At 31.9% G+C, this 142,045-nt stretch overlaps 15 protein-coding genes, 3 long non-coding RNA genes and 3 other non-coding genes across 27 annotated transcripts; 11 read left to right on the top strand and 10 right to left on the bottom strand.

Annotated features, from left to right (window-relative positions):
* Positions 1–1,389: 1,389 nt before the first annotated feature.
* On the bottom strand, positions 1,390–7,148 carry LOC105435804. 2 transcript variants are annotated; one of them, XR_004217305.1, is made up of 3 exons: positions 6,835–7,148; positions 3,297–3,439; positions 1,390–2,879 (listed from the first exon to the last, which is right to left on the bottom strand). It is a non-coding gene; the product is annotated as an uncharacterized LOC105435804 (long non-coding RNA). The 2 variants fall into 2 exon arrangements; XR_969753.2 differs by lacking the exon at positions 1,390–2,879 and having other exon boundaries at positions 3,144–3,439.
* A 12,892-nt stretch (positions 7,149–20,040) lies between these two features.
* TRNAG-GCC lies at positions 20,041–20,111 on the bottom strand. The gene has a single exon. It is a non-coding gene; the product is annotated as a tRNA-Gly (tRNA).
* Positions 20,112–21,029: 918 nt separating this feature from the next.
* On the bottom strand, positions 21,030–21,120 carry LOC116404859. Its single transcript, XR_004217956.1, has one exon. It is a non-coding gene; the product is annotated as a small nucleolar RNA snoR114 (small nucleolar RNA).
* A 15-nt stretch (positions 21,121–21,135) lies between these two features.
* Positions 21,136–21,206, bottom strand: TRNAG-GCC. Its single transcript has one exon. It is a non-coding gene; the product is annotated as a tRNA-Gly (tRNA).
* A 1,210-nt stretch (positions 21,207–22,416) lies between these two features.
* Positions 22,417–26,805, bottom strand: LOC101215924 (mitoferrin). The gene is made up of 2 exons (XM_004143122.3): positions 25,674–26,805; positions 22,417–22,897 (listed from the first exon to the last, which is right to left on the bottom strand). Exons 1-2 carry the CDS (start codon positions 26,454–26,456, stop codon positions 22,685–22,687), a joined length of 996 nt encoding a protein of 331 aa, XP_004143170.1. The 5' UTR covers positions 26,457–26,805; the 3' UTR covers positions 22,417–22,684.
* Positions 26,806–29,453: 2,648 nt separating this feature from the next.
* On the top strand, positions 29,454–32,489 carry LOC101207915 (glucan endo-1,3-beta-glucosidase 9). Its single transcript, XM_004143175.3, has 2 exons — positions 29,454–29,871; positions 31,077–32,489. Exons 1-2 carry the CDS (start codon positions 29,516–29,518, stop codon positions 32,188–32,190), a joined length of 1,470 nt encoding a protein of 489 aa, XP_004143223.1. The 5' UTR covers positions 29,454–29,515; the 3' UTR covers positions 32,191–32,489.
* Positions 32,490–36,503: 4,014 nt separating this feature from the next.
* LOC101207667 (LOB domain-containing protein 12) lies at positions 36,504–37,545 on the top strand. Its single transcript, XM_004143174.3, has 2 exons — positions 36,504–36,762; positions 37,125–37,545. The coding sequence occupies exons 1-2, from the start codon at positions 36,604–36,606 to the stop codon at positions 37,452–37,454; spliced, it is 489 nt and encodes a 162-aa protein (XP_004143222.1). The 5' UTR covers positions 36,504–36,603; the 3' UTR covers positions 37,455–37,545.
* Positions 37,546–40,302: 2,757 nt separating this feature from the next.
* On the top strand, positions 40,303–42,379 carry LOC101215681 (UDP-glycosyltransferase 87A1). Its single transcript, XM_004143121.3, has 2 exons — positions 40,303–41,279; positions 41,365–42,379. The coding sequence occupies exons 1-2, from the start codon at positions 40,799–40,801 to the stop codon at positions 42,225–42,227; spliced, it is 1,344 nt and encodes a 447-aa protein (XP_004143169.1). The 5' UTR covers positions 40,303–40,798; the 3' UTR covers positions 42,228–42,379.
* Positions 42,380–44,052: 1,673 nt separating this feature from the next.
* LOC101207420 (UDP-glycosyltransferase 87A1) lies at positions 44,053–45,768 on the bottom strand. Its single transcript, XM_004143173.3, has 2 exons — positions 45,205–45,768; positions 44,053–45,110 (listed from the first exon to the last, which is right to left on the bottom strand). Exons 1-2 carry the CDS (start codon positions 45,695–45,697, stop codon positions 44,251–44,253), a joined length of 1,353 nt encoding a protein of 450 aa, XP_004143221.2. The 5' UTR covers positions 45,698–45,768; the 3' UTR covers positions 44,053–44,250.
* Positions 45,769–54,707: 8,939 nt separating this feature from the next.
* Positions 54,708–60,515, top strand: LOC101215451 (probable LIM domain-containing serine/threonine-protein kinase DDB_G0287001). Of its 5 annotated transcripts, XR_004217581.1 has the most exons (6): positions 54,708–55,259; positions 55,470–56,556; positions 57,125–57,419; positions 60,029–60,059; positions 60,196–60,281; positions 60,385–60,515. XR_004217581.1 is itself a non-coding variant. In XM_031887686.1 (5 exons), the coding sequence occupies exons 1-3, from the start codon at positions 54,883–54,885 to the stop codon at positions 57,416–57,418; spliced, it is 1,758 nt and encodes a 585-aa protein (XP_031743546.1). In that variant the 5' UTR covers positions 54,708–54,882; the 3' UTR covers position 57,419; positions 60,029–60,059; positions 60,196–60,488. The 5 variants fall into 5 exon arrangements, 3 of the variants coding, with proteins under 3 accessions (XP_031743546.1, XP_011657115.1, XP_031743547.1); XR_004217580.1 differs by lacking the exon at positions 60,029–60,059; XM_031887686.1 differs by having other exon boundaries at positions 60,196–60,488.
* Positions 60,516–65,017: 4,502 nt separating this feature from the next.
* On the top strand, positions 65,018–74,301 carry LOC101215209 (ubiquitin-activating enzyme E1 1). 2 transcript variants are annotated; one of them, XM_011658814.2, is made up of 7 exons: positions 65,018–65,317; positions 65,556–65,950; positions 66,667–66,884; positions 70,789–71,583; positions 71,847–72,715; positions 72,819–73,251; positions 73,412–74,301. In XM_011658814.2, the coding sequence occupies exons 2-7, from the start codon at positions 65,572–65,574 to the stop codon at positions 74,006–74,008; spliced, it is 3,291 nt and encodes a 1,096-aa protein (XP_011657116.1). In that variant the 5' UTR covers positions 65,018–65,317; positions 65,556–65,571; the 3' UTR covers positions 74,009–74,301. The 2 variants fall into 2 exon arrangements, with proteins under 2 accessions (XP_011657116.1, XP_011657117.1); XM_011658815.2 differs by having other exon boundaries at positions 65,559–65,950.
* LOC116404336 lies at positions 66,893–70,033 on the top strand. Its single transcript, XR_004217175.1, has 2 exons — positions 66,893–69,454; positions 69,739–70,033. It is a non-coding gene; the product is annotated as an uncharacterized LOC116404336 (long non-coding RNA).
* A 943-nt stretch (positions 74,302–75,244) lies between the features above and the next one.
* LOC101207176 (LRR repeats and ubiquitin-like domain-containing protein At2g30105) lies at positions 75,245–79,211 on the bottom strand. The gene is made up of 10 exons (XM_011658816.2): positions 78,950–79,211; positions 78,775–78,869; positions 78,314–78,475; positions 78,111–78,221; positions 77,931–78,031; positions 77,666–77,803; positions 77,413–77,461; positions 77,213–77,278; positions 75,734–75,853; positions 75,245–75,559 (listed from the first exon to the last, which is right to left on the bottom strand). The coding sequence occupies exons 1-10, from the start codon at positions 79,131–79,133 to the stop codon at positions 75,449–75,451; spliced, it is 1,137 nt and encodes a 378-aa protein (XP_011657118.1). The 5' UTR covers positions 79,134–79,211; the 3' UTR covers positions 75,245–75,448.
* A 3,253-nt stretch (positions 79,212–82,464) lies between these two features.
* LOC101214971 (uncharacterized protein At5g39865) lies at positions 82,465–84,121 on the top strand. Its single transcript, XM_004143118.3, has one exon. The coding sequence runs from the start codon at positions 82,811–82,813 to the stop codon at positions 83,588–83,590; it is 780 nt and encodes a 259-aa protein (XP_004143166.1). The 5' UTR covers positions 82,465–82,810; the 3' UTR covers positions 83,591–84,121.
* An 8,782-nt stretch (positions 84,122–92,903) lies between these two features.
* On the top strand, positions 92,904–96,251 carry LOC105435805 (inactive receptor-like serine/threonine-protein kinase At2g40270). The gene is made up of 9 exons (XM_011658817.2): positions 92,904–93,282; positions 93,383–93,521; positions 93,611–93,682; positions 93,780–93,923; positions 94,011–94,151; positions 94,237–94,766; positions 94,857–95,047; positions 95,121–95,253; positions 95,339–96,251. The coding sequence occupies exons 1-9, from the start codon at positions 93,177–93,179 to the stop codon at positions 95,935–95,937; spliced, it is 2,055 nt and encodes a 684-aa protein (XP_011657119.2). The 5' UTR covers positions 92,904–93,176; the 3' UTR covers positions 95,938–96,251.
* A 1,430-nt stretch (positions 96,252–97,681) lies between these two features.
* Positions 97,682–100,984, bottom strand: LOC105435806 (pentatricopeptide repeat-containing protein At2g30100, chloroplastic). The gene is made up of 2 exons (XM_011658818.2): positions 99,875–100,984; positions 97,682–98,825 (listed from the first exon to the last, which is right to left on the bottom strand). Exons 1-2 carry the CDS (start codon positions 100,604–100,606, stop codon positions 98,052–98,054), a joined length of 1,506 nt encoding a protein of 501 aa, XP_011657120.1. The 5' UTR covers positions 100,607–100,984; the 3' UTR covers positions 97,682–98,051.
* Positions 100,985–108,956: 7,972 nt separating this feature from the next.
* LOC101206936 (probable N-acetyltransferase HLS1-like) lies at positions 108,957–111,144 on the bottom strand. The gene is made up of 3 exons (XM_011660117.2): positions 110,910–111,144; positions 110,537–110,811; positions 108,957–110,006 (listed from the first exon to the last, which is right to left on the bottom strand). Exons 1-3 carry the CDS (start codon positions 111,099–111,101, stop codon positions 109,226–109,228), a joined length of 1,248 nt encoding a protein of 415 aa, XP_011658419.2. The 5' UTR covers positions 111,102–111,144; the 3' UTR covers positions 108,957–109,225.
* A 6,910-nt stretch (positions 111,145–118,054) lies between these two features.
* Positions 118,055–121,019, top strand: LOC105435807 (BAG family molecular chaperone regulator 4). Its single transcript, XM_011658819.2, has 4 exons — positions 118,055–118,616; positions 118,728–118,981; positions 119,317–119,466; positions 120,606–121,019. The coding sequence occupies exons 1-4, from the start codon at positions 118,403–118,405 to the stop codon at positions 120,804–120,806; spliced, it is 819 nt and encodes a 272-aa protein (XP_011657121.1). The 5' UTR covers positions 118,055–118,402; the 3' UTR covers positions 120,807–121,019.
* Positions 121,020–121,069: 50 nt separating this feature from the next.
* LOC101206694 (basic leucine zipper 34) lies at positions 121,070–123,353 on the top strand. Its single transcript, XM_011658820.2, has 4 exons — positions 121,070–122,392; positions 122,523–122,613; positions 122,700–122,826; positions 122,896–123,353. Exons 1-4 carry the CDS (start codon positions 122,112–122,114, stop codon positions 123,087–123,089), a joined length of 693 nt encoding a protein of 230 aa, XP_011657122.1. The 5' UTR covers positions 121,070–122,111; the 3' UTR covers positions 123,090–123,353.
* A 14,754-nt stretch (positions 123,354–138,107) lies between these two features.
* LOC101214729 (zinc transporter 6, chloroplastic) lies at positions 138,108–139,700 on the top strand. Its single transcript, XM_004143117.3, has 2 exons — positions 138,108–138,905; positions 139,240–139,700. Exons 1-2 carry the CDS (start codon positions 138,216–138,218, stop codon positions 139,552–139,554), a joined length of 1,005 nt encoding a protein of 334 aa, XP_004143165.1. The 5' UTR covers positions 138,108–138,215; the 3' UTR covers positions 139,555–139,700.
* A 1,459-nt stretch (positions 139,701–141,159) lies between these two features.
* Positions 141,160–141,815, bottom strand: LOC116404770. The gene is made up of 2 exons (XR_004217845.1): positions 141,706–141,815; positions 141,160–141,514 (listed from the first exon to the last, which is right to left on the bottom strand). It is a non-coding gene; the product is annotated as an uncharacterized LOC116404770 (long non-coding RNA).
* Between the last annotated feature and the right edge of the window lie 230 nt (positions 141,816–142,045).

The following is a 142,045-nucleotide window of genomic DNA, read 5'->3' on the forward strand; positions in this document are numbered from 1 at the left end:
GAACAAAATCACCAAAATAAAAATAAGTAAGTAATTTTTTTATTATAATAACTTACCAGATTTACGTATGATATCTAATAAATGCAAATATTAATCATGATCCACTTTTCATTTTCATTTTTCTATTTTCTTAATATATTATTAAGAATAAATATAGGTAAATTGGTCCTTTGGGCCTTATATAAGCCAATTTAAGACATTTATGAAAGATTTGGAAACATTTGAAATTTTTTTATTAATCTCGTAATATGGTATACCATTTTAGACTATCTTAGTAAAAGACCTTAACGAAATTTAACCCCACCCTTACTCAAATTCAATTTTTACCCACCACTAATTTTCTTTCCTTTACTAATTTCAACTTTTAATTACTCATCTATACATAATATAATATACTTCCACATTAAATTCTTTTTACTTTCGCAATGAATTTATAAGAATGGACAAATTGTTTCTGTTAATACAAAATATTTGGAATGAAACAAAAAAAATGTAATCATAAATAATATCTTATTAGTGTAACATGGTGAAAATAGACTGCAGACCTTTGGTCCAATACAAAGTTAGTTTTCCTTGTCTCACGTTAGAAGAAGTAAATGAGCATAAATAGCTAAGTATACTACTAGGAAAAAAATAGACGAAAATGCAAAATATGGAAGAACCTTAGAAAATGTTCATGGGAAACTCGAGTAATTGGGAAAGGGAATGTTATTTTAAAATTAAATGTTGGAAAAACATTATCTTTAAGTAATGTTTTGCATGTCCTTTCCCGGTTATTTTAAAATTCACTTTTGAAAAAACCTTATCTTTAAGTAATATTTTGTATGTCTCTTTCCAGTTATTTTCTACGTAGGAACTTGGTGTCTGGGAGTCTGTTGAGTCGGACGGGTCTAATGGTCTTTTTGTACTTAATACTATTTTCATGAATGCAAATGCTTCTAGTTCCACCTACATAGTTGAATCTGTTAATCTGTGGCATGGTAGACTATGACACGTGAATTTTACATCAATTAGGAAGCTTAAAGATTTAAAGCTAATTAATGCATGTGAATCACATGAAACTGGTAAATGCCTTGTATGCGTAGAAAGTAAGTACTTTAAGAAACATTTTAAACCTGTTGTGATTAGAAGTACTGAATTTTTAGAATTAATTCACTCTGATCTAGCGGATTTAAAAAACACTACTGATAGAGGGGGAAAAATTATTATGTACCTTTTGTTGATGACTTCTCTAGATTTACTAAGGTCTATTTGATAAAATCAAAAGATGAAACTAGTAACATGTTTCTAAAATTTAAGGCACAAATTGTAAATCAGCTAGGCAAAAAGATAAAAAAAAAATTAATATTAGATACATGTGGTGAGTACTTTGATAGAACTCTTAAAGAATATTGTGAATCAAATGACATTATTCATGAGTTCACTGCTCCTTACCACACCAAAATGGCATAGCATAACGTAAAAATAGAATTCTTAAAGAAATGATGAATGTTATGTTATTAAGCTATGGTCTCTTTGACAATATGTGAAGGGAAGCTGTGTTGTCTGCATATTTTATTCTTAACAGGGTTCTCCATAGAAAACTGGACAAAACTCCCTACGAATTCTGGAAGGATACACACCAAATCTCAACTACTTGAAAGTGTGGGGATGCTTGGCTTAGGTACCATTTCCTGTACTGAATAAATCCACAGTAGGGTTTAAAACCTTTAACTATATATTTATCAGTTATGCTCAAAATAGTGTTGCATATAGGTTTATGTGTTTAAATGATAGTAGCATAAATGAATCTATGGATGCTGAATTTTTTGAGCATGTATTTCCTTTAAAGAGATCTCTGTCTGCTCCCTGCCTATCTAGAAATATGCATGATCTACAAAATCCAACAGTTGTTAGTGAAACACCTGAGTTTGATGCTTCTAACATAAGGTATGAATTAGAACCTAGAAGAAGTAAAAGATAGAGAACTAAGAAATGTTTTGGACTAGATTTCCTAAGCACCTTTATAGTAAAAATGAGCAAAGAAATTGAATGGAATTTCACTAGCTTGTTTTTAATAGATGAAGATCTTAAAACTTACCAAAGGGCCTTAAGTTATGTAGAGTTCAGTATATGGAAGGAGACTATTAAGAGTGAATTGGATTCACTAACCATGAATCAAACATGGAAATTAGTAGATCTTCCTAAAAAAAAGTAAACCAATTAAGTGTAAATGGATATTCAAAAGAAAAACAAGACCATATGGGTCAATAGAAAAATAGAAGGCAAGATTAGTAGTGGTAGGGTATATTCAAAAGTGCAAGGTATTGATTACTTTGATACATATTCCCTTGTAACTAAGATAACTACTATTAGAGCCTTAATTGCGCTAGCTGCCATATACAACCTTCTTATTCACCAAATGGATGTAAAAATTGTCTTTCTATATGACTCAACCAGAAGGATTCAAATTTCTTGGCTAAGAAAACAAAGTATGCAAACTTAAAAAATCTCTCTATGGTCTTAAGCAGACTCCTAAACAATGGTATGAAAAATTTAATGATACTTTGATAAACAATAGATTTAAGGTAAATTCCTTAGATACATGTACTTATTCAAAGATGTCTGCAGTTGAGTGCATATTAATATGTTTATATGTTGATGACATGTTGATCTTTGGGACGAACATAGAGTTAATAAAAGATACCAAGTTGTTCCTATCGTCACACTTTGATATGAAAGGCCTAGGAGAAGCAGACATAATTCTTGGTGTTAAAATCAGGAAAAATGAAAACGGTTTATATATCCTTGCCTCAATCAAACTACATTGAGAAAATACTAAGAAATTTGATTCCTTCGATGTATCTCTAGTAAAAACTCCATACATGCTGGTAAACATCCTAAGAAAAACAAAGAAGAGAGTGTATATCAACCTGAATATGCAAAAATCATATGTACTGTTGTGTATTTAATGAACTACACTAGACCTGACATTTCATATGCTATCAATAGATTAAGTATATATACACATAATCCTAACAAGTACCACTTGGATGCCTTACGTCTTATGTTGAAAGAAAATTAGAAAGGAAACATATAGAATTCTTATCAAATCATATCTCCACTTTATATATCAATAAAAGAAAATTGTAGCCCTTCAACTATTTCACTTTTCAACGTTTCTTTATTCTTTTAAATATCTCTATTTTAACTCTAGTAAGCTATTCTGAAAATAAAAATAAAAATAAAAATATTATTGATGCTTTATAACCCAACAAACAAATTATCCTAAAACACATTGTGAACAGTAGACTAACCCATAAGGATGAGTTAAAGGTCGCATATGAGACCAACCCCATAAGAAAGAATGGGCCAATAAACCTGTCCCAAGCTCCTCGACCTTAGATTGCCTTGTAAAACCCTCCAAAAGTTGGGATTATCCCATTTTGAATAGCTCGATCTAGTGAGACATGAAAAATATCTTAAATAGGTTTTGATCAGACCTCAACCCTAAAATATACCAAAGTGAATTATTTGAGTTTAGATTAATAATATTTCTTCCTTTGATTCATTTTTTCACATAAGTATCATGAAAGATGTGGCACTTGTCACACCAGAGTGGAAGTTATCATTCTTTTGCAAACTATCGTTGTTGTCCAACCTAGACTTGGAGATAATTAAGTTTCAATATAATGTAAAGAACCAACAACATATTTTATTATATCAACAAATACTTAACTCAACTTATCATTTAAAAACTTTTTTCATACCTTAGAAATAATAAGAAAGCAATATCAAACTTGGAGACCAAACATATTAAGAACAAAGAAAAAGATATTACATAAAAACAATTATATATAATTTAATAAATGATTCTTATCGATTAGTTTCACCAATATAGATTTTAAGTAGTGATTTGAACATCAACCATAAACGTACACTGCATTTATGAACTACTTGCAACTATTTAAAAAACAAGTTGCAACCTATAATTTTCTAAATAATTTAAGATCATTCAACCTAAGTTAACTATTTTAAGACCTGGAATTTAACTTTAAATTTAATTCAACCTTAAAATTTTCCATTTTGTACAAAATAAATTACATTACATTTTTAAAATAAATATAAATTAAATATATGGAAACTTTAAGAATCTATTAGATTCAAAATGCAAGTGCCAAATAAATATAAAACTAGAAGTTGAAAGAATGAACTTTGTAGTTTAAGCCAACTTATGCTCTAACATAAAGCTCTAAATCTGCCATTTCTCTAATTTTCTAAATTTTGAGGAAAGTTTATTATTAATGTTATTGGTATTTTGTTTTTTTAGGAAAATTATTGATCCAATTTTTATATTTGGACTATAATTTTATTATTAATAATATTATTCTTTTGAAAATCAAATTATAGTAAGGGTTCTATTTTTGTTTCACTCATTAAGAATAACAATCTTTGATATTCTTAATCCGTCTAACGTTTCTGATAAATTGTATATATACACAATAATGATTTTGTATTCATCATATAAATACAAAATCTCTAAAGTATTTACAAAAATATCACTTATTCAAGAAGTTTGTTTATTTGTAATATTAATATTCTATTAATTACTATTTCAAAAGCTGTTATATAAGAATAAATTAATTGGAATCATAAATAAATAAATAATCACACACTTACTGATATTCCTTCTTCATTTTACTCACAATGAATCCAAATGTATAAGCAAGACGAGCAATAAATATTATTACATAATTTCCACAAATACTTTTTTTACTGCTAAATTTAATTTGTTGAAAAAAAGGTTTAGAATTATTAATAGTACGCATCTAATTAAATTAACTTGTATTAATACAAATTTTCAATTTAATTATAAATATTATAATAGACGGTATACTTAATACTTAACTGTAATGTTAATCTCAAACTTCAAAAAGTATTACACAATTATTTCCCATATGTATATATAGGATGAATTTTTATTCGAAATTTCATCAGAAAATATTCTAAATACATTTATAGTTTAAAGTAGATAAGATTTCAAACAAAAACAATATTAAAGCTCATTTTTGTTAAAGTTTCTTAGTTTTAACAGTACATTTGTCCATAGATTGAACTTTTTTTATTCGATACAATTGAAAAGTACACAGACTTTTACATTGATTTATTATTATAATTAAAATTAGTAAAAATTGAATAGAGAGGATAGTAATTAACCAAGTTTACTATCTAAGTTTAATAAATTTGTATCGTATCATGACCCACATGAGCCATAAAAATCAAACTCTTAGTGATAACCTGAAAATAAAGGAAGTCGATTTTGTAGACTCCAATAAGATTGATTTACTAGTTAAATAAGAAAAATAATCCACGAATATAAAGGTTGAGTTGAGTAATAAAAATATTTATATAAAGCTTGATAAGACGTGGTCTGTATGAAAATAAAAGTTACATGTCTAAGGGTTTATTTTTGTATATGTTTGGGTGATTGGAGGAAGCAAATCAAACATTTTTTAGGAGTTAGTAACAAATTGATTGATTGTGTGAGAATTTAATTAGCAAACGATTGTTACAAAAAGAAATATCTATTTGTATGTAACAAAGAGAGCTCATGACTTAGTGATATATACATTGAAATACATCCAACATTCTCTGTTTCTCTGTAACTCTCTAAACTGTTATTGACTTGAGTGGTTGAAGTGTTAGTAACTAAGTACCACATGGTGCAAGTTCTACCTCTGTGATCATCACTCTCTATTTCTCTCAAAAGTTATAAATTTACCCACTAATAAAAGAATAATCTTCTTTTTCTACTCTAATAAAAATTTATTTTTTAAAATAAAATAAATTAACAAACTATTTACAAATGAGTAAAAGTCGAAATTAATTAAGCAATCTTACCCGTTTTAGACAACTCTATTTATTGATCATGCACCTTCTTCTTCTTCATATTGGTCTCTCTTTCTTAGTGCTATATTTGTTTATTTATTTTGTATAAGTCAATCCCATCTTCTGTTATATTTCTTTTCATTTTTTTATTATGTTCTAATAATTAGCAAATTCTCTCTCTCTCTAAATCAATAAATCTCCAAGCTTCCTAATTTCCCTTTTATTTCCAGCTTACTAATTAAATCCAACTTAATATATTTCTTTTAATTTACTTCCAACAAAATAATGAGATATATGTCGATATTTCACACTATTTAAAACCCTAAAAAAGAGGGCGAAACCTATATTGACAAATAGATCAAATTTAACAAATATATATATATATATATAGATTATCACAATTACATTAAATTACTACAAACTTAATTAGAAGCTGATTATAGGGTTCTTAATTTATTTTATTCTATTTTTACTGCAAAATTTATGTCAATATGTTCCCTTGCATGTAGACACACTACTTCCCCTTATGCCCTAATGTTTGAACATCAACCCTTCTTCGTTCCCACATCCAACCCTACACCTGCCCTCTAACGGCCTAGATTAAAAGAAAACAAAAAGCTTCCATTCTTCTTCACCCCATTTTAGAAAATTAAAAAAAAAATTGTATTTTTCTCCCCAGGCTTTTTCCTTCTTGATGTCTAAAAATTAGCAACTTACAGTTATCTAAACCTGAATAAAAAAAATGGCATGAAAATATATTTCCACTCAATGCTGGGAAAAAAAACAGAAATTAAATAAATAAAGAAAAACTAGCTCTCAAATTTACCCATACCGCATCTTCCCCCATAAAGCAGTCCAAAATATAATTTCTATGGTTGTAAAGTAGTTCTTTATATTATTTTACGGCCATAGAAGAAATAATAGAAAAGAGAGAAAGAAAAAAAAAAAAAAAGACAAATGAAATACCTGGGATAGGAGAAACGACGAAGGAGAAAAGGGAAATATATATTTGGAAAAAGCAAGAAGAAGCCATGAAACTCAGGATAGATAGCGCCGGAAAGCAGGGCGACGAGAAGGAATATTCCGGTAATCTTTCTTTATATTCGGTGGCGCTATCCCTCCTGAGCTTAACAGATTCTCCGGTGCCGGCGGGGGAAGCATTAGATGGGCGGCCTAAAATGAAACCCCAAAAAGAGATATGAAAGAAAAGAGCAAAGGGATGAGGCATATTTATAAGAACAAAAAACAAATAATTTTAGCCAGTTAGTTGATAGTTGTAGAGTTCATACCATTCAAATTAATAATAATAATAATAATAATAGTGGGTGCAAAGACGGTCCAAAATTTAAATTTTAAAAATAATATTAAACGAAGCTTATTCAAACTTAGTCCAACTTTTGATAAATCTTAAATTTAGGGAAAAAAAATGCCATGTAGTACCATATTCTAAATATTAAATATTATATCTTTTTAACTTTAATTATGTTTTGGTTCATATTTAGTTAGACAATTTGGTCCATAAATTTTTAATTTATAATAATTTAGTTTTTTACTTTAAATTTTATAACAATTTTTAAAAATAATTAATTATAAATATAAGTAAATTGTAATATTAATTTTTCCAATAAAAACTAAATCGGTACCCCAAATAAAAAATTGGTGAACTAAAGGGCTACTTTTATGAAAGTTTGAGAGGTAAGTAGTATATGAATTGAAATAATAATAATTAGTATATGAAAGTTGTTTAACTAATATATGTTGTTGGTGTTGTGGGAATACGCTGCCGACTACGATATTGATTCGTTGAGGGCATTGGGAGAAGCAAAAAGGGAAAAAGTGGAGGTGTAATACAAATACGAGAGGAGGAGGATAAATGTGAGGCGTTGGATATAGGGGAGATTGATTTGTGATGGTTGGATGAAAGAAGAATAAATATATATATATAATGAAGGGGAAGAAACTTTATGGCGGGTCAAAGGACTTTATGGGCACCAAATGTCAATTGAATGCTCTTCACTAACCCAACATCAATGCGTTAATGGAGAGTTACGCTTTTTGGAATCTCTTTCATTTGTCAAAATTATTCATCATTACTTAATAATCTTAATATCAATTGCATTACACTTCTTTCTTTCTTTTTCCTAATTAAATAAAAATAAACACCTTCATAATCAACTTATAAAATAATTATTACTAAGTTAGATGAGTTATTAGAATCTACAATGAATTATTAAGGATAGAGTTTATCATTAAAAGAATTCATATTATAGTTTACATACATTTTTTTAGTTAAAATAATTGGAGAGTTTCAAGGATTTAAACTTGTACTTTTGAATTTAACAAAGTATTATGCACGTCAATTATGCTCACATTAGCTTAAAATGTAATTATTAATTTTCTTCAAACAAATTATAAGCTTAGCATTAATGCATTTGAAGTATGTTAGACTCATCAGCTAATACCAATATCCTTATATTTTAAATTTTGTGTATATCTATAAACTTAATTATATATATAACTTAGACTTTAAAAATTTATTGGATGCAAATTAAAAGCTGAAGTAGAAAATGGGATAATTTTGACTTTATTTAACACAAAATGGAAAAAATTTAGATACTAATAAATAAAATTTGAAAACCAAATAAAAATAGTTGTAAAAGCTTACACTAAATTTTTAGAATAATTGTTTAGAATCTACCGGTTACCAATTTTCCAATCTCAAATTATAAATACTTTACTATTATTCCTCACTCTCTCTCTCACCACTTCAGCTACCTTAATTAGAAATCTAACTTTATATATATATATATAATTTGATTGCCTTTTAAGACATTTGTTAAAGGTTACATCATTACTCTTGAAATGTTAAGTTAGGTTTAAATATGTTAATTTTATTTAATTCTATTTTTAGTATACTTGTCATTTTTGAGGATTTCGATTTTGGTTACAAATTATAATAGAATAATATGAATTGGGTAACTTGAAAAGTAATTAATGATGTAAGATATAGTCTAATTTACTGGAAAATTACTTCTTAAGTATTCATATGAAAAACTTTTAAGTGGTCAAGTTATGTTGTAGAAACTTATGTTCTTAAAAAAACACACCATTATGGACCTGAACAAATTATGTTTATTAATTAAGGATATGTATAGTGTAGGGGTGACGACTATAATGTAATTAAAATTACTATGAAACATGTTTTAAATTCTATACTAAATTAATTTTGATTGTTAGTATTTGGGTACACCTCGAGCATCACGGACGGATTTAGTATAGATACAAAGGGCTCGAGCCCCCTCAACTTTATTGTCTTTATATAATATGTATAAACAAAACTAATTAATGTTTAATATTTGTAGACAGTTTAGTAGTAACTATACTTGTCAGCTCCTTTTTCAACCAGAGTTTAAGTCTTAATAAATTTTCTGAATTCTTGACAGCCGAGCATCACTATTTTTATACTCATTATTTACATAAAAAATATTAAAATATTTTAAATAAACGATTTGGTAGAATATACCGTGTATTAAGTATTTTTTGATTTTGATAATATAAAAATTTGATTTGATGTGTAAAATTTAATACTAAATATACATCATGGTTGAAAAATATAGTAAATATTTTATTTGTTTTTAGATTTGAAAATTTGACTTTTTAGTTTAAATGTGTTGGAATCTCTTTCATTTTGGTCATTTCGATTAAATATATTTATGATATTTATGAGAAAAGCCATTTAATAGTTTAATTATACCTTTACAAAATATGTAATAAACAAAATTAAATATATGTGTTAAATGACATAAAAATCATAATATTATAATTGACAGATTTATTGATTAGGTTTCAATTTTATATACATGGTCATTGGTACTATTTTCCTTACAATTTACCTTCACATTTGTTCCACCCAATAACATAGAATCACTATTTCAAAATTTTAAAATCTAAAAATATGGGCCAATTTTAGAAAAATACTATATAATAAAACAAATCCACTAATAATAATTATAGCTAGATCCACATATCTTACTTACAACTAATGTTGTACAATGATCATGCTTGGCACTCTCAATGACGATCCTAATTAAACTTTATTATTTTAATTTAATTCTTCTTTTGATTATCAATCAAATTAATTAAGTTGAATCATAATATTTTTCATAGGTTAATATAATATACGTTCCCTTCATATAAGACCTAAGACGAGAATATATTTATTAAAAAAAATGATAGTGGAGATTTAAAATTGAGTTTTTTTAATAGATTACAAAGGATTTTAATTTCTTTTAGGTTATAGAAAAGGCAAACAAAAAAGGTAGTGAAAAAAGGTATAATTATAACTGGATTGAAAATGTTTGAGAATTAAAGTTCTGGAATAAAATGAAAGTTGAAGTATGAACAGTAGTTTGAGAAAGAAAGTGGAATAGTTTAATCTAAAATAAAAGGACTAATTATTTGTTGTGTAAGAAGCTTAATCATAAAAAGAACGACCTTTTAAAATATTTGGTTACCATTAATTTACGTTAACCAATTAGGAAACAAGTGTAATGCACGTGAAATCGTTTAGTTTTATTTACTCTTTATATAATATAATATGTTATATAGAGAATATTTATGAAACTATTTACAAATATTGCTCTTATTTTCTATAGCTCATTTCATTTTTTTTTAATTAGAAGATGTCAAAATAATATTCCATTTAACTTTTTTCTTCTTTATTTTCTTTAAACTTTTCATCTCATTCAATTATATTTTAAGTAGAAAAACACTCGTGTTTATTTTGTTTTCTTTACACGAGCATCTCTCACACATACATTTGAAGCATCAATCCACCCTACCAAGTTCAATATGTGTAACCAATTTCTACCCCAATAATAGATGCATCTATCTATCTATATTATTGCATTCTATCTCGAAGAGCAAGTACTTCGTCAAGGACTAATTACACTCTAAAAGCTACATTTCCTATCTTTCAAATGGACACACCTACATTCGAAAAATCACAAGCATTTCGACAAAAGACATCACTCAAAAAATTACAACCACTCGCTGAAGGATGTTGAGATGTTAAGAATTCTACCTTGAGAAAACAAAGAAGACTCACGCTCCTTATAAGATAGATGAACTATTTTTATATTAGCGGTTGATTTTGAGATAGAATTTCGTAATATCAAATAAAAAATACGAATATTGATATAAAAGGTATGAATAAAAGGGATAGGGAAATTATTTTTATATTTTTTAGAGATGGCGAAGAAAATTAAATAAAAAGAGTTTTTTTTTAAGTGCTTTGTACTTATCTATATTTCATTGGGTGGATTAGATGCAATTATCAAAGTTTTGTTATTGTGATATCACATCCATATATTCAACTGTAATATATTATTACACACGTATAATTGAGGCCATCTGTAAGCAATTAAACTAAACCTATAGATCGAAAGATTTGGGGTATAGATCAATTCTCAAGTGTTCAATTATCTCACAAGTTGTTCTTAATTATGGATTGTATGTTTGAATTTTTATACATTGACTTCTAAGAAAGATATATCATAAAAAAATTAGGGTTAAAATTCGAATATACAAGATCTAGAATCTACAAAATCTAGAATGAGATGAGATGTAGCTTTTTGATAGGTAAATAATAGACCAATAGATCATATGGTGGTCGACAATTGTTCTAACATAGAAAGTAGCTTCTAAAAATATAGAAACAAGTTCTTATTGTGCTACAACAATACCTATATTATTAGTAGGACAAAAATTATTAGATTTAGTATGACATGTCTTATTCAATAACGTTCGGCAAACACTCGATGTAGATCAACAAAAGTTTTAATTTCTTTAGCTTATACCTTCCATTTCAAAACTGACAAGAAAAAAAAGTGTATTTTTCCAAGGACTCGTTGAAATGGAAGGAGAAATTCGTTCAATGGTAAAATATTAGTTAAGTTGTTTTTGTTGGATATTTATTATAATGTTGTGAAAGCATGTGAATATTGGATGTATTTTATGTTTAGATTAGGTTGATTGGTTTCTAAAATTTTCAAACTAAACAGATTGAAATCATGAAGAAGATAATGAACGATGTTTCTTTCTTACAGATTTAACATATATAATGAAAGTTTAAATTTGATCGAGTAATAATTCATTTGAGTTAGATTTGGTAAAATGTTTCAATTTTATATTATTTGAACTTATTTTGTATTTTGAAGAGCTACCAAAGTTGATAGGCTATAAATAACAACTTGTTTTTTCATTTATTGTATTTCATTTCAATATAAAGAGTTCTATCATTTCTTTCTTTTCTTTTGATCTTGGACTAAAATAAGTACTTCAGGAGTTCGTTTGATTCCAATAGTTCGAAATTGCAATTTTATCCAAATTAGTTGTTGTACCTTGGTGAGATGAGTGCTATTATATTTTTGTACAATTCGATCATGTGATGTGAATAATTCTTTTAGAACAATGCTCATAATAAAAAAAAAAAAGTGACTGACTATCATTGACGTCAAATCTTAAGATCTTTTTAGCTGTTTCAATTTCTAAACCTTGTTATATATACTATTTAGCTTACTACTAACTATCATCAATACACATATATTATACAATGTGTGTATTGTGATTGTTGTATTCAATTGAGGTGCAATCAATTTTTTTGTTACTGTTATTTAATTAGGTTTTATACATATTCATTCTCCAACAATATTTAGATTATAATAAAGAAAAGATGATAATGGATAATAATTATTACATTGAATAATTCAACCTTAAGAGGCTAGGAAGAAACAACACAAATTATATTTATATACCAAAGTTAAAATGGTATTATGAATATATATCCCACTTTGTTAAATTGGTCTTTATCAAGTGTCACATTCCTCTTTTGAGGGTTAATAGTGACCTAACTTGCTAGAGAGCACAAAATGCCATTCTTTATCTTTTCTTTCTACTTTTTTCCATCATTCAAACCAATGAAAGAGAAGAGATGAGAAGAAATAGAAAGTGAATGAGCTTTATAACCAAATATAAATATCCAAATTAAGCCTTCATATATATAATACATGTGTTTCATTATTCCATCTTCCATATATATATAGAATTTTTCAAGCTCTTGATTAAAATAGAAGATTATCTCTTAAATAACTAAATGTATTGTATATAATTTAAAAGTTTACACTCTTGATATACCTAACAATAATTTTAGCTCTATACATGTTGATGTCTTTTTTACATTTCTATTGACATGTTGAGATTATCATATTTTCATAAATTCACTGCCAAAATGAAATATGAAAGGCATATTATGTCTTTAATAATACATATATATAGAGAGAGAAATATACTTAATATAACAAAATTATCAATAATATGTGACATTATTAACTTTAACCAAAAATTAATAAAAGAAAAGGTCTAACTACACATTCAAATTTAATCCTTATAGTTGTAAAATTTACAAGATAAAACCTCATAATAATATTTTTTTATTATTGACATTTTATGAAATATTTTTATTGAATATATGTAGGAAATTGAGTCCTCAACTCTGGATCTTGAATATCTAAAAAAAATAATGATAATTTTATTGTAGAAAAATCAGAATCAGATAATTCATTAACTATTTGGTTTATATATATATATATATCCAAAAATGAAAATGGTGGAAAAACTTTATTTTTTTTTTTGTCACTATCTCCACTTGAAGTAGAGATTCCTGAAGGTAGGTCCTTGTAGAATACCTTTACACATAAAAAAAAAAATGGTTGTAGAAAATATTTATAGTCACTCATATTATAGTGTTGCATGGGACCTAATATTGAATAATATCTTTATATATATATATAAGAATGAATAATATCCTTTCTTTTCTTAAATCATCATCATATATTTTTGTTAATGGTTTCCAATTATGTCAATCTCTTAGCCATTTCTTTCAGAGTTTCCATTTTTCCCACTTGTGAATGAAATGAAAGCATTAAGAGATTTATTAATTATTTTGTCAGGAACTCTCTAGATTATTTTATGCTTTCTTAAAAGAGAATAAAGAAAAAGGGATTATTGTTGGTTTATTGTGTTAATTTGACTTTTATATAATGTCATTAATTTCAATTTATAGAGGAAATACTTTGAAATATTTTTTGTTTGTTTTTAATAAAGCTTGAAGGATTTCTTCCAAACAAATAGTAATAAAATCTTGAAAATCTTGATTGAGTTGGTGTTCTGTCTGCTTGTGAAGTTATTTGACATTGAACTCCATTTAATTTGCAACATTCAATATTCTAATTTTAGTCATTGCAAAATCACATTTATTTATGAAATATATTACACTGTGTATTCAAATGACGTGTGAGAATCTCAAATGATTCACAATACCCAACCTAACTAAATTGTAAAGGTTACATTTAGTTTTAATTTTTTAGGAGTTGTTTTTTCTTTTTCTTTTTTTGTTGAGATTATTGAGTTGGATTTGAGTTACCCTCTTACAAATATTTATTTCGATTCAATTCAACCAAAATTTCTATATAAAAAATTACTTTTTAGTTCCTAAACTTTTGGTTGTAGTAGTTAGTTTGTAATTAATGATTTAATTTTCGAACTCTCTCAATTTTGTGTCAATTTAATCTTTAAACTTACTATTTTTTAACTCTAAAATTTATAACGGTTTAGTCTCCAGTATAGACATGAGAGTGGAAATTTAGTGAGTTTCTTGCATTAATAAATCGACAAATTATTGATTAAGGGACTCTATAATTCTATAAAAAAAAATACAATGTACATCATAAAATGATAAAAATTGACATCAAATTTTGATGAAATTTATTTATAGTAAGGACTAAAATGTTACACATTTGAAAGTACATGAACTACCTTGTTTCAAATCAAAGTTTAAGGACTAAATGGTTACTTTCATAAAAGTTTAGGGTCTTTAAACACTAAAAGTGTTTCCTAAGTTTTATGAAATTTGAGGTAATCACTTTAGTTTTTGCTTTTGCTTTTTTCTATTTTTTAAATTATAGTTTAAAATTCTTTTTATTAAAAACAAAAATCATATACCCTTTGTAACTAATTTAAAGACAACATTTATCATGCTCAGTTTTTTTAAAAAAAATGAATTAATTACTAAACACACCTATTAAAAAAAAAAACTAAAAATGAAAGGGCAAAAAAAACCTATGATAATAGCACATCTACCACGAGGATAAAATAATTGCATATATAGCACAAAAATGAGTAAGAGTAAAATAGTCTCATGCAACCACCATTTTGGGCGCTTTTCTTCCCCAACTTCTCAAATTAAAAATTATCACTAATAGCATCTACCATCTATCAGCTATGACTAATAAATTTCAATTTGGGAAATGATTGTTTCACTTTTTTTTTTCAATTTTCTCACGTTGGAAAACTTTCACTTATAGTAGGGGTGATCATCGATCAAACGGGGGCAATTTTATACAAAAACTGCCACCAACCGCCAAAAATTTGAACCAATCGATCGAACCGTTGGTCGGTTTCACTCAGTTCGATTCTTCTCGATCGAGATGAAGAAATAACTAAAATTTCGAGGCTAATCTATGTGTCGTCCAATCAAGATGAAGGACACAAAACTTTAGAGATTGAGTTATGGGCTAATCTCAGTGCTTATCCGGTCGAGATGGAAGGCAAAAAAGTTAAGAAATCTAGAACTCGGGCCATCTTGGAACCGTGTTAGGCCGAGATTGAACATTATTAATAAATTAATATAAGTATTAATAAGGAGGACTGTGAGCTAACGTGGGCTCACTAGGTTGCGCTAAGGGTTTTTTAAAAATTAAATGTGGGTTACTAGGCTTTCATGTTTCGTTTTTTAATAATATAATAATATATTTTTAATATTTTTAAATTTCACTTGGGTTCGATCGACCATGATATAAATTTGGTTGGGTTGGTTTGATTTTTAAAAATCTCCTCCTTAAACTGACTGTCGACCACTTTTTCATAAAAATTGACCGTTAGGTGTCGGTTTGTTCATTTCAGTCATTCGGATCGATTTTTTTAATGTGAGGCTCACCCCTAACTACTAGGTACAATTAGTGAATATTACTGATGGCTACAATTAATGAATATCATTGATAGCTACAATTAATGAATATCATTGATAGCTACAATTAAAGAATATCACTAATAGCTCAGGGTTAATTTTCTATATGCCACCGTTACATGATTTTTCTTGGTTTTCTCAAATTTTAGCTATCATTGATGATTGTTATTAATAGTAGTTATCAGTAATATCAACTATCAATGTTAAATTTTAATTTGAGAAATGTGCTATCAATTGATATACTTGACAACAATAGCTTCAATATCAATGGTTAGTCACTGAAGTGCAGACTAACAACTCTCAATTTGAGAAACGTTCTATTAATGATAACTTTCTATTTGCCACTGGTGTATGAGTGCTTATTCTCGATTTTCTTAAAATTGAAAGCTATCATTGATAGTTGCTATAAAAAATAGCGGTTATCAATGATAGCAGCTATCATTGATAACTTTTAATTTGAGAAATGTACTATTAGTTAATATCAGCTACAGTTACTGAAGTATGGACTAACTTTTGATTTGAGAAATATGTTATCAGTTGCTATAGTTAGCTATTATTACTAAGCCCCTAAATTTCAATTTGATAAATTTATTATCGGTTGCTATCATTGATATCTTCTATCGGCGATGTTAGTAGAAGGATATCACTCGTAGCATCTACTAATAGTATAATTTAATTATTAGTGATAAACAATATTAGGATATCACTGATATAAGTGTAGGATACTATAAATGATATCAAGGAAATGTTTTTATAAAAATGAAATTGTGGTTGTTTGCTTTTAGCATAAATGAACATTTGAAAGTTATAGAATTAGCATCCTAAGAGTGATAGCTTTGAATCACTTATAACATGCTATCCATGATAGCATGATAGCTTCTATTATTGATAGTAATTAATGGTAGCAAGCTTTTTTTTTACCTTACTAATAGATAGTATATGATTTTTTATTTTATGAGTTCAAGTTATTGAAAAGACTCTTAAAATTAATACAAAATTGTATGGATCAGAAGTTGCAACTGAAATTATGGATGAACTTGTTGTTTAGCGAAGTGACAAAAAACAATACAAACAAATCAACCAAGAAAGTTTTAGAGAATGCAAAATCCAAAAAAGAGAAAAATGAGAGTGTCTCCCACAGAGCTACAATGTATTCTCCAAGGTGGAATAATGACGCTCCAAACTTCGATATTAAAATATCATAAATGTAATAATTAAATGTTTTCTTTGACATTAGACAGGTTTTTGTTTGACAAAAGATTGTTATGTTTATACTTTTGTTTGATATTTGATCGTAATACTTAGACTTTTGTAAAACGCTACAAGATATTGTTGATATAGTTTCGAAATGAAATTGATATAGTTGCAACTTTTGTTGAAATAAAATATGATTGATTTCAGGTTATTCTATCAACATATATATATAATATCATTAGAAACACAAAGTTCAAACTATCAATGATATAGATAGATTAATAAAAAACATATTGACATATTGGTCCAATATCATTGGTATAAGTCATCACAATCACTTATATAGAATGTGAAGAAGGAAGGTCTAGGAGAAGAAAACCAAAGACAAATTTTTAAAAAAATATATAAATTAATCGATAAAAAAGTTTTATTTTTACAAATATATATTGTTTTCTTGAGCTATATATGTTTTATTTATTTTTAAATTTTGGTTGTTTGATACAATTTTCCAAAATCGAAAACAAAAAACCGAAAATGAATGGGCTTCTTTTTTTCTCAATTAATACAATAATTATATATAGAGATAAAAAGCTTTGATCATCATTATATTCTATCTATTTGGTCATTACGAAACAGTTTTGTTACCAAGGATAGTATAAAATGATCCATTCATTCTCAATTCTACCATCAACACTTCAAAATAATAATACATATATATGTGATCGATATATCAACTTACAAACTTTCTTCTTACTGCATTGTTGTTGTTGTCATTGTATCTGCACTATGTAGTATCAAATTAATCAAATATTTATCGTAGGCACATCATCCTAATATATATACATATATACAATCATAATTAAAATATAACTAAGTCTTAGACGGTATCTTTGGTCCTTTAATTTCATGTTTAATAAATCTATAAATTTCCACATATAATATATATACCTTCAATTTTGTACTTCATTGGTTTAATCTTTTCTAACAGGATTACAATGTTGTTTTAGAAATCTTTTTTGTGCGCTAAAAAGTTGTCAAACAAATATTCTTTATAAAAGAAATTTTTAGCATAAAAATAAAGTATGATGATAAAATAAAAATTGTGACTTACTTCTTTAGAGGTGATAATGACGTATTTACAAAGTAATTATGATCTAAAGCATATTTTATCGAAATTTTTTTGTCATACTAGATTGCTTTTTGAATTAAATAGGTTAGGACATGCATTTAGCATCTATGTTTTTCAAATTTCAAGGCTCAACCTCAATAATGACACCAAGAAGGTTGATTTGAGTTTTTGACCCAAAGCATCTTCTTTTCAATGTCCAAAGAGATCATAGTGTCCTCCGTTCATCAAATGGAGAAAGTAAGTCTCAACCTCATCCTGCTGAGGTCGAGGTCAATCGAGCTTCCTTGGCTAGAAGGCTCAAGTAACCATTCTTCTTGAGTTTAGTTCATTGTATTAACTCAGTTGCTTGTCCACTTACAAACATTTTTCTAGCTCAATAGTTTTCTCTCTTAATTCTAGAATCCACTGATAAAGAATATTTACATTAATGAAACAAAATGTGAAATACAAGAACACGTGAAAGTGTTAAAAGATTGGCCTATATTGAATGAGGGAGTAGGAACACTAGAAAGAGATGGGTAATAAAAATGAAAAAGAGAGGGGAAAGCATGGAAGCGTCAGATGCGGATCAGGGTGCCCTTAAAACAGTGCATGCTGTGAAGTTTGAATAACAAGGGGTAAAGTGACCTTAAAAACAAATACTATACAGCTCACTCTTTTCATTGGGAATCATCCACTTTTTTGCTTTGTCAGATTTGTCCTTAAATTCCACCAAACTCAATTCATTCTAAAATCCATCTCTCCTCTTTTCTTCTACATTCAAAACCAACCAAATTCCCACTTTTTCTTCTACTTTTTGGGGATTTGGGAACTTCTTCAATTTGCATTCTTTTGAGATTCTAAAACCTACAGAAACTTTCAACTACAGAAGGAACCAAACTCCAACTTTGTCCAACACTATGTCAAGTTGCTTGATTCAATGTGTGTCTGTCATCTCCAATCTTCCTTTCCCAAGGAGTAGAAGTGAGAGTGAGTAGAAAAGTAACAAAATTGCTTCATTTTCTAGAGCTGTCTAGTTTGTGTATATTTTTCTTAGGTAAAAGACAAGCAACCAACAAATGTTATGGAACTCCCACACCAACTAAACATCTCAGTCAGAAAAGGCATCAACTAAGTATACAATCAAATTATATTTCGTGACAATGAAGCTTTTTTCTTTGCCTGACTTGAAATAATTACGAGTATGTGTTATTTGAAGTTAAAAAAAAATAAGCATAATTCAACTGACATAAAGTGAAGGGAATATATACCAACTATTAAATGACCAAAGTGTAGGAGATTTGAATGTCCATAAGATTGGTAACAACATTATTGCATCCTTTGTTAAAAAGAAAGAGTGGGAGCATGAAATGAAATGAGTGAATGGCATGCAAGTGCCTTTCCAAGCATGGACACAATTGTATAAAGTTTGAAATGATGATAATTTTATTGAAAATGTTGATAAGAAGTCGAATGGGTAGGTGGAATGCATAATTGATTTGATATAGAAGACATAAGGTGCATGGTCCCAAATCTACTACAAATTTTGCTTGTCCTTGGGAAATCTAGACACAGAAATTGTAGCATAATTGATATTGATACATAGGGCTAACATTTATGAGGTACATAAATAGTTGAGTGCATCCCATTTGTTATTGTGGATGTCATTCACCTTTGTCTTCTTGTTACATACAACATCAACATCTTTCTTTTTTACTCATTATCTTAAAACAAAATCTGCTCAAAATGTGCATAAACTTTATATGGAAAAAGGTGAAGAAAAAATTGCACCAGCCGGGAATCGAACCCGGGTCTGTACCGTGGCAGGGTACTATTCTACCACTAGACCACTGGTGCTGTTGAAGAATAAGAAAGCACTTTAATGTAAAAGAAGCATTAACGTAGAAATTGAATAAAAATGCTATAAGTATATGACCAATTCATATAAACAAGAGTATAATAGCCATTAACTCAAAACTTAATTGAAACAGCATCTTTTTTAGTACCGTCGTAATAGATTAGTCTTTAATGTCGTACATGACTTCCAAATAGAAGGTTTACTTAACAATTATGTTGATATTAGTAGGTGTTTCAAAAGGGTTTCGGGAGTTCAAAACGCTAGCTTCAACTAACTACTAATATGCATGCATAATAAGTTTTTGAAATTAGGTTCGTTGCAATTTCTATGGTATGAAGACAAAAAAAAAATCTCTCTCAAGTTGGATAATGTAAAATTTAGGCAATGTCTAGTAACCATTTCGATTTTGATTTTTCAGAACTACACCTAGCTATTTTCTCCCTATTTTTTAACAATGTTTTGCATCTTTCTCAAATACAACATCGGTTGAATTTTTTATCCAAATTTTCAAAACAAAAACAAGTTTTTTGAAAATACATTTTTTAGTTTTTAAAATTTAGCTTGAATTTTAAAAACATTTATAAAATGTAAATAAAAATTAAGAGGTAAAAGTAACGTTCTATTTTTAAAAAAAATATTGATTATCAAACAAAAATGTTAGTAAATTTATAAATTTGTTTGGAATGATTTGAATAACTACATTTCAATCTTTTTGTGTCTAACTTATTTTCAATTTTAACTGTTAATTTTAACAAAGAAATGATCCACAAAATCGATAAAATATAATATTTAAAATAATAAAATATAGTAAATAAAAAATTAAGAATTTTCAATTTTCAAAATTTTCCACTTTCTTCAAATCATTTGAATTTCTCTTCAACGTCAGTGTTTCAACAACTTCACAAAAAAAGGAAACCAAGCTCAGGAACGCTTTTATTTCGTCCTATTAGATCGGACGGCTGTGAAGGACCCAACCATCACTGAAAGCGTTAGATGTCATCATAGCATGGTTCAACCAATTTATGCACCAGCCGGGAATCGAACCCGGGTCTGTACCGTGGCAGGGTACTATTCTACCACTAGACCACTGGTGCCTCTTGAATGTTTGCTTCTTAAAAATTTAATTAACTCAACCTAAAAACTTCTATTTGTTTTTGCTTGGTTGCTTCTTCTTCTATTACTTCTTCGTTTTTTATGGCCAAAGGTTTTTTCTTTTTCTTTCTGTTAAGAACTTGACTGGAAGAAGTGTTTGTTCTTGTTTTGATTGGGTTTATGTAGTGGCAAAATATGTATGTAAAGAAAAAAAAAGTTCTAACAGGAGTTTGTCTTTTGAATATGGTTATGATTCTATGGGTTGCTTTTGGGTTTTTCAGAAGAAATAGAGAACAAACATGAACTAAAAAAATTGAAATGAATCATCCAAACATTAAATTGTCGTGTATATTTTATTTATTAGATAATCTTGATGCAGAAGCATTTCTAAATATAACAAAATAGATCAAAATATTTATAAAATTTCAAATTTTGTGAAAGTTTATCCAGGCTCATGCAATTCTAATATTTTCAATCTTGTTCTTTAATAACATGAAATAGGAGTATTATTAAATATAAGTATTTTTATTGGGAGACTAGCCCTTGCCATTAAATTGTTTATGATGACTTCAATTTTGGTTCTTTTGCTTTTTCTTCGAGAGAAGTTTTGTCATCTTTATCTTACGGATGGGAGAAGTGCTCTTAACCCTAAAGAGCATCCATGTCTAACGTTGTCATATCGAATTAACACTGGAGAATTAGAAATTAACATAACAAGAAGGTTCTTAATTTCAAGTCACAAGGATTTGTACTGAGAACTTGTAGAAATTGACATAGATCTAAGAGGGTAAGAAACCAGAGCTACGACAGACACGAGGATTGGCTGATGGTAGCTCTGATATCCCAAGTGTTGCTTGTGAGTACCACCTTATGGTCCATTAGAAAAGAAAAGGAATGCTATAAATTTTAGTTGTAATTCCACTGATTTCTTCAGTGAATAGTGTTCATCTTTTAGCTTCTTGTGATGCTCTCTTTTCACAAGAGGCTGTGTTTTTGTGTGCTCTGCTCTAGATCGGAGTTACCATCAGGGATTCGGTCACCATCTCTGCAGTTTTACTTGACAAAAATCTAAATCAGGACACTAATGGAAGTGTTAGTTTTCACTAACCATAAAAAATCTAATATCCAACAAAAATGAAATCATTGCACGAGGCTGACTCTAAAACAAAACAGTTCTATTGTTCTAATGCCAACAGAACCATAAAAACAAAGTAAAGAGAAACAGATCAAAATTTCATATATTGCCATTATTAGAAACCCATTACCAACGTGTAGAATACAAATTATAATTAACTTTGGTGTGTGTACTCCTTTGACTTCAAGTGGTAGCATTTGCATTTTTCTTTTTTTTTGAGACAATCCCTCCTACCAAAATTCTCTGCAGCCCCAAAAAGAAAGCTGTCTTTGTTTCAACTGCAGGAAAGAGGGACAATGCAAAAAAGAAAAGAATATTCCCTCTCCTCCTCTCTACTTCCTATTTTCAGGTACCGTTGTGGCTGCTGCCACCATTGAGATCGTGGAAGAAGGATTTTAACGCTTCATATGTCGACCAGCAAATAGCTGCAGCTGGGGCATGAAAGAGCATCCTTGGAACCCATCCCCTCATAAGCCCTCTGTATCCATCCTTCTTGAGTATTGTTCGAATTACATCCCTGATTGACCCACTTTTGAATCTGTCGCATCCACATACACCCTGTGGATCATCCATAAATGTGAAAATTAAGGTTAGGTTTCCACTTATACATTCGGCTATGGATCTAGGGGAAGCAGCACATAAGTTAACATAAAATCTTCATTACATTCATTTGTTTGAGATAATCAAAACTTCAGTTGATAAAGGATATGTTCATGTAACGTTGATGCATCTTAACTTTTCTATGGTGGTACTAAAAGAACTATATTGCTATTCGCCATTCAATTGACATTTCTCTGTAGCAGACTTTATTATATTAACAGTTTTCGAGTTTTCCATGACTAACCAATTAAACAGATACTTCCATAACGTTTGAAGGTAAAGAAGGAAAACAATAATATTTTGTTTTGTGTGCAAGAAGCATGTATCTGTTATGAAAAGAAGTCACATATGTAGGGGTTGTTCCTATCCAAGAGAAAACCAAGGAGACAGGAGACAATAAAAAGAGTCCACTACTCAATAAAAGAGAAACGGAAAGTTCCTAAGAGAATGAGCTAAGCAAACATGGTCCCATTGAATCCAAAATATGAGCAGGGTTTAAGTATCCCATTTGACGTTGTGAGAGCCACCTTTCCACAGAAATGACCTGTATAATTTTTCAATTGTAGAAATCACCTTAGATGGTATTTTGTGAAGTGATAGGTAATATGTGGGAAGGCTAGGAAAAGTGACTTGGAGGAGAGTAAGTTGGCAACCCTTGAAGATGTTGGAGTGGACCAGTGGTTCCATGAGTGGTAATCTTTTCTCAATTTTCTCAATTATAGGATTCCAAAAAAGAGATTATACCGGATTTGTCAAATAGAGGAAGACCCAAATATGAGCCCAGCCATTGACCAACCTTACAGCCATAGAAAGTAGCTACTGATCTAACATCTGCCTCAGTTAATGTCGATACCCATCAATTCTGATTTTTGGTGATTAATGTTTAACCTGATGCATCCTCAAAGATTTTCTTAACAAGCCCAAATAGACTTTGATCAAGTTTTGAATCATTTTCTGTAAAGAGGATGGTGTCATCCACAAAGAGGAGATGATGGATTGGTAGTGAGTTTTTCCAACACAGAAAGCTTTGTTACAGTCATGAGCATGTGCTTCAGTCATCATTCTACTAAAACAGTCCATAATAATGACAAAGAGGAATGGTGAGAGAGGATCTCCTCGTGTAAGATCTCTTGTAGCTTTGATTTCATTCCTTGGTTGGCCATTGCTGATGATCGAGGAGTTTGCAGTGGAACCTTTTATCCATTTTCTCTAAAGTTTCCCGAAGCCCTTGATTTTTAGGTCTTTTCTATATCAAGTTTTATCACAATTCCTTGTTTCCTTTGTTTGGCATATTCAGAGATCATTGGCAATCAGTGATGCATCTAGAGTTTGTCGGTCAACAATAAACGTTGATTGATATTTGGTAATGGTGGGTGGGAGAATTTTTTTGAATCTATCTGAAAGGACTCTTGCAATGATTTTGTAAAGACATGGAATCAAGCTGATAGGTCTGTAATCTCCCACTTTTCGTGCATCACCTTTTTTATGGAATGAGAAAGATATATGTTTAGTTCATACAAGCATGGACAATTCCAGATCTTTAATGTTTCTTTTCTAGAATTATTTAATGTCCAAATAACTATTATTTGACCAAAAGGAAAACTACGGGGAAAGAAACGAAAAATGGTTTGGCATATTTTCCTCCCCCATTCATTGTCATCGAGAGTTTTTTTTTTTTCATTGTCATCAAGAATTGAACCTCAATTTAACATTGGACCTTCAACGATATTTCTTTCAAACCATGTTTGCAAATATAACTTGAACTTCTTTTTGATAAACTTTTTTCTTGCATTTTTCCACCCCTTTTGGGGTCCCAGGTGGGGGCAAGATCATTGCAATAAGTTTCAAAGCACGCATATTTTTCCCTCTTGTTCTGTATCATAAATTCTTGTATCTTGATCCTCTACTCCAGACTAACTCCCACCATTCTCTCAACCAAATTATAACTTCAAATTTTATACCATTTCTCATTAATTTTTTTCCTCCATCCCTTTCATAAGTTGTAAGGTTGGGGTCACAAAAAGATAGTTGGGGTGAGTTTCTTGGATAATTAGTAGGGTGAGGATTTGGAAGGGGCACAATGAGGATTTGTTCCCTTGATAAGTTGTTTAACAAAATGTTTATAGATTGGTCTAGTGTTAAATACAAGACATGCAGAGAGAACTTAGAGGGAATATGGCCACCTACCCAGGTTCTATGCAAGTTACTTTTCAACCAACTATAATAAGGTCGCCACATGAGAAAAGTCAAGGTGCACACAAAAATGCCCGAACACTCGAAAAATCCCGCAAAAAAAAATGATTAAAATATACTTTCCACAAAGCTTCGAAAATAAGAGCAAAGTTTTCTAATTTCAAGCACTTTCCGTTTTCGTCAACACCTAGCTTAAGGTCTGTCCATTAGAGACATCAAAGGTTTTCCTTACTCAGCTCACTCGAGGATTCGAATATGCAACCGCTGGGTAGTTGTAACTCAAGACTCAAGAGACTACAAAACCTTGGCCAATGAGGCTGCCCCTTAGAACAGTTTGATGCCAGGTTCTAGCACTTTTCGCTTTTTTACTAATCACTCGACCAAAAAAGAACCTTGGCTCAACAAGTGCATTCAAATTTAAAATATTTTTAGTGCGGAAGTCCCATGACCTTAATCTTGCTCTAGAAACACTTTATCTCCTACTCTTAAAATCTTCTCGCAAAATTAGCAGAAGCTACAACCAAATCATTAAATGGGGTACCTGGCATTGTAATTGAGTCTTAACCACATCAAGCGGCGTTGTAACAAACGCAGCTGAAGCTCCAGCAACAGCTCCAGCCGTCGCATGAACAACCCACTGTTCATCATTTACACTTTCTGGCGAAACCTCCATCAAACCTCTCTTTGCAGCTTCATAAGTAGCAAAATGCACAGCAGTAAATGGTGCATTCATCAACACGGTAGTTCTGTATGATGCATAAAATGCTTTAAACCCCTCATCTCTAAGAACCTTTTTGATACAATCCAAAACTCCCTTGTAGGGATTATTACTCAACTGCAGCCGCTGTTTAACCATATCCATCGGTGTAAACACAGCATCACTCGCCACCGTTGCACAGACCCCAGAAGCAGCATGAGCAAGAGAATTATTAGGATCCCCACCAGAGAAAAACTTCTTACAATTCTCGTAAACTGTAAAATACACAGCATGTGCTGGTCCAGCTCCAAGACCCATAGCACCAATACCACGATAAAACCCAGCAGGTCCCTCTGACTTCAAAATTGACCGAAGGGCTTGTCGAACTCCAACAGATTTAATTGGACAAGAGCCAAGTGCTTGCATATGGGTCTTGACGGTATCAATGGGGAACATAGCCATATGTTCAGCAGAACCAGCGATTGAACCGGCAATCATGAACTGCCAGAACCGAAGACCATCATGAGCTGATACCACAATCTCGGGATGGAAATCTGGAGGCGACGGTACCGGACGAAAATCCGGACTTTGGAACTTAGTCGTGGCTTCGGTCGCCTCGGTAGCCATTGAAATACGAAACCCAAGTTCAAAATCCGCAGAATTTTTTTTTAAAAAAAAACCTAGAATTCAACTAAGCATTAACAACGATGAGTTGGGATTGGGGTCATAAACCAACCCAATTTCCAACAAAATGGGAGGAAATCAGATTAACCGCGTCTTCATCCAAAAGGCCAAGAAGGTAAACGAAACGATGATATTGAGTTTCTGGAAATGCTTAGCGGGTCGAGGGAAGAAGAAGAAGAAGAAGTTAGTAGATTATGGTGTTGGTGGTAGCTTTGACAAGTCATTAGGGTTACAGCAATTAGGGCTTTGTATAGTTTGACAGAAACGTATTAAACTGAAAGTATTGTGTTTGATAATTATTCTGAATTTGCCGTCAGGCGATCTTTCTTGAAGAAGGCGGTTGTTATGGACTCCTTTCAAGCCACCGTCAAGGCCCATATTCCGTAATGAGGCCCACTAACTCACAATTCGGCTCTTTACATTCACTTTCCTGCCATTGAGGCCCATTGATACAATGGGCCTAATTGGAAGGTAAGTGTCTCTATAATGGAATCCCACGTGTTAATATTTCTCTTTCTTTAGAAAAATAAAAAAGAAATATATCTCTTAATACTTCTAATTCTTATGTTTTAATGGCAAATTAACCCTGATTAAGGTATACATATCTAGGCCTAGTATACCTAAACTAATATAATATTTGTATTATAAACTTCAATATTTCATCCATGGCCATTTAGTTCAATACTTTTAAATATTTAATCGAATACTAACACTTTTAAATATTTAATCTCTAAACTATGAATACTAACTCAAACACTAAGTAGCTATATTAAGTACGAATTAGAAGTCTAAAATCAACTATAGTAAACAACGTTTAAAAGCTTTCTTATTTGTTACAACATTTACTATTTGTCACAATCTTTACCGTTTTACATTCATTACTATTTTATTGTTTGTTACAATTTTTATTATTTCATTATCAAACTAAAGTAATTTACACATCAAACACATGTTATTATGATCCAAACAAAAATAATCTATCCATGTAAAAAAACTATGATAAGATTTTCTTTTTAAAAAATACAAAAGTTGTTTATAACTTTTTTTTTTCAATTGTTATTATTTTGTAATTGAAATAGTAATTGAGGCTTTAATCGGCATGAATCAAACAACTCATACTATTATTATCAGGTTGTGTAAACATAGCCAACCATTTTCAAAACCGATAGGTACATTCGTAGACATATATACCTACGCAATAATAATAATAGTTCATTGAAAACACATACCTACTCTCTTCCAAATTTGACCAACTACACCTGCAACCACATATCTCATTCACTAATAAATACTACAAAAACATCATCAAGTTTGGCCTACAAAAACTACATTGTTACATCACTCATCAAACCTAAAATTTGTATTATAAATTTTAAACCTTGTATTTATTCTTTCTTCATATTGTATAAACCCAATGTAGTGTTATTTTCAAATTTAAATTTTTTGTACTTTAAAAGCCCGGCCATTTTTAACACTATTGCTTAAATTGAAAAAAAGATATACAGCATAGATAAAAGACTAATAAGTTATGAGTTTTAGATCAATGAGAATGATTTTTTTTATAAGTATCAATAACATCTCGAATGAAATAAATTGAAATTTTGGACATCGACATTGACTTATTATTATTAGGACATTTGTGCTAATTTTATATATCTGATATATTTCTAGCATATTTCAAAAGTATAATTATTTAATAAATTTTTCGAGAATTATAATTAGTTGTTTTTCTAAATAAATAATTAAATTTAAATAAAAATATATTATTGAAATAATCTATACTACATATAAAAGGGTTTGTAGATAGAAACCGTCTAAACATTTTGCACATCTTACTTTTAACAATAATATTATTGGTAATTTTTGTCAATTTTAAAATTTTGTTAAATAAAAACTCATAAGATATTTGTGAAGTCACATGAGTTATGAGTTATTAAGTTAATTAATAATTAAAATCCAAATACATTAATTAGATGTTAATTACACTTTATTCTTTTAAATTCCAAAATTCTTTTAGCTTATGAGATTTTCATTCATTTTAAAAAAAATGATTTTCATTCCATTTTTTTAACATTACAAAATCATCTACATACTATATTAATTAGACATTTCACATCAATAATAAATAATTTTTTTACATCTAAGATCTCTTCTTATTATACAAATTTGGACTAATTGAAAAATATCATTCTATCAAGTATGCAATGATGACAATGATATAGAAATATGAGAATGTTTGAGGTCACGCCAGTAGAGCATCAAGTCACGTACAAGCAAGATGAAGAGGTGAATCTATAATTTCTTTTTATTGTATTTCATAATCGTGGTTGTCTTAAAAAAAAGATAATTAATAACTTATTAGTATAAAAAAGATTATTAGCAATAGGTAAAAAACATATCCAAATACTTCCAACAAACTTTTCTTCCACTACCACAATTTTTTTTTACAACTCTAAACAACTTTATAAAAATAATAAATAAATAAATATGATAATTTTTGTTTGAAAAAATTATTTTAAATTTTTAATAAAACATTGACATTTGACGTGGATAACACGTGTTGTTATTATTACAAATAAAGAAGACACATTTTTTCCTTCAATCATAAGATCCACGATATGCTATTATGGTAAGCACATTTTACATATTTAGATCAAAAGCATACTTAACTACAAACACAATAATTAAAAACTGAAAAATAGTTATTTGACATCCACGTGCCACTTTGTTATTTTATGGAAGTGACGTAAAGTTTTGAGTCACAAATCTACATTTAAATTAGTTGGAAGACTAATTTATTAATTACATGGGAGAGAAAAAGTTAAAATTATTAAGAATCAAATATTATTTATTTATTTATTTATATATAGAGATTTATATTATAATGATTGTAATTGAAAAAGTTGGGTCGGCTTTTAAAAACCCATCAAAAACCCTTCCCTCTCCGACATTCCACATTTCAGTGTGGATCTCTCTCTCACTCTCCCTCTCCCTCTCCAGTAATGCCTCCGACTCTTTCCCTCATTCTCTTCTTCTTCTTCCTCTTCCTTAATCTCTCCGCCTTAACCTTTTCTCCCGTCTCCGCCCTCGGCTTCAACTGGGGAACCTCCGCGTCCCACCCTCTTTCTCCTTTCAAGGTTGTCCAACTCTTGAACTCCAACAACATCACCAAAATCAAGCTCCTCGATCCCAATCCCCTCGTCCTCCAGGCCTTATCTGCCTCCACTCTTCAACTCACCATCGCCATTCCCAATCCCATGCTCAAACTCCTAAACTCTTCCCGAAAAGCTGCCGAAAGTTGGGTCCACGATAATGTCACTAGGTATCTCTCCGGCGGTACAGGCGGTGTTCGAATCGAGTACGCTTCTTTAACTCCTTCTCTTTCTCTTAATCAACTAATTCATTCTCATTTAGAGATTAAACGTCGTATTCACTATTAGTTCGCATGGCTGTTAACAGTGCTTCAACTAACGACTGAATTTATTACAAACAGTTTCCTGCCCAATTTCAAAGCCTGCATAATCAATGACCGTAGATATCAGGAATAGGTTAGCACTATTGATACGAAGTACATAATGCTGGCCCATTTTCATTTTGGGAAGAACAAATCTTTTGCAACTATAATTTAATTCAGCTAGAGATCTTGCACTAACAAATGAATTTTACACCCTAAATTTGGAAAGGGTGTCTCGAACAATTTCAATGATGGTGTTGATGTTCCCTGTGCAATTAATGCTATAACCTATAGACAATAATACCTATACCGAATTGTTATGTATTAAAGAAACTCCATAATTTCACATGTTTGGTGATTTACTTATGCTCTGTTCTGTGGTGGGTGCATGGCTGAATTAGAAAAAATTTTGTGTAGCATTTTTCATGCGATGTGCTTGGAAATGGAAGGCTCTATTGGATATGATGAGGGTGCCCGGATGCACCTTCTGATCGGCTAATCCTATTAATATTGTACTTTGTACTTCATTTTTACTACATTAATGAAATCTTTGTTTCCGTTTCAAAAAATGAAGAAAAAAAAAAGAAAGCTGTATACAAACTGTCTCGAACCATTTTTTTTTTATATAATGGATGCCTCTGTCAAACAAATTTACTCTAAATCTAGACATGAAGTAGGTTACATAGTGGCAGGGCAAGATGGTAGTCGAGGGTACATTTTTGGGGTCTGTCGCTTGTTAGGAGCAAGGAACTACCAACTGTTTTCCGTTTTCCCACTCTTAGAAGATGAATTTCTAGGACAACGTTCTGATGTTGTCGTGGCTGCCAACTGTTCCCTCTTCCTCTTTACTATAGTGTTGTTAGAACAAACTATTGCTTGATTTGCTTAGCAATATTTGAGTAACGATTCAGTCAGTTCTAGTCAGCTAAGTGAGAACTAATAAATTGTTGGATGAGTGTAGGTATTAGATTCGTGACTGGTGAGTCATCTCATGTTAGCAAATGATTTCTATCTCTCTAGGAAACTTTGAAGAAGCACCAAAGTCTTTAATATCCATTTGATTGGAATGTCCATTCACTTTCTCTCTGATGTTTGCTATTATGCTTCAGGTATATTGCAGTTGGAGATGAACCATTTCTTCTAAGTTATGGGGACGAGTATTATCCGTATGTCATGGGAGCAGTTGCCAACATTCAGGCAGCTATAACCAAGGTGAACTTGGAGAGCAGGATAAAAGTTGTTGTCCCATGCAGTTACGACGCATTCCTGTCTGAATCTGGCCTTCCTTCAAAGGGACATTTCCGACCTGAATTGAATAAAACAATGATTCAGCTCCTGACATTTCTTACTGCACACAGATCACCGTTCTTTGCATCCATTTCCCCATTTTTAAGTTTCCTTCAAAACAAAAATATTTCTCTGGACTTTGCCCTCTTCAAGGAAACAGCACGCCCCCATAACGATAGCCATAGAACTTACAAAAACAGCTTTGAGTTGAGTTATGATACCTTAGTTGCATCTTTATCAAAGATTGGATTTTCGACAGTGGATATCGTTGTGGAACAGGTTGGATGGCCTACTGATGGAGCAGACAATGCTAACTCATCAACAGCTGAAACCTTTATGAAAGGTTTGCTGGATTACCTCCATAGCAGATCAGGGTCCCCCCTTAGACCTCGACGTCCACCTCTTGAAACCTATATCTTAAGCCTATTAGATGAAGATCGGAGAAATATATCCACTGGACCATTTGAGAGACACTGGGGAGTGTTCACTTTTGATGGCCAAGCAAAGTACCACCTTAACTTTGGTCAGAGAACAAAAAATCTTGTGAATGCTCAAAATGTAGAATACCTCTCCCCCAAGTGGTGTGTTCTCAACAACAACAAAGACTTATCTAATGCAAGTGCTCGTGCTTTAGAGGCATGTTCTGTCGCTGACTGCACTGCGCTTGCTCCTGGTGCATCTTGCTCCAATATTGGTTGGCCTGGTAATATCTCTTATGCATTCAATAGCTACTATCAACAAAATGATCAAAGACCAGAAAGTTGTGACTTTCAAGGGTTGGCTTTGATCACAACCATCGATCCATCAAACAACAACTGCAGATTTCCCGTCCAAATTCGAACCTCGAATTCACAATCACTCGATGCTTCCTTCCTTCTAAAGGCAATCCCATTATCAGCAGTCTTTTGGTTATCTCAAATTGTTTATCTACAATAGAGCAATGGGGATGCACTCCATTTTGAAAATGAGTCGTTTTCCGAGTTTGGTAAAGCTCTAGATTTCTTGGTATGTTTCCTTTCTCCATTATGTTTCCAATTCAAGTGGGGAAAAGTAAGCATGTTTTCCAATGTATATCTAAAATGTGAAGCTAACCTATGTGTAATGTTTGAGATTGGAGAGACTAACATGAACCCTTTTGTTATTATTGTCTAACAAAAACACATTCCCATTTACTTCCTTACATGGCCTCATTTTTCCCTGCTTTGACTATAATATCATCGACAAGATTTTGTTAAGATCACTATCATTGGACTTTGGAATTCAACTGTCTGTTTGTTCAAACAGCTCAATTTCTGGGTTTCTGCTGATTTAAATAGAAACCACTTCTCGAGAAAAGAATCATCTATAAATGTGTGTATTGAAGCTTGCAGCAGCAGTTTTCAATTCCTATGAAACCAAGAACGTGTGTTTTGAGGGGAGTGATTTAGTTACAATTGATTTTGTAAAATTGCTTTCTTTATGTTTGGTAATTGATTTTCTATAATGATGTTTGATACTAAAAGTGATTATAAAACTATAAAATTATTAAAAATGATATTTTGGGTATTTCAAAAACTATATAAAATAAGAGGGTGATTTTCAGTTAATCATCCTTTCACGATCATAAGAGAGTCATGCTTCAAAAATCAATTTTACGTAATTTCTTATTTTTCTAAAATCACTTTCTTTAGATTGTCAAACACCATATTTTTGTGCAAAAATGATCACTATTAAATACACTCTTGGTCAAATTAAAAAAATATAAACAACTCTAAAACTTGAAGTAGTGTTTAAAAGCTCGTTTTTCTAAAAATAAAAAATAAGACCTAAATCTAAGGCTTGGTTGAGCCAAGGATCATTTGGTTTTCTAAGAGTACTTATAAAAGTTAACCTTCACCTATAAATTTGTTTGCTTTCTTACGTGTAATTCACTCTTGAGGGATGATTTCAACAATTTTTTTAGAGTAGATTTTTAAATTACATTTTTGTTTTTGAAATTTGACCAAAAAAAATATTTATTTAAGAGAGATAAAAACTATAGTAAAGAGTTCATTCATCCGTTAAATCAAGATACAAACATGTTAGTAACTAAAATTAAATTAAAGAGGTATGTAAATACAAGTGTCAAAAGTATGCAATTAGAACCAAATTAAAGAGGTATGTGGTTAGAATAAATTGATGGGGAAATCAAGCTTTAAAAGCATTTAATTGGAATATATTTGGTTGAAATTCTTCAAATCAATAATTCTTTTTTCCTTTTTTTACATTTAAACATGCTATTTCTTTCCCATTTTTGTAGGTTTTCATCAACCAATATCATATGTTCAATGAATTTGTTGTGCTCTTGCTTTATTTAGTTTTTTTTTTTTTTTTCAATTTTAAATATGAGTTTAGGTGAATGTTTGTTCATAAAGAAGAAGCGTCAACAATTTTTGTAATAGGACCAATTTTACATTCTTCTTTCTATGTTTACTTTTTATATATTATTATTCAAAAGTATTGTTTTTCCCTACTTTTTTTTTTATAAAGTCACTTAAAAAAATCGGAAGAGAGTAAAAATGGTAAGTTAATACCAAATCACAAGTTCATATACACACGTGCATATATAACAAACCCAACAATGAAGGTGTTCAAGTTCCTCTTAACTTGACTGTAAATCTACATGTGGTTTCACTTAGAAAAATGTGTTTTGAATCCTTCAACTACTTACTATACTATAATTGAATATTAAAATTTAGTAGCAGTTGAAAATATAACAAAATTCAAACTCAAAGAGTCGTGAGGAGTGGTGCTTTAGAAATTCACGACATCCCACATTTCACTACTTCATTCTTTGTTCCAACGAACTTTTGTATAAGTAATAAATTTATATTAATGTAATTCAAATATGTAACGGTTAGATGATAATATAATTAAGTTTATCTTAGTCTATCATCTTTAAGTCATTTGATAAATCGATGATTTAAAGAAAGTATCCAAGTATACTCGGTAGTATAGAAACTAAGTTATTAGTAAGAAAGTTTGAGATTTGTTATAAATGTTAGTATATGATTTGAAGGTTTAAAGAATAGTTGGCCAATATTTCAAATTCAATGGTTAAGGTCTTTTTCTCTTTGGGGAAACTTTGCAAATAGTAAGTAAATAATTAAAATACTCAATTCATTTTACTTTTCTTTATTGTGTTTATTTCATAATTGTCAATTGGAGATAAAAGAAGAATATTTGATTTTTTTTCTCTCTGTTTTTTTTTCTTTTTGTACTATTGATAGTCTTAATCCCATTAATCATTAGTCTTTTTTTTATTATAAAAAAGCAAAATATATAGACATGTTTAAATCCATTTTTTAATTAATTTTTTTAATAAAGATACGAGAATTTTAACACCGACCTTGCATATATTAAGATAATACATGTCAATTACTATAGATGAATGAAATAACAACGATCATATTTTAATTTTACAAATATATCGACAAACATTTTTCAAAACAAAGATAATTATCAATTTTATTTATATTAATAATTTGGTTGATTTTAGTTTCAAATTATATTATTAATGTATTTCTCTATCCATTCAAATTAGTGTGATAGTCTTGTTTTTTGTTTTAAATATTGTATGAGTATTTTCAGATTATTAATCATGTCGAATCTTTCGACTTACCGATATATATGATAATTTAGGTTTTCAGCCTAACATTAATTTGACACGGTAATAATAGAATAGAAATACGTAAAATACGTTTAAAAGGGCTTTCGTTAGTACCAAGGCATCTAAAAGTAGAAACAAAATGTGGAAAAAATGTATGGGAGGAGAAGAGTCGTTAGATATGCACAATAACATTTCACTATTTATTTCTTGATTTTAACTTAGTATAATCACATGCTACCCATTTTGAGACTCAATTCCATGGCCTTTTTTGCATCTCTTTTTGGCTGTCTATCTATATATTCAATCGTCAAATGCATGAACTTATCATTTTTATTCATTTATTCAACCTGTAATTTTGTATATGATTTTAAAAATAAATAAAGTAAATAGTGAATATGTTAGGGAAAAAAAAACAAGCAGTGTGCATTAAAAATTGAAAGGGAAAGTTAATGTATGAAACTAATTTGGTTCAACAATTGTATTTCTTTGTGGGGAGGAGGTTTTGCAATAGTGTAATTTAGATGTTTAGAATTTTATATTAATTTGGATGTTAGCTTCATGGATGAACACAATTAGTTGCAAAGTTCAATATGGTTAAGTAAGTTTGAGGCCAAAAGTTTCTAACCTCATTACCTCATCTCATGTCGTATTAAAAAGAGAAAAATAAATGTAATGTAATAATAGCATACCATATAATATTTAAATGATTGTATTTTTCAAAATGGTTTCCATGATAACAATTAAATCTATTTATGACATATCATATGTCTATCATGATATAGATAGTATAGATAGTTGTTTACCACGATCAATCGTAAATAGATCGTGATATTTTATTATATTTTTGTAAATAGCTCTATTTTGATTTAATTTTGAATGTTTTAAAATAGCTTTATTCATCTATTTTATTATATTTTTGTAAATAGCTCTATTATGATGGATGAAAGTATATTAAGTTATATATCATCTAATACTACATAGTTTTGCATTTTCATAAATGTCATGTCATTATATTATGCAAACCGTGGAGAAAAACAAATGAACCTATCAGTTTTAATGGGAACCTCGATTTTAAAATTTAATACCTAGAATCATAAGTTTATGAGTTTAGTATCCATTTAGTCCATAAACTTAAAATAATTTTACATTGGTATACAAATATAATAAAATATCATAATTTATCTATGATAAGTTAAAGTAGATCACTATTATTTGTATTTATCTATATCTCAAATTAACGTAGAAAATTTGGCGACACTATTTTTATATATTTAAAAAATATAGATAAAAAAACTACAATTTTACAAATAAGAAAAGTAAATTAAAAAAAAAAAAAAAGTGCATTCACATCCACACCGTCACATGGTTCCCCATTGGTTAGTCAAAACCAGCCCTAATATCCATTGAATTTCAATCAAATCTTGAAATGTCCATACTACCCTTGCCCACTTTTGGTTCTCTACTTTCTTAAATGTGTACACAAAGAAACTTTAACTTTTCAAAAGAAAAGAATTAGTCTAATAATTTCAATTTGATTGAAATCATCATCACATGCCCTCGTTTCCCTATATATAAACTCACTAATGGGGTTCTCTCTTTTTCCATCTTTTGGATTCCCTCTTCAACAACTCTCCAAATCCAAACCCATTACTCTTAATCATTTCCCTTGCCTTCTCTTCTTCTTTTAGTATTCAAGAACACAATATTATTGTGTATTAAGGATGGGAGTCGGTTCATCACCCTGCGCCTCTTGTAAATTGCTACGACGACGGTGTGCAAAAGACTGCATTTTTGCTCCTTATTTCCCTCCTCATGACCCTCTCAAGTTCGCCATTGTTCATAAGATCTTTGGTGCCAGCAATGTTAGCAAAATGTTGCAGGTGATCTCTTCTTCTTCAATCTTCTTAATTATCACTTTTTATTTTTTACTTCAATTTGGTAGTCTCCATTACATATTCGAACATCCAACGTCTTAGCCATTCTAGATGTACAATGACTCGTTGGTGTTTACGATATGGATTTTGTTTCAAGCTTTTAGGTCAACCAAATTTAAGATGGTAATAGAATAGTTACAATGATCGATCATTGTGTTCAAACGCAATTCGTTATTTAAGAGCTTAACAATTGAACTTGCATTGAATGGTAGTAGAGCTATAACAATTATTGTATTAAATAATTTTTTTTCCAAAATATTTTTGGTTTATTTGAAAAAAATTTTGAATGTGATTTTTGTATTTATTAGGAGGTTCCAGTAGATCAAAGAGCAGATGCAGTGAGTAGTATGGTATATGAAGCGAGTGCGAGAATGCAAGATCCAGTGTATGGTTGTGTAGGAAAAATCTTGTTTTTGCAAAACGAAGTGTCTCAATTAGAAATTCAACTAGGGGCAGCTCGAGCGGAGATTTTGATGTTACAAATGCGACAACAACAAGAAGCCTCGATAACATTTCCGATGACGACAACCCAAATGGATCAAGATGAACAAAATCTTATGATTCTCTCAAATGCCGATTCTTCTAATTCCTTCCATGTTTTTCAAGCAGCAGATGATCATTACCCTTTATGGACTTGAATAACTTTCATCACTATTATTAATTATTATTATCAAAAAGTAACAAAAAGTATATATAACATATCGATATAAACATCAATACAAATGCTTACAATTTTTTTAAATTTTACATCTATTCTCCTCCATTTCCTTCGGTTATTCTTGTCGTCATTTATTCATTTTTGTATAACATGAGAGTAAAAAATCAAACTTCTAAACATTGTAATTGATAATACATGTTTTGTGTGAATAAAGATATCTTATACATGAAGTTCTCTTTTTAAAAAATAAAAAATAAACAAAGATTTAAAATGATTGTTTATATTTGAATCATGTCTTCAACATGCAACTTAGAAATTAAAAAAAAAGTTTAGAGGGAAAAATAGTCAATGGCTGCATGTGAAGATGTAGAGAGTCTACAAAGCTAACTCTACCGTTTCCAAAGAAACCATAAATATATTATAATTACGACTTCCAATTCCAATAATACAAAAGAAAAATGATCCTTAAGTCAATATATGTTTGAGTATCTTTAAAATTCAACAAAACAAATAAAAACCACACAAACAATTTATTATCAATCAGTCTCTAAATTCCTTATAAATTACGTACTAAAATTTAAGAAATCATTACAAATTTTAACAAATTTGTTTCTTGGCTTTTAATTCTAAATTTAAGAAAATTAAAAAATAAAAAGAAGAAGGATTTAGAATGCAAAATTCTTGAATTAAAAAGGTAGTGAACAAGCGGTGTTTGTTTACTTTTAAATTTCAATTAAACTTTAGAAGTCTCCGTCGCCTTTCAGCCACCGACTATTTTTCAGACTATTTTTTTTATTTTATTTTACTACACGTTATTTATTTATTTATTTATTCAGCTCAAATTTTTAATTTTTTTTTTTTTTTAGCATTATATACTTTTGTGTTCACTGTTTCTAAAAGTCGATTTCTTGTACAATGTAAGTGAGGATAAAATGATTTCTTCCATCTCACTTTTCAAAATTGGCATACATTACTATCCATGGTTAGAAATAATTTACCTAAACTCTATTATATTTGGTAACAAACAAAGATTGATATCTAAATATTACTGTCCTACATTTTGGTTCAAAGTATATGTGTCTATTTATATATTCCCCCCCATTAAATGTATGGCTATCGGTTATTATTAGTATGTCTCCTTTATAACATAAATGGAAAAATGAAAAGAATTCAATTTAATTACCAGCCAAAAAAAAGTCTTTTAATGGCAAAAATAATAATTTTACTTTTCTAAACCAAAACAAGACAATTGAGAATTTGTGTCTAAATTCATGAACTAATGAAATAGTGTTGTTTTGTTTTGTTTTTGTTTTTGTTTTAAATTAGAAACTTTTCTTTTGAAAATTTAAAGAATGTGAATATGTATTTTTATAGAGTACTATATTGGTATCGTTTAGTTCATGATCTCTATTGTTTCTATATATGTTTAGATGAGTAATGGGATCAATTTGGGCTTTTGTTTCATGCAAAAGTGTAAAAGCTGCCAACTTAGGTCTCCTGCCCTTTTGTGTTTAAGAAAATATATGAAAATTGTAAATAAAATACTTCAACAAATAAAGTGAGAGTATATTCGAAAGTAACAAAATGAATGAATTTTTTTATAAAATATAGCATAATTGTTTTATAGCATTTCGCTTGGGATTAAAAGTATGATTACTTAAAGTTAAAAAGGCTTAATCTCTTTTGTATGATTGATTATTAATAAGTTTGTTAAAATTGCTTTCTTAATCATACCTTTATTCTCAAATATTTTAAAATTTGTTTCAGCTTTTAAAATGAATTCTTTAACAACAACAATAGAATCCCTTACCCACACATATATGCCCTCCTCCTCCTTAGCAAACTAAAAACAAACATAGCCCAAAAGCTTGATTGGTTCTTAAATTTAACAACAATTTGGATAAAAATCAAATACAATTCTCCATAAATCTACCATTCTCAACTCTCAATTTTAATTCTTTCACTTAAATCACTCATATTCAATTTTAATCTCGTACAAGTTTTACAAAGCGTTAACAATTTTAATCGTTTAATGATAAGTTATCCTCCAAGTATCGTTAAAAAATAAAAATAAAAAATCTCCTAAAACTACTCATCCAATGAGTCACTTTCCAAGTGGAATTATGGTGGAAAAATTTCTCTTCTAAATTCGACTATCCATGGTAAAGAAAAAAAGTGTTATTTGTCTAGTGGAACCGGTCAAAAAATTACGCTATTATTAAATATGAATGGTCCAACTTTTAGATTATTGATTGAACTAAAAACTTGTATACTAAATGGAGATGAATTTAATATTATATCTAACACTATTTTCATTCGTGGATTCAAAATATGAAGAAACGTAATATATATATATATATATATTGCATAGTATGAATACAAGACTTTTTAAATTACTTGTTTTGATATCATCTTAGATTATTAATTAATGGAAAAGCTTAAGTTAGTTGATGAAAGCAAATTTAATATTATATCTTAAAAAAAGCTTTTTTCAAAAATGAAAAATAATAATAAGGAAAGTCCAAAAGTTAGAAAATAATAATAATAAAGTATTGGCATCCAAGTAAGCAGAGAGAGGTTGAATGAATTGTTATCCTTCTTTGTTGAGTTGTGTTCATTTTTGTTACACGTGGGCTGCTAGTCTCCACCATAAATTCCAAAGTGAGTTTTGTTTTCAATTGTACTGAGACGATCCATTTTTCTTCTACTCTAAAATACAATTCATGAATTGTTAATAGTGCAATCTTTGTCCATCCTCAACTATGAAGGGTAGAAAGTGATAGAAAGCTTGAAAATGCTTTGGTTAGGGCAGGCCCAAACCAAGAAAGGTGTGGTCCAGAGGAAGCCCAATGAGAAGTGGGGTTAGTTAGGTGAAGAATATGGAGGAGAACACCTGCCTAACAAAATTCTTTCAAACAAACCTTCTTTTCTCTCTTTTTACTCCACGTTACTCTCTCACACACTAAAACTCTTCTTTAATGTCAATCCAAAGAAGATGTGCACATTTTTATGAATGGAAGAAGAAGAAAAATCAGGATCCACATCGAGGATGAAGGGTAAGTTGTGTATTTTGAGAAAAAAAGTTCACCTACGATTTAAATGCACTTATGAATGAAAAGTTATTGTTTGTTAACTACGAAAATAACCTCAACTAAACAGTTCCCCAAAACATAAACTAAAATTGAACTTCTCTACCAATCACCAAAAACCGCCGTGTTCTCCACTTATAAAATCCTGTTCGTCTCCCTCACAACTTCTCCTACTCCACATTTTGATTCCCTCCAAGATATTGCCGCCTTACCTCACTCTTCCCATAACCCCAACATGGATCCCATCAGTAAACGGATTCATCTGGCGGCCTTGCCGTACCCCGGCAGAGGTCACATCAACGCTCTCATCAACTTCTGCAAGATCCTCTCTCTCAAAAGTCCCAACATTTCCATCTCCTTCATCGTCACCGACGAGTGGCTCACCTTCCTCGCCGCTGATCCCAAACCCCCAAACATCCATTTCGTCACTTTCCCCAATGTTATCCCCTCTGAGCTCCACCGCGCCAACGACTTCCCGGGTTTCGTCCGATCCATCCAAACCCATATGGAAGCTCCCGTTGAGACTCTACTCCGCCGCCTTCACCCGCCGCCAACTGCCATAATCGCCGATACCTTCGTCTATTGGGCTGTCCAGTTGGGGAAACGCCTCGACGTTCCAGTCGCTTCACTCTGGCCTATGTCCGCTACGGTTTTCTCCATTCTTTACCATTTCGATCTTCTCAAGGAAAATGGGCATTTCCCGGCTGATCTCTCAGGTAGCTGTAAAATGAAATTCACTTCATGGAAATTTCTTTTTTGGAATCGGATTTTAACTTCTTTCTTACTTACTCTGTTCTGAAGAGCGGGGAGAAGAGATTGTGGATTACTTCCCTGGAGTTTCGAAGATTCGTCTTGCAGATTTGCCGTCTTTCTTCTCCGGCAATGGTCTTCAAACCCTCGGGTTCTCTGTGAAATCAGCTCGTTCCGTTGATAAAGCCCAATTTCTCATATCCACCTCTGTTTACGAGCTTGAATCCTCTGTTATTGATAGCTTAAAAGCAAATTTTCCCTTCCCGGTCTACACCATCGGACCCAGTACTCCATATTTCGAGCTAGAAAGCTCTGCCTCAAATGACTATCTCCAGTGGCTGGACTCCCAAGCAGAGGGCTCTGTTTTGTACATTTCACAGGGGAGTTTTCTGTCAGTCTCAAATACCCAAATGGACGAGATCGTCGCCGGTGTAAAAGCCAGCGGCGTTCGTTTCTTGTGGGTGGCGCGTGGAGATGACGATCGGTGGAAGGATGTGGACAGAGAAACTGGGATGGTGGTTGGATGGTGCGATCAATTGAGGGTTCTGTGCCATGGCGCCGTCGGGGGGTTTTGGACTCACGGCGGTTGGAATTCGACTGTGGAAGGGGTTTTCGCCGGCGTTCCGATGCTGGTGTGGCCGATATTTTGGGATCAGTTTCCGAACAGTAAGAAGATTGCGGAGGATTGGCAAGTTGGGGTCCGATTTAAAGGAGTTGGGGGTAAGGATTTGGTGAGGAGAGAGGAAATTGCAGAGTTTGTGAAGAGATTTATGAACTCAGAGAGCGTTGAAGGGAAGGAGATGAGGAAGAGAGTATCGGAATTTCAAGAGATTTGCCGGGGAGCGGTAGCAAAAGGTGGTTCTTCTGATTCCAATATCGATGCATTTCTCAAACATATTTCCGGAGATTTGTGAAAGAAATGAGATATTTAGCTGTATTGAAACACACATCATTTGGTTCTTGTAATAAAAATGGGGTGTTATTTCTATGCTCTTAAATCTAAAACTTAGAAGCATATGAATATTTGAATATCCATATATTGAATCTAACTACATGACTTGGACAACAGATCTCATACCTCTCTCACCATCACACTCAATGAGGTTTTAGTTAATTAGTGCACATCATGTACTCCATCTCAGGCCAACATGTCATTGAGACGAAATACAAAATAGCCTATTAACCTCAATCTCAATACCAATCTCAAATTGCATCTCCCTCCAGATTCATGCAACCTAATGAGAGATTAAAATTGTTTTAATGTGAACCGAAAAAAAAGTACGTAATATCCCATCACAATCGCAACAAACCCCACACCCAAAAACATATTGCTTTTAAGGCATCAAATAATCTCAATATTTCACATAAACAACCAACCCATAAAGTTTCTGGAGAATTCAAACTTTTACCAAACCCAAAAGTAAGGGAATGTCCAAAAATATATGATAGCATGCCTCTAACTTTGTCAACACATCAAATTATTCATTATATTTTATTTAATAATTTCAATATAAATTTATTACTTTCCAATTTTATCATTTTAAAAACATATTAAGTATGGATATTTTTACCATTTTACTAAGGTTAATGATGGCAGTTAGCTTCCATTAGGTTTTAGAAAACAGTTTCTTGGAATTTGAATCTATAATGATAATTTTCTTGTACGTTGTTAACGAAAATTCATCACCAACATTTTGCAATTTTTTATCTACAGTTGCTGTTTGAGCATTTAGATAATTTAAATAAGATTGATGAAGTTACTTGTTGAGTGTTTAAATTGTAAGTAGGGAAATAGTTCTTGTACTCTTGTGATCTTTGATCCCAAGGTAACGTTTATTTTCTAACTCTCCTTTGAGTTATATTGAATTGATTTGTAAGGTTTTTCAATTTTCTTTTTTTAAATTTTTATATAAGAACTAAAATGAATTAATTTTTAAAGTGTTTAGATTTGAAAAAAAAAATCCTTTTAAAAGAATTTGAGGTATTTGGTAACTTTTTAAAATGAATTTTGAAAAAATGAGATTGAAAATTAATTCTCAAAAACAAATTTTGAGAAAATATATTTTAAAACAAAATTAGGTAAATAAATATTTATAAAATGATATAACAAAACGTATAAGTATTTAAATATTAAACTCGTTTCAAAGAAAGTGTTTAAAAGTGAATGTATTGGTGAAAAACATTTTTTTCCATAAATAATTCAAAGAGATTTGAAAAAGAAAAATGAAGAAAAAGATTGAAGCTCATGAAAGTAAAACAAATATTTGAGTTTTAGAACAACGACAATATGGTGTTTTCATAATGGATCAAAATAAATAAATTTCAACCGTTTCTCATTAACTGATCGATCTCGATTGAAAAGAACAAAGAAAAACTTTTTAAAACGGTGAAAGCTCAATTTTCCTAAATATAACTTAAATCTATTAATTTATAAATGTGGATTAATATTTAGTTTGAAATTTATATATACATTGATTATATTGTCTATTTTGTGAATAAGTTGTTTTGAACATGTGCAATAATTGAATGCAGAGGATGATTAGATAAAACCTCAATAAATGGTGTAAGCAATTTAAAGTTTAATTAACACGTAAGGACTAAGGAGAGTAGGGATCCTCCAAAGTACAAAGTTAGAAGATTTTGAGTTTCTTCCTCCCGAAATCATGGGTTGATAGAATTATACGTTAAATTTATGAATGTTTAATTTTGTTAGTAATGGAAAAACATTTTGCATTCAAGTAAAATAACAATAGGTAATTTTGAATTGACCAATATAGTAGGCAGGTGATACAAACTCAAATCATTATAATAAATAATGTTAATAATTTACTGACGTAGGCTTTCATCCATGCATGTGTTAATTGAAAATATATAGAAGAAAAGAAGAGTTGAGATTACAAAGTGAGCATAAAAGGTACAAAGCCGATGAACAACTATCTAAACGGTGGTAATACGTCCAATAAATGCATCCATATTGGAACTGGAGGACCCACCTTCCTCCACCGCTCCCCGGCAAATATCTTGCAATTCTGACGCCCTCTTCCTCATCTTCCTCCCTTCAACACTCTCCGTCTTCATAAATCTCTTCACAAAGTTTGCAATTTCCTCTCTCCTCACCAAATCCTTGCCCCCAACTGCTTCCACTCGCACCCCAACTTTCCACTCCTCCACAATCTTCTTACGGTTCGGAACTTGATCGCAAAATATTGGCCAAGTCAGCATCGGAACGCCCGCAAAAACCCCTTCCATCGTCGAATTCCAACCGCAGTGAGTCCAAAACCCTCCAACGGCGCTATGGCACAGAACCTTCAACTGGTCGCACCATCGAACCACCACCCCCATTTCTCTATCCACGTCCTTCAACCGGCCGTCATTCCCACGCGCCACCCACAAGAACCGGACACCGCTGGCTTTCACCCCGGCGACGATCTCCTCCATTTGAGAGCTTGAAACTGAAAGAAAACTCCCCTGTGAAATGTACAAAACAGAGCACTCTGTTTGGGAGTCCAGCCACTGGAAATACTCATCAGTGCAGCTGTTTGTGGTCTCGAAATAAGGTGTACAGGGCCCGATTGTGTAAACCGGAAAGGGAAATTTCAGTTTGAAAGCGTCGATTACAGAGGGTTCAAGCTCGTAAACAGAGGTGGAGATCAGAAATTGAGCTTTATCAATAGAACGTGCAGCTTTGACCGTTAAGTCGACGACTTCGTGGCCATCGCCGGAGAAGAAAGTAGGCAAATCTGCAAGACGAGTGTCGGAAACTCCAGGGATGTAATCGACAATCTCTTCGCCACGCTCTTTAAGACAAAAGACACAACATCATTTTTCCGTCAAGTATTCTGCCAACAATTTTTTAAAAAAAAATCGAAACAATGGGAAATATTCAAGTACCTGAGAGATCAGCCGGGAAATGCCCGTTTTCTTGAAGAAGGTTGAAATGATAATACATGGAGAGAACTGTAACGGACATTGGCCAGAAGGAAGCTACCGGAATGTTGAGGCGATTGGCCAACGGAACAGCCCACGAGACGAAGGAATCGGCGACAATGATGGAGGGGGGCGGGTTGAGGTGGGTGAGCAGAGTATGGATAGGAGATTCCATGATGGTGTTAACTGAACGGAAGAAACCGGGGAAGTCGTTGGCGCGGCCGTGCTCGGAGGGGATGATGTTGGGGAAAGTGGAGAAATGGAGATTTGGGGGTTTGGGATCAGCGGCGAGGAGGGAGAGCCACTCGTCGGAGACGATGAAGGAGATGAGAATGTTGGGGTTTTTGCGAGAGAGGAGCTTGCAGAAGTTGATGAGAGCGTTGATGTGGCCCCTGCCGGGGTAGGGAAGTGCGGCGAGGTGGGTGAGTTGAGAAGGTTTGGGAATGGTGGAATCCATTGCTAAGGGAATGGAGGAATGATGATTGGGATTAGGATAGAGGTTTCTTACAATTGAAATTTATTGTAGAAAGGAGAGGGGGAAAGTAAGTCTTAAATTATAATTATTTTTTAAAAATATTTCTTTTTAATGATAGAAAAATGCTTTTAATTAATACTAAAACATAATTACATGGATAAGACATAATTTTTCATAAACCAAAGTTGCTTTTCACTTAGCTATGTCCATAAATAAAGGTAAATGAGCTCCTTACGAAAATAGATACCACATCAAATAAAATGTATTTCAGGTTTAGGTGAACCACTTGTATTTTTATATATTGGTTAGGAGCATTTGAGAAATTATTTCAATTTTTATGTCATGCTATTATAACAATTTAAATTTATTTTTGCTATTTTTTAAAAGTAAAAGTCATAATTTACTTTTATTTCTTTGGTCCAATTTTCTCATCGTATATTTGAATTGAGTTAGAAATGAGAAAACTTGATTATTCAAACTCAATTAAATTATAATTTACAGTTTATCGTGATAATAGATACAATTTATCTAGCCAAAATGTATTGTTGAACGAATACAAAAGATATAGAAAAGTGGTAAATAACAACTTATTTAATTAAGTGGTTTAAAGTTTTATATATGCATGAGAATAAAAGATTTAGTCACATCGTGTAAAGTAAGGATTTAATGTGACCACTGTTTTGGAAGGGAATAAAATTTCACCAATATTTTGGAAGAGAATAAAAAAGTCATTGTCTAACGTAAGGATTTAGTTTCAATTCAGAAAATTGATTGTTGTCACTTTACTCTTTTAAGAATGGTTACCCTTCTAAAGTGGTTTCAAAATGAAACTTGATGCCTAAGCAACTAATCAAAAGTTGTTACTTTTTGTGAAGCATCTCTTGATACATGTGTTAACGTACTAGACTGAAACAAAATATTGGTTCATACAAAAACATTTTCTTTTAACTACTATCAATTAAAATCATCACATTTATTTTATAAATTAAAACATGAGTACTTGTACTAAATCCTCATAACCCGTTTATTATTGTCGTTGTTCTTGATTTTTACAAGAAAATAATTATACTTGCAAGTTTATAATTTCAATTCAAGAGTAAAAGAGTATAAAAATTGTCACAAAAAAGAGATAAAAATAAAGGAGTTCTCGTAATCCTTATTTTTAAAGAGGATTTTCTTTTTTTTAATCTTTAGAAAAACCAAGAGGTTCATCTAAATTAATCAATTCACTTTAATCCATATCTATTTTGATCCGAATTACAAAGTTTTCGCATAAGATTATATGCATCAACTAGAAGAATAGCAATGGTAAAGTTGTCCTTTCGAAAAATAGCAAAACCATTTTTTTTTCTTTCAAAAATGGTAAAAGAAAAAAAATATAATAAATAAAAATTTAAAAAACCTAAAATACCCCTATACATAAAGTGTAAGCTACTTTCTTAGAGCTAAAATATAATAAATATACCTTAATAAATCTTGAATACATACGTGTCAAATCAAAGTCAGAACTCTTTATCTTCATTTTTTCTCACTTGTTGCAACAATCTTAATGCTTCATTTTTCATTTTTGTTTTTCGTTTCTCATCTTCCATTTTAAATCTTCCTTCGTCTCCACTTTTCAATTTTATTTTTTTGATCTCATCTTCTTCGAGCGGGCAAACCTCAATCTCCACCCTCTTCCACTTGAATTTTAAATTTCGTCTTCAACTTCATCATGCATTTGCAAGAAGAATAATATAAACATTTAAAGCACGCAAACACTATATTCATTTTCTATTTTCCATTCTTTAATTTTCAAGTCTACAACCTGTAAAGCCTGGGTGGAAGAACAAAAACTTTCGCTCAAAACAAAAAGATACAAAAGTTATCTTCCTTGTCTCTTTTAGAAATTTTAGCTGATTTTTGTTAATTTATATTATTTATTTAATAAAATGTATATGAAATTATGAGATTTTATCTAAAAACACAATATCTTAGCCTATTTTATTGAAAAAAATCAATTTTAAAAAATAAATTAAGATCTGATACGAAAACTAATTTTAATTTCTAAATTATTGTGGGTTTAAAGATTCAATCATATTTTAAAATAAAAAAGTTGAGATTTAATTGTCAAATAATAATAACAAAAAAGTTGAGATTTTAATAGGAAAACTAATTTTAATTTTAAATTTTAAAATTTCAAATTTAAAAATAAATTAAGATCTAATAAAAAAAATGAATAAAGCTGTTAAAGTTTTAACACAATAGTGAAATTAAAAAAAAAAAAGAATAAAGTTGTTGATATCTTTTAAATCCTGAGATGTTAGGAAGAGGTTATGATATGGTTCTCTACATTATTAACACGTTGAAGCTAATTACATGCTCGTAATTATATATCACAAATTAATTATAGTGAAAAAACTTTTGATAAACTCATAACAATTAATTACACATACAACACTTTTGATAAAAGCACAATATATTGAAATAATTACATTAATTACACTTTTAAACCAATATTGATATAAATTTTAATTTAATTAATGTTATTAAGTCAAATTAATATATTTTGGTTTAAAAGTTATTATAAACACAAATAGTGTAATTGTTTTATAATTTTAATTAATTTCCACCCTCATATGAATTAATGGTGTTGAACTAATTATATATATATATATATATATATATATATATATATATATTATGCTATATTTTTAGAATAAGTTTATTAGAATTTAATAAAAAATATTAAAAAACAAACAAAGAAGCGAGTTCTCACTTAAACAGAAAGAGTACAAAAAAAATTATAATTCAAAATAATAATTTTGTTATTAATGTGATTCAACTAATTAATATTATTTGACTTTTCAGATATTAAGAAAAAAATTATGATATAGATTGCTAAATGCAGGACAAAATTAATTACAATGTAGAAACGAAATAAGTATAGTTGGGGAAGATGAGTATTTTGGTATTAAAACACGATGCACGTGCAAAAAATGCTATTTGCTAAAGTTTAAAAGAAAAGTGGTTTTACCATTTTTTAAAATGACTTCTAAAAACGTTGATATATCTTTTATTATTCCATTGCTTTAACTAAATTCCAACCCAAACTTTAGTTAAAAGCCAATTTCAAAAGTTTTTTTAAGCCTAAGACAAAGTTTTAAAAATACTGTGAGTGTCCAAATTTTTTATAATTCATGAGATCCTGATCACAATATTTGGAACTTTTTTCTAAAATAACATCATTTTAGAAAGTAGTGTCAAAAATAAGATTAGAGCAAAACTATTGATAAAAATAGAATAGTTTTGGACATCATCCCTTCTTTTTTCATTATTTATATTAACGTAATTAGATTATTTTTAGGTGATATTATTCTGAGACTATTTCCTTAAATGTATTTCTCTTTGGTTATATATAGGTCTACTAAATTATCAATGAAATAGAGATTCATTCCATGGAAAACAACATGGTATCAGAGCTTAAAAACTCTAATCTAACCTAAGTCTTGTGCAGTCGCGACCGCCACCACCGCTCCTCCCCGCTACAAAGCTCGTCGGTGAAGAGAACATTTGCATTTCTTTGTTCGTCTTTGTCCAAATCGGTTTCTCTGTTCGATTCGTGTAGTTCGTCTTCGTCCCAATTGCTCTCTGTTAGATTCACGCATTGATCTGGTCGGTCGTTCAGCTCTGTCTCTTCGTTCGTCTTCATCCAAATCGGTCATTTGTGCAAATCTTTCAGTTCATCTCTATTCAAATCTGACACTTGATTTGTGACAAATCCTTCAAGTTTCACGCCCAGTTTTTCGATCTATCTTACATGACGAGATCCAACACTTCAACGACGAGAATCAATGAGTTTTGATCTGTTTCCGCTCCATTTTTCCTTGATTGAAGCTCCGTTTTCATTAAGTTTTTCCTCATATTCTGATTTGTTTTCAATTTTGTGAAAGATTCGACAAGTTTTCTGCTCAGTTTTTTTTTTTTTTTTTTTTTGCTCAAATTTGTTACCCCCAATTTTGTGACCATCAACATAAATAGTTTAATCCCAATGGAAAAAGATCATGTTTTTCGACCCATTAGAACGGTACTAGATGAGACCAATTACCTCATTTGGGCCAATCAAATGAAGAGTTTTTAAATTGGTAGGAAATAATGGCGCATCATTATTGGTGATATTACCAAACCAACCAAACAAGATAAAGAGGATGATAGTAAATTTATCGATCAACTTGAAGAATGGGACAGTAATAATCACCAAATTATCACATGGCTTGGTAATACATCTATCTCTACTATCCATGCACAATATGATGCCTTTGAAGATGCTAAAACGTTATGAGACTTTTTGTCTACACGATTTAAATCTGTCGGTTTAGCTCATTATTATGAACTGCATAGTACTCTTGTCAATCTTAATCAAGATGTTGGACAGTCTGATAATGAATTTTTGGCAGTTCTTCAACCTATATGGACACAACTTGATCAAGCCAAAATCAGTAAAGACCATCTTCGTTTTATTAAGGTTCTTATGGGATTACGCCCAGAGTATGAATTTGTTAGGACTGCATTACTACATCGTAGTCCCTTACCCTCACTGGATGTTGCAATCCAAGAAATTTTATTTGAGAAAAAACGTCTTGGTATCAATCCCTCAAAACAATCTGATGTTGTTCTTGCAATCACGTCTTCATTTAATGTAGCACCGAACACATTCTGTAAGAACTGTATGCTCCTTGGTCACAAGTTTACTGATTGTCCTAAAATAGAGTGCAGGTACTATCATAAACGTGGACGTATTCTGGATAATTGTCCCATCAGACCACCTCGACCTCCAAGTTCTTGTTAAAAAATAAGGAACTTTAATAAATCAGGTCCCTCATCTGTTGTAGCTGCTATTGCCCTAGAAAATTCCACCTCCACCAATCTTCAGATCTTCAGAGCCAATTAAATCAGTTACTTTCGTCATCTTCCTTTGCTCTTGTTGTCTCACCAGGTAATAAATGGCTTCTTTACTCTACGTCTTGCAACCATATGACATTTGATTTTTCTCTTATAACTTTTTCTAGTTCAGCTAAATTCTTACCTCCAATTTATGATGCTGATGGAAATTGTATGAATATCTCTCACATTGGCACCATTGATACTCTTGACCTTCGTCTTTCCCATACTTACAATGTCCCAAACCTAACCTTTAATCTTGTGTCCGTTGGTCAATTGTGTGATATTGGCTTAACTGTTTCTTTTTCTCTTAATGGTTGTCAGATTCAGGATCCACAGACGGGACAGACGATTGGCACGAATCGCAAAGTGGGAAGATTATTTGAGCTCATATCCCTTCAGCTTCCTCCTCCTTCATCTATCTCTACTCCTGTCACTGAAGCTGATACATATCAGTGACATTTCTGTCTTAGTCATGCTTCTTTTGAAAAACTTTCTCATTTAATTTCTAGTAACAACTTGAATAATGTTACTAAGTTTGTTCCTTTTCACTGCTTAGATTGCAAATTTGCTAAACAACTTATTTTATTTTTTTCGCACTCTACTTTTATATGTGATAAACCATTTGATTTATTACAATCTGACATTTGGGGTCCTGCCTCTACCACTATTGTTCATAGTTATCGCTATTATGTTCTATTCATTGATGATTACTCTCGATTTACATGGATTTATTTTCTTAAAAATCTGAACATAAAGGTTTATTTTCTTCTTCACACTCTTCTCTTTTCAAATCTGCCGCCACTACAACTCGTCGTTCTGTCTCCAGTCATCGAGTAGCAAATCTTCGTCTTGTCTCTTACTGACACACGAACTAAACCACCTCTGTTCCAGATCTCCGACAAGGTCTTTGAAGCAAACCCAACCGGTTTCAGATCTTTTAGTTTTCGTTCAGATCTATGATGTGACACTACGTCCGCTCTGCTCCGATCAGATCGACCTCATTCACTCGCAGTTGCAAAGCCTGACCTCTTTGATTGTGTCTATTCATCTGTTGTCTATTTTGAATAATTTTTTCTTATCTTCAACTGCTCTGGTTTAGTTCGTTCGATCCAACGACAGTTTTCGTCCTGCTCCGACTTTGCTTCCATTTCGACTCGACGAAAGGCATAATTCATATCTCGATTTCGATTTATTCCAATTATGCTTTGTTTTCCCTTTGCTTTGCTTAAAGTTTGTTTTAGCTTGTTTGTGTTTGTTCTTCATGCGTTTCTAATTATGTTCTAGATTTCTTAGTTCTTGCAAACATAAGATTGTGATTTCAAACTTGAGTTTGAGGAAGGGTATTGACGTAATTAAATTATTTTTAGGTGATATTATTCTGGATATATTATTATGATATTAGGAAGGGTATTTCTCTTTGGTTATATATAGGTATATATATATATATAATATTTCACTCTAAAAATATATTTTCTTATTAAAATTAATATCAACTTTCTTATATATATATATATATATATATATATATATTAAATATCTCAATATTCAATTTTTGTTGTTAAATTCACCTTTTCTAATATAATTTGATTATTTCTTAATCAAAATTATACATATCTTTCTTTCCAATTTTCAATATTTTTTTAAAAAAGCACATATATTAACAAGATATGTTATTAAACAAAATTTATACTACATTTTGTTTCGATAAACAATACTTTTTATTATTTCATCTAGTTCTTACATTCTTGTCTATGTATGGATCTACTTTTATCGTACATATTGTTTTTATTCTTTAAAGAATAATAGTAGTAAAAAGCTACACTTTTTTATCATACATATTTTTTTTAATTCTTTAAAGAAAAAGATTAGAATAAAATTGGAAAGTTGGGTAAAATAAAGAGATATATTATAAGTTTTAGAACAAGTAAAAGGACATATAATTGTTCACACGAGATTTTGAAAAAATATATTTCATGGAATTGAACTTAGTATATTGATGAATATGGCGGATACAATCTCTAGTTTTTACTCCTTTGATGTTTTCTCTCGAATACAAGTTAAAACTTAGAACTTCTTGATCTTTGGTCTTCAGGATGTTGTTGTTGTAAGTCGATTTGAACTTCGATCTTCTGGAATTCAAGGAAAGTTTAATCTTTCAAGTCTTCAATCTTTTAGAAGTTGTTGATCTCGAGGTTGATACGAACTTGCACGTCTTGAGAGCTTATAGAAGTTTGAATCTTCAATTCTTCCTTCAACCAAAGACTCCCTCAAATGAATGACAAAAGTCTCTAAATAAAATGGTTTGTATTTGAGTTACAGTTATGTGTAAGTTGTTTGTAGAGAGAGAATTGTTCATACCCATTTTTATTGAATTTGGAACTTACTGCACACACTGACAATAACTAAAATAATGTATTGGGATTCTAACATATACATATACATATGAAATGGATTTGGGCCATGAGGCCCAAATGTGAAAGAGGGATGACTACGCCGCTTCGTTCTTCGTCGGGATCCTAAATATAGAAGCCGACAAGGCATTTAAGAAAATAATGGTTATCGTGGGGTTCACTTTCCTCCGTCCTGTGGTGCACATTGCGAATAATGTTACATGGCCCATGGTCTCAGTCTCTCACACACCACACCCCCCACATGCCTCTCTCTACTTACCCTCTCCTAATTCATTTCGCTTCTTTCTAATTAAATCTCTTTTATATATTACTATTGCTCTTGATATTGTTAGCATTTCAATTTTACAACTTATAAAATTAACTACATGGTTAGCATTTCAATGTTTTTGTATAATGTTGTTGTTTACTATTTACTATCTATGCTAATAGTTTGTAATTCAAACACAAATTATTTCAATTTATAGGCTATTATAGCCTGCACATTATAATAACCACTATAGCGACACACTATAATATGTAAACTAAAAAAAACTATAATGTGTTTATTTTGTTAACTATTCAAATGTGTAACATATGCATCGAATGGACTTTTAGTTTATGAATCTCGTGATCCTAACAAATTTAATGTTTTTTTTTTCTTTTAAAACCAAGTGATTTATTAGATGTAGATTTGCATCTTATGTCTAATGAGACTCTAAGCCTTTTGTTTTATATCCAATAAGAAAATGATGACAGCGATATAATTTTTCTTTATTTCTTTTTATACTACAATTCGAGAGATTTGAACCTCTCATTACAAGATGAGAAGCCATATCAACTATTGCTAATGTAAACTCGCTATATAGTTAGTCAAAGAAAAGACAACTAAAAGTCAATCTTTGTTGAAACATGAAAAATAAAAGAAGGGAGAGAAAAGAAAAAGTTCCAATCACTGAAAAATAAATATTAAATTAATAACTATATTGGATGGTTGAGCAAGTTGCATAAATGAAATTTAAACAAGAAAGAATAAAATATAGCACAATGATAAAGTAATTGTAGGTATAGGTATAGCACAAAAGTTGGTAAAATACTAAAAAGCTCAAATTCAACCACCATTTCAAAGGTTTTTAAACGTTTGCTATTTGAATTGATTGAATAATAATGGTAAGTTGAATTTTGGATAGTGTATTTACAATCGTTTATGAATTTTAAGAAACTAAAAACGTGTAAATTTGAGTTGTTATGAAAGAAGAAGAAAAAAAAAGGATGGAATTATTTGTTTAAAATTGTGTAATAAATAGGGTATGAAGTTATATTTGATATAGGTTAGCAATTTATAGTTAGAAGGGTTGAGTACGCACCTCCACATGCTGTTTAGCATAAGAACATATATAAAAATGATATTCTCGAATAAAAAACAGGCACGTGGATAAAAAAATTGACTAACTGAAATGCAAACATAATGAATTTGTGAAGGTCCCACGTGGCTTTCATAGACATTATCACGTTCACAAATCATACACATCACCATCATGATGATCCACCCCCCGCCGTCACATCACATTGGTGGTACACCATCATCTTCCATGGACCTCACCCACACCCAATACTCACCCTCACATATTTAATGCTCTACCGCCCATGTCATTACCATTCCTCTCTTCTTTAACAACTTTTCCCCTTTTTTTTTTTTTTTTTTTTAACGCTCCATTCACAAATCTGCCACCGTCGCCATCTTCCCTCCCGGAGTTTTCTATCGGTTTCTTCTTCTAATTCTTATACTCCAACCTTCTACCTACTACATGTAGTTGTAGTCAACGGAGTGTGCTTTGTACGGCGATAGGCGGAGTTATGGCAACGGCATTGGAGTGTTGGTCTAGTAGAGCTAGTACTGATGAGGATATGGTGGAGCAGGTGTTGATGAGGACTCAGGATAGATCGGAAGGTTCTAAGCCCGACAGTTCCTTTGCTGTTGGTGAGAAGGAGTCGTCGGCCATGCACAGACGGTTGCAGAGGTTTAGTCGGAATGTTTCCGAGGCGGTTGCCTCGCTTAAAAACTCTTTGAATCTGGATTCTATTCGCGATCCTTCACCTACCAGAACTGAGGGGTCTAAGAAGGCTGTTTGGGGGACTGTTGTACGGAACCTTACTCAGCTTTATCCTGGAAGTCAGTTGCCGGAAAAGCTCGTCTCCAACATTCGTAAGCATTATGATTCGCTGCCTCTCAGGTTTGGACTCTGATTTGTAATGTGTTTTTGTTACTTTAGGGTTTGTCAACTGAGTAGATATATTGACAAAGAACGAAATGTATAATCGGGAACTGTTTGGCGCGTCGTAATGGATGATAGATCAGATGTTTATTTTGTCAACATTTGATAATAATCTTATTGCTGTTTTTTTTTTTTTTTTTTTTTTGTTCGTTTTGGTGGTGTGAACAGTTATGCGCTGGCGGGTTTTGACATGAAAGATGTCTTTCTCCACATCAAATTGATGGAGCAGGCGTCTGTTTATGATCATCCTGCTATACTATTTCAAGAAGTGACGAATCGTGACGTTCAGAAACCTATAATAAAGTTCACGTTCGCTTGCAACTCTTCAGTTTCATGGTCAGCTATGTCTGGAGCGTTGGAGACCGCTGCCATTCGTTGCGAGAAGATACAGATTTTTGAGAAGAAGAAATTTACTCTTGGAGTCATTCTATTTGTAAATCTTGATCTTCAGGAGAAACTCTTCAAATCGAAGGTTGAAAATGCTCTAAAGTTGGCTATTAAGAAGCCAAAAACCACTGCAGTGAAACTCCCATTTGGCTTTTGTGGATGTCAAGAAGGTAACACTGGTGGGAAAGATCTGAGAGAAACTGAGGAGGATGGTGTTGAACCAAATTGCAGAAGTGGTTTTGAGAACTCGAATTTGAGTGAAAATTTACAGATCGAAATGCCCTTATGTACTTCATCTTTTGCTGTAACTGTCGATGAGTGGCAGACAATCCAATCTGGTGGAAATGAGCTGGGTAAATGGCTGCTGAGCTCTGAGAATCTTGAATTCGTTGATCAGATGGGACCCAACTCGTTCAAGGGGGTCTATAAAGGAAGAAGAGTTGCTATAGAGAAGATTAAAGGGTGTGAAAAGGGAGTTTCTTACAAGTTTGAACTCCGAAAAGACTTGTTGGAGTTGATGACATGTGGGCACAAGAACATTCTGATGTTCTATGGTGTTTGTATTGATGAAAATCATGGCTTGTGTGTGGTAACCAAACTAATGGAGGGCGGGTCAGTCCATGAATTGATGCTGAAAAACAAAAAGCTTCAAACCAAAGAAATAACAAGGATTGCTATTGATATTGTAGAAGGGATCAAATTCATGAATGACCACGGTGTTGCTTATCGAGATCTTAACACACAAAGAATATTGTTAGACAAGAACGGCAACGCTTGTTTGGGTGACATGGGCATACTCACGGCATGCAAAAACTTGGGAGAGGCAATGGAGTACGAGACAGATGGGTATCGTTGGCTTGCTCCTGAGGTTTGTTCACTAACTAAAGCAAGTTCCAAATATAGCATTGAACAGAATCCAAACACGTATCTCTCTGCTTTTATCTGAACAAAGCAAAATCTTCTCGCTTTTTTGTGGTGTAATTAGTTGGATTCATTACATTAACCGCATGGGATCGGACGAGTCCTTTTCCATTTAAAGAAACTTTATGTCACTTTCTCCATGATGGTCCAGTGTGTATAGCATATAGCCACGATCGAAGATTCTTTACACATCTATATTGTGTTTATATTTGTCTAGGAACTCTCATTTTCTTTAGACCAGTAGGTGAATTTCACTGCACCATCTGTTTGGCCGCAACTTTGAATTGTTGCGACTGTCAGATTAAATGTTTCAGTTTGTGGAGCCCGCCATCTTAAAGCTCCTCCTTTTAGAGGGAGTCTGCTTCTTTCTTCCAGGGAATTTGAAATTCCTTTAGATCTTATCTCATTGCTATCCCTTACTACTTGCAAGTTTATTTATGTAGTTCCTAATTCAATTGTCAAATAATGACAGAAGAGTGTTGTTGATTTGTATTTCGCTGTCTGGTTTGGAACAGATTATTGCGGGTGACCCAGAGAGTGTTAACGAGACATGGATGAGTAATGTATACAGTTTGGGTATGGTAATTTGGGAGATGGTGACTGGTGAGGCAGCTTATGGTGCGTATTCGCCAGTGCAAGCGGCAGTCGGTATAGCTGCTTGTGGCCTAAGACCCGATGTTCCAAAGGACTGCTCATCCACCTTGAAATCTCTGATGATCAGATGCTGGAACAATTGCCCATCAAAGCGCCCTCAGTTCTCTGAAATTTTATCATTACTGCTAGACTCCAACAACAACAATCATAGATAAAGTAAGTATATTCATTCCTCTCAATCTAAATGGAATCGAAATACCTACACTTATGAAGTTATTGTAAAGGATTCCTTCTTCATGTAGAAGATATGCTCTATGTTCAATGTAGATGAGAGAAGTTTGTGTTTAGATATTAATCCAATTACTTCTCAATGATGGATGATGGATTAAAAATAGAAATTCATAGGCAAAGAAAATACTAATCTCACCATAGAAAACTGGACCTTCTTACCCAGTCCAAAAGGGGGAAGATGACAAAGGAAGATCTTTCTTTTCCCCCCCTTTTTCTTTTTATTTTCTTCAGTGGCTTTGTCATCATCATGCAAGACCATTTATTCTGTGAATGACAAGGTTGTTCACATCTGTATTGTATGAAATAGACAATGGTTTCTTAAGTGATTATTTAATGTATGACTGACGCAGAGTCTTTCTAGCTGGCCATTTATCAAATGGTAGAGATAGGAAAAGGCATGATATTGAGGAGATTCGAAGTGTTGAATCTCTGCCTGAATAGGTTAGTTTGTATAAATTTATTCTTATATTATATGGGTTTAGGTTGATATACTGTAGCTTCATCTTACAATCATATCTGTCTTCTCAAAAATGTAAAAAGAAGAAAGCGTACTCATATTTCTCCTACCTTTATCTTTTATTTTTTTACTTAAAAAGCATATGTGAGAGACAACACACAATCTACTTTTTCAAAACATGAATATTTTGTATGCCAACTATTGACCAAGGTGGATCTTAGGTTGCCTCCATATTTGTATATAATATCTACTTGGCCCATTTATATTTTGTCAAATCAATTGTGTGATTAGCGTGAGATATTGCTGCATTTAAAAAAACAGGTAATCTCTTATTGAGAAATAAATTTTATGGGGAAGAGAAGATACAATTGATTTGCGGGAACATGAACAAAGGAGTAGGCGTAGGAGTTGAGAAGTTAAGGTTGGTAATAAGGGCGGGGCGGGAGGCAAAGATAGATATTTCCTTCCATTCCCGCCCACCTCCATCCTTGCCAATTGAAGGTGGGGACTGATCTCAGTCTGAGGGATGAGGACTCATCTCTGTGGCGGTCACCAGCAGCGATGGTGGAGGCATCGCCGGTGATTAGAGAGAAATGAAGAACCTTTTTTTTTCTAAAAAAAAAAAAAGGCATACAATAGGAAAGTTGATTAAAAAAAAGTAGTAAATATAAAGAAAATAAATAAATATTAAAGAGAAATAAAAAGTAGAAACAAATCAAAGTGACTTAAATATGATCCAAAGTTGCAATCACAAAGCAAAATTGTGGAATAGGCGAGGTTTCCCCAAAACCATTAGAGCACAATTGAGTTTTGGTTTGTTTGTTATATGAATACAATTATATATGAAAAGAGAGAAATGGAAGAAGCTAGTGTTGATTGTTTCTCAATTTTGGCTCTCCTATTAAAATTATTTTTTAAAATTTAGAAACAAGAAATTGGAACATTTATCAAATAAACCAGTTTCTTAAAATTACTTTCATATTTCCATTACATAGATAATAAGAAACATTTACTTCTAAAGTTAGTTATATACTAATTTACATGGCTTTACTACTTGTGCCTTTATAAGTATACTAGTGTATTACCACGTGGCAAGCACGTTTTTCTATTTTTAAATTTTATTTCAAAATTACTGTAGTAATACAGTTTGATTGGAGATAAGTTTATACGAGTTTAATATATTTCTATAAACTTAAATTCTGTTTTTGTTTATTTTGGTTATGTATTGTTTAAATTATTTAATTTATTAGTTTGTTTTGTTTGATTTAGTTTAGAACGATACACGGCTGTTAAATAATCAATCTTCAATCTGTAAGTGAAAAAGTATGTATTTCAACAAATGTTTTACGTAATATAAATAATAATGTGATTCTTTTTTAAAGAAAAAACTATTTTCACCTGATGCATATTACGAAAAGCAATGTTAAAAAAAAAAAAAACTCACTCAATTTGCTACTTGCTATTGAGAGTGTAAATATTTTGTTTACTTTGTTGATTTTTATAATTTTTTCAATAATAATTATTATAACCATGAATACAACAAATTCTTTGTATAAAATGTTTTTCTGTCCACAAATTCTTTGATTTCACCAGTACTTTTGTTGTTGTCAAAGGGACTTCTCTTGATAGAGTTACGTATAGTTGACCATGAGAAAAGACATCTTGAGGACGATAAACTCCTACATTTGGTATTGTATGTCCTCCTTATTGGTAGTCATTGCAAAACATAATCTTGTTGGGAACGGTTTTCTCTTGAACTTGAATGGATACCCTTCGTCGTTTGCAGGACTCATTGGTATTCGTGGTAGAAAAACTTTTTTTCCTGCACTTTGTCCAGTTGCAATTTCTGCATAAATTATATTTTTGCAAAACTCACGATAAACCATTCTAGTTCCATTACATAGACCATTGCCTGGGTCTGAGTTTCTCACTAGTATAACTGGACAATCTTTTTTATGAAACAATTTGTGTGGAGGAACACCATTAGGCAACAATGAGTTGAGAAATTCTTCTTGATAATAGTTATGTGTATCATCAATTGCTTTATCAAAACTCATGAATTCTTTCATTTTTCCAGGAAACAGCTCGATCATTCTTTCATTGATTTGGTAACATACTCATTTGTTGTCGATATAATTGCTCTACCGGTCATGTATTCTGCTGAAGTAGCATGCATTTTGAGATCATGATAAACAATATTCAATAACTTCAATATTGAATCTTCTTCATTTGCACATGTAACAGTGATATTGGTAGGGAGGCAAATATAATCATCTTCTGTTGACAGTTCAGTTCCGTTTCCAATCTTCAACAAATGTTCTGCAAAACGGGTATCACTTTGAGCTCTCATATTTTTAGTTAGTTGGATTTTCTCCATTTTGTTCCAAATGTACGACTTTACCAAACTTTCATTAATAGTTTGTTGTCTTATAGCTCGTGGGACAACAAGTAACATTTGTCGAAAATCTCCTCCAAACACAACACTTTTCCACCAAATGGTTCTGGATTATCCATTATATCTCTAAAAGTTCCGTCGACTGCTTCTATTGTGGCTTTTTTTGCCATTGACGCCTCATCCCAAATTATTACTTTTGCTTGCTTGATCAATTCTGCCTTGTTACTTTACTTAGAATTATTGCATACAAATGACTCATGTGTTTCTAATGGTATATTAAATCTAGAATGTGCTGTTCGGCCCCCTGACATAATTGAAGCAGCAACGCCTGATGTTGCTGTTGCAATTGCAATCATATTTCTTGATCTTATAGTAGCTAACAAAGCACGATACAAAAAATGTTTTCCGGGTTTCTCCTGACCCATCAATAAAAAATAGACCACTTTTATTACTCACAATTCTGTCAACAATAATATCGTATGCAATCTTTTGATCTTCATTCAACTTTGAAGGAGTTTGAATATTTTCATCTGATACTATGATTACAGGTAAATCATACATAGTGATTTGTTTGCCCATTAACTCTAGGAACACTTTTATATCTCTTGAACTGTGTTGCAATTGATATTCTACATTTTCTGGCTCATCTTTTATATAATCATGTAACAATTCATGAGAATATCTTTCTCACAGTTTTCTAACATCTACGGTTTCACAATACACTAAGATTGTTGCAAAAAGTCTTCGAAAAGCATAAGGCATCTCAAACGAAACTGCTTCATCCAAACATTATGTTACACTTTCATCAGATTCTAGTAGTCATTTTCTTTTGCTAAATCTTTAAATGTTTGAACTCTTTTTCCATTGACTATCAACAAGGACTCAAATGACGTCGATCCCCTGATATGATTTATTAGCAAACCCAAGTAATATTTTTTTCCTTCCTTTGGATTTGCTCCTACAATGCATGATATATCTATTCCTTTTTTCCTCTTCTTCAAAATTCGTAATTGTTTGTCCCATACATAATGTTCAGAAAACTCTTTGGATAAAATTTTTTGGACTGTTTCAGATGTTTGACATATAGGAAAGTACTTTGTTATCATTGTTTTTGAGACATGATCCCAACGAATAAGTTTCTTCAAATTTTGATTTTCCCAACAAGAAACACACTACATATTTGGAAGGTGAAATTGTAAGTTTATAACCGGAGGATATATCTCATTCAATTTAAAATCATAAATTCTCCATAGTGCCTCTTGAGTTGATACCCATCTTGCATCTTGATAATCTCTTATTTCATCAATACCTTTATTGTCATCATCATGTGATATATAAACAGCTACTCTATCATGCTCCTTGTAAATATACTTGTATAAATATTTAACTGCTTTCAACCCCGAGCATATTTCAACATTAATGTGTAATTGTGTCTCAAAAGTAGGTATGGATTATAAGGCACAACCCATCGATTATCAAATGTTTTTTTTTTTCTTATTGATAACTGATATAATTGTAAAGATATATTTTTTAACAAATAAATTGATGAAATTAACGTAATTATGAAAGACGTTATAGAGAAATAAATATAAAACAATAAAAAGTAATATTATTATAAATACCTGTGTTCCGTCCTCTCTCCTTCTATATAATGGATACTGAATATGCTTGCAATTAGGAAAATTTATTTAATAGTCAATATTTAATATAAATATTATGTACGAAAAATATAACTAAATTAATATGAACCTCTCTTTTCTTTGTGTAGTTTTCATTCCACTTCTTAATTATCATTTATTTAACTTGAATTATTGCACCTTGATAGCGGCAAACAATTTTTTTTAGTAAAGGAAAGAAAAATAACGTTTTTAAAAAATTATATACATACTCATTTGAGATTAAGATTTTAGGCTGTCTTCCTTCGCTAGTAATTCGAAATTCACGATTTATAGCTTGTTCAATTTATATGCTGCATCTTCTAATTCCTTGACTTCGCTATTTTGTGTCAACGTTATTTCAATTTTATCGTTGACATTTGGATATCTTCTATCAATTTGCTTCACATTGCCATCAATTATCATAATTGTTTTTCCTTTTTCTAACTTTGTATAGAACTTTTCAATTTGTTCATTAAACATGGTTATTTGGATGCATTCTCCTTACGAAAAAAATAACTTTTAAGCATTTACAATATATATATACACACATATATATTTAAAGTTTTTACCTTCTTATCAACTCCTATAACTTATTTTATTCGGAGATGATCTCTTTTTCTATTTTTAAATCGTTGGACAACTAACTCTCTCACCATTGTTTCAAATTCATAATCGTGCTTTCCGTCATCTAATACATAGAAAATTTAAAGAAACTATTAGATTCAAATTTAAAGAAAATTTCCGTCATCTCGTCGGCTCTGTTCTTCAGATCTCATTTGTCATAAGATTACTATGAGAAGTATATGTTACTTTTTAATTATCTAGTTCAGTAGATTATATGTAATAATTGTCATTCTAAGTTAGATGTGGTGTGATTTCTATTTTAGTAATCAGTGTGCAAAATAATATTTCAAATGTTGTAAAACAAAATCTATAAAATATAATATTAAAATAAATATAATATAATTCTTTTTTAATATAATAAATTGATAGAACAATTTTGAAAACGAACAAAACTAACCCACAAGCCCGCAATGAAAAAATATAAAAAATACCACAGTCAACACACAATTATTCGACCACAAGCGCACGTGTAACTCTTCTTTTAAACGATCATCATACGCGATCGTGTAGGAGATTAAATATGATCATGTAGGTAGTATATCAACACGAGCCACATACGTGCGTGTAGTTCTTCTTTTAAACAATCATGATATGCAATAATATAGTTATTTTTAACAATAGGAAAAATGTTTCGTGTAATTCTTCTTCTAAAACAATCATGATACACGATTGTGTATCATTTCCTACACAATCGTGTAATTCTTTTTAACAATGGAAAAAATGATTTGTGTAATTCTTTTTCTAAACGATCATGATATGCGATCGTGTAGAATATTATACACGATCGTATAGTTCTTTTTAACGATGGAGAAAATATTAAACGACATTTAGATCATATAATTAACATATACAGTCGTTTAGATTGTATCAAAGTGATATTTAGACGATTTTGATATTATGGAAGAGAATATGAAGAAAGAAAAATAAAATGAATAAAAATAGGATAAAGAAAATCTCGAAGAAGAGTGGAAGAAATTTGGAAGAGAATATGGACGTAGAAGGTTCAAGAATAAACTATGGAAGGTCTTTTCTATTATCTCCAGTTAAGGAAGACGAACCGCGAAAGACTGATTAATGGAAAAAAAATAGTCACATCTCGGCACCAGTCTCCGACTTGAGATCAAAGGAATGAATCTACACACTCTAACTTATCTTTCTTCTACGAGCAAAGAATAAGAAGAAAGATGAGTGATGAATCGTTTTCAATATTAATGACAAATGTGAAATTTATGAGCTTTTTGAGTTTATTATATAAGACGTAAATATTTTAGTATTTTGTTATGAAAATTGACCTAAAATAAATAAATAAAGTAGTAAATTACAAAAAGTTGTTCAAATTTCATTCCTATTTTAAGATTAATGGATTATGAACATCTATTTGTCTAATATAACTAATATGAAATTTAATTAAAAATTTGTTTAAAACTTTAGTTTATTTATTATTTTGACATTAAATATTAAACTTAGTGGAAATAATTAATAGCTATTTATGGGCACAACATTTTTGGAAACATTAAACGTCACTGGTGAAAATAATAAAACATTTTGCGTTTTTTATGTTTACTGATTTTGGAAAACGATGTATAATAGAAATATCACAACTTTTCTACATTCATAAATATTTTTATCTTTCAATTTCAACCAAAATCTTGAGGGAAGAATCTCCATATTTCGAGAATATTTCAGATTAGTTAAGTAGGTTAAATTATTGTTTGCTTTTCTTTTTTATTTCCATAGTCCTTATAAGTTTGTGAATGTAGTGTTTTTCTAAGTTTGAATTTTTAGTTATTTGATTTAGATTTTATTGAAAAAATGGAGTTTGTAGTTTGAGGCATCAAAAGAAGAGGATTTGTTTGTTGTACACCAATGCTAATACCAACTGTTAATAAATAAACAAATATTATTTGCTATAATCTTTATTATTTTACCTCTATCATTTTTATTTTTCTTTCTTTGTCACAGTGCTTACAATTTTCTTTTTGAACTAAAATAATTTGAAAATTGGTGTTGAGTAGAAATAAAATAAAACATAGGAAGTTTGGGGGAGGGAGTGAGTGAGTGAGGGACAAAATAGTAATTGCATGATTGGATAATTAAAAAAAATGGAAAAGAAAATAGAAAAAAGAAAGTAGTAAAAAAAAAGAAAGAATGAAAAAGGAAGGAGTGAAACAAAGGCGGCAATGGTACAATCCTACATAGCATGAAATCCCGTGAAAGGAAGAGGAGAGTGAAGAGTGAAGAGTGGAGAGTGGAGAGGTCAATTGGAAATACAAATAGAACAACAAAATGAATGGCCCCTTTGATTGGGATGTACCAAAAGTTATCATAATCCTTACCCTACACAACTCTTTCTCTCTCGGGCGTATCACTGCTCTTTCTCTCTTTTTCTCTCTCTCAAAACAAAGCTAAAGAGGGAAGAAGAGAGATGGAATAAGCAGCATCTGTCCCCCCCCCCAAACCCTAAACCATGTCCCTGCAAAAACCCATTTTTACCCTTCTTCTTCCCTTCCATATATGAATCATCCAACCCCTTTTCTCTCCTCTTCTTCTTCTTCTTCTACTTCTTCTTCCATTTCCCCATTTCTCTTCTTCGAGAAACCTCTCGATTCCCATCACATTCCTCACTGTTCCTCCTTTAACCCCCCTTTCATCAGATTCCTTCCTTCTTCTTCGTTCACGGTCCTAATCGGTACGTTTCCCTTCACCCCCCCTTTTTCTTCTTCTCTTAATTACTCTTTTTTATCTTTTAAATCTGTTTCCCTCACTTTCTGGATCATGTTACCTTCCTTAGGGTTTATGGGTCTTCTCCCGATCGCTCTTCTTTTACTGTTTCATGGGGTTTATGGATATGATGTGAATGGATTTTTTCTGGGTTTTCTTGTTTTCTTTGTTTCGTTCCTGATTCTGAGGTGTTTTGGGATTTTCAGCAGCCTACTGCACTTTATGCTTCCCAGGAAGAGAGCTGGTGAAGAAGGTGTGGTTGTAGAAGAAGAAACTGATAACGGTAGTACCAGTGTCGTCATTAACAACAACAACAGTAGTGTTCAGAACGTGGGTGCGTCTTTCATCAAGAAGCAACGGATCGATTCCGATTCTAATTCTAATACCAACGTTGCTGCTGTTGCCACCGTTCCTACCACTGCTAGCAATATTGTGAACGACGCTGCATCCTTGATCATGGCATCGGGTAATTCTAATCCACCGGATATTGATGAGGATCTGCATAGCAGACAACTTGCTGTGTATGGACGTGAAACTATGCGGAAGCTTTTTGCTTCCAATGTTCTCATTTCTGGGATGCAAGGTCTTGGTGCTGAGATTGGTAAATACTCTTATGGAACTCTCTTACTTTCTGCTTATACTGTTCAGCTCCCCTGGATGTTTGCTGTCTGGTGCATGTGTCTTTTGTTTCTCGCCATGCCAGATGTTTCTTCATAAATAAAGAGCAACTCAATGTTGACCCTTTATTCTCGCCATGCCAGAATATAGGACGCTTCATTTATATGGCCTTCTGAATTCTGATTTATTGATACATATTCGTACACTTATCTTTCTTACCTTGAAGCTAAATCTTTTGGTCTTTTATTCTATAGGTCTCAAAAAGTTTGAAACTTGGTTTGATTTAATGATCACTTTTCTTTATCTAGCTTGTGACTAAGATTATGCCTTGCCCTTACAACTCTCCTTCCATAAACGTACATGCATGCTTTTTAGAAATACATAGTTTCGTATCTTATATTCATGTATACATACATTGTTTTTTTGTTTTTTTAATTTTTTTTATTTTTTGAGCTCTCGCAACTTCTGACAATATGGATATCTATAGAACCATGGTTTTGGATTTTGCACAATGGTAAACACTAGATCATGTCACAATAGAGCTGATTGTGTTTTCAGTTTTTGCCTATCCTTGTGATTTTATTTGGATTTCATCTATGTCGGTATTTTCTTTATGCATGCTTGCCTGCTTTTGGTTCTTAATGTTTGGTTTCTAAGTTTTCTGTTTTGATATCTTATTTTATCGCCCTGTTTCTGCAGCAAAGAATGTTATTCTTGCTGGGGTGAAGTCGGTGACCTTGCATGACGAAGGTGTAGTGGAGTTATGGGATCTATCTAGTAATTTTGTATTCTCAGAGAGTGATGTTGGTAAAAACAGGGCGCTTGCCTCTGCTCAGAAGTTGCAAGATCTCAACAATTCTGTTATTGTCCACACATTGACGTCTAAATTGGTGAAAGAACAACTTTCTGATTTTGAGGTATACTTTTTGGCATATTTTCTACTCATTTCTTTTAGGAGTGCATATACTCATTTGATGATATGAAACTGCATGTGATAATAACAAAAATTACGTTATGAACTGGCAGAGGTTGAATTGCATTCACTGGAATTCGAAGCCCAGTTTTTAAACCTGTGTGCCTTTTGTTTTTTGGTCTTGTGAAGAGACTAATGAACTCCAAATGAACTGTGTTCATACATTAAGTGAAAAATAGGAAGTTTAACGAACAAGTCCTACATTTCACTTCCAAGCCTTTGCATTTCTCTATTTATTGTCTGAAAGTTTGACAAGAACTCTAGAAATTATGGTCATCTAATTTGAGCATCCCACACAAGCAATGCCAACTTGTCTACTCTTCATTTTATTTGCTTATAATTGTGTGCTTGTGTCTTCTATTCTAGTATGATAGTATCATGTATTATTGTTATGCTTCTGACATAGTGGAGCATTTCTATATATTAGCTTTCTGAGCACAAGATTCATGACAGAACATCTCTAGCCGCCATCTGAAATGGTGACTGACACCTTCTCATGCTTCCGAACTGCCTGTTGACTCCAAAGTTCAGATCTCCCACCAAACCTTGTAGGGTAGAAAAACAAGGCAACAAGAGTGCCTTTTGTTTTCTTGCCACAGTTATACCAATTTGGTATGAATGTGAATTTTGGAGCCTTGGTTAGAGAACCCTGAAGGATCACTTTTAACTCTTTTAGGGTGATATGTTTCCAAAGTGCTGTCAGGATGTCTATTGGCATTTGAAATTTTCTTCAAAGTGGCCGTGATTGGTAATATTACACACCATATAATATTATAATCAGACACATCTTGAGGCATTGCCTGAATCTTTTGTTACTGGTTGAAAGAACACAGTGGTAGGTTGCCGTTGTAGTTCTTGTGGAAGTCTTTTAAAAAAGATCTTTTACTATTATGGTTCATTCCAATATTTGAGGAATCCTAAACTTTCTTATTATTTGTAGATGAATTTGGGAGAATTTTTTGTGCAAGAGGACTATCCAAACTGGTAGTGGGCTAGGTGGTCGTAATTTTTTTGAAGGAGCTTTTGCGACGATTTTGTGGGGCCCAAAGTTAAGCATTTATGTGCCATCTTTATTTGGTTAGAGTTATAAAAGTTTCCTTAGTAGTAGTGGGCAATAGCCTAGTTTCATCAAGTTCAGACAAGGGTGTGATCAAGGGAAGGTGGGTAAGGGGCTAGTTCATTTGGCTTACCTTCAGGTTTTTAAAGTGTGTGTGTGTTAATCTCAACAGGTTTTTGTCTTGTTTTCAAGGGATTTTTGGGCTTAAGATTAATGGAGGTTAGAGCTCCAAAAAGGTATAAATTGCTGTTCCCTTATAGGAGTGCCTGTTGGTTGGTTCTGAAGCAGGCAAGTTCCCTTATAGGAGTACCTTTAGCTCCCCTAGGGTGGAAAGTGAGGAATTTGAATTTTTGGAACCATCTTGGTTAAAATGAGAATAGATTGTTTGCCTTGTAGGGAGTTGTCGTTTTTCTTTTTCTTTCTCTCTGTGAAAGAGGAAGACCTACACTCATCCATCATGTGTTGAGACGAATGCCTACCTTTTTCTTGTTGATTTTTAGGATTCTGATCTTGGTAATCCCATTGAGAAAGTGTAGAGTGCTTTTGGGAAGGTGTTGACGAAGGGGAGATCCCACCTGGTCAAGTGGCGGGAGGTGGTTTGAAACTGTTTGTCGAGGAGGTTTAGGCATTGGAAGCTTGAGGTTACATAACAAGGCTTTTTTTAGTATGTGGTTGTGGTGTTTCTTCCACACTGGGGCATAGGGTTATATTGGGATATCCAACATCCTTTCAAGTTGTGTGAGGATGGTGGTTGCTGGTGGAGATTCTTAGCTAATCTTCTGGAAAGCCTTTACTCGGGGGTTTCTCCTCTTTTCCTCAGTTTATGCATTGTTTTGTTGGGGATGGTTCAAAGGCTTAACTTTGGGGGATTGTTGGGTGGGGGAAGAAATCTGTGTGTTGTCTTGCAATTTTACTATATCTTCTAAGAAAAAAACCCTACAATTATATTGTATTTCAAACTTAAGGTTGCATTTGGTAGCTCGATGTTGTTGTCCCTTGTCCTTCCTTGCTTCCCTTAGACTTTTGGCGCCACTTTTTTTCCGGTCTTCTCTCCATTTCGTGAGACCACCAAGTGTGCCTAGGAAAAACGAGTGTTCGTTTGTGGTCTCCATATCCTTCTAGAGGGTTGTGCCATTTTTCTTTCACTTTTTGTCTGCACATTCTACCTCCCCAATTGTCTCTACTTTTCTCTCTCACTAGTAAGTTATAATTCTAAATTTCTTATGAAGGTTAAGGTTTGTGTGACAAGTTGTACATGAGTGGATACCTTGGATTATGTCCAAAGGGATGAGCTTTGGAGGCCTCTAATAACTTCTTTTGACGACGTTTTGTTGCTCCCAAATTCATGTTGCTGTGATGATTCTTAATTCATGTGTTGTAGGAGGAACTTATGTCATCACAAGTAGAGACTAAAGCAAGCGTTTGATATCCGTGAGTGTCTAGACTAGGTTACACAGGTCAGTGCTATATAACTAAACTTTCCTTAAATCATTAGCTTAAACTTTTGGATAAACTGGTAGTTTAATAACACGCACCTTGACTCATCTCATAGGTCAACTTGTTTGAACTTGCAACATTTGGGTCTGTATAATATTAAATTTTAGGTAGGTCCTGGACAGGTGGCTACCATGGATTGAACCCGTTGCTTCTTAGCCCTTTATCAAACTCATACCCTTTTATTCTTCTGGAGGTATTCCAACTGGATGAGTTATGTAAACCTTTCTTCCTTCATTTTTTCCAGCTATGGTGCATTCTTTGCTGAAGGCTTGAGGACAGCTCGATAATTTGTTTTGGGATTGCCGATTTTCTCTGTTCATTTTGGATTATTGGAGAAAATCTCATTTGACATCTGTGAATTGTGATGCTTGGGGTAGGGTGGTGGTTTTTGGCGGAGATGTGTTTTTACACCCCTTGATTAAGGAAGAAAGGGTAAAACCTTGTGGCGAGCTAGTTTTTTTCTTTTGATTTTGAGGTGCCTAGGTCACCAGACATTTTTGTAGTTGTGATATATATATATACACACATTTTGGATTGAAGTCGTTTTCTTGTAGTTTTCTGTGGACTCCTCTTGCTTGGGCTTTTTATTTATTTGTTTGCCCTTATTTCCTTTCAGTTTTCTTCATGAAAGAAAGTATCTGCAAAAGCAGCTAATAAAAGCGTGCTTGTGATCTAAAGAAATTGAAAATTGAAATTAAAAATGTGGTTGACTTTTGGGACATGATAACACAACAACAAAGATTTTATAGAACTTTCAGTTGATTGCAAACTCATAGAAAGGATCATGACATCTGCCAGTCAAGGGAAGTATTATAGTTGCTTGATGCAGGCCATGAACTCAGTAATGGAAAATTATAGACCACCCGCAGTTTTATTTATTAATAGTGGCCAGACGTTGGCAAATAACTTCCTTTGCACTTACTCATCTTCTCTGAGCTGGTAAACGGAGTAGACAAACTGAAGGTATTCATGCCCTTGTCTGCTCCCAGTTCTCTCTGGACAGCATGGTCAGCTTCACAGTTCACACCAAAATACCTCTCGAAAAGAAGATTTTTCCCTTTCCTCAGTTGTCAGCCCTATATAAAAAGGTTTTTGATTTATTAAGACTCAAGGTGGGGTCTCAATCTCCTGGCCTCACTGGCTAGTGAAATTTCTTACTTTCTTAACCGTATTGTAACAAATTGCTGGTTTCTGTTACTGGAGTTTACATCTTTTACATCAACAATGTGTGCTTATCTTTCTTTTATACGAGTTCCACGCACATGATTTAACCTTCCATGTCTGTTGGATGCAGGTTGTTGTCTTCACTGATACTAGCCTTGACAAGGCTATGGAATTCAATGACTTTTGTCACAACCACCAGCCTCCTATTTCATTCATCAAGTCTGAAGTTAGAGGGCTCTTTGGTTCAGTGTTCTGTGACTTTGGGCCTGAGTTCACTGTTTACGATGTGTATGGAGAGGATCCACACACTGGCATAATTGCATCCATTAGCAATGACAATCCTGCACTTGTTTCCTGTGTTGATGATGAGAGGCTTGAGTTTCAAGATGGAGATCTTGTGGTGTTCTCTGAAGTTCATGGTATGACAGAGCTGAATGATGGGAAGCCGAGAAGGATTAAAAATTGCAGGGCCTATTCATTTACTCTCGAGGAGGATACTACAAACTTTGGTAGCTATGAGAAAGGTGGCATTGTAACACAGGTGAAACAGCCCAAGGTGTTGAACTTCAAGCCATTAAGAGAAGCAATTAACGATCCTGGTGATTTCCTTCTGAGTGATTTCTCCAAGTTTGATCGTCCTCCTCTCATACACTTGGCATTCTTGGCATTGGATAAATTCGTGACGGAGTTGGGTCGCCTACCAGTTGCTGGTTCTGAGGAGGATGCTCAGAAGCTGATCTCTGTTGCCAGTAACATTAACGAGAGCCTCGGAGATGGGAGAGTTGAAGATATTAATCCTAAGCTTTTGAGACATTTTGCATTTGGTGCCAAGGCAGTACTCAATCCTATGGCAGCCATGTTTGGTGGTATTGTCGCTCAAGAGGTTCTCAAAGCATGCTCAGGAAAGTTTCATCCACTTGTCCAGGTTAGTAGATGTCTTAGTGAACCGACCTTTGTGTTGAAATGCTTGGGACTTTTTTTTCCAAGAAGTTTCTTTAATGTCTCGAGAGTTGCCCATAAGTACACACATGTATAAGTATGCATCTCTCTCTACTTACACGAAATAGATCATAATCTATTGGAACCAGTGAAGTAATTGCAGCTGATCATGTTTGAACTTTACCTGCAGGGATTGTCGTTCAATTACTCTTTCTTATGTTCTCATGTTATGTTCTTTCTAATATGCAGTTCTTCTATTTTGACTCAGTGGAGTCACTTCCCACGGAATCATTGGATGCCAGTGAATTTAGACCCTTGAATAGCCGTTATGATGCACAGATTTCAGTGTTTGGGTCTAAGCTTCAGAAGAAACTGGAAAATGCCAAAGTGTTTATGGTTGGATCTGGTGCTCTAGGCTGTGAGTTTTTGAAGAATCTTGCACTTATGGGAGTTTCATGTAGCAGCGAAGGGAAGTTAACAATTACTGATGATGATGTAATTGAAAAAAGCAACCTTAGTAGGCAGTTCCTTTTCCGTGATTGGAACATCGGGCAGGCCAAGTCCACTGTTGCTGCTGCTGCTGCTGTCGCAATTAACCGACACCTTAATATTGAAGCTTTGCAGAACCGAGTTAGTCCTGAGACTGAAAATGTCTTTGATGATAGCTTTTGGGAGAATTTGAGTGTTGTAGTTAATGCACTAGATAATGTAAATGCAAGGCTGTATGTTGATCAAAGGTGCTTATACTTTCAGAAGCCACTTTTAGAATCTGGCACTCTTGGTGCTAAATGCAATACTCAAATGGTCATTCCTCACCTGACTGAAAACTATGGTGCATCAAGAGACCCACCTGAGAAACAAGCGCCCATGTGTACTGTGCATTCATTTCCACACAACATCGATCACTGTTTGACTTGGGCTCGATCTGAGTTTGAGGGATTGCTTGAGAAGACACCTACTGATGTGAATGCTTATCTATCTAATCCCAGTGAATATACTTCTGCAATGATGAATGCTGGTGATGCTCAGTCTAGGGATACTTTGGAGCGAATTCTTGAGTGTCTTGATAGAGAAAGATGCGAGACATTTGAAGACTGCATTACATGGGCTCGTTTGAAGTACTATTCTTCACGATCTCAACTTTCATTTGTCTCCACTGAACCTCTTTTATTCTTGAGTTGTCCAATGGTATTAATTCCTAGTGTGTTATTATTTTGACAGGTTTGAAGATTATTTTGCCAACCGTGTAAAGCAGTTGATATACACATTTCCTGAAGATGCTCAAACGAGTAACGGGGCTCCATTCTGGTCTGCTCCAAAGAGATTTCCTCATCCACTGCAGTTTTCAACTTCTGATCAAAGCCACCTTCAGTTCGTTTTGGCGGCTGCTATACTAAGATCAGAGTCATATGCCATTCCAATTCCTGACTGGGTCAAGAACCCCAGGAAATTGGCCGATGCAATTGACAGAATTATAGTACCAGATTTTATGCCCAAAAAAGATGCCAAGATAGTGACTGATGAGAAGGCAACCAGTCTATCTACAGCATCTGTTGATGATGCTGCCGTCATTCATGACCTAGCAGGCAAATTGGAGGAAACTTGCAGGAAGTTACCAGAGGGATTCAGGATGAAACCAATCCAGTTCGAGAAGGTCTTTCTTTAAACAATTTATTGACAACAGTTCTTTTACGATCATCTTTGGGAAAAAAAACAGAAAATATAAGTAGAAAGATAGTTTTCATCAATTAATTTTTTTTTGAGTTCTTAGAATCAATTGTGTAAATTTAACTAGCTTAGTTTCAATGGTGCAGGATGATGATTCAAATTTCCATATGGATCTCATAGCTGGGCTTGCTAACATGAGAGCGAGGAATTACAGCATTCCTGAAGTAGATAAGTTGAAAGCCAAGTTTATCGCTGGAAGGATCATCCCTGCCATTGCAACCTCAACTGCAATGGCAACAGGTCTTGTTTGCCTTGAACTGTACAAAGTTCTTGATGGCGGCCACAAGGTGGAGGACTACCGCAACACATTTGCCAACCTTGCATTGCCTCTATTTTCCATGGCTGAGCCAGTGCCACCCAAGGTGATTAAGCACCGGGACATGAGCTGGACTGTCTGGGACAGATGGATCATCAAAGACAACCCTACTCTCAGAGAACTTATTGATTGGTTGAAAAACAAGGGATTAAATGCCTATAGCATCTCATGTGGTAGCTGTCTTCTGTACAATAGTATGTTCCCTCGACACAGAGATCGAATGGACAAGAAGGTAGTCGACTTAGCTCGAGACGTTGCAAAGGTGGAGCTGCCTCCGTATCGTCGACATTTGGATGTTGTCGTGGCATGCGAGGATGATGAGGACAATGATATTGACATCCCTCTTGTGTCTGTTTACTTCCGTTAGGTACTCTTTTTCACTGGATCATTCTTGCGACCTTGGTCAGACTTTGTTTTTAAAGTCTTTTATAAAAGAGTTTAGTACTGCTCTAGAGCTCATGAGTATTAAAAAATATTTAATGGCCGGACACAGTTGATATATTCATACATAAATTTGGAAGAAACTTTTGATTTGTGCAATATAAATGTACCCTTCTCGTATGGACGGTTGGAGCTATCTCCACCAATCCACTGGCTTTGGGGATGTTCAACTCCTCTCTCACTAAGATAAGTTGAAAGTGTTTTGCTCTACTTTACCAATTTCTTTCTTGTTCTTCATTGGTATATTAACATTCTCATTTCTTGCCTACCAAAAATTTCTGAGCGGTCTTAATGTGGAAGGCTACTTGTTGTGAAGTGAAAGTTTTAAACTATGATATGTTGGGAGTTTAATCTGTTCTTAGAAATAGAGAAGGAAGTATTTGTTTGATTGGGGTGTTGCTTATGAGTTCTTGTGTATAATTATTTGAAGTGTTCTGCCTCCCTTGTCTTGAAGTATCAAAATATTGTGTGTGGAGAATGGAGATGATATGGATAGTTAGTAGTTGGTTAATATTGTGCAAGATCAAGATGAAGGAATGAAAAATATTAGTAAGCATGTTCTCTATTTTATTTTATTCATTTATGGCAAAGAGGTCAGGGGATACTGGGAAAATTGATAATGTGAGATCTACTTGTACTTAAATTGTCCCGGAAATAGGCATACTCTAGCAACTGATTGCTTTTCATGGTTATTTCGGAAGATTTATGTAGATGGCCACCTAATAAAATACAATACTTTTTAAAACCTATAAAATATGGCAATGTGCTTGTGGAAATATTACTTAATCTAAAAACTTGGCATCCCAACTTGTCTAATTGCATACACTATTTTTCACGCAATGGAAACTTATAATTTGATTTCTCTTCTTAAAAATCCTCGTCTAATTTAATTGTCTCCTTCAATACCCCCACTGAAATTACATACCTTAGAGATTCGTCATTTTCCACTTTAGTGACCTTAATGCATCCAAAACGTTTGACTTTTGTTTAGTTCATGAATTGTGAAGCACAATTTAAACTTGTTACATTGTATTTAAATTCCAACAATATTGGAACATAATATGTACTTTATAAATAAATATGAAAATTAGATTTGATATTTTAATTCTGGATTAATTTGTTTTATATGTCCCACACTACCATTGATATATAATAGATACTCTTGCGTAAACCTAAATGTATTGTAGAATATAAAACTTTCCATATAAATTATCCCCAAACCAAATTCTGAGAAAACAAGTGTTTTAGAAGATGATGTGAAGGCCTGTCCATCAGGAACTAAAACATAAAAAACAAATCATCTAACCCCAACACCATAATCTAACGAAGATATTGTCGAAATAAAAATGGCAATGAAGCGCTTTTCTCAATGTTTATCAGCACCTTCATCAAAATCAGCCTGGTTCATTACCCGAAAATCCAGTTGTTTCTGGTGCTTTAAACGGCGACGTTCATCAAAAGCTTTCCATCCTTCATACTGTCAAAAGAGGGAATCAGATTATTCAAGGAGGTGCAAATTGATTCGAACAATGATTTGAGTCTATGAAATAAAGTAATGTGATATTTGACGAGACTTCAAATTTTGAAGGTGGGGAGTATGTATTGTACTACTGCAAAATTTGTCTGAACTAATTCCAGCATGAGTGCATACCTGTCGGAGAAGGTCTATGGTGATTTCTGTGTTGTGGAGATCAAGGGTAGAGAGTTGGATACACATCTTAAATAGTGTAGAAGGTAGGGACGTTAGGCCATTATGATTGAGATGCAAAGCCTGCAGTGATGACATAATAATTAACACAGAAAACTCCTATTGACGTTTGTACAAACAAACCTTGTACCTAGATCATGCAGCTACTACTTATGAATCCTTATAATACAATGTAAAATAAATAACTGAAAAGATTAGTAGCTGGCTTGAGTTCAATAACTCGTTTAACATGAAATCAGATCCGTTTGGTTATGTTCAAATTTTTATGATATGATATAATCTCTCTATATTAATAGTCTATACTTGATCGCTCTTGTGAGTCAGATTTACACATGAGCCAATATTTGAGGGAGGTGTACATGATTAATATTCCCCGAACCGACGGTATAAGTTTTAGGCCAAGGATGGTTTAATGGTTATTATTTTCCATTTGTAGGTAGCTCGTCGGAATGTCCCTTCATGAAGTGGAAGTTTGAAGGACTATTGAGAAACACCATCAACGGCTAATGGTTAAAGCACCAACTTACAAACTTAGATGCTTTTTTTGGAGTTACAATTCAAATTGTGATAGCAATTTGATGGTCATGCGGTTTACCCCATGAAATTATTCGAGGTTTCTAGTTGGGGAGCAAGGTTTATGGAAACTTACGTTTCATTAAAAACACCTGTTTGTTTTGGCGGTAGATTGACACCTTATCTACGCACATAGTTTCAACTTAGCGAGGCTTTTTTTGTTGAACAATGGCAATTGCCAGTCTATCAGAACACTTGAAGAAGATTGGAGGAAAAGGAAGAAGAAAGGCTACTTCTCAAGCTGGATCTTGAGACAGCTTGTAACTGGAATCGATTGAGATTTTCTTTAAATCTCAAGGGCTAAGATTTTGGAGATATTCTTAGGTGCTTCAACGGATTTTCCCTTTCAGCTGAATGTAAGACCAACGAGCAAGATTTTAGCTTCAGAGGAAAGAATCAGAGTTACCCTCTCTCTCCATTCTTATATTTCCTGGTGGTGAGTCGCATCAGCCAGTATTGACCAAGGTAATTCTGTTACTTCCATAAATACTTAGTCACCAGTTTGGGGGAACAGGTAGATTATTTCCCATAGCAGAGTTACCTTAAAATTAACTGGAAAACAGAACCTAGAAGTTTTAGGATAACTGCAACTAGATATTACATAGATTGCGACATGCATTCTATTTAAATGAGTGTTTTCAGTTTGCAAAGAAAGAGAGAATAGAAAGAGTAGACAAGGGAATTTCATGTAAGTTGCTCCCAAAGAATTATCTAAGAGCAACTTCTAATGAAAGAAACATGCTTCTATTTTACGTATTCTGTATAACGTTCCATAATTTCCACTATTGGATAATAATCGATCATTCGAAGAAAGTATATGATTTGAAAGATAATGAAGTGGGTAGGAACCTTCAAATTGAGCAGGCAACCTAGTGTCTCGGGTAACTCTGACAGAAGATTTGATGACAGATCCACCTGTGTACGATAGCCAAGCATGTCAATATTTCTTGGATGGGGGGAGGGGAGGGGGGACAATGTTAGGAATCAATCTTTCTTAAACTAAAAAGAAGAGTGCGAAAGAATGGTTCTTTTAAAAATAAGCCTTGTACCTCTGTAAGAGAACTACATTCCCCAATGGTTGAAGGAACAACGCTTATCCTGAGCCATGTATGGAGAGAGACGCATTAATAATAGATAACAGTGGATAAAGTTATTTGCATTAGATAAACTAGGAAATGTTTATCTGCACCACAAGAAGAAAAAAAGTGTAAATAAATTATAAATTATCTAGTGAGGATCTCCACCACAATTATAGAGTTTACTGATGAGGAATTTGTGCGAGTATATGCGGCTCAATGTTACCTATTATGGCCGACTTTCAAAACTTCCAGTCGGGTCAAAAATTTTATTTCATCTGGGAGACTCATCAATTTGTTATTGTTCACATGGAGTTGCTTTAGTGAAGTCAAACTCCCAAGTGCAGAAGGTAAAGTAGTTAACCTGCATCAACCAACTTAATTGATGTTAACGGATCAGTCGATAAAGAATACCTAACTTGATCATTTTTTCTTCTGATATTGCAAAAATTAGATATCAACTAATCCTTGAAACAACTGAAGCTACTTACAGATTATGAGATAGAGACAAAACTGTTAGATGCTTCAAAAATGGAAAACCATTCCAACTTATAGACTCATCAGATATCTCATTAACATTCAGCAACAATTTCTGCAGATCATGATAAAATTGGAGAAATTTTACAAAGATAAAATACAAATGTGAAAAGGAAGACAGGAATTAACTTCACCTGCAGTTTACTTAGACTGCCAACTTGAGAAGGAACACGGTTAATAGAGTTGTTGCTCAAATCAAGTACTCTGGCTGAAGTTTCACAAGACCACACTTCATTGGGAATTACCTATAGGAGATTTCAATGAAGATTTCGAAAGAAAAAAAAAAAAAATCATCACAAATTTGTTTTGTTCTGCGAAAGGATGGTTTGATCTATACCTTCAAATTGCAGTCAGATAACGCTATCACTCCAGTGGCCTTCCATCTTTCAAAACGGCTTTTATCTACAGGTACACGCTGTTTCTCATCAACCAATTTACTCGCATTTTGCACACTCCTTTCTCTGGGACGAGTTCTCGCTTCTCGAAGGATAGGGCCATCCTATTCAATCAAATCCAAAGAGAGAACTAATTGCAAAATGCCTAATCTCAAATCCACCAATGTCCAAATGAAAACATATAACAATATACATTCCATTTAATTTTCAACTGCAAATCAAATATACGATGAATCCACAAAGCTTAACAGACGAACCATCTTTGTGGCAGTTTTAACAAATTAACCCTAAGAAGTAACACAAGCGGAAGAGAGATGTAATAGGAGAGATTGAAATAAAGATTTAGCAAAATTGAAATCCAGATGCAAGAAATAAGAATTCAATTGAAAATGAAACGAATTACCCCTTGGTGTAGTCCCTGAGAAGCCATGAGCATCATTTTCGCTCCATTAGCCACCTCCGACGCCGCCAACGTCATCTCGTCCGCCAAAACCTTCCCTGAAATCACATATCACGAACTTACTCAATAAGAATCCAATACTGCTCACGTCTCTCAGAAAAAAATCTTCCACCACGACCTTTGAAGATGAGCTTCTGGCCACGAGGAAGGACATTGGTTAAAGGTTGAAGAAGGGATTTGAGATCTTTCACAGTGGAATCGGGGGGAAGAGTAATTGGTATTGACTTTCCGGTGAACTTGACGTTGATAGAGATAGACTTTCGATTGGGTTCAGATGTCGTGGCCGTCGCTCCGACCTCCATTTCTGGGTGCCTGAGATTCTTCCTTTAGAACTACAAGTCTAAGACGATGAATATTTATTTTTCAAAATTAGTTATTTCTTTTGAGTAAACAATGATTAGTTGAGATAATTTTATAGTGAATCTAAAATTTAAACCAAAATGAAATATGTCGCACTCTTTTTTAAATACTGTTTGGTGGACTAACTCAATGTTTTAACCCTACACTTCAAATGTTAACAAAATTACTATAAAAGTGTCATTAAACAAATCAATTAAAAGTTTCAATTTTTTATTTAAAAATACCCTTCTTCATCAATCTTAATTTTCTTTTATCATATTATTCATCCAATTGGTTGCCGGAGCTCATCCGTTGATCGCTAGTAGTGGTCACAAGAATGGGTCGTTCTTGGAGGTGGCTGTCAGAAGTTTCCTCGCAATTGTCACTATAGGCGATAACTATGGTGATAGTGAGTTAGAAGATTAGTGATTGCTGGACAGGAGAAAGCACGGTTGATTACCGTGTGACATTGATATAGTTAGTTTGTTTGAAGAGAAGAAGAAAGCAACCTACAAAAGTAAAAACTTGTGTATTAACGTGACAATTGTCACACGCACTTTGATGCTTAAGTTAGAGAGTGAGATACCGTGTAAGCTTAGTTTGTTCTCTAAGGTTATAGAGTTGCTGAAGTATACCAAGATATCTCTTTGGATCATAGGGCATGCTTGATTTCATGTTTGGTTAGGGTCATCTACTTTCTCGACCAAGGTTAAACTATATTTTGGTCTTTAGTTGCCACCTTTAGCTCGTATCATGCTTTTTCGTGACTTTGTTGTTTCAAGTGTTAATTGATCATTCAATCCAAAATCATCTATAACAATGATGACGTTTTGGTATTATATATTACATAAAGTAGGGAAAGACTCCAAAATATTTTATTTCTTTCTTAAAGTTAATTTAAAATTTTCTCTAAAACCAATTTATTTTGTAAATATATTCACTTAAAAAACAAACACTCGAACCTTTTCTTTTCTATAAAATTAAACACCCAGAAAATTTTGAAATATATTTCATTAATGTGATTTTTAAATTTTGTTCCTTAATAGGTTTTTAAAATAGATTTTTTGTTTAGTATATTTCTCACTGACTCATGCAACCAATTTTATCTCCTAAATTTTCAAATAATATCATATTTTTAATTTTTTTTTTAAAAAAAAGGAGATGATAAGAATTAGTAAAGATAAGTAATAATAATATATTAAAAAAAAGTAGCATTATATTAGAAAGAAATGTTGAGCATATGGTGGAAGGTAGAATTGGTTAGACATGATGAGATGTTATGAAGTGTTAATTAAAGGGTAATGGCAGAGACAGAGTTATTTAATAATGACGAAAAATGTAAGAATGAATGAATTAATCTAAAAACATTGTGAATGAATAATATATAATATGAAAACGCGTATAGATGTGATTATTTGTGGGTCACAGCTACACAATCAGAATCTAAATGGTAACACAACAAACAAAGAAACCAACCCAAATTCAATAACTTTGATTCTGTTCTTAGTTAATAACAAAATTGTTAGAATGTTTTGATAAATTCAATTGGAATTAGAGATTTAAATATATTATTGTATTATTTAAATAAAGAAAGAAAGGTAATGTGAAGCATCCATCCAGTTTGGCAGAGTGAAGGAAGAAGAGAACAAAAGTTCTAAAGTAAAAAAATTAAAAGGCCATTACATTTTCAAGGCTTCACACACGGGATTTTGGAAAGAGATTTGAAGGTAGATTTTAGGGAAGGAAATGTATAATTGTTGATGATTAAATTTGTATTTGGTTATGTGTTTATATATAAATTGAAAGAAATTAATTAGGTAATTTTGATAGCATGTGAAGCTTTTAAACTTTTCAGAGACCACCAAACTTTAGTAAAAAGAAATTATACATTTGTGTTTAAAGAGGAAACAGGGGATGTCACCACACCACACTCATTACATTCTAAATCTATTGTTTCGGTGGGCCATACTGCACGTGATCCCATCCCATTCTTCTCCAATTTTCCTTTCCTTCCTCTTTAAATTAAATTAAATAAAACTATAATTTTAACCATATTACTTTCCTTTTTAATTTTCATAATATATTGTAAATCAAATACATAATAACTCGTTCAAAAATAGGGGAATTAAAAAAAGGATTATGGCTTTATAATTTAATTCCCATCAAATGTTTCACTATAAACTCTTCTCCAAGATACCCAACAACATGCAGCTATTTCTTATACAATATGTTTAAGATTTTCTTTCCTTACAAATAAAACACATGAAGTGGATTTTTATTTATTCATTTCCCTTCCTAACTTTATATAATATATTCATTTGACCTTTCCCACATATCTTATTGTGACATCTTTTATTACATAGAACAACACTATAATCATATCATTTCATTTTATTTCAAGCATTTATAAATAAATAAATGTCAATTCCAATCCAAATTAATTAAGGCAGTATGATTCATTTATAAACAAGAATCCACCAAAATGAGTATGAGATTCATACTACCAACTTTAAAGTTATGGGTCATTTTCTCAGCTCATGCATGGAAAAAAAGAAGAAGCTTAAAGTTAACAAATTAAAATGAAAAATTGCATAAAACAAAAATATTTAAAAGGGGAAGCAAAAAGTCAATATATATAAGATTTGGTGGACAACTAATTTATTTATATATTTTAGAGGCTGTTTGTTTTGCAAGCATCTCAATAAAGATATTTAAACATTGTTAGACGTGTTAAGATGCTTTTACAAAAGCCATTTCAGAGTTTTAGATGACTTCTTAAGATATGTCTTTCTTCAAATTTCTGTATCCAGGGCATTCCATTTTTATCTACTTGTTTTTGTAAGTTATTTAACTTCACATATATATATTCTTTATTTTATAAAAAAATATCAATATATAATAATTAGTTGAGAAAATGTCTAATTTTCTTTTTTAAATAAGAGGGAAGAATGAAATCAAAGAAAATAGGAAATAAAAATAGTAATTTAAGACAAATGTGTGTGATTTTTTTAAAGATTAAACTGCAAATTGAATCTCTTAGCTTTCTCAAACTTTAACATTTATAAAAAGGTTTAATTTATTTATATATTTATAAGAAAAGGAATTAGGAATTTAATAGATAGAAAATGAATTGGTACAAAAAAAAAAAAAGGAAAAATAATAAAGGAAGTACTTAAAATGATTTAAAAGATGAGTACATGTAGATTAAATATAAATGAAGAGCAAATAAAGAGGTTACTTAAAGAAAATTATGATTTGTCTTTCCTAATTACAACCTCTCATAAAAAGCAAAACCGCCTTTCTTTTTCAAACCGCTACAATACCCTTCACCTTCAATCTTCAACCTTTCTTTTCCCTTTTTAATCTTATTTCTTCTCTCTCTTCTTTAACCTAAAAACTGAAAAAGCTTCATTCCACTGCAAAATTAAACCCTTTTCCCCCTTTTTCTTCACATATTCAATCATCCAAGTCTTCGCTTCAAGCAATCCTCAACTTCTTTTTCTTTTTCTTCTTCTTCTTCTTCTTTTTTTTTTTTTTTGTGTGTGTGGAATTTGAGCCGCCGTGAGGTATAATTTCTTCTTTTTTATTTTGTGTTGTTTTTGTTGTTGTTTACGATTTCCGGCGAGGAATTTTGGCCTCGATGTGGCGGTCGTGGAGCAAATCGATGGTACAGATTCCTGATAAGTCTTCACAATCCTCTCCATTCTCTTGTTCTTCCTTCAAAGACGTTCAAGAACTTTTCGCTGACGAACCCCCCCCTAAACCTACTTCGAGAAAAGCTTCAATCGTTTTCCAGCGTGTTCGATTTGTTAATTCCTTGCTTAGGGCGTGGTCTAATCTCCCGTCCGAGAGTCAATCGCAGCTTCGATTTCAACCTGAGTCTGAACCGGTCCTCAAATTTCTAGACCCTAAATCCACTAAATCGTCGCAGGTTCCGTCGCGATCTGAGGCCGGGCCTGTTTCGGATAAACGAATTGTGGTTTACTTTACTAGCTTACGTGTTGTGAGGTCTACGTTTGAGGATTGTAAGACCGTCCGTTCAATACTCCGAGGGTTTCGTGTTTCGATTGATGAACGGGATCTGTCGATGGATTCAGGATTTGTGGCGGAATTACAGCAGATACTTGGTAAAAAGGAGTTACCCTTACCGACGGTTTTCATCGGCGGGGAATACATCGGTGGAGCAGAGGAAATCAGGCAGTTACACGAGATTGGTGAGCTGAAGAAGCTGATCGAAGGGTTGCCAACGGCGGATTCCGGCGTTTGTGAGGTGTGTGGTGGGTACAGATTCATACTGTGTGAGGATTGTAATGGAAGCCATAAGTTGTTCACAGAGAAAAGTGGGTTCAAGACATGTACGACTTGCAATGAGAACGGTCTAATCAGGTGCCATTCTTGCTCTTCTTCTGCAACATTGTGAATCATTCTGATTTCTGAGCCTTTCTCTTTGGTTAATTTAAAGAAGAAAATGATGAAAGGGAATAAGAAATCATCCCCATAAAAGGAAACCCAACAACAACAACAACAACAAAAAAAAGGAAACTAATTTTTATTGACCAAATTTTCTTTTCTTGGACCAGTTCTTAACATTTTTGTATCTAAAAAGTAGCTTTTAACGAGTTTAGCTTCTTCTTATTAAGCTGCCTCCATAGATTTGTCTGGTAATGTTGTTGTTTGCATAAGAAAGCAATCACAAAAATGTGTTTTAATTTCCATTTCCCTCTCATTTTCCCCTGAAAATGTTCCTTAATTTCAAATATGAATTTTGAGTTAGCTTTAAAAGAAAAAATTGATCTTGCCATTAGAATTGAGCTGAGGCGCCTTGATTTGTGGTGGGAGGATCATTTTTGTTTTGTATGTAGAGAGAGTGTACAGCTACAGTGGCAAATAATTGATTCATAATTTGGGGAAATTGAAAGGCCTTTGTTGATATTATTTTTAAATGAACAAATATTTTGTTAAGTAGTGGGTTGTTTCCTTTTGTTAACAAATATAATGTGTATTGATTAAATTAATGTTACATATGCAACAAAGATCTGTCACATCAAACCTAAGTCAGTGACTACTAATGCCTAATAACTCTTATTTAGTGATTTTTCTTTTGTTTTGAATTTATGGACACCTAAAATTTTCACATATGGGACAACCATCAAACCATATATTCTAAATTTTCGTCTAGAGCCTGAAATGTGAAAACATGCTTGAGTTTTTAAACTTGCAGTGTGATCAGATTTTGGGTAAAAGTTGGTACTTGGTAGGTGAAATACTTTGGAAAAAATGTTTGAACTAATTGGAAATAGGGAAGGTTGTGATTAGTTAAAAGGGAAAGAGAGAGATAGAGAGAGTTACTTCCCTTGTTCTTATAGTAAGTCCTCTGTATGAACACATCAAATGATATATATATATATATTGAAAAATAAAACATGTATATATGGATTTTTTAATTCAAAAATAGAAATTGTTCCAAAGATATTAGTCAAACAGTGTGGCAGTTTTTAATGGTTTTTAATTCAGTTACATATTTTCTATGTATCTAAAAGCAAGGAAGGTTGGATCAACCACAATATTCTATGTCTAATAATCCTCATTTTAATTTTTCTTTTTAAATTTTAAATTTTTATATATAATATATAACGTAGTTTTTGTGATATTTAGATAATTGAACCTTGATTTAGCAATTTTTTTTTAAATAATGAGACGGTAATCAAACGGTCCTTAAACTGCTTTTAAATTTACTATTCGTTAAACTGCTTTTAAATTTAGATAATTGAGATGCACTCTATTATCTTATAAAAAAAATTGCTATTTTCTTTTAGAACTTTCCTTCAAAAAAAAATGTTACAGTCAAGAGTTTAGTTTGAAGTTTATTTCTAAATTTCTTTAAAATAATAAAAGATAAAAGGGGAAATTATTTTGAAGTATTTTTTTTTTTGTTATTGTTATGATGTATTCAACAATAAAAATTGAATGTTTTGCTTTATTTAAAACTAACGAATATGACAACTTCTTAAACTTTCTTATAAGTAACTGAATTTTATCTAATAATTTAGTTCTTGAACTGATTAAGTAATTGTTTAATTTTAATATCTCTAAATTTCTAAGTATTTTGTCTTCATTAGAAAAATGTCTATCAAATTTAATAGTTAACTAAGATAAAGTTGACTCCTAATATGTTTATTAATTTACATGAGTAAGGAATTTTCTTAAACCTTAAACATTTTTTTCCACCTCGTGGATTTGACTTTTACGAAGACTACATTCATACTAAATAGTTATATATGTAACGCATAAAGATTAAATTGATACTAATTAACGTTCAAGTGTTATATCGTTACCCAAATTGGAAGTACATGAATATGAAAATACATATACTAAGTTGTTAACGAAGAAAGTGCACAAAAAATGTATGGAATTTTGATGATTGTTTAAGTACACCAATTTTGTTCAACACTTAACTTTTAAATTTATGATTACATTAATTTTCTAATTTATGGATATTTATAGTTGTGATCCACTAATTTTGTATTAATTAAAAGACATAAATTTATAGAAAGTACCTTTGATTGTAAAATAATTAAAAAAATGTCTAATACAATAATTTAACAATTTTCATTCAATAAAAAAAGATCAATTGTATTAAATATTTTGTTGATTAAAATTAGTTATTATAATTCTTTTTTTTTTTTTGTTATGAAAGTTAATTAAAATATTACTAGTATATTAATTATATTTAAATTATATTCACTTAAACTATATTACTTATTATTATTATTTAGTACTTAAAAGATAAAGTTATGAGATAAAAATAGTATAAAAAATATTTATTTGTGAAAATATAAATCGGATAATAAAAATACAAAAATCTGAGTTTTTAAAATTGAAATTAAATCTAGACGAGATTTATTATTTTATTTATAATTTAAAATTTGAAAAAAATTAAAATTTAAAATTGATCAAATATTTGAAAGTTTAGCAAAATATTTTTTAAAAATAGATTTATTTGAAAATTTATCAAAATATTTGAAAAATTAAGGAGATATGTGAGTAACAAATTTTGTTTTCTGGAAATATAAATAGTTTTTTACTTTTTTTTTTTTAACTCTTGTAATTTACCCTTAATATATTTTCTAACTAAATTATATTTTAAAAACAATCCATAAATCTTGTACATAATTAAATTTGAAATATACAAAATCTTGTAAAACTAGATAAATATAACAAATATTGAACATAATATTTAAATCTCTATTTGCTAATTGTGATATGACAAATAACAAGAAGAGTATATGTGCTAATATAGAATTTATGGACTAGACAAATTTGATGTATGTGAAGACCTGATCAACATTCGTTTGTTTATTTTTATTAAACAAATTTATCAATCATAGTTAATGCTAATAATATAAATTAAACTCTAACCATAATTATATTTGTAACTATTGTTTTTTATAATTATGTTAAACATAAAATTTTGAAAAATTTGAATAAAACGATATCCAATTTTGTTAGTTCATCAGGTGAAAGAATTTGAAATTTTTTAAATAGAAAAAAAAAACTCATAATCATAGTTCTTTTTTCTAATTTGTTTTTAAAACTATTGACGATATTTATTAATATTTTATTTAATTATCTATTTTTTTCTCTTGTAAAACAACGTTGCAATAAAAATTAAAACACGAGAGATATATAAGCATTATATAATTAATAAATTAACATAAAAATAAATTATAATGACATTAAAAGTGTATTATTGTAACCATCATCATCATAACGTATGAGGACTACATTCATACTAAATAGTTATATATGTAACGCGTGAAGACTAAATCAATACAAATTAACGTTCAAGCGTTGCATCGTTACCCAAGTTGGAAGTACATGAATGCGGGAATACATATAATAAGTCATTAACCAAGAAAGTGTAAAAAAAAAATGTATGAAAATTTGATGATTCTTTTTAGTACACTAATTATGAAGGTGGAGTGTTGAACCTTTCATTTTAAGAATGGAAGATTACGTCAATTGTCAATAGAATACATTGAAGCTAAATTTGATTTACGCATTTGTGTAAGTTCTAATCCATCTAATTAAAAAAGTTTGTATGTATATAAGTAACAGATGCAGACATATTTTCAAAACACAGATCTTTTTCTCACGGCCCCCAAACATATTGGTATGGTAAGCTCATTGTTGCTTTGATTTCCAATGTGTGCAACTTTACCAATTTGTAGCATCTTTTTTCACAATGTGTAGCTAATTCACCCCTAGACAATATAGTTTCAAATAAGACTTGGATCCTCAAATTAGTCGTAATTTTGAACGTCCGGTGAACCATTTGCTTGCCATATATGTCTATTTCTATCCTTCATATATTTATACAAACTCAATGTTATGTCACATTTACATTTTTATTTTAAGAAAAAAAAAATTAAAACATTTGAATCAATATAGCAATCAAATCTAAAATATTTGAATTGTATATGTAGCAGAGTGTTAGAAAGTTTGCAGATATAATAAGATTTAGATTATATTTTTGAAGTTTATCAATGATGAATCATATCGCTCATAGAGTCGATTGGTGATAGGAATATTAGTGATATTAGAGCATATCATTGACAGAGATCTATAAGTGGGAGACCATATCATTAGTAGGAGTCTATCATTTATAGAGTTTATCATTTGATAGATTTTGCTATATATTTGTAATTTCTTAAAATTGTTGCTATCACTAATAGTAAACTATGTTGAAGATGGATAACTTAACTCTTCTTGTCCGTTCTCCTTGGCATATCTAGTTGGTTCTAGAGTACGAAATTTGCCATGTGCAAATCACCCTCATCCATGTTGGAAATGGTTTATGAGCCTAAGCCCATAAGCAAAGTTGAGAGAACTTCAATTCCCTTATTGAAAGATTTAGAAGAGGTGAAAGAGTATAAATACTAAAGAACGTTAAGTGAAAAACAAATTATGTTAGTGGTGATAGCATAACCCCATCACTACACTTGCGTGCTGTTACCGTCTAGTTGAACGGACGGGCGGACGGGTAGGTTTGGGTAACTATGCTTTCTAAGATAGTTTCCAAAACCATTTTTAAAAAACAATCTCTATTTTCCTTTACTGTTTTGAGCATTCTTCGTTTCGTTTTGTTTCTATTCTTTATTCCGACGAGTGCACGTCTGAATAGGGGAGCTGCAAGCAACACCTAAGTCGATCTATTTTGTTCGACATTCTAATATTATTTTTCCAATAATCTATAGCATAAGCGAACAACAAACTTCCTTGTAATAAACAAGAAGCTTCCTAGATGGATCAAAAAAAAATCTTACTAACTAATTAGATAAATGTTTCATCATCCAAATACAACACATCACAATTAAATTGAAAATTGAAAACAAAGTCATGGGTTGTTGTTTGATGTCACACTAACACATATTTCTTTTCTATTACCACATCTCTATTCTCTTAATATCTAAAGAGTTTTTGAAAGTACAATTAAAACCTATAAAAATTAATCATGCTACCCGTAGCTAGATTAATTAGGATTAATAATAATAGTGTCTAGCCTTGTTTGAGTCCAACACATTCCTCTTTGTTCACTTCTATATATATATATGTATATGTATACATGTACATGTATATATGCACATTAGCATCAAATGTAAAAGCCCAAACTTTTTGTACAATAATTCACCAACTCTTTAACACCTCCCAATGGTCCTTTACTTTGCTTCCTAGCAAGAGCAATTATTCACTTTGTAGGTGAAACCACCAAATATAAAGCCACCAAATTTTAACTATTATTTTAAATAAAGGAATGGTTCATAAGGCATAAGTTATTTATTTTAGTTGGGTGGGAGGTTTAACACAACTTTTATATACAAAAAAATATGGTTAAAGTATTTAGCTTTAAGTCAATGACAGACAGTTTAAGAGAATAAGTATCATTGAAAGTATGAAAGCTAACTCATAGATTTGATCATAAAGACTAAAGAGATAAAAAATTAACATCATAAGATCAACGACAACTACGAAAACTAATCCATATGATCAATCATAGAAGTTAAGAAGGTAAAACAGATTGACACCGTAGACTTCCATAAAGGTTGACCCTTGGGTGTGAGTGAAAACTTATATGTTTTAATCTTTACTTGCTAATTACTAATTGCATTTGTTTAGATTCGTCATCAATGAAATAATTCAAATGATTTGTAACGATCAATTTAAATTAGTAGTGGTCAAATTAAGGAGCTAATAGTTCATGTAGCCAACATCTCAACATAAGCAAAAAGCACTATACATTTGAGACACGTTAGAAATAGACTATGAGTTAATATAGTTCTATAAGTCGTCTAAAATTGTTATTTACTTTATGGTTGAAGTGTAGGAAGGCAAGTATGATAGTTGGCAAGATCCTTATTGTCTTATAAAAGGGCAATCATTTAGTTTTTAGTATAGAGATTAGTCTACCTTTTTATAGTAGTAAAATAATTGTGAAAGGGGGAATCCAACCTAGCTTTCACCCTCTTTCAATCCTATTCTCTTTTCTTATTACAACACACATGAGATTGGAGGTCATGGACTAACCTATGATAATCGTGATTTAGCATCAAAGTTACTCCAAATTTTACTTTCATCGTAGTGGATCTTCCACAACACAAAAACCGTTTTCATTTCAAATTATATAACTAATTTGCTAATTTTTAAGTTCTTGAATGATTACATCAAATTGAATTGATGCAAATAAATAAGGGAATAATTGTTATGAATAGAAAAAAAAAAAGTTAAATAAGCAAGCTAGAAGGAGTTCCATAGATTTTGCTATATTTTATAAATAGATTGCTATTTTTTAAAATATTTCAAGTAAATATATGTTGATTTTCTAACACTATATAAATAAAAAATGTTTATCAATTTTGATGGGAAACAAATTTGAAAATATGTTGAGAATATTTGAAAAGATTATTAGAACATGGGTGTAATTGCTACAAGATATAAGACCCAAAAGAATCAATAAATTGGAAAAAGAATTAGATCTCTTGTCAATCTATTTCCAATGGATTAAGAAAAATGGTTTGAACCATTTTGAAAAAATGACGCTAGTGTTTTTTTTCTTCTTTTGTATGAATAGGACTCTTTCCCAAATTTTTGTTAGAGAAAGAATCTTCAAAATTCATTTGAATAAGTCACTTTCTGGTACTTAAGAAAAGGCCAAGAACTTGTTGGGTAAAGGTTCAAATTTGGAAAGAACTTTGAAGAATTACAGCTAAATATATGTTTGTTAATATGTATATGATTTGAACACATTGAAATCATTGATTGCAATGTGAAAAGAAAGCATGAATCCACCATTAAAAAAAGACAAAATTATGAACAATACAAATGTACATAATATATATTTGGAAGAAAAGCATTGGATGTTGCCATTTGAAGGGCAGTTAATGTAAAGGAAATTGATATGACAATGAGTATTATTAAAAGTCCCATGAGGTTAGGTCTTGTAATTTAGAGACAAAACGAGACCCACTCCACTTATTAGTTTACACACAAAATTTGTACACAAAGACATTTGTTGAAAGGGGGAAATTGAAATGTTTAAACAACAAAAGAAATTTGAAATGGTCATTTTGATTAAATAATTGGTGGATTACATATGTATATATATATATTGCATCCAAAAGTAAAAAGACAAAAAGAGAAAAAGAAAAGTTTGGTTATATTGATTTAATTGGAAAATAATGTGGGTTGTAGTGTCAATTTGAATGGGCATTGCTTCACTTTCTTTCTATTTGAGCTTTGGTTGGGTTGGATCATTCATAACTCTCTCAACCTCTTTCACCTAAATGTAGGGCCCTCTCTTTATCTTCATATGGATATCAACACATGTATTCATTAGTTTATGGAAAACTAAGTTATAAGAACACTACATATAACATCAATTTAATCCTTCAACCAAAAATATGATTTTAGGGTATATTTCTTTTAACAAAATTTCTCAAAAATAATAAATTTTATAAAATATTTACTAACATATAACAAAAATTTTATTTTTAGATTCTACCAATAATATATGGATATTTGAAAACACTTGTATGTATTTAAAATATATTTTGCATATGTAGGAAAAAAAAATAGATTACAAGTGATGAAAGATTGCTGTCCTATGTATTTAAAATTTAGAGACAAACAAAAAGTAATTTTCTAAGTTTAAGATCCCAAATTTATATTTATATTTAATGGATAAATAAAATTTAATGATTTTAAATTTGTTAGAAAGATGACCGATATAAAGTTTTTTTAAAAAAATAAAAACAAACAACTAAATAGACACAAACATGCCTTCATTTAATTTAAATTTTTTGAAAAAAGAAATTAATTTAAAATAAAACTTAATGATTAGGGAAAATAAATAAATAATAATGGGAAGAAAATGCAGTGAAGCGACGGCCACCGCCACCGCCACCGCCACCGCCGGTGAGATGGAAACATCGGAAGAGGTATGAGCAGTCAAATTGGAAAAGCTCTCATTTCACAATCTTTCTTTTCTCTTTTATTATTATTACTTAAATTCTACGCTATAAGATTCTTTTCCAATAAAAATATCAAATATAAATTCTAAATGTTACTTTTCATCTAACCTTTTCATTTACTTTTAACTCATTACTTATTCCCATTTTTATTTCCTTGTTCCAAAAATATCAAATATATGCCTTCTCTCTTTTTTTTAACCTAATCAACTATCCATATTCATACAATCATACATTCATCTTCTCTCTAATCCAATTAATTTATCTCTAAATTTTGAGTTTGATTTCAATTTTATTGGTTAAAATTTGAGTTTTTTTTTTTGTTCGATTTGATCATTGAATGTCAAGACTTACACTTTACAATATTAATATTTCACTAACTATTTGCTTTCCATTTTCGTATTAATTTGTATTAATTAATTTTAAATAACAATTATGAAATGAAATTTTAAATTAATTAATTTTTAAAAAAATTAATTATTAGGCATCAACACTAGATACTTTGGTATTGAGTATTAAAATGTAAATCTTGAAATTAGGTTCTATTTTCTTTCTAGTTTTTTGAAAATGAAGTATATTTCCTTTTCATTTCTTTCTATGATTTGTTTAATTCTTATTCATTTTTTTTTAAAAGAATAATGAGCAAACTAAAGATTAAGTTAGAATTAAATTGAAACAAAATTTAGAAGATATGAGATAAGATTGTAATATTTTAGAAGAAGTTAAAATAATAAAAAGGGGAACATTTCTAAATCTATAAGTTATGAATTATATAAAGATAATGGAGTAATTTGATTTGAGTATAGAGTAAGGGTATGATTGGTGGGAAACATATTAAACTAAACAAAATGGGTTTTATAATGATTTTGTATAGGGGTTGGGTCGCTCTCCATTTTGACTTTTTTTTTTTTTTTAAATCGGTTGATTTTGAAAGAAATAAGTATTATATTATATATAAATAATTATGTTTATATTTAACTCCCAAAATGTGCTTTTGGCTAATATCCATTTTAATTTAATTATATAATTGTACCAATTTGATCTCAAATTCCTTCTTAAAAATAAAGAGTATTGTATATTTTTTTTGTTTTATAATTTAAGGTTGTAAAATAGAAAGAAAAAAAAAAAGAAAAGAAAAGAAAGCACGAGGACGGCACGTGATATAGATAGAAAGGACGGCGCTATAAATTAGAAGAAAAAAGAAGAGTCATGGGAGCCGAATCACCGATCTTTCTGTCCATTTTTTTTCTTCTTCTTCTTTGTTTCGGTTTAATATTTATTATTTTTTTCTTTAACATAATTTTAGTATATAGATTCTCTAAGACTATGAGAAAGTTGGCAAAATTTACGCGCTTTCTTCTGAGACCTATCTAAATTTGCTCCACTTTCCGTAGCTACAGCATTAATCTATTTCTAACTCACAACCTTACTCTTAACTTACATCTTTATTTGACTGCTAATTTCTTGAGTGGACCATTGGGGATGAATGAATGGTGGGGTTTTCGCCCGCAGCGGCTGCGATGGGCGGTGCTGGTGATGATGTTCCTGTTTCAGAGTATGACACTCTGTTTTTCTCTGAATAATGAAGGTAAGAAATTCTGGGTGGGTATGTGAATGGGGTTGTTTTTTTTTTTTTTTTTTTTTTTTTGGGAATTTTGAGGAAATGGGTTTTTGTTTTTTTGATGCAGGTTTAGCATTGTTGAGGATTAGGGATGCGGTTGGTAGCGACCCTTTTGGTGCTTTAGCAAATTGGAATGATAAAGATGGGGAATTTGATCATTGTTCTTGGTTTGGTGTTGAGTGTTCTGATGGGAAAGTTGTGATACTGTGAGTGAATTCTTTCATTGTTTTTTTTTTCTTCGTTTAGAGCTTGATGGATTTGGGATATGAATGTTGAGGTTTTGGTGAACTTGTAGGAACTTGAGAGATCTCTGTCTTGGAGGGACATTAGCACCTGAAATGGGGAAATTTCCCTACATAAAATCCATGTAAGTAAAAGAATTCATTGCCCCTCTTAGCTTAGTCGTCTTCTTGGCTGAAGTTTTTGCTGTTTTGTCGTTGTCGTGATCGTTGTTTTTCGTGCAGCATTCTGCGAAACAACTCCTTCCATGGGGGAATTCCGCAAGAGATTGGGGATTTGCTTGAGCTAGAGGTTTTGGATTTGGGATTTAATAATTTCTCTGGGCCATTTCCCTTGGATCTTGGGAATAACTTGTCTCTAACCACCTTGTAAGGATTGAAGAACTTGCTGATTCTATTCATTTGGGTGAAATTTTCTTGTAGACTTTGCCGAGCTTATGTTGTCGGTTTTTGTAGGCTTCTTGATCATAATGAATTCATTACTAGCATTACTCCTGAAGCCTATGAACTCAATTTGCTCTCTGAAACTCTAATGGATGAGGAGCAGCTCTCCAGCATTCAAGGCAAATCTTCTTGTACTAGAGAAACTGTACGCTGGTAAGCAAATGCCACCCCACAAATCAGTTATTCTTGTTTGGATCGAAAATTTTGTTGAGAGGCTGAGTTTGTTTCATTTTTGTAGGAATTTTGGCCAGTTCCAAGATGCAGATTACCAGAGGCGACGACTAGGAGGAGTTCAATCTCCCAAACGTTCGTTCTTCTCGTTACCACCGTCTTCGTTCGCTTCGTCTCCATCTCCACTATCACCTTCGGCTCCACCATTCTCTCCAGCACCCTCCCCAAGGTCCCCATCAGCATCTCCCACAGAGCCTCCAGCCCCATTGTTGTCATTAGCACCTGCACCTAGCCTCCATTTGAATCCTGCACGACCGCCTGCTGTAGCCCCGACTCTACACGCACCAGTTCATGTTCTTACACCACCTCACTCCCGTGGCGTTCCACCACGCTCCTCAGCTCCTTCTCCAAATCTGATTGGGAGGAGTAATAAGAACAAAAATCACAAAGTTCTAATATTGACAGGAATTGTAGCAGGATCATTGTTCTTATTATTTGCAACCGTTGGAATTTTGATGTTCCGAAGCAGTAAGGTTGTTACGGTGAAGCCTTGGGCCACAGGTTTAAGTGGACAGCTGCAGAAGGCATTTGTAACAGGTTAGCTTTCTTTCCTCAACTGAGTAGAATTTAGAAAATAGAAGAATGCCTCAACACTTAAAATTTCTTACTGTTGTCATTCGATATCAGGTGTCCCAAAGCTTAAGCGATCTGAACTTGAAGCAGCTTGTGAAGACTTCAGCAATATAATTGGGTCCTTCTCAGACATCACAGTGTATAAGGGAACTCTTTCCAGTGGGGTTGAAATAGCTGTGACATCAACTGCAGTGACATCAAATGCAGATTGGTCAAAAACTAAAGAAGAACAATTCCGGAAAAAGGTACAAGAAAACAAATCCTCTTTCAAGTTCACTGTTATAGGTTCTAAATTTCCTTTCTTCTCTATGTTTGCAGATCGAAACTTTGTCTAGGGTGAACCACAAAAACTTCGTCAGTCTTATCGGCTTTTGTGAAGAAGCACAACCCTTCACAAGGATGATGGTTTTTGAATATGCTCCAAATGGAACTCTCTTTGAGCATCTCCACAGTAAGTGCTTTATTTTTCTTCTTATAAACATGTTGAAGAGTTGTGTATTGTTCTGCCAAAGTTCATGATATCATCCCTCTTGTAGTAAAAGAAGCTGAGCACTTGGACTGGGAGATGAGACTGAGAATAGCAATGGGAGTAGCATACTGCTTAGACCATATGCACCAGCTTGATCTGCCCGTCGTACACAGACATCTTTGTTCTTCTTCAGTATACCTCACCGAAGACTATGCTGCCAAGTTGTCAGATTTTAGCTATTGGAGCGAAGCAACAGCGGCGAAGTTAGGATCAGCAACAGTCGAGCTCTTGGAAACATCACCAGCAGATTTAGAGAGCAATGTTTATAGCTTTGGAGTGATTTTGTTAGAAATGATTACAGGTAGACTTCCATTCTCGGTTGATGATGGCTCTCTTGCAGATTGGGCATCGGATTTTCTCAAGGGAGAACAGTTGTTAAGAGATATAGTGGATCCAATTCTAAGCTCTTTCAAAGAAGAACAGCTTGAGAATTTATCTCAAGTGATAAAAATGTGCGTCAAGCCCGAGCCAAAGCAAAGACCGACAATGCCCGAGATTGCTTTACGATTGAAAGAAATCACCGCATTGGAGCCTGCTGGAGCAACACCAAAACTATCTCCTCTGTGGTGGGCAGAACTAGAAATCTTGTCTACAGATACAAATTGAGTTCAAGTGGAACATAAAGTTTAAAGTTAACTCATGCTATCCTTTTCTTTTAGGATTTTTCAAAATTCTTTTGTTGATTGTAGTAGTAAAGTAATTGGTTGTTTGACTGTAAAATGAGGAAGAAATGGTTCAAAATAGCAGAGCAGAGGTTGAGTAGGGCGGATGCTGTTCTTCACTTATGCAAAGTGGTAAGAAATGAAGATGTACATAGAAAAAGTTGCTAAGCCGGTGTTGTAAAAGCTCCACAACATTAATATGTATATGCATTTTTCTCCAATGATAATGATCTTGGTTTTCTGAGTGATTTTTTTGCACCATCTTTGTGTTACCTTATTTTCTTACACAAAATCTCAAATGTGTTACTATAAAGATCGCTTGAGTTTGAGACTCGGGGTTGTTGCCAAATTTACCTCTCCAAGTAATTAAGAGATTTCATGCATGTTTCTTGGTTAGCAGTGTATGTTTGAAGTCTCGTTTTGTTTTCCTGTCTAAACTTCCTCACAACCCTTATCTTTTACCACAAATTTCGAAGTTATCTGCTAAAAACTTTCTTGTAAAGTCCGTGGTGCAGACGGAAAAAAATAGTATTAAAAAGGAAAATGCTTGTTTGGAATATAGAGATGGTAGGTAAGTAGAGTATAATTTGGGCACACACATATATATATTAAAAATTAAAAGAACAAGGTTGAAGGATTCAAATGATTGACCTGACCTAAGGAACAATGTGCACATGGTATAGAGCTTGGAAGAGAAGATGATTGGATACCAATAATGGAGGCTAAGTGGTGACAGATAAACACATTTAGATATCATATTACAGGAATTTCTATATGCTTAATTCTTTGGTGGGAACCTTCCTATTATATTATATACAACAAATTAAACAGTTATTCACCACTAACACTACGTCTATCTCTCTTACCCAACCAACCATGTGGATCTTTTGTCTTAAATATGATAGACAGTTCTAATTACACTTTCAAACTTTCAATTATAAAAATTGAATACTCAAACTTATATTATATTAGTGTTAAACAATCGATTTTAATCTTTTAATTTTGTACTTATTCTATTATAAAAACGAAAGCTCTTCCACTTTCGATAGACAACAAAAAAAAAAGAAGAGAGCAAATATCAAATTTTGCTTTCTCAACTTTGGAGGTTTTATCAACTTCCCAAACTAATAATTTTGTTATGAATGAACCAAATTTAAATCTTTTGTTCTGACATTTATACTTAATTAAAAATGAATTTGTTACATAATAGAAGATGGTCAAATGAAAAACTAATCAAATTTAATAATGAAAAACTCACATATCTATAATTGATATTCATCTTTACATCAAAGAAATTTTAAAATTTGATGGTTAACTTGAAATTACATTCGAATCAAAAGAAATTAATTATGTAAAGAAAGTAAGAAAGTTTGTATCAATTCCCAATTGAAATTTTTTCTAAGTTGAGAATAAAAAAACATACCAAACATACAAGATATAAATGGACCCAAGAGACAATTACATTAAACCTCCACAACATGGAAACATGGGTTTGATTCCAAACAGATACTTCAATTTACTAACCATTATAAGAAAAAAGTAAAAGACATTGCATCAATCATACACCCAATAAATTATTGATATGATAATGTAATAGTGCAATGGTGTAAAACCTGAATATCATATCCATCAAATGAACACACCACATGCTGTTTTCTGGGCAGGAAGAAGCAAAATATGGCCACGACTGTTCACAAACTTCTCCTTCTCCTTCTTCTCCATTTGGTTGTCTTTTTCCTTTTACAATGAAAACCAGATTCTTCACACATGAAAACACGGAAGAAACCAAGGCATGTACACTAAAAATATCAGAATATGTAATTTCTTTATACAATCTATACATTGAAACATTGGTTCTTTGTGCACAGTCGTTGCTCATACATGTATATTTATATATATACACAAGTATTCCTCTTCAAGTGCTTACAGAGCTTCAAACTATACAAGATCAACATGTAAAAGCACCTAAAAAAGAGCTGGTGCTGTATGATATGAATATGGTTTTTGATCCACTTTTATTAGCTGCCTGTGCAAAGAGGTAGGTGTTGAGGAGTTTCTTCAAAGCATTTTAATGATCCAGAGCTTGTGTTTCTGTAAGTGCAAATATACAAGACTAGGTCCAATTAGATTGGCATCAGAAAGACACTTGCAGAGATCGAGGTACGTATGAACACTTTCTGGTTCACGAATTTCTTTTCTTAATCCTTGCAGTACAGCTACTCTGTCCAAGTACTCTGGGAGAAAACCCAAATTGATCATTTTTACTAATGTTCCTGCAGCATCACGGAAATGCCCTCCTTTGATGTAACCCCTAAGTAGCCATGTCAAACTCTTTTTCTTAATCATGGGACTCGTAATCTCGATCCTGGTAAGCAACCGTTTCATTGCTTTTGTCTCCTTCTGTGAAGCACAAATGGCTAGAACAATATCGTAGAGATCAGCATCGGCCTCCTTGCCAACAAGCTTCATTTCCCAAAGCTGTCTCTCTGCCTCGACTCCTTGCCCAGCACAAATGTACATTGCAAGGAGTCTCTCGTGAACCACCCCACGAATTGAAGAGCTTCCCTCTTCAAGTACCCAGTTGGATAACTGCACTCCATCAGCTAGAAGCTCTGTCTGATACTTTGCAACAAGTTCAACATTGTTTTTATCAAGTTCAGCCACAAACCCGTCTCTTGCGTAGCCTTTGAGTTTCCGAAGAGCTTTTGCAAATTCATTCAGCTCTTTAACCACAGCAGTCATGGCAATAAGATAGGAGTAAACCTCTGGCCTTAACCCAGATTCTCTAAGATGCAGCACCATTTTCACTGCACCTCTGTAGTCACCATCAACCTAAGAGAATTTATTTTCGAGATCATTAGCAATTGAATTTTCACTTGGGGTCGTGCTGGACAAACATAACAATTTGATAAAACTTTTTAAAATCCTTGTGCAACTAATCAACTACCATTAACTGGTGAAGGGAACAAAAGTATCAGTAGTGTGCTATAATACTAGATTCCAGCGCCACATACAGTTACTCGATGTTGTTCAAAATAAATCATGTATGCAGGAGTGCAACTAATAGAAGCAAGAGAATACCAGAAGTAGCACTATGATATGGAAGTTTAATACACCGCATATACTAACATAGAAAGGCAATTCAACAATCTAAAAATGGCTTCTAGAAGAGACCATAAAGATGGATACTTTCACTGATGATAGATGAAGCTCCAAAGAAATTGACAATGAACAAAGATAAGCCCAAAAGTTCTCAATAAATGAAACTAACGACAACAAAGTTCAAGTGAAAAGGTCCCTAAGATACTCATGGGTTTCCCAAATCCTACGTCTGCAGGAATAAACTTCAGTATCACCAACACTGATTCTCTTTTTCTTTTTTGAGGCACACATAACAATAGACTCAAACATGCTTAACCATATGTATCAAAAGTACTAATACCAAATCATAGTACATACTGAACGCCCACCTAGCTCTCTGATAAAAAAGAAAACCTACATAGTTCTTCCTGAACCCCTCCAATTATGATTATACAAACACAACCCCAGAAAATATTCTTTTCAACACTGACCAAAGTCACCACAACAAAAATCTGATGCTCAAATAACAAAAAAAATCTAATAAGATCAAGATACTAACCTAAATGATTAAACTACAGGAGTAAAATAAAGAATGTAAACGTAAGGAATCTCTAAAATCAGGAATTTCAAGATTCAAAATATGACATTCAAAGCTAGTAAACATTGATTGAAGATATTTAGATTTCATGATATGAATTTTCAATGCAATAATAGATAGACACAGCAAAAGAATACCATTGTTGACTCTGAAGCAAGTTAATGGCTAAAGATACGAAAATCTTGATTAGCTGAAGGCTTACCATCATCTTCCATGCAAGATAACCGCTCGGTCCTCCTTTATGCCCCTCCCAATCATCCTTCATAAAAGCAAGATTGCGCCCCAAAACCTCTTTCACAAAGAAAACCGCTTTTTCCTTCTCACCCATTTCCCAGTACAAAGAGATAACCTTTTCTATCATGCTAAAATGAGGTTTCAAACCAACACAATCCATATCCACAAGAAGGTCAACAACATCTCCAACATTATGTCGTCCCTCCACCAACTTCTTGATCCAACTACACATTATAGACACCATAAGCTCCATGGTCTCCTTATCAACCCGATTTTCCTTTTGAAGCCACTCAAAAACCTCAAGAGCACACCATGAATCTCTACCTTCTTGAGAGAAGTAGACCAACACAAGCTGAATTTCCCTAGCGGAAAGGCGATCGTTCATTTCTTCAAGAACATCCGATGGTTCCCTCGTCATCCGTTCCAATTCCTCAATGGCCTCAAAAAACCCATCACCCATTTCATCTTCATCATCACTGGTGATGAACTGGTCCAACTCAACCGATTTGAACAACCTTAAATCCCGAAACTTAGCAGCTCTGGAAACAGAGAAAGTAGAATCCTGGTAATTGCAAGAAATAGGAGAAACCATATACAATCGGGGAGTAGAAAACCCACATCTCTGAGATTCCAATGGAGAAGATAAAGAAAATGAAAACCCAAATTGGGTTAAGGGAGTAAAGCCCTGGGCACAAATCATTTCGAAGTTTGAATCCAAAGGCACTAAACTTGAAAGTAAAGAAAGGAAGAAATGAAGAAAAGGGTTTCCCGGCGCATGAATTAGGAGAGAAATTTGAAGCAGTTAAAAAACAGTAACAAAAGAAACAGAAAATGAAGGAAACGAAAAGCGGAAGAGAGAAGAGAGAAGAATAGAGAGAGAGAAAGGGAGAAGGGGGTTGAAGAAGCGGTGAATTGGATTGAATTAAAGTGAATTGATGATCGGAGAAGAAAAGAAAGGAACCCTAAGGTTGTGGGGGAGAATAGAGAGAAGGGTGAAGGGTGAAGGGTGAAGGGTGAAGGGTGGGAGGTCGGAGTGAGTGGTCGCAATGGCAGCGTTTTTGGCGCCACTGGAAGACAAAGCATTCGTGTTGGAGTTTTATACCATTTTTTTTTCTTTTTAACTTTAACTTAATTTATTCATTTTGATTACGTGTTCATGAAGAGAAGTAAAGTAAAGTAAAGTGAATTAAATGAGTTTAAATTCATAGGATATATATTATAAAGCATACCACACCATCTCAATTCTCAATTCTCAATTCTCAATTCATTTCATGAATAATATTAATATTACCTACTCTCCTAAATACAACAAAACTAAATACAAACTTTTATCATCGAAACATTCATTTACCTTTTACCTCACATCTAATATTATCAACACATATCATTTTACTCTTTCAAACTACAAAAACTACCATTCAAAATTACCGTGAGTGATCTCCAAACATGATATATTGATCAATGAAAAAAAAAAATCAAAAAAGAAAAAATTATCGAATAAATTCTTGAATAGTCAACCGTATTAATTAGTATTCCACCGAACTCGAATTATCCCAAACAAACCAAGTTATTTGATTATACAAATCATAATTAAATTGAAAGCTTGAAACATTTCATTAATCCATAATTTACAACAACCAAAACAAAGTCTACATTGACAACTCATTATATATATGATGTTACTCTTTCTCTCTCTCAATAAAAAAAACATCATAATCCTTGAAAATTTTCTAAATCTCATTTGGGTTCTTCAAATTGGTTTTTTTATTTATTTAGTTTGTTCAGACTTCCAAAAATTTTAATTTTATTATTTTAAATGATCATCATTCCCAAGGATGAATGAAGATGAAGTCCTAAATATATTTTATTTTATTACCACATTGAAAAAAAAAAAGTTATTTACTTCTAATTTTAATACAAAGTTTGTTAGGCCAATTATTTTTAGCTTATATTCAATTATATGCTAAAAACATTGAGCTTTGTGTGAGTTTGAACTTCAAATACATAATATATTTGACCATTAAAAATGAAAAATGAGAATCACAACATTCTTAGTTTATTCTCTCCTATTATTATTTATTTGTTTAAATAAAGTTACAGTGACTACCTCAACCTTGTTGAAAAATAAATATTTGACCTAATCGAATAGAGTAAATATCGAAATCATCGAAATCATAATGGATTGGGTAGAAGTTCGGAGAATATAACACATAATTAATGGTTTCTTCAATGATTTTACATGAAAACTCTAAAACAAATAAGGATAAAACAACGTATAAGATTTTTCTTTTATCATAGAGGAAGAATTAATAAAGTCTTTCATGTAACTCTCTAAGATTGAGTTTTATGTTTGATATCAATTTTTTCTTATTTGATTTGGTTTCACCTGTTTATTGTTAAAAGAAACTAGATCATAAAAGTAAATTCAAATGATTTTAAATAACGTGAAAGAACTAAAGTTTACAAATAAATAGACACTACTGTTCGCACGAGATTTCCGGAGAAATTTAATTCGTGGACTTGAACTTGGAGTTGATGTTGTATTTTTGTTGATTTGATGCGATGCGGTTCAATCTCTAGAATTTGATCCTCTGATTCTCTCTCAACTGTATGTCTACGCTTGATTTGGAGGAAGCGGAGCACGTGATGTTCTTGGAAGTTTGTTGAACGTCTACACTTGATTTGGAGAAGCGGAGCACGTGATGTTCTTGAAGTTTATTGAACGTCTACGCTTGATTTGGAGAAGCGGAGCACGTGATGTTCTTGAAGTTTGTTGAACGTCTACGCTTGATTTGGAGAAGCGGAGCACGTGATGTTCTTCAAGTTGGTTGAATGCTTACGCTTGATTTGAGGAAGCGGAGCACGTGATGTTCTTGAAGTTGGAGTCTTGGAATAAAGTTTGTATCTTCAAAGCAGCTTCAATCTTCGAGGGTGGTCAACTTCAGAAGTTAGGGAGTCTTCTAGCTCTTGGAAGAATTCTCTCTGGATCTTCTAGAGTCAAAATTTTCCAACCCCTGCAAATGAAGAGAATTCCTCTATTTATAGAGTTCACTGGTGGGCTTTATGGGTTTGAACTTGGTTGGTCCATGGACCAGACCCATGGGCTCAACCATATGGACTTAGGTTATATTTAGTCTTTGGGCTCAATTAAGCTTATTTTTTTTGCTTAATTGAACTAAAATGATTAACTTAATCCAACGATTAATATGAAAACATGTGGCATTATTAGAATGACCAATTTATTTATTTTAACTCTTTAATTTGGGGCATGTGTCAATTTTAATTAGTCCCAAATTTAATTATTTGTACTTTTCATCATTAACTTAATAAATGATGTGGCAACTTGTGATTGGTCTCAAAATTTCTTATTCAACAACTACTACAAAATTGGCTTTTCTTGACACATAAATTTTGATTTCTCGATTGTTGTTGCAAAAGACCATCAACAGAAATATTTTTCTTGATGCAATGATTATCTTGAAGTTTCTGACGATCAAGAAAACATCATTTATTTTGTGGACACATATGCAAAAATGGTAAAATATATGAGTTATTGGACTGGAGTTTTGTTGACGATAAAAAAACCTTCAAAAAAAGCATTGCTTGATGGACAATGCATATAAAAAATACCATATTATTTGACGGACATTGTCAATCAAGAAATCGTGTGGAAAAATAATTTTAAGCAATTTATTTTTCTTAATGGCCAATGATCATCAAGGAAAACCTCCTTAATCCTTAATCAACATCGACCATCAAGAAAATTTTAAAATTAATATTTATATTTATATTAAATTGTTTCACTTCCTTTTTGCCATATATATTTTGTAATTTGTTGTCATTTTTCTTTAGAAGTTTTTGTTTGTGGAAATTTTTTCTTCTTAACAGAGTTGGAAAATTTTGAAAATTTTGACTCACTTTATACTGCAAGAAATTCCAACATGATTTTTTTTTCAAATCTGGTTCTAGGATGGATTGTGTAGCCAAATCTAAACTACCAATTTGGTAGAAGATCGTACCAATACCTCAACTAAGGGAAAAAATATGAAAAGGAAGAGAAAAACTGAAATATTTTTTAAAAAATAGTCATGATGTTTTTTATTTTTTTACCCGACTATAAATATTTTGGTGTTTTTTTTTATTATTTATGAAAATTAACCAATTAAAAAATAAAATTATTTATCAAAATATAGCATAATCTACAAGACTCCCTTGTTAATTTTTTTTTTTTTGTTATATTTTCATTTTTGTATTTTTCTTTTGTTGCTATCAACAATCATTTCCCTAAAATTTAAAAGAAATAACTATAAATATAAAAAATTTAAAATAACTAAGTATATAGTAAAATTTTAACTGCCAAATTTGTACTAATCTTAAAATTTTCCAAGCAGACTGGATCGTATTTGGGCCATGATTTTCGTTGGACTACATGGTAATGTTAGTTGGGCTTGTAAATTGTAAAATTATTGGCCCATTCAACTGACTATTTGAGCCGAACCATCTCAAGCTTCAGTAAACCTGGGCCAGTTCGCCAGTGTGTGGGCTGGATGTCATATGTAACTGGTGAAGTGGTCTTCCCACCCATTACTGAGATAAGCCCTATCGTAATCTAACCCCATCGCTTTTTACTCATTTCGAACGTTAAAACAATCCTACTTAGAGGTAGCCTAAGTTGAAACCAAACAGAAAATAAGAGAAAATTATGAGTGAGCCACTCAAGGAGTTATCCTATGAATATTTTTATTGTAATTGCTAAACTCTTTATCTTTGTATAGTAAAATTTCATTCCATTGAACATATTGTCTCCCAGATGTAAGCGATTTTGCACTGAATTGCAATATCAATCTTTGTGTCTTTTTTTTTCTTGTTTAATTTATTATGTGATGGTCCTCTTGTCGTACGTATTGTTTGTGATATCATACTTGACATGTGTTATATGTTAGATCCACATTTTGTGTTTTCATTATACGTTATATTATATCATGTGTAATAAATTTTATTTTACTAAATAACATAAAAATATAGTTGTCAAACAAATTTACGTTTTCAAACCAATACAAATAGTTGTTTAAGTTACATGCACATTAGAAATTGCCGGTTAGTATAGGCTAGTAGTAAGCATTGCATATCATTTTTCATCGAATGTTATATGAATATCGGTAACATGATTGAAGAAAAAAAAAAACAACAATAGAAAATAATGATTAAAAAAACTACAATCCAACTCAATCTGACCATTACTCTTAATTTCTTTAACATACCCTCGAGAATTCCCACCAATCCAACTTATTTGAAACAAGAAATTCTCAATAATCATGATTTCATTACCTTCGTAATTTTTTTATTATAAAATTAGTAAATAGATATATTGTTTTGTTTTTATTTTTCAAAAAAAGAAAAAGAAAAATTCATGATAGTTAGCTAAAAGTTTCATTTTTTACCGTTTGACACAATACATACGTCATTTTTTAAATTGTAGTAAAACAATTTAGAGTTTATTAATGATATGGATAGTTAGCGATAGTCTAAAACTTTACTATATTTTAAAAATATTTTAGTTCATTTGAAAATGTCATTTTTCAATTAAAAAAATCAAACTTTAAATATACTCATATGGTATTGTCCAAGTGTAATGATTTTTTTAAAAAGAAAAAATTTACCATTTGAATAAATTAAAGAAACAATAGAATTCATTTAAATAAACTGAAGTTGAAAAAAATATTTGAAGAGTAATTGTTAATCTAAAGAATTCCAATCCCCATTGAGGAATCCCACGTGGTTAAAATCAATGGATCTCATGACCTTCATTCTTTTACAACCTATACTTTTACCTTCATCTCATGATCTCATCACCATCGTGCCTGTCGCTCGTAGCCATTTCGCCTCCACCGTTGTCGCATATCGTTATATATTAGTTTGATGTGATTTTTGTTTTATTTACAATATAAAATATGATTTAAATTAGAAATTAGGGTTTTGAATTAGTTTTTGTTTTAGGAATGATATTTTGAGTTATGTTTTAGTTTGGAATTAACAATTGGGTGTTTGATTAAGGAGTCGATCTTGCACATTTCTGTTTTATAAATTTTTCATATATGTTTATTAGGTGATTTCATTTACTAATGGATAATTAGAAGAAATCCAAATGTATGAATAATTTGTTAATGTAATTGTAATGAAATGTGCAAATTAAGTAGGTTAAGAAAATTGAAAAGTTTAAGTAAGTTAAATTTGAGAGAAATAATATAAAATGATATATTTAAGAAAATGGAGAAATTAATATTAGGTAGAAAAAAAAAAAGAGAAAGAGGGAAGGGAAGGGGGAGGGGACGCTTCAAATCTATGTTTATTTAGTTGATGAAATTGTATTATTGAAGTACAAAAGTATTGAATATTATTGTATTTATACGATGAGGGGTACAACAACGACTATCCTACTATTGATTATGGTAGTCTCTTCTCTTTAGTGCAGACTTTATTTATAATTAATTAGATATAGTAGGGTGTTTGGTTAGTTTGTTTTGGCTATACTGCAGTTATGGTAGCCTTTGTGTAGTTGAACTTAGCTTCAGTTAAAAGAGATGGAAGATTTGGCATAACTTATTCATGGTGTAAGTAAGTGTAGGGTTTGATATAGAGGAATATAGGACTAATGATCAAACATATTTATATTTTATGTATTTGATGATGGACAAGAGTTGAATGAAAGTTAAGAATAAGTTATCGGTTGAGTATAGAGAGGGTGTGTCCCAATTTTTAGTGATTGTCAAGTTCCATGTTGATGCTTACAGACGAATAAGGTGTCCATGTAAGAGATGTATGAACTCAAATTGGTACTCATTAGAAGGTGTGGGGCAACATCTATTAACCATCGAAATATACCCCTCCTATACAGAATGGTTGTATCATGGAGATCCAGTGAACTTCCATAGAGGTATTGAAGGTTTGATGAAGGAACCAGTAGTAACCCTTTTAATGAATGAACTAGGTAATAACCCTTTTGATGAAGAAGATGAAATGTTTGATATGCTTAGCAATTTACAAGCTTCGATTGAACACGAACGAAAAATAGAAGCTTCCATTGGGATAGATATAGAAGAAGAAACATCAAACATGTAATATTATTCAAACCTTTGCCAACGTGAATGGTAAGGACGTCGGCAAAAGTTTAAACATTAATTTTTATTCAAAACTTTGTCGACGTCCTTACACGTGACGTCAGCGAAAGTTGTATTTTAATAATATTATTTAAACCTTTGCCGACGTCGTGTGTAAGTACGTTGGAATTTTTTTTAAACAAAAGTTAATGTTTAAACTTTTGTCGACGTCATAGTCAATCGCGTTGACATTACCCCTTATCCAGATGTGTATTCCACCACGTCGGCGTTGTCGCTCTTCGCTGACGTCGTTTTTCTTGACGTCTATGGCATCGGTAAAAGTCTCATTTCTTGTAGTGGAATTCAATTGAAGAGGAAAAATATAAAAAGAAAAATAAAGATAATAATCGCATAAAAATAATGGGAGAAGAAGAAGAATGATTTGAGAACAATGATGATGATCATGAATTCAAAGAAAAATAAAAGGAAAAATGCAGAAAAAGAAGAAGAGAAGAGAAGAAAAAACTAATAAAAAAGAAAAATAAAGAGAATTACAGAAGAAGAAGAGATGATCATGATCATAAATTCATTCAAAAAGAGAACGAAGAAAAAAAGAGAAGAAGAAGATCAAGAAGAATTGACCTACCACCGTCATGAGGAGGATTCGATAACAATATGACACCATTGAAACCTATCGTTCGTGACCGTCGTCGCTCCAACTCGTCGATGATGAGAAATATGAAGAAGAAATCCACACAATTAAACATACACCGAGAGCAATTTTGTAATTTATATATGAAAAAACAATGAACTTGAATGGAATTTTGAATATTGTTATATATTTTTATAAATTAGAGTGAATTAAGAAATTAATGGATTGTTAAGAATTTTAACATAAAGAAAATAAAGAGACCTCACAGCTAGCTAGAAGGTTTCCATTCTACCTCATGCCTCTCTTGTTGAACAATTTCTAACGTTAGAATGCAATCAAATGGCTAAGTTATGTAAACATACATCTATTGTTATTTACGAGTATGACATTAGGGTTTAAGACATTATATATAGATCTTTTAAACTTAAATTCGAGGAGTCTCTACAATCTCAAAATTATTATTATGAACTAAACAACAAACTAATTTCTTCTGCAAAAATGTTAGTCGATATTTATTCATTGATCTCATAACACCTAATGTATTCCAAATGCATTTTTCTGATGAGAATTTGGGTTTTAATTACTTTTCAAGTGGTCCAAGAGAGGATGAAGTTTGTTTTCAAAGAATGTGATGAACAGAAGATGAAAGTGAAACAGCAGCCATTTGAAAATCAACACAAAAAAGTGGAAATTAACTTGTATGTATGTAATGTGTATATAATTATTTAACGCACTAAAATTTCACAAGCAAAGAAACACTTCAAATCAACTTCACATTGTCCATAAATTGCAAAGACATATTTCTATTTTTGGAAGATTAAACCTTTGGCCTAACTCATCCATGGTTGTGTATTTTTTATTTTGCTAAAATTTTTCTCCCCTCTTTGCCCTTTCCCTTCCACCATTTTGGCCTTCCTTTAAACCCTAATAATTCCAAACTCTCGACTTTTTAAAGATTAACACTTAATATTTAACCTAATCTCTATTTATATATATGTCTTTCTTTCTTTTCACCCTTATTATTGCCTTTTGGATATAACATGTGATGAGAATATTCCCCAAATGTCTCTCCTCATTTCATATTGCTTTTCAACTTTTTTGAATATTTTATAAAGCAAAAAGATGGGTAGCACCTAAATTAGGAATGTCTAAGGGTTTTTTCCTCTCTTCACCGACACAAACGTAACAAAACGAAAAAAACGGTATCATAAAATGCAAAAGTTAGACATTAACTCCAATTAACCAAAGAATTAACATTACCGTTTGATTGTTAATTATTTAGATTTCAAACCAATAGTATATATTACTAATAGAAAACGATAACGATGTTGATATTTTCTTTTAATTCATATTTAGTCATGAATACAATACTACAATTAGAGACTTAGTTAAATCAAGAAACATCCATATAAAAAAGACAAATAAATTTACAATTTCAGTTCATAAGTCGTCGTTGTCCTTCCTTCTTCATAACTTTTCTTCTTTTACTTTCGCTTTGTTCTCAAGTACGAACAATAATTAGATTGAGACGTGTCGAGAAAGGGTTGAAAGCCTTTTTCTTTTTATTCTTTTATACCTCTCTTGGGTCTACAAAAAGAGTTCTAATAGGTGGGGTATTTGTCCATTCCAATATATGATCATCATGATCATGATCATTGCTGATATTATTATTATTTTTCTTACTTTTCAAGGACTTTATGCACCAAAAATCTTCATAACATGATAGCAATTTCCAATGAGGAATCTCCATTTTCAGGTCATCATCTTCATCACCACTAATCTCAGTAACAATAGCTTTACAATTATGATCCTTTGAATTATTCATTGCCATATTGTGCACAAATTTGCACAAAGCTCCAACCAATCTCTCAGAAAAAGGCCCCTCATGGTGCAATCCATAAACAAAATAGAACCCGAATGGCTTGAAAAAATTAGGCACCAAAACAAGCTTAAAGCATGGCAAAATTTTGTCCATAATTTTCAAACTCTTTGTGTAAATTACCCATGCAAATGGTGCTTTTCCTAGCCTTAGCCTGAAAACTTCCCCACTATTCCATAGACTTACAATGGCCCAGCTGCTTTGCTCGTTTCCGCCTGTGGTGCTCGACGACGACCTCAACGGATAATGTTGTTGTTTGAAATTTGCCATCCATGTCCCTAAACTCAACTTGTTTTTCAATATGTTTTTTATGTCTTTGGGAAAGAGCTCTGTTGAGGCCATGTGTTTTTTGTATATTGCTTCTGCATCTTCTATTTTTAGCTTTTGAATTTTGATTTCTGATGAATTGATGTTGTATGGATGGTTTCTTACTGGGTTTACCAAAATTCTTCCAGTTCTAAACTTTATGTACCTGTTGGGAAAAGAATAAAAATGTTTAAATAAATTTCTAATATATCTCTAAACTTAATACGAATGTAACATTAAGTTTCAAAATACTATAAATATAAATATATAAGAGACATTTTAAAATCGTTAAAATCACTTTTATCCAATTCTAAATTAATTTGAGTAAAATATGAATTCAATTCCACGTATAAAATATAAATAATGTTTAAAAAGTGTGAAGATAAACCCATTAAATAAATTTTGTATAAGAAAAAGGACCGTAGGTAATCATCTTAAAACTACTCTCAAAATATTTTGAGTGACTTTTAAAATTTTATTTTTATATCTAAATATTGTCTTGTTGAAAATAGCTCCACCGTATAATAACATAGATATTAGTCATCATCATATAATAGCAGTCTCATACAACCAATAAGTAATTATCGAAAAATCTAACTAAAAATTTCTAGTTGATTAGATAAACAACACCAATCACCATTTCAAATAACACAATTAAATATGGGGATTTTGGAAGATTAGTTATAGAGAAAATACCTCAAATTATTGATGAAGAGATTAAGAGAGGCATGGTTATCTTTCTCAGCAGCCATACAACAATAATCAACATCATTGGAAACAAACCAATCTTCCAAACGGCGAACGAGGGCAGCCCCAATCCCACGGCGGCGATACGGCGGAGCCACTCTCAAACCAAGAACGTATCCCACTTTAACCACCAAGCCGGGTGGCGGGGGTTTATGAGGAGTAAAAAAGACAGCTTTTATTGATCCTTGAATAACACCAACCACTTCCTTGTCACACTCAGCAACCTAAAAATTTAAAAATTAAATACAATTAATTTCACAAAGCAATAATTAAGTTAATCCATAAAGAAAAACATACAATTAATTAGATTAAATGAAATTACCAGCATTTTATACATAGGACTATTACGAATCCTACAAATGGGGTCACCCAAATTATCAGTGAAGAGAAACACACGTTTTGATTGGCCAATTTCACATCTTCTTTCAAGGTCTAAGACTTGAGCTTTATCAGAGAATTGGCCTTCATCATTATGATCTTCATAGCTTCGAATAACAAACCCATTAAATTCCATTAATTAAAGAGAATATATATATATAATATAATATAAGGTTTCAGGGGGGGGGGGGGATATGATTTTAGAAAAAAAACAAATGAGAGGGGGAAATAATTTAATATTTATATGAGAAGAAAGGGGTTTAATTGTAAATATGTAATGGATATATATCAACATCAAAATGGTAGATAAATTTTTCTTGAAAATTAATATGAGACAAAAAGTGATTAATGATAGAACGTGTTGTTTGTCTATGGTTTACCCTTGTTAACTTCTCTTTTACTTATTATAGGCAGACCACGTTAGGGTAACCTTATGGATCCATAAAACTCTCTCTCTCTCTTCCTTGTTTATTTAACTACAATCACTCTAATTCCGTCATTTAAATTTTGTTGGTTTTGATCCATATACTATCAATATTTGGTTTGATTTAATCCTTCATTGAAGCCAACGTGAGTTAATTAATTCTATTATTCTAGAAGCTTCATAATCTCATCACCTAGATCGATGTAGTAGGTCCAATCTCCTATCTCGTGGTGTTATTGTATTAAAAAACGTTTTTGAAAAAGAATGGACCAAAGTTTATAGAGATAGAAATAGATAATTTAAAGGTATAATATAAAATTGAACCTTTTAGATTAAAATAGGTCAAATCTACAAATTTCTTTTCCTAAGGTTAGGAGAAAGTTTTTTTTCTTTTAAAAAAAATACTTCCATTAACCAATAACGAGGCTAGAACCAATCAAAACCTCAAACAACAATTACAATCAAAATAAGAAATTTCTTAACATGTGAACAAAATCAGAATTTAATCTTTATCTTTTATAAGGAAAACTTAGTCTATATGATTTTATAATTCTCTCGTGACTAATTAGGAGACATTTATCAAACCATTAAAATTATTTATGAAATTTTTTTATTAAACTAAAAGAAATAAATACTGAGTTTTGAAACTATAAGAAGTAAAATTCTAATGAATTTTGACTTTCATCCTTCTTATAGCACATGTGAGCTGACATGAAAAGGCTAATAACTTCAAAAATGATCAAAGCAATATTTGAACAAGCACTTGGAAGGGATAGAGACGAAATTAATAAAAGAAAAGGATATTAAAACCTAATGAATTAAGATAGAATGGAAATGGAAAAGAGACCAAGATTGAGTCGAGGGAGAGAATATATAAATGTAATATTACAAAGAAATGATGAGTACATTTTTTTTTTTGGTTAGAACCTTTTCAAAAATGAGGAAAACTAGAAATTCTTACCTTAAAAAACTACATATATACAAATGGCAAAAAAGCATTGATGACAACAAAATTCCAATTTCATGGCAATCAATTTTTGTATTATTATATTTATTTTATTTTTCAAAGCATTGATTGATTCACATTGCAATGGAAAAAGAGTTTCAATTTTTTTCTTTTTTTTTTTTTGGGTTAATATTGGGGTGGTCCACTGCTTCTCTAATTTCATAGCTTTTAAGTGACATTTATGTGATATAAATTTACATATTGGCTAAGTGGGTGAAAGTGAAATGGCACTAAATGAAGGCCATATGTCTAATTGCATTTGCAATCAATACATTTTCGTCTTCTTTCATTTTTCTACTTCTACTCTTTCCTTTTTAATCTTATTCACTTACTCTCCAAATTTTTATTTGAAAAATTACGATCACATTCAATTTGTCTAATTTTTGTTTGAAAAATTGTGATCACATTGAATTTATCGATTTTACAAATTAGAAAAAGTAGTGACATAATTTTTATTATCGTAAATCTTTTTACTATTTCTACAAGTATACCTTTTTGTTTATCTTTTTTTTATTGAAAGAGTCTCTTAATGTTAGAGTTAAAAATACTTGTTATTTAGTAAAAAAATTAAAATTAATAAACAAAATAGTGAAACTTATATTCAATTTAAATAAATTAATACAAATCGACACTAGAAACAAAGTTAATATTAATAAAAATTTGAGATTTTGAAAAATACAAACCTTCAAATCTATGTAAAATTATAACATTTTGAAAATTTAAAACTACTTTCAAACCAACCACAAAACTTTAAAACATAAAAGTGCAAGATCTTGAAATTTTAGATGAAATGAAATCTAAATTGAATAAAAGATGTATATTTTATTTTTTTATTACTCTTTTTAGAATATACATCAATTCAAAGGCACAATACAAATAAGTAGTGTTAGGGTGTGCACGGGTGAATCATAACCCATTTTGTAATTACTAAACTGTCACTGAATTAACTATGACCAATTTAGCAAGTGTTTAAACCGGTCTTAAATGGTAAGGAGTATTAATCATGATAAGTCTACGATATTACTCCTCCCTCCTCTTCTTCAACAAGGTAAGTACAGTCAATTCCATTTTTATGAGTGGACTTGATTCTTTAGTTAGTATTCATCCATGAAGATTCTTATCTTAAACCCCCTATGTAACCACACCAAAATCTACCTTTCTCCATTACCTGAGGAACTATTTTTTCCAATGTATTTAGTGGAAAAATGATGTTAAAGGGGCCCTTCTCCTCCTCCACACCACGTGTTTGGCAAACGTGGGGTTAGTGAATGATAAGAAAGCCAATAGGTGCACAATAATATGCCCTATAAGAACTTTATGTCACACTTTTGCATTTCCCCCCTCTAGTTACCATTTGGGAATTTAATTTCAAGTGTCATTCAAGTATGGACCCTTGATTTGAATATCATCCTTATCAAATAAATTATTTAAGCAGGTCGGTGCAACATATACAACCCTATATAGTTAGAATTGTTCAACTATACTTATTTCTTTCCAAATTCAAAATTGGTTAAGTAATAATAATAATATGTATTTTTTTTCTTGAAAGAAAACATAAATACATTTTTTTAAAACAATAAAGTAAAATAAATCAAAATAGGGAAGTGTAGTAGGGGCAATGTGGTAAGCTCCCCTGGCCCCTTTATTGGTATGACCTTCCCATTCAAATTATTAATTATCTCTATGCCTATACTTATGTAAATATTATTTCCTCCTACCTTTCCCTAATAGTTTTGAGGGCTCATGTTTAACTATGTTTTTAAAGAGTGACAGATCAACAAAATTTATTGACATGGATTTTGTAGTTTAGTAAAAAGTATATATATATAGTAACTCTTATAATTCTTAATGCTTTTCTTCAATAGAGATGATAACCATTGTCGATTTTTTTAAAATATTTCTTTATTTAGATTTCAAATTAAATCTACAATAACATAATATTGTAATAATTAAGAAGATATTGACATATGACAAAATATAACTTAAACAACCCAACAAAATAAATTAAGATTCATAGATTATTTCAAGAATTAATAAAATATGTATAAAAAAAAATGAGCTAATAGAAGAAAATAAGAATGATTTGAAATATGAAAACAAAATACATGTAAACATAATAACAAACTTAATAAGAAAAAAAATAAATTACAAAATTTACCTCATAAGTTGGGAGAGATAAATTGAGGAAGAAGAAATTTTAAAAGCTAAAACAAAAAATAAGAATGATTTTAAATATTAGAAGGAAGGCATGGAAATAAAATCACAAATTTACAAAGAAAAAAGAAAAACAAACAAATAAATATAAACTATTCGCAAGCTTTGAGAAGAGGTTGAAAAAAAAAGACTGTTAGAAAGAAAATGTTGAAATTTTATAAAAATAAAAAAAATTAAAAAGTGAATTTTTATAAAATTAAAAAGAATGAAGTTGAATAACTTCAAGTGATGTGAGGAAAACTGTATAATTATTTTTTGGTGGAAATTGATGAGTTGTAGTTTGATTCACTAAAATTCTACGTTTAAAAGAATTTTCCTTTTTAACATTTTAAGAACATGTTTAATCACGACCAATAAAATTTTCATTCATTAATCATTCGATTTTTCATTGTTTGTTTTCAAAATTAAACCTATAAATATATATATTTTTTTTCAAAAAGAAAAATTAGTTGGAATGTATCTAATCAACACTTTTCTACATAAAAAAAATGGAATTTCTTATAAAACATTATTTAATTTTTTTTTTTTTTAAAAATGAGTTCTATTTTCATTTTAGGAAGAAAAGGGTTAATAAGCATATTTTTTTTCTTTTTTAGTTTACTATTTGAAAGATAAAAAATAAAAGCATTGACTTTGAATATTATATATAAACCATTGTTGATTAGAACTCAATAAATGATATGAAGTAAAGCGTTGTTGAGATGAATGAATTATGTAGAAAAAGAAAGGAAGGAGAATAGAAAGAAGTACCCAAGATGTGGAAAGATGATTTTGATTGGATGAATGATTGATGTGGAGGTTGTAATAACTAATAAGGCATTTTTTTTAGGCATAAGGGGGTGAAAAATTGGCAGCCTGGCATTTATAAAAAGAAAAAAGAAAAAAAAGATATTTCCAAATGATTTATTTGGAGCATTCCCTTTTCCCTCTCCCTATATGTTTTTAGAAATATTTACCTATAAGGAATCCAACCCTAATTTATTTTTTCATTTCTTATTATAACCCCTTATATATATTATTATTATTATTTGTTTTTCCAAGTGAGGAGAAGCTTTTATTTATTATTTATTTTTATGTTCATTGGCAGTATCTAACATATAGACACAACTTTTTAAAAATATTTTCTAAAATGATGATAGTTTTAGACCAAGTTAAATGTCTTTAAAACACAATTTCATGATTATAGCGATTTTGTTTCATCACTGCCAATTTTAAATATCTTTTACTTTTATTACCTTTTCTAAAAATTAAATTATATTGTTTCTAAGTAATTCATTCATTGTCAAATCATCCATTTTATTTTATTTTCAATCTTCATTTTTTTAAATCTTCTTAAACATCCCCTCCTAACCACTTCTATCTTATCTATTTAAATATTGCTCATTTCAATGCTTACATATCTTTTTAATAACCTAAACGTTTCAATCAAATCTTTTTTTTCTTTTTTTATTATTTTTCTAAATCTTTTTACATAACTATTTTCTTAATCCATTCGTTATTATTTCGTTAGCTTCAATTTTTATATACTTTAAACCTTTCTATTTCTTCCATCAATACTTATAATCCTTTAACGTTTTTTTAAGAGTATCTAAACTTTTTTAATACTAAAAATTCTTGATGCAAATTGAGATATAGAATTGTATAGTGGAGACCTAAATCAAAAATATTTTAGGTTATTGCTATCAACGGTGTTCGTGGTTCGGTTTTGTTCGGTTTGAAGCTAAAACTGTATCGAATTGAAAAATGAAAAAAAAAAAAAAACTTATTTGAAATCGAACTAAACTGTCCATCTGTGTCAAACTGAATGGAAACCGAACCACATATGCATAAATAAGACCGAATCAAACATTGAAATTTCAAAATTACAGACATAGATGTTTCAAACATTGAAATTTGAAAGTCCGTCAAAACGCACCTAAGATAAATAAAAGTCCTACAGTCATACAAATTTCGTCAAGACAACTTGTCATTTACGTTTTGATTATGTCATTTTTCTCCTTCTCGTTCCTCTCATGATTTTTGTCTCTATACCCACTTTGAAGTCTAAAAAAAACTCTTATTATTAGCATATTATATATATATATATATATATATATATATATATATATATATATATATATATATATATATATATAATTTTTATAAATAGAACAATTTGGTTTGGTTTGAGATCGGTTCTTAACATCTTAAATCGAACCGAACCGAATTTTATGCAGTTTTTTTAAAAATCGAAATCGAACTGAATCATATGCACTCGATTTCGATTCGGTTTTGGTTCGGTTCCAGTTTGGTTAGTGGTTCGATTAAGTTTTCAACTTCATTTTGAATATCCCTAATTGCTACGATACACCAATTCAAATCTTCACTATTTTTTTTTTAATTTAAAGGAATTTTATTTCGGGTCTAGTTTTGAAGCAAATAACAAATTTCATGGGTCTATTTTATGATTGACATATTCGGTCACCAGTTTGGAAATAATTTGATTTTTAGATTTTTAGTTTTAAAAAATTAAGCCTACAAACACTTCTACCTCTAAACTTGTTGCTTTGTTCTTTATTTTTATTTGAACAGGTGTTTTTTTTGTCTTTTGTTTTTGGATTTTAAAAATCAAGTAAATTTCTCTCCTATTTTCTTTTGAAAAGATATTGTAATACAACTTGAGGTGAGAGATTTAAACCATGAACCTCTTGTCTTTCGGTACATACAAGTGTAAGAGTTGAGCTCATTTTGACCTTTTCTCTTATATTCTTACAATAGTATGCACTTTTTAAAAATACAAGGGTTGTCATCTTAACCAAATTCCAAACAAAAACACAACTTTTTAAAAAATACTCTTTAAAATGTAGCCAACTCGGAAACCGACAAATGGAAGTGGAATTTGTAGGTTTAGTTTTAAAAAAACGAGTTGCCGAAAATAGGCTATTTTTTAGGTTTGGAATGTAGTTAAGAATTTGAGGATGATATTTAAGAAAATACAAATCATTTTATAAAAAGAAAAAAAGAAAAAACAAGAAAACGAAATGGGTGTTGGGCCGAATAAGAAAATGGGAAGAAGCAGAAGGGATGGTGGTTAAGCCCAGTAAGAGCTTTATATGACATAAAATTGAAGGCAATGATAAGAAGGGCAAAGAGGCCCATGGTACATGTGGGCCAAGAGAGGCCAAAGGCCCAAATAAAGAAAGCGTCGTACGAGAAGTGAGGAGAAGAGAAGAGAAGAGAAGAGGACAGTTGGAAATTGTACCATACCCTTTCTTTCTATCACAAACATTAAAGTTGAAACCGACCAACCGCTATTTGTAATCACTGTTTGGAGGTCCCTTTCATCAACCCACTCACACTTTCATTTTTATTATTCCATCTTCGCTCTTCCAATCTCACTCTCTCCTACTAATTATACTTGCACCTCATTTTCATATTTTACCTTCATACCTAATTTCAATTTACTAACTATTTCATTTCTTCTTATATATACTTTTCATTCCATTATCTATCTAACTTTTTCCTTATTTGTTCCAAATTTATCAAATACTTCTAAACAGTTTGACATCCAATGGACACAAAAACCAATTCAATAATTCTTAGCCACATAGAAAGGACCTGATAGAGTAATAATTCCTCATTCACACACACTCTCTCTCTCTCTCTCTCTCCTTCTTCCTCCCATTGCTTCTCTTCTTTTGGTATAATTTTGCTTTCATTTCACTCACGCTCTCACATCTTCCAACCAACACAACACACCTCCACTTTTCGAGAAAAAAAAAAAAAAACAACTTTGGTTTGGTGAGAAAAAGAGATGAAAAAGTGGAGTTCAAAAGCAACCCAAATTAGGAGCGATGAATATGGACGAAAAGGAGATGAAGACATAGATTGGGAGATCAGACCAGGCGGAATGATTGTCCAGAAACGACGCATAGGTTCGAATCCGAATTCAGAGTGTTTCATTACCATCAACGTCTCTCATGGGTCTAACCGTCATCAAATCACCGTTGATTCCCATTCCACAATTGGTATAATTTCAAATTTGGAGTTTTTTTTTTTTTTTTTTTGTTTTTAATGACGGACTGGGGGCCTTTTCTCTTTGAAATCTGAATTATTATTTTTTGTTTTGTGAATCAAAGGAGATTTAAAGTCGAGGTTACAACGACAGACAGGGTTGGAACCGACGGAACAGAGGTTATTGTTTAAAGGGAAAGAGAAAGAGAACGAGGAGTGGTTGCATATGGCTGGTGTAAACGACATGTCGAAACTTATACTTATGGAAGATCCTGCTAGTAAAGAGAGGAAGATGGAAGAGATGAAGAAGAATAACTCTGTCGCCGCCGGTGAAGCTCTGGCCAAGGTAGCAGTTGAGGTCGACAAACTCTCTGAAAAGGTAATTAAATCATTATAAATTTAGAAGAATTTTACACGTTTGTTTTTTTTTCAAGTTTATTTCTTAATTTTTGAAACATAAAAAGGGTTGCTGATAAGGTTATTGTAAAGGTTGTTTAGATTTGAATGAGAATAATATTTGAAAAGAAATTACGAAAAAATATTAAATATGTGAGACAATGAAAGTAAACTTACAATATCAAATAATTGATGAAGTAAATTGAATTGAGACTGATAATTATATTTGTTTTGATAATATATAATTGAGACTATAGAAATAGTAATTAAAATAGGGGTGGGGGTTGTTAATTGTTAAATAATGTTTAAGTACTATAGGTTGCAGCGGTGGAAGGTGGCGTTAATGGAGGGAAGAGGGTGGAGGAGAAGGAACTAAATTTATTGATAGAGTTATTGATGATGGAATTGTTGAAGTTAGATGCAATTCACACTACTCATCCTGATTCCAAAATTCATAGAAGAACCCAGGTATTTCTTGAATATCACTAAGTTACACCACCTCTTTTCATTCAATTTAATTTCTTTTCAAAAAATATGTCTATTCTTCAAAGAAGAAGATTGATTCAACTTAGGATATGATGATTTTAAATGGTGTGTCATCAATTGCGTATTTAATCAATAAAGCTTAAAATTTAGAGGAAATCTATATTATTTAACCTAATACTTTTCACATTAACTACACATTATAAACCTACTTTATATATTGATTTACCAAAATTAGTTTATGAGGAGCCTTACAATTTTTTTCCTCCTTCTCTAAGTTTTTTCTTTTGTCATATTTAACATCCATTAAAATTAACACAAATCATATATAAAATTCAAAATTCAAAATTATTAACTTGAATCTTTTGATACAAAAAATTTAAGATTTAGTAAAATTATAGAAATTAAAACACCAGACATTTTAAAATATAGGCATTAAAATCGAAAAAAATATTTTAAATATGATCTAAATCCTACTTTCCTATTTAAATTTTAGATTAGTTACAGAACTTTTAAAAAATGCATACTATAATCTTTTTGATTAAGATTTTGTTAACATAAATGATGATCAAAATAGGATTATTAAATTAACGAATGGGTTAGGGGGTTAGCCCTTCCTCCTAGGGCTATAGAACTTTGAAATAATTAAAAATAATGAAAGTCACTCTTAAATTGTATGAAATTCAATGAATATATATAAATTGTGAATCCACCAATAGTAATATAGGGTCTATGACTATGAGTGATGAGTACAACAAAATTTCAATGCACTTATAATATGATATAATTGATCATTTATCTATTTATTTATTTATATATATTGAAACATATCCAATTTTTTTTTAATATAATAAAAATAAAAATGATTGCAGTAATAGGACAAGGATTTTAATTCTTCCCTTGGATCTGACATTTTCATGTGACACATTTTAAAACCAAAGGATTCAAATCAAAATAGATAAAACTTTAGATATGGTATGGACAAAATTAAATACAAATAATAGGATTGTTGATGTAGCATTGTACACTACATACTAGTATAATAAATATGAATTATGATTGAGTAGATTTGGATAAATTTGAATAATAATGTGGTACATAATATATATATATATATATAACAGGTTGTTAGGGTACAAAAATTAGTGGACAGGCTTGACAATTTGAAGGCTACAATCTCAAATTCCATGAAAAGAGATTCAAGTAGTAGTGGAAGAGCCAAATGGGAAGCATTTGAATGTGGATTTGGGAGCCTCATTCCTCCAACTTCCAAACTCACCATCTCTTCTACAAAAATAACTCATGATTGGGAACTCTTTGACTAGTACTTCTGTTCACTTCCATATATTCCTATTTTCTTTTATGTCACCCTCTCCAACCCAATGGAATCTCCATTATTTTTGACAATATTTTGTGTACATATTCTTTCATTTCGCCTCTCCAAATACATCCCAGTATATATAGGCTCTGGATAAGCCAACCCTAATAAGGTCTGTGTGCTTACACTCTCATGTTTAATTTGGTTTTCTTTCTTAAAATTTCTTTCCTGTTTTTGTATCTAATTTTTACTATCTTTTATTATCTATTAAATGCATTTTTAAAAATTGATACTTACATAAATTAAACTATTATCAATTTGGGTTGAGTTGAATAGGTAAAAAACATTCATTCATTTTATCGATAATTGAACAAATTCTCACTTTGTTATTCACGTTAACTTACATTTATCACTTTATTGTTTACATATACATTTTTCTATACTCTCCAAACTCAATCCAACTTGAACCCACTTTTCTCAAGTTTTAAATTCAAAACTATGGAGACTAATTTTATTTTTTAACATTGACACATCAGAAACAGTTAATCATTGTTTGTCTTTAATATTTTCACCTATATATAGGAAGTTGTTCATAGATTACCTTTCTCAAACATCTTATTTATGGTAACTTCTTAGTTTTACCCTCTTCCTCCCTGTTTTTCTTTGCCATTCCTTAAACCCATCTTCTTATTCTCAACATGATACCTTGTTATTATTATTCACTATTAATTTTTTAATTAAAGAACTAAATTGTTCGTTTAAATTATCTAATCAATAGGTTAACGTTTTCAATTTTATTGATCTCTCCGTTTTAGAAGAAGAAAGACACCAATAATTAGTTCAACTGTATATTCGTTAAAGAAATTAAAACTATCGATTCAACGACTTATTATAAATAAAACAAGGACAAAATTAATTAGATGATGATCAAGAAAATAATTATGAATTAATTTAGATATGTTTTAAATATAAGAGGGATCGTGCTTTAAATGGTATCAACTTTAATTCTCATGCAAATATTGCAACTTTATGAGTGTACAAAGATTAGATATAAACAAGCATATCAATCAATTTTTTTAAAAAAATTAGAAAACAAAGTGTATTTCTTTCATTTTCATAATAATAGGGGTTTATAAAAAGGCTAATTAGTCCCTACCATTTTCCTTACTCAATTCATTCATTATTTCTTCCCTTTGGCTAAGGTGCATGCCTACATATATCTAACTATATAAAATGTTTTCTTTTTTTCAAAAAGAAATTAAAGAAAACAATAATTTTGTTTCTTGGATGTAGGTTTCTTCTAATCAATCTCATGGAAGAAAGCTACAAAATGAGAATGAGTCAAAGCGGAGGAATTCCAATGATGGCGGCGGCGCTGCCACCATTACCACCGTCTTGTTTAGGAAAACCAACAAGCAGCGGTGAGAAAAAGTTACCATTCTTTCAATACAACACGAACTTAAACATATACGGAAATGGGAAAAGTATCCTTTCTGAAGGAGAAGCCACCACATCACTGCCACCGAAGCAAGACAGATCACAAGTTCCCGACTCCGACAAAGACCTCACTGCCGAAGCCAAACGACTAAGAAGGTTCAGATGGAGATACACCTAACTATTGTCCAATCAAAAACTCTCTTTTGAAATAACTTTTTATCCATGCACTTACGTGTAGGTGCATATATACATATGTTAATGGGTTTTTTTTCTTTTTGTTTACTAGGGTGATGCAAAGTAGACAATACTCTCAAAAGTACCGACTCAAACAGCTTCATTATATTACACAACTTGAATCAGAACTCAAAGCCCTTCAAGTAATTAATTACATAAATCAAATTAATTTCAATTAATTAATTTTTAACCACTGCTTTTTGTCTTTCTGTCTTCCTTTTTTAAACAGGCAGAAGTAACAATTACCTCACCAAGGATAAAATTCATGGATCGTCAAAATTCACTACTTCGAGCAGAAAATTACTCCATCAAAGAGAAATTATCTGCATACACAGGAGAACTTTTATTCAAAGAAGGTAAATTTCAAATTACTTAATCTTTTTTATTAAAAAAAATTAATTTATGAATAATTTTGTGGCATGCAGCTCAATATGAAGAATTGAAAAGAGAAAGAAATATGCTGAAGGAAATTTACGAAGCATATCAAATTAAATTGGTGGAGACTTTGAAAAGCTGTAACAATAATATATCTGCTGCCAGTGGAAGCACTTTTCAGTTGGTTGAAAATTACCCACAAATTGCTACCAAATCAAATCCATTTACCATGCTTGAAAATTAAAAACCAAAACCTCTCTTATTATATCTAATAATAAGACATTTTGATATTGATCAGTACCCTGTAATGGATGTAGGGTTTTGTGTGTTTTGAATTATGTTTTGAATTTCCTATGTAACTTTGTAGTGTTGAATTAGTTTGAAGGGAACTCCTTTCTTTGTAGTTTAATTTCTATTTTTTTTCTTTCTATATTAAATTGTGTAGCGTTTTAATGTTTAGGGGCTGGCATGACGATGATGAAATGCTATATCCTTCAATCAATATTTCTATAATGGAAAAAAAGTTATATATAGCTAAGAAATACTTATTTATTGATTTAAGCAATTTGTGAGTGAAGTTTATCTAATGCTTCGCTTTCAACTGCATCCTCTCCACTTTTCTACGTTGATCTTGAAGTTGTTATGCTACTAAACAACCATGTCAATTGATCTTACCAAATTTTTTGACTATGATAAACGATATCAATATGATCACGTGACCCAAGAGGGTTGAGCAATGGACTCGACTACTACGTACACTCACCATGTTAACTTGTTTTCGTGAAAGTTGTCTAGTACGAACTTTGTTTATAAAAGTTGCTACTTTCTTCTGAAGAATTCCATGTTTCTTATTAGTTTTTGATTTTGGTTTATTATTGCATGCGTAATATTGTTAATTAATTTTGATTTTTTTACGGAATAACGATAAGCAATTTGTATGAATTTTCCAAGTATTTTTTTTTTCCTTTTGGGGCATGGATTATTTAGTGATGTTTTCAATAGATTGTTTTTATATCTTCATAATACATTCAAAGAAATATATTATCATAAATTATGATATTCACATTTCCTCTCAAAGATAATGTTTAATTTTTTTTGCAATAGAAAGGTTATTAAGGGATGAAGTGTTAATTATGTGAATATTGTTGTGAGTTATTTCTCTCAGTTTTCCTTTGTTATGCTTTAACCAATGTGGTGCTTTTCTCATTCAAGAATCAGAGAGAGAATACAATAACTTCTTCCTTTCTAGTTAATGCTCCTCGGGCTCTCTTTCTTTCGATTTAGTTAATGGCGATCGGAGATGGTTCTTTTCCTCCTCTTCTTTTCCATCGGTTTGAGTACAACATCGTCTCTCCTTCCGCTACCATTTTTAATACTATATTTCCCCGCAACTTATGAGTGCCTCTCCTCCTCAGACTCCCATACTTATGATTTTGACATGATCAAAATATACGTACTCTTTATTTATTTGTGTATATATAAATAAGTTTGAAAAACTATGTCATTACCATAAACTTATGTTCAAAACCACGTTTATCAATAGTTATTAATAAATTATCATTATGGTAATTTTCAATAAGTGTTATTATTCATTTTATTAGTTTTGTTTTGATAATCTAAATTTTGTTTTGATAATCTAAATTCAATAAACTAACATTCTAAACTACATTATCAATCTTGAACTATAGGTAGATACATACCCAAACCAACGTTTAAGATACAATTTAAAGGATATAGTATATGGATCATAAGATTAGGTACTACCTTATTCTGGTAAAACTATGTGGATACAACTCATTTTGTTTTTTTATACAAACGCAATGATCCAATTCGTTTGTGTAGGGTAACATGCTAATGAGAATATCCTATACAATAAGTTTGTATAAGACTGGACCACGAATTAGTAGTAATCATTAGAGAAAAAAGAATTAGAAAAGAAAAATAGACAAAAAAAAAAAAAACAAACACAGGTAAATAGTAGTAATTATCTTTGTTTGGATTCAAAATAATATTGAAAATGTGAAAAGCATTCTACCGTTCAAAGTTTTTTTTCTTTTCTCATACCCACCTTAGCTCTGTGCGATGATTCTCTTCTCTTTGAAAACCAAATTTATAAACAATTTATACAAATTTTTAATGTTTGATGTCAGCTGAGCTAAGCTCACGTCGGCTAGCTTCTACAAATTTTAAAAACTCTAAATTACAAACTTTCAATTCAACTCATTAAAGTTGAACACAATTTTCATAAAGTTACTTATTTCAATCTAATTATAATTAACGCTAGAGACTGATTTGTAAGATTTATTGAAACACAAATTAAAATGAAATAAGTCACAAAATTTTCTTTCAAAAAGTAAAAAGAAAAGAAAGAAAAAGGAGTATTTGTATTCTCTATTGCCAATGAGAGGGTGGTTGACACGTTAGCAATCACAACCTCATTCATCAATGCTTATAAAGCAAAATTTATTAGTATACTTAATCTAATTATAATAACTTCAAATTTTTTAAAATTATTTCTTTTTCTTTGAAAAAGTATAAAGTTTCCAATACTTTATTTCTTTTTCCTTTGCCAAGTACCATTAAGTTATAGCTCAACAATTTAAATTGTTTTGAAAGGATGGTCACCATATTAACAAAACAAAGACTACTTTCTTTACTAATGACTCCACAATGTCAAGGCATTACATTTTTGTCTCCATGTCATCATACATCTCTAGCTATCACTAATATTTTACACTTAATCATGAATTTTGCATTCATATAATGTCCATAACACAAGCTTATACCAATTAAGTTATACCATTATGATAATTTTATCAATATTTTTACATCAAACGTCAATAAAAAAATTTATACTAACTGAACTATGATCATGTAATTTTAAATGCTTTGTAAGTAAACCATTTTTTTACAACTAGCTAGCATCGCTGCAAGAAAATAGGGATTGGAAGATGTACGAAAATATGTCAGGAAAGGATCTTCCAATGCAAAAATGTCCATTAAAATTGGAGTTGGACTAAATGAGTTGAGAGAAGAACTCCAGATGCACAAAATGTAACGTTGAGAGATCTCATATCATAACTCCCGACGTTGTCAATGTACGTCAAGAGTCATTCTTTGAGATCTCTTGATGCTACATTTTGTGCGTTAGGAGTTCCTCTACTTTCTAAATATATATGTATATATATATATATGAGACTTTATACGTAAATATATATATTAATACTAGACTTTAGTACAAAATCACTTTGGACGAGTTCATGGGATGTAAAAAGTAACCATTATCCTCATTCCCATCTTGTTAGGAAAGATAAGAGTTTTGACAGCTCCTAACTGTCCACTAAAGAGGAGGGGAAGAGAACTTAAGATTAAGCAATCTATTACATCTAATTTTACTTCCAGAAGAACCTATACATAATTAGAGTTCAACAAAACATACTAATAGATGGTCATGATGCCAAGAGAATATGTGAACCAATTGTTTATGTAAAAGATATCAGAAACACAAGTATTGAATCTATGAATACCTTAAACACTCCTTTTTTCAGTCAGGAACTTGATGCATCTTAGTCCAAATATCAATAACAGAAACCCCACATTCTTTTGCAACAACAACGCAAGCCTTGGAATAAGCACCAACAACATTGTTAGTCCTCTCGAGCTCATTTAGTGGATTTGAAACGCAAGGATTCCTATAGAGATTGTATCGTTTGTCGTTATCAGAACTACAATTCAAACACCCGGGCTTAAGATCTCTCAAAATATAATGTGTCAAACAAAGAACGTAGGAGAGATAGATAACCATACTGTAAACGCTTCTTCATCAATAAAAGGAGGAGTGATGAGCAAAATAGTTGTTGTAGCCCATTTCTTCTGAAAATCCAATAGAAACAAATTCATACTCAATTTGAATTGCTAAAAAGATAAATTCAATGGATAAACATTATTGTGTTTTTTGTTTTGTTTGTGAATAGTAGAACATGTAGGCACCACAACCAAATCACTAAACTTAATTTCAATAGCAAAAAGTTTTCACAAGAATATTTAGAATAAAGGTATAGTCCCATTATAAAGTAAAACTTTACTTACAAACCATTTAATATTACAATAAAAGAATCCAACAAAAAAAAATCTAACCATGAAAAGAAAACCCAATTAAAAGTGATCCCCCTTATTCAAAGCCAACCCATAAGGGTGTCACCCAAAATACTCAGTCACCCAAAATACTATTTGAGTGAAAAACAGTATAACACCATCCCTTCTAACATCTTTTCCACTTCTAGCCAATGTTCAAATTCCAATACAATAAATCCAAAATTTTGGAGATGAATAGGAGGGCCTTTTCAACGGATCCTTAGCTCAATAGAGAATAAATATGTAACCACTAGAAGAAAAACCCTCTACTATGACATTTATTTATATCACAAAATAGAGGGAGGAAAAAAAATGTCACGAAAGGGAAAAAAACGCGTTTTTGGCAGGAAAAGACGGAAATTTTCGGAAAATATTTTTCGCGACAGTTATTTGATGTCATAAAATAGAATTAAAATAATAATAATGATAGAACTAAGTCATGCACAGCGGAAAAAGAATCGAATTTCTACCCTAATTGCCACAATTAACATGTAACCATAAACTAATCAAATTAGGGTTTTAAGAAGTATTACCTTTGAAGCTTTCAAAAGGTTTGATGTCTTCTTACCAATTCTATCCAAGACCACCACTAGTACTCAACTGCTATCCTCTAGACAAAGAACCAGAGGGTTTTGCGATGGACCCAATTTTGGTGTAGAAAATAATGGAGATAAAAATGAGATTGGAAAGGTTTTTTTCTTCTTTTGTTGAGATGATGAAAATGATAAAAGAGGCAAAAGTCCTTCAACATTTGAAAACACCTCTATTTATAGCCTAATTACATGCAAAAATGCATGCAATTCATTTGCCAAATCTCAACACCTAATATTCCACTAACAATTAGTGGAACTTAGTGGGCTAGGTGTCTATATCTCATATAGCCACATATCCCACTAAGAGTTAGTGGGATTATCCAACAAAATGTTGGATTTTCCCACTAACTTAGTTCAAGGGTAAAATGGTCATTAGATATTTCTAGTCAAAAGTCAAACTTTGACTTTTCTAAGTCAAAAGTCAATATTTTGACTTTTTACCATTTTGTCCGTCTTGACTAATTCCAACCTCCCGAGCATGAATCCGCATTCGTTTTTCCAAAATTCAAATCACATTTGAATATAAGGCCGGTCAAAGTTTGACTTTTCAAAGTCAAAAGTCAACATTTTGACTTTTTACTAATTTTGACCAATTCTGAGCTTCTTAGTATGAATCCGCATTCATACTTATAGTATGTAAAACATAAAGCTCTATTTCTAATTAGAAGACCGACGACTATATCACTATATTTGTCGGTTTCCCTTTCTTCTCCCAATTCGAACAATTCGACTTATTTCATCACACTGTTCTAAGTTTAATCCATATGAGCTAGTAGAGGAACCTAATGGACCTATAGATCATGGGCTCCAACGATTCAAGATTAACTAGCTAAACTCTTTTAAACCGAGTTAATCAACATTCGTTAACTAACGGGTCATTCCACTAAAGTCCCGTAGTTGCACTCCCCTCACTATAGATATATTTGTGTCCATTTGATAAAACCATAATCAGTAAGTTAATCCTTCACAGGTTGCTCGTAACCTTGGTTGGGTCAAAATACCGTTTTACCCCCAAGATTACATCTTGCTCCTTAAGTCCCACTAATCCACTATTGAACAATTGGTTTAAGGTTCAACCTATAAACTTAATCCCTCTCGGGCCAATGAGAGGGTGGGGCCCCTTGTTCAAGACTTGGATTCAGTGCTTAAGAGAGCAACCTATCTACTAACCCTAAAGCGAGTAGGAGTGAATTCCATCTTGTACCCTATGTTCCCAGCTATCCACCCGATCTTACCCCTGAAATGGGAGGCTTATTGGGCCAACGCTGATGAGCTGCCCTCACCTATGCAGATCTAAGGATAATCTCGTATGAACAGGAGTTCATAGTTAACTCAGGATTAAGATTAAGTTACCTAGGTCATCAATAATTGAGATAGTCAGTTTTAAACAGTAAACGGTGTTATAACGTAAAAATGACTAATTCATGGTTCAGTCTTATGTAAACATTTTACATAGGATGCCCCCACTTTCATGTCTCTACATGAACGATTAGGATCACCTCGTTTGTACTACAAAGTGGGCCGCATCCATAGTTTCTCAAAATAAGGCGCCCAACCTTTATTTCATATACTATAGACTATTTAGGCTATATACTCGAACTTGATCCACGTTTATGTTTACACATAAAGTTCAAGTTTATTCAAAAAATAGCCTTGGAACTTGATTTATTGGATTTAGATTATAATATTTAATTTCTCAATAACAACTTTATTGAACAGAATATGATTTACAAACTACGAGTTTTAGGACAAAAAATTCCAACAAATAAAATAATATATTTAATATAAAAAAATAATAACTTTTTTAGGGATTTTTAACTTATTCCCTTCTCCCCTTTCCCCTTTCTCCCCTTTTGCCTCCCCTTTCTGCTTTCTCCCCTTTCTCCCCTTTCGCCTCCCCTTTCAGATTTCTTTCCTTTCGCCTCCCAATCTCCGAACTCCTTGAACTCCCTTCTCCAGACGACGACGAGGTCCATCATCGGCACTGCCCCCTCGTCGCCATCTCCCCACTCCAACGTCGCCTGTACCTCTTCTACTACACGACGAACGGGCTACGACCACTCTTTGGAGTCTACCATTAAAGCCTCCAAATCTCGCCTTTCTCAGATTCGTTCCACCTCTTATCCTCATTTCCAAAAGGCAATTGTAATTTCTTCATCCTTTATTATTACTTGAATAAAGCTTTAGGCTATTTGCTAGATTGCATTTGAATAAAGTTTTAGGCTATTTGCTAGATTGCAAAGTGGTTTCTGGATACAAAATCCCATGGTCGAAATTTAAGAAGAATTGAGTTCTTGCTCCTGCCGATTTTTTCAATTAAACTTGAAACTCAATTCTCAACATTGCATCTAAGATATGTTCTTCACAAATTTTTGTATTTATTCCTTAATTTTTCTAGATTTCTGGCTGCCACTAAGTAAATGAATATTCTTTCTTTTGTGTTCCCCACCAATTGTTTGATGAAATGCCCATGGGAGGAAATCTTGATTATTGAATGTACATAGGAGGAAATCATTTTAGAATGTTATTATAGTGGAATCCTGGTGAACTAGATTTTATTTTAATGGTTCTAATTTTATTAGTTAAATTTCTTTTGAGGTAGGGGATAAGACCCTTTGAATAAAATTTTGATTAGTTAAAACATAATCATAATTCTTTATGATTAGTTATCATGTTTTTGCTTGGAGAATATTGACTTTTTGTTGATACTTAAATCATGTTCTTAGTGATTGTGCTAGTTCCTTCCCATTTACCTACTCCCTCTCTCTAGTGTGTGTGTTTGCTTTGATCAATTAATGTGGTACATATCTGGTGGTATTTTATTTAGGTTTGTGATTTTGGACTTTCACGCTTGAAGTCCTTTATCAAACTTCTTTTAAAGGTAAAGTTTGTTGTAAACTCTTTTGAAAAGATCCATTTGTAAAAGGTTAGATTCACATATTTGACATAATTCTTTTCAATTGAGATCCTTTTTATGGTTCTCCCCCAACATGGATCACTTAGCGGTGTCAAGCATTGTTCCTGGTGGTTCATTGCCTAATATATTTTTCCCAAAGATGCATGCCAAGTGTCATATTTTCTGTTAGTATTATTTTATGATCCCAATAGTCTCTCTCTTGAGAAATGAGAATATTGATCTAGAACTATAAATTCTAGTTGCCCATAGTATAGATCCCAATGTATATCACTTTTATCGAGACTAGATGTTGTCTTCCTATTACCACTATTTATGAAACTGATATGACAATGAAAGTTCTAATGGACCAGTTGAGACATAGGATATAAATAATGCAACTTTATAGATCACAAAGAAAAATTATTTCATCTTATAAGTTATATTAAGTTGAAGGTAGTGGTTCTCTTATCTTAACCTTTTTTAGCAAAGGAAAAAAAGGAAAGAAAAACCCAAATCAATATCATCAACCATGAACCCCATAAAGTCATTTTACGTACACTGAAAAAGTTGCATTCAAAATGGCTTGGGTCTAAGTTGAAGATATTACAAAGAGCAATTTCTAAATTGGCAATATGGTTGTAATGCAGCCACAAGCGAGTTGGAATATGCATTTGTTGAGGTACTTTTTTTATTCTTGTTTTTTTATTCTTTCTAGTACTTCGGCAAAATGCTCTTTATTGTTTTGCAGTGCAAAAACTTAATTGCTGACGTTGGGGATATGATGAGTGTCGAAGTGATTGTTGAAGGATCAATGAATAGTTCGAACCCATACTTCTCAAGCTCTTGGCGACGGGACTTCGCTGTAAGTGTTCTTCTAGTAAACAACCACAACACAATTTTTAAATATTATCTATGTTGTTTTCATTTTTCCCATCAAATCATGATTCATGATTGCCACTTTTACACTTTTTCATGGAAGAATATGTTGTTCTTATTATAGATGGAACTATTGTATAATGGAATGCCCAATAACAAGACCTCTACATTTATATCTATGTTATCTCTCTCTCTCTTTTTGTTCTTTTTATCCCGATGATGTATTCTTAAATTTTATCTTTCATTGACAACATATGTCTTGTGTCAGAGGGGTTTCATTTTGGATATGGGCGTACACTTCATTGCTGGATTACGGATGGTAACTGCCTTTGAAACTTTTTTCCTGTGAGAAAAATATTTGAGTTCTATCCTAATGGCTATCACTTGCCTACTGATTAACCATTATTGTTTCTGCTCTTCTTTAAGTCCAAAATGTTTATAATCTCAAAATTGACAAAACCTATAAAACCAGTACAAGTCTCAAGTACATAAGATGAGGTGGTGATGAATTACAAGCGTGACTGTCGCAAAGGCTCTAATTTGTGGAAGAAGAAAAAAAAACCACCTTTAGTCATGCATGGCATTTATGTTCCCTCCCCGATGGCACCATCCTTGATATGATATTCTTAATTTGGAAATGCTAGTTTCTTGTATTTGTAAACAACTTGTTGGATGTGAGGTGGTATCAGTTTCAGTGACTACCTCCTATGTGGATAAGTCTTTACCTCCGCCAGATAACATATCCTCGCTCTTGTAAGTTTCAATTGCTTACTGCTAATTAATGAGTCACCAACAAGTTTGAAAACCTAGAAATTAAGAATGAGACATTTTCCCCTCATTTAGCCAACTGGAGAATGGATGTTCTGGTGTTTTCGTAATGGTGTTTCTACTTGATTTACATCGTAAGCAGTTTTCTTTTTTCCAGGTTAATCTTGTAAGAACTAAAGAAAACTTACCAATATTCTTTCTGCTTGCAAAGATGAAAATGTGAAGCTATCTCCGCCTCGAATTGTATGTTATTTCTAAATTGAGTTCCAATTGTATATATTTTAGTGCTATTGTGAATTCGGTATCCAAGATGTAGAATTCAGCTCTAGAACGTCAGGACACGAGTAGGTTGAAAAACTTTATTAGCTTTTCCTAAGTATGATTACTCACAATAACATCTAATTTTAAACTTAAATGCAGAGATGAGTCTTGAAGAAGTGATAAGATATGTTGCATCTGATGAACTTATTAAGGTAGTTTATGCTTTTATTTAATCAAATTGTCTTTTCCATCTTCATTTTCTTTGGAAATTCTTGCCAATGTACTCAACTCGTAATATTCTGATGCAAAAACTACACACTTAATTATTGCATTGTGCCATGACCATATTGAAAAAAAAATGCAGCAAAATAGAAAGGAAAAGAAATTTCAAGAGGTAACTTATGGAAGCTCATTTGGGACTTCCATGTCCATGAAATTACAACATTAGGTAGATGTCATTTATCTTGTTTGTTAATTTCCAATTTCTTTTCTTGGGGTTTGTAGGCTACTTTGGTTGATTCCTTTCTAGCAGACCTTGATGAACTCTCTGATGAACTTCTCCATGTAAATGAAGTAATAATTTTGTTGGTTGTGTGTGAGTGAAGTCTTTAATTTGTTTGATTTAGTTTAGTGGCTTTAATTTGATGGCTTTAATGGTTGTAATGTTTTGCTTATTTCTTTTAGCCTCTCACTTTTAAAAAATTGTTTGTTTCATTTCCACCACTCAAGTCAGGTAAATGGATTGAGTTAAGTTACAAGACTCTGCACGAATTTCTCATAATACTTAGTTATCCATATACAAAATTTAGGATACCTATATTATAGTGTACTTCAGGAAGCTAATGAAGCATTTAATTATTTATGTCTCTTTAGGAGTCTCACATGTAACTTAAGAATTGAGTAATTAGTCAGTTGACTTCCTTACTTGTTGATGATGCAAAAACTATACAACTTTTTCTTCTATTCCTTTCAATTTGTATTGAACAAATGGAGAATCTTACAAGGGTATTCTTTGTCACGTGCCACATAGGATAATGTTGGGCACTTCATTCTAGTAACAAGCTCTAGCCCTAAATTGTTGCAAGCCAGCAATGAATGGTACATTGATATATGTATGTTTTGACACGAACCCCTTCAGTTGCCCAATCATCTGCATTCCACAAACTGGTATATATTCTTATTCATTGCTTGTTAGGAAAAGCTATTCCTTGATTATCGTAGTTGCGCAAAACTCTGATTGAAGTGCAATTTGGCTAACTGCATTTCAGGCCTTTTTTTTGTCATGAACCTGAGTACTTGCTATAATCTTACTCTCTGTTTTAATAATCTGAGAGAATTGGTGCATAATTATTCATAGTTCATCTTTATTTGTGATGATTGTCTAATACAAACTCTTGAACTTTAAGGACTAGGAATTGTCTTAGCTTTTTTGTTGTAAGGACTAGGAATAAGGATATATTTGTGATATTGGCTTTCCATTTTTCACTCTTTGATGATTTGTTATTAATCAATTTTAGTGGTTATATATACTAAAACAAACTATTGAATTGCAATGATAGGTAATGCTCAATGTTGAAATTTTCTATAAGAGTTGTACTCTCTTGTCCTATCATGGATGCTTATATTCATGTTGTCTTTGTAGGTTCAACTGGAGTCGACAACTTCATGAGTTTTCTTTCAAAGAACATTTCCAGAGACGAACATTCTCGGTTGGTCGTTTATGCTTCTGCATAAAATCTTGTTAGATGTATTCTAATGCTATTTAAAATATTTTTTGATTAAGGGCTAGGATTCCGTACATGTGGATTGTTGAAACTTGTATGGAGATGTACAAATATTATAAATTGTATTATAGTGTATATATATTAAAGTGTTGGCTATTTTTTTCTACATGGGTGTCAATATTATAAATTCAAAATTGTCATTCTCAGCTACATTATTGTCATTCAAATGGTTCGTGTAATGGTGGAGCGGCAAAGACAACAGGAAAAAACGGTAGTAAATTGAGAAATGTGCAACATGAGATAAATGACGTAATAAATGAATTTGTGACAGTTATTACTTGTTGTAAATTGGAGAACGATGATATTTAACAAAATAAATTGTCACGATTGCCCTATATGTGACATGAATAAAATGTCGTCAATAGATAAACAATGACAATTTTTTTTAAAAAAAGATCTGTCACGATTGCAATATATTTGACTGCAAAAAAATGTCGTCAATAGCAAAACAATGACATTTTTTTAAAAAAAAACTGTTGCGAATAACATATTCATGACAATTAAAAAATGTCACAATAAATGAATTCGTGGCATTTATTTAACCGTCGTTAATACACAAATGATGATAGTTATTTGTTGTCATAAAATAAAATATGACAGTTATTTGAAGTCGTTGAATGTTGATTAACGACATTTATTTCATGTCATAAAATAACATATTGCGACAGTTTTTAAAAACTATCGTCGAAGGACTTTCCATGACTCCCGCTTCTATGACTGAAAATAACTGTCGTGAAATTTGTTTACTACAGTAAATAACTGTCGTCGTAGACCACTTTTCTACTAGTGAACAAAAAGTAACTTGTACTTTGGCAATGACAGATTTTACGTATGTGGACAATGATGAATCCATAAATTTTATATAAGAGACGTCAGACCCTATATAATAAACACATTAAAAGAGAGTGGAAGTTTGGATCATCGATTTTGTTGTATTTTTTTAAAAAAATTTGTTAGATAACAAATGAGGACTAGGAAATAAGTTAGAGTTTTTTTTTTTTATATATATATGAGTTTATTTTTCCTCTTTTTAAAGAATTATTTTCCTTTAGGAAATCACGAGAAACAGATAAGATTTGAGCTCACAACCTTTGATTGTGCAGCAGCCCCATGCCACTACAACAGAAATAGAATTTAGGCATATTTGAAGCTAAATTTAATATATTGTAATCTAACATATCAAAATTAATATTAAAATACAAAAATCGATAATGTGAGGGGGGCACGTGTCCACCCTGACCTCTTAATAAATCTGCCCATGTATGTGAGGAAACAACATTGCAGTCGTGAAGCAAGAATATACCTTAAAAAAGATGACGATTGAAATGAGGTTTAAGAATGTGAATGAACAAAGAAACATAGAAATTGGAAGATTCAAGAATGTGAATTCGATATGATAGGGGCAATGATAAAAGCAAATATAAGGGTTAAGAGGATACACCAAGTACAAAGCCATGGACAAAAGCACCTGCCAAAACCTCCGTGAACGATCCCTCACAACAGGGTTTAGAATCTTGAATCTCATTCAAACAAAACTCGGATGAAAAATAATCATAAATATTAGAAAAAATAAAAACCTCATAAAATTAAATTTACCTAGGAAGAACAAGGGGTGTAAACAAGAGGAACCAAGAACTTGAATGGGACCGATTGTTTCCTCGAAACAAATGATTTTTTAGGACAAAATACAATCGAGCTGATTAAATACCGAAAGAGACAAGATAGATGATGACAACACCAGAAGAGAACTGGCCAAGAAGACACTACAAGAAGTCGGGTGTTTTTCAATGTTGCTATGCATTGGGGATAGTTACAAAAGACATCGAGACAAGGTTACAAAAGGCATGGTATCAAGGGAACGTAGATGACTCTCCGGACGTCTGAGTAAACATCAGAAGAAGGTTTTTCCTGATGCTACATCGTGCAAACTATCCCCAACGTCATCTTGTATGTGTCGCGGGATGACCTATTTCCTGGCGCAAACTAGGCGCTGGGAATAATAATTTGAGGTTTTTTTAAAAAAAATATATTTTTTTGTTTTTAATTTCTTATTTCGATTGTAGTTTCTGTTCGATTCCAATTTGATTTAAATTAAATAAAAATTGAACAACCTAATTAGTAAATCATTATATATTCAAATCGAAAGTGTATTATAATTAAATAAACGTTTCATTGTCTAACATACTTTCAAATTTGTTATTAGGACGAACCTTGTACTGAGACTCTCCACAAGTTGGACAAAACTACAAATCCTTAAAACTCCTTCAAATACAAAACACAGTCGTACTTGCAAGCATGAATAGTTTCATATCCCAGCCTCAAGTCACGCAATTTTCGTTTAGCTTCGTAGAATAAACTAGAGACATTAGTACCATACATTGAAAACACACTTTTTATTAAGTCTAACATCATGTCAAAGAACTTGTTAGTACTCCAACAGTTTAAAACTTTTACATGCATCATATTAACTAAAAACTTTAGGAATATGTATTTAGAACAATCGGGGTATAACTCACTACAAGCCTAAAATATGATTATTGTTTCTTCTTCTATATCTACCCCAATATTGAAGGTTATCTCATTCTCCAAACCTTCCTCTATTTCTTGTTCGTGTTCAATCGGAGCTTGTAAATCATTAAGCATACCAAACATTTCATCTTCTTCATCAAAAGGGTTACTAATGGTTCCTTCATCAACCATTATGTATAGGAGGGGATATTTCAATGGTCAATAGATATCGCTCCACATCCTCTAATGAGTATCAATTTGAGTTCATACATCTCTAACATGAACACTTTATTCGTCCGTAAGCATCGACATGGAACTTGGCAATCTCTAAAAGTTGGGACACACCCTTTTATACTCAATCGATAACTTATTCTTAACTTTCATCCAACCACAACAATAAAAAAATGGTTTCCCCGTCATAGTACCACGTCGTGGAAGGTTATCATGATGTCAATGTCGACCAGAATGTCGCAAAAAGTTTGTTGGGATACTTTCGACGACGCAGCTACAGCCAACGATGGGGAAAATTTCCCCAGCGTACGTGTTAGTACGTTGCAGAGGCCTTCTGTGACACCACGTCACAGAAGGTTTTTTGCGACATTGCGTCGTCGAAAGCTTCCGCGGTGTGACATCGTGATTAACTTATATGTAATGATAACATAATTACAGTGCCTCTTGAACATATCACTCAATCGATCACCTAGGTTGTCTCAAGTGTGAGACTTCCTCTCATAGTAACTTAGGTTCTCCCTAAGTTGTCGTATTAGTGAAGAATGTCTTAGGTTGTTTTAAGTCATGTAACCTTGCGCTCCCTTCACGATCCCTTCACGATGTGAGACTTCTTCTCACTTGAATCGTATATTTCCTTTCGAAAGCAAGGTCCCCTTTGGTCGAATAGCTTAGGCTCATCGTTTAAGGTTTGAGAATCTCATTTCACATTGTACAAGGAGTGAGTAGGTCAGAGTGGATGGAGTACTCTCTCCTTTTACACATCAAGACCAAAGCAGTTCACAACAAGCTAAATGTACAACCCTAAACTGGATCGTAGGACTAAGTGCCGTTGAATATGCACAATAGAATCAAAACAAGCAATATTAACTTCTGTAGCAACCACACTCTAAACAAGGAAAGATATCGAATACAATAAGACACCAAAGAGAACCACCAATAATGAAAGTATTTTGCAGGATTAAGGTAGAAGGCCGTTTTAAACTTTTTGAGAAACCACCAAGGCAAAAGACATTTCTGATAAAATGTGAAGTCGAAAACTTTCTTTCTTTATGTTTTTGTGTATATATGTAAGTCTGTGTAATGGACGTCGGTCAAGATGGATATGAAGCTTAGCGGTGAGAAGGGAAAGTTAAAAAAAATATAACATATAAAAAAGGAAATGAAGAAGAAAGTCTTAAGAAAAAGGTAATAAAACCGTGGTTGCCCACTTCATTTAATACCCAAACCCCTTCTCTACTCTCTCTCTCTCTCTCAAACCACCAATCTTCATAAAACTCCTACACTCCCTCTCTCTCTCCTCAACCGTTTTTTCCATTTCCATGGCCGCCGCCTGTCCCACCGACTTCACTCACGACTCCGCCTGTCGCGACGGACGCGCCGCTGCCCACCTCAAACTAATCTCCATCTTCCTCATCTTCATCACCAGCGTCATCGGCGTCTCCTCCCCTGTTCTCCTCACTCGCTTCTTCCACGGCAAACCTCTCTACGACAAAGCCATCCTCACCGTCAAATCCTTCGCCGCCGGCGTTATTCTCTCCACCTCCCTCGTCCACGTACTCCCTGACGCCTTCGACGCACTCTCCGACTGCCGTATCGCCTCACAGCACCCCTGGCGCGACTTCCCATTCTCGGGCCTCGTCACCATGGTGGGCGCTCTCGTGGCGCTGTTCGTGGACGTGACGGCCACATCACACGTGGGACACGACCAGTATAATCCCGTGGAGGAGAAAGGTGGGGAGGAGTCGGGAGGGGAGATTGGGCTTCTGGTGGCAGGGGAGAGGAAATCGGAGGAAACAGGAGGGGGAGGAATTATTGGGGAAGAGGAATCGGTGAAGATGAAACAGAAATTGGTATCGAAAGTATTGGAAATAGGGATAATATTTCATTCGGTGATAATTGGAGTAACGATGGGAATGTCTCAGAATCAGTGTACCATTAAACCGCTTGTTGCTGCTCTTGCTTTTCATCAAATTTTTGAAGGAATGGGACTTGGTGGATGTATTGCTCAGGTGAGTAGATCATCATCATTCTTTCTTATTTTCTTATTTTCCTTTTTTAGTCCCTTAAAACTTTTCTCAAATTTTATTTCAAGGGAAAGACTTCAAGTCCTTAAGTCAAGCTTATTTACTATCGATGTCCCTCAACTATTATTTAATTTACTAAATATTTGATCCCTTAGCTACGCTTCTTATGCGACTACCAATACATATAGAATTTTCCACTCTACCGCAATATTTGAAATTTCCTCCATTCTAAACTATCTATATGTACTCCTGATCTTACACTTGGTTTATGTTTTAAACTATAACATCTTCCTAATAATGGTGTTATAATACACTGCAGGCAGGATTCAGCTTCACAACCACAGCGTATATGTGTTTCATGTTCTCAGTGACAACGCCAATGGGTATAATACTAGGTATGATTCTGTTTTCATTAACAGGTTATGACGATAGCAACCCCAAAGCTTTGATAATGGAAGGTTTATTAGGATCATTTTCATCTGGGATTCTCATATACATGGCTTTGGTAGATTTAATAGCCCTTGATTTTTTTCACAACAAGTTGATGACCTCAAATCATTGCCTCAAAAACATTTGTTTTATTGCCTTGTTGCTTGGCTCTACTTCCATGTCCATTTTGGCTTTGTGGGCTTGAAAGTCTTAAAAATCCCCCCTCTTTAATATAAAATTTGGTTGTAAAGGTAATATCAATATCAACATGCATGGATATCATCTCTCTTTTCATTTCGGTTTGATTGTTTCAAAAGTAATATTGCATTATCGTAGGTTACTGGTTTTCCATGTCATAAATCCAATTGGGTTTCATTAGTAAAGAGAAATTATATATATATATATACACACACACACATAGGAAGAAATTTTGGTGGGTGTGAAATAAAAAGTTTAGTTATAAACATTACATGAAAGTGGAATGGAAAGTGTATATGTTAATGCGCCTTTTGTCACTAAGCTTTTAATCTATAATACCTTTTTTTATTATTATTAATTTGAACTTTTATTTTGATTGTGAGGTTTTACTTTACTCTCCAAATTCTCTGTGTTTGTTTTTTTTTTTTTTTTATCCAAAACTTTTAAAATGTCTATTTTAATTTTTATAAATAGCAAGAAATTAAGTAATTAATATAATAATTAGACAAAATATTTGGAGACCCTCCATAATACAAAAGAAGTATATTGGTGTTAGATGGATAGAAGACAAATCATATTATTGGTAAAAGTTTTTAAAGGAATATTTGCTAAATTTATAACTTTTTAAGATGTTATTGTATATTTTGATTTATTTTATTCCTAAAATCACTACTTGATGCTCAATTGCCGTCTGGGTATGTTTTCAAGCTAAATTAAGTTAGGGATAAAACATTATTCAAAATGGTTTTATATTAGAAAACTACTAAAATTCTAAAATATGACATTTTAAAGATTAAAATTCGATATATGTGGATGTGCTTACTTAACTTTTCAAGTATTAACTTTAATTTTTGTTTAAAACAATTTCATACTTATTTTAGATAATTGTTACACATAAAAAAGAAGTTTAAATGATAGGGATGACTCTTTAATAGTTTTCATTTTTCATGTCTCCCCCATTCTACCTTTTCCAACCTACACTACACAACATTTAATTCTCTCTCATTTATGCTTTTTGAACTGGAAAATTAAGTGATATTTTAATTTTAGATTAGGGTTTAGGAGGTCCTCCTATAGGATGATCCGAATACCGATTGATCCAATTTAAGTAAAGGATGGGGGTATTAAAATTAAAATTTTAGAAAGTAGTGTTTGAATTGGACGGGGCCGAGTTAGTCGCAACCTTACACTGGATTTGAACTCCATGATAAGATTGACCTCTTTTTTGATAACATTTTGTGCAAGAATGAGTGAATGATCAGAAGTAGATTCAAATTAACTAGGTTGATATATATCGTTTGTCTCAAGTGTGGACATTCCATGATATTTAGTAGCCTCGAAATGAAGAGAGAGTCAAGAGTCAACAACTGCCTTTGTTTGAAAAGTTATAACCCAACAATAGATATTCACTAAAGTCATACAAAACAAAACAAAAAAACTCATTTTTTAATCTATTAAATTACGTTTTAAGTATAAATAGGGGAATCCTATGAATACATCTTCCCCAAACTGTATATATCCTTCGATCATAGAAAAAATAATATATTGAGAGAAAACTTGTTAATGCATTCTTATCGGCACATCCCCACGACTTAGAAATGAGTGAAATAAATTCTCCAATCTAATAATCGTGTTGGGTTTAAATTTTTTTCAAACATAATTTGTAAAGATGTATGGAAATATTCTTAGGTAACCTCATGTTTACGAAGTTTCACTAGATCTATGTGTAGAGGTGTGGATAAATAGATTACAATAGAAAGGCATGAATTTGTTGAGGAACATTTGTGAGATGATGAAGAACGGAAAAGAATCTACAGATATATATCAATTTCCTCATTATAGCCTCATCGTTCGAACATGGCAGCTCCACCATTATTAGTAGCTATATCTGCTATTCATTTTCATTCAATTCCAAGTTATTGCCAATTCCATTTCTCAAACTCTGATGAGTGCGAACCACCGGATCTCTACAAATCGGACAATTAGAATGAGAACTCAGCCACATATCGATGCACTCGACGTGAAACACATGCTTACACTTAGGCAAGCTCCTCCCAATCTCATTCTCTTCAAACAAGCTCAAGCAAATGACACATTCCAATCCTATCTTGCATTGGTTTTCGGACATGTAAATAAAAAGAGGGATTGCGGAAATCACCGATGCAGCGAGTCCTTTGGTGGGAGAGCGGGCAGCTGGAGGGGTGGTGTGATCAAACGATATGGAATGGAAATGGTGCAACCGAGGCTGGCCGAGCACTTGAGAGACGGCGATAGAGCTGCGACGCTGGTGACGGGCTTGGGTGAGGAACCATCTGGCATAGATGTGGAGAAGGAGAACAAAGATGGTGACAAGAAACAGAGAGATTAAGGCAGCTAGCATTAGTACACTTCCATTGTAAGAGATGATGCTCTTAAAGGCATGACCAAATAATGGATCAAAAGATGGAAAATTCAGTGAAGATTGTGAGGAGTTGAACATAGTTTGAAGTAATGAGATG

Source organism: Cucumis sativus, chromosome 6, assembly GCF_000004075.3.
Source record: "Cucumis sativus cultivar 9930 chromosome 6, Cucumber_9930_V3, whole genome shotgun sequence".
Classification (NCBI taxonomy): domain Eukaryota; kingdom Viridiplantae; phylum Streptophyta; class Magnoliopsida; order Cucurbitales; family Cucurbitaceae; genus Cucumis; species Cucumis sativus.

What these genes read in the sequence shown, in the direction of transcription:
- LOC101215924 (XM_004143122.3), bottom strand. Translation starts at nt 26,456, where the DNA reads ATGGCTACCGAGGCGACCGAAGCCACGACTAAGTTCCAAAGTCCGGAT. An exon ending in AGACTCAATTACAATGCCAG is followed by an intron (nt 22,898 to 25,673) that starts GTACCCCATTTA and finishes GATGATCCACAG; the next exon opens with GGTGTATGTGGATGCGACAG.
- LOC101207915 (XM_004143175.3), top strand. Translation starts at nt 29,516, where the DNA reads ATGCCTCCGACTCTTTCCCTCATTCTCTTCTTCTTCTTCCTCTTCCTT. An exon ending in ACAGGCGGTGTTCGAATCGA is followed by an intron (nt 29,872 to 31,076) that starts GTACGCTTCTTT and finishes ATTATGCTTCAG; the next exon opens with GTATATTGCAGTTGGAGATG.
- LOC101207667 (XM_004143174.3), top strand. Translation starts at nt 36,604, where the DNA reads ATGGGAGTCGGTTCATCACCCTGCGCCTCTTGTAAATTGCTACGACGA. An exon ending in ATGTTAGCAAAATGTTGCAG is followed by an intron (nt 36,763 to 37,124) that starts GTGATCTCTTCT and finishes TGTATTTATTAG; the next exon opens with GAGGTTCCAGTAGATCAAAG.
- LOC101215681 (XM_004143121.3), top strand. Translation starts at nt 40,799, where the DNA reads ATGGATCCCATCAGTAAACGGATTCATCTGGCGGCCTTGCCGTACCCC. An exon ending in TTTCCCGGCTGATCTCTCAG is followed by an intron (nt 41,280 to 41,364) that starts GTAGCTGTAAAA and finishes TCTGTTCTGAAG; the next exon opens with AGCGGGGAGAAGAGATTGTG.
- LOC101207420 (XM_004143173.3), bottom strand. Translation starts at nt 45,697, where the DNA reads ATGGATTCCACCATTCCCAAACCTTCTCAACTCACCCACCTCGCCGCA. An exon ending in TTTCCCGGCTGATCTCTCAG is followed by an intron (nt 45,111 to 45,204) that starts GTACTTGAATAT and finishes TTTGTCTTAAAG; the next exon opens with AGCGTGGCGAAGAGATTGTC.
- LOC101215451 (XM_031887686.1), top strand. Translation starts at nt 54,883, where the DNA reads ATGGCAACGGCATTGGAGTGTTGGTCTAGTAGAGCTAGTACTGATGAG. An exon ending in TATGATTCGCTGCCTCTCAG is followed by an intron (nt 55,260 to 55,469) that starts GTTTGGACTCTG and finishes TGGTGTGAACAG; the next exon opens with TTATGCGCTGGCGGGTTTTG. An exon ending in ATCGTTGGCTTGCTCCTGAG is followed by an intron (nt 56,557 to 57,124) that starts GTTTGTTCACTA and finishes GGTTTGGAACAG; the next exon opens with ATTATTGCGGGTGACCCAGA.
- LOC101215209 (XM_011658814.2), top strand. Translation starts at nt 65,572, where the DNA reads ATGCTTCCCAGGAAGAGAGCTGGTGAAGAAGGTGTGGTTGTAGAAGAA. An exon ending in AGTTTCATCCACTTGTCCAG is followed by an intron (nt 71,584 to 71,846) that starts GTTAGTAGATGT and finishes TCTAATATGCAG; the next exon opens with TTCTTCTATTTTGACTCAGT. An exon ending in ATTACATGGGCTCGTTTGAA is followed by an intron (nt 72,716 to 72,818) that starts GTACTATTCTTC and finishes TTATTTTGACAG; the next exon opens with GTTTGAAGATTATTTTGCCA.
- LOC101207176 (XM_011658816.2), bottom strand. Translation starts at nt 79,133, where the DNA reads ATGGAGGTCGGAGCGACGGCCACGACATCTGAACCCAATCGAAAGTCT. An exon ending in GTTGCCTGCTCAATTTGAAG is followed by an intron (nt 75,854 to 77,212) that starts GTTCCTACCCAC and finishes TCATCACTGCAG; the next exon opens with GCTTTGCATCTCAATCATAA. An exon ending in CCATAGACCTTCTCCGACAG is followed by an intron (nt 75,560 to 75,733) that starts GTATGCACTCAT and finishes CTCTTTTGACAG; the next exon opens with TATGAAGGATGGAAAGCTTT.
- LOC101214971 (XM_004143118.3), top strand. Translation starts at nt 82,811, where the DNA reads ATGTGGCGGTCGTGGAGCAAATCGATGGTACAGATTCCTGATAAGTCT.
- LOC105435805 (XM_011658817.2), top strand. Translation starts at nt 93,177, where the DNA reads ATGAATGAATGGTGGGGTTTTCGCCCGCAGCGGCTGCGATGGGCGGTG. An exon ending in AACTTGTCTCTAACCACCTT is followed by an intron (nt 93,924 to 94,010) that starts GTAAGGATTGAA and finishes CGGTTTTTGTAG; the next exon opens with GCTTCTTGATCATAATGAAT. An exon ending in TCTCTTTGAGCATCTCCACA is followed by an intron (nt 95,254 to 95,338) that starts GTAAGTGCTTTA and finishes TCCCTCTTGTAG; the next exon opens with TAAAAGAAGCTGAGCACTTG.
- LOC105435806 (XM_011658818.2), bottom strand. Translation starts at nt 100,606, where the DNA reads ATGATTTGTGCCCAGGGCTTTACTCCCTTAACCCAATTTGGGTTTTCA. An exon ending in ATCTTGCATGGAAGATGATG is followed by an intron (nt 98,826 to 99,874) that starts GTAAGCCTTCAG and finishes AAATTCTCTTAG; the next exon opens with GTTGATGGTGACTACAGAGG.
- LOC101206936 (XM_011660117.2), bottom strand. Translation starts at nt 111,101, where the DNA reads ATGGAATTTAATGGGTTTGTTATTCGAAGCTATGAAGATCATAATGAT. An exon ending in GTCCTATGTATAAAATGCTG is followed by an intron (nt 110,812 to 110,909) that starts GTAATTTCATTT and finishes TTAAATTTTTAG; the next exon opens with GTTGCTGAGTGTGACAAGGA. An exon ending in CTCTTCATCAATAATTTGAG is followed by an intron (nt 110,007 to 110,536) that starts GTATTTTCTCTA and finishes TTTTCCCAACAG; the next exon opens with GTACATAAAGTTTAGAACTG.
- LOC105435807 (XM_011658819.2), top strand. Translation starts at nt 118,403, where the DNA reads ATGAAAAAGTGGAGTTCAAAAGCAACCCAAATTAGGAGCGATGAATAT. An exon ending in TCGACAAACTCTCTGAAAAG is followed by an intron (nt 118,982 to 119,316) that starts GTAATTAAATCA and finishes TAAGTACTATAG; the next exon opens with GTTGCAGCGGTGGAAGGTGG. An exon ending in AAATTCATAGAAGAACCCAG is followed by an intron (nt 119,467 to 120,605) that starts GTATTTCTTGAA and finishes TATATATAACAG; the next exon opens with GTTGTTAGGGTACAAAAATT.
- LOC101206694 (XM_011658820.2), top strand. Translation starts at nt 122,112, where the DNA reads ATGGAAGAAAGCTACAAAATGAGAATGAGTCAAAGCGGAGGAATTCCA. An exon ending in GAAGCCAAACGACTAAGAAG is followed by an intron (nt 122,393 to 122,522) that starts GTTCAGATGGAG and finishes TTTGTTTACTAG; the next exon opens with GGTGATGCAAAGTAGACAAT. An exon ending in CAGAACTCAAAGCCCTTCAA is followed by an intron (nt 122,614 to 122,699) that starts GTAATTAATTAC and finishes TTTTTTAAACAG; the next exon opens with GCAGAAGTAACAATTACCTC.
- LOC101214729 (XM_004143117.3), top strand. Translation starts at nt 138,216, where the DNA reads ATGGCCGCCGCCTGTCCCACCGACTTCACTCACGACTCCGCCTGTCGC. An exon ending in TTGGTGGATGTATTGCTCAG is followed by an intron (nt 138,906 to 139,239) that starts GTGAGTAGATCA and finishes AATACACTGCAG; the next exon opens with GCAGGATTCAGCTTCACAAC.